Below are 144,179 nucleotides of genomic sequence, written 5' to 3' on the forward strand. Positions count from 1 at the left end.
TCATGGATTTAAATGCGATGTCAAACGACCCATGCGAATGCTGAAATGCGAGCGATTACTGGCGTGAGTGTCGCCAGGCGCGGCGGCGCGGCAATGCTTGAGTGCAGACGTGGCGACCGAGTACGTACTCAGTCGCCACGTCTGCACCAAGGAGTATAGAAGCGCACGCATCGTGCGCTCTATACTCTTTGGTCTGCACTCAAGCATTGCCGCGCCGCCGCGCCTGGCGACACTCACGCCAGTAATCGCTCGCATTTCAGCATTCGCATGGGTCGTTTGACATCGCATTTAAATCCATGATTTTAGATATGATGCCTCGAACCGATTTTGCTCAAATTTCGTGAGTAACTAGGAAACTTGTGAAGCTTTATGGACATAATCAAGCGAATTGCCGCAGTCCTTTCATTTTCGCGTTGCATTGCAAAAAAGCGTGGAGACTCCTTATAAGGGGTGCCCCGGGGGTTACTTATAAGGGGGACGGGGTTACTTATAAGGGGGACGGGGTTACTTATAAGGGGGACGGGTTACTTATAAGGAGGGGCCCCCCTTGTGAGTGGGTTTCCCGAACTGAAATTACCCGAGTTAGCTCAGCTTCACGACGATCGGGGAATTCCCAAATTTTGTTGCCAATCAGTACGGACTATTTTATTGATTTAAAAAAAAATCATCACTTTCAAATGATTAGATTTAACAATCAATAAAAATTAAACTAGTTACAAATATTTATTGTTGTATTTAAAATCAATAATTTGTCTATTAATGATATTCTTAAATATATTAATCAGACACTATTGGACATTTTAGGAAGTCTTGCAGCTAGCTGCTGCAGGTTATTGAGATTCTTCCTTGGTCTCTGAACTTTTCGTTTTGTGTGTCACTGGTCTCACCGCTGAATTAAACACAGCAAAATTTACACCTTTCTACTCCTGACTCTCTGTAAAAATTGTGGCGAGTGATATAAACATACATTGGCCCCGTCTTCGTTCTAGTATCACCAATATGTCATTTGCTGTGTATTGTTGGCGTTGCTAACCCGGATCATATCAGTGCATTATCGCAGTGACCATCGACAAGTGTGTGGTAAGGCGCTGGGCGTTGTTGCATTGCATTGCTCGTGATCGTGCATGAGTATACGAATGTCCTGCACCGGAATTTTTAAACGTTGGTTAAAGGGTGTGTATAGTTCTGGTCAAGGTGAGGATTTAGCTTTTAACGTTTTGCGAGATATTCAGAAACCACTCTATGAGATGTCAAAGAGCATGCAGTTCTAAGGGGTATCAAAAGTTTATTCGATGAAAATCGGTTTTGAAATGGCTGAGATATCCAAAAACAAGGTGAAACAAAGAGATCCTAATAAAGTTGTGGCATGTCGCCTTTTATTATTAGCACTTTTTTGGATATCTCAGCCATTTGAAAACCAATTTTCTTCAAATAAACATTGAATCCTTCTTAAAATTACATGCTCTTTCATATTTCATAAGAGGCTTTTCATTATCTCACTTAGGAATGTTCAAAACATGAATTCCCACTTCAGCCAGTACTGTACAGTCCCTTTAAGGTTGCTACACACAAATTTACTTTAATCGTACGAACTGTAATTTACTAGATGACCACTGTATATGTTTGCGTTATTGTGATGTAATGGTACTGTACTGTACATAAATAGACTCTATGACTCGTGCCTAGCTGCTGCTGCTGTAGCTGTAGACAATACTGTAGTGTAGTAGCCTGTCCCTGTAGTAATGTACAGCGTAGTGACTAGTGTTAATGTAGGCTTTAGTTTATGTGTAACATTAGCCTGACCAGACCGCTGTGCGAAGCACAGCAGTCTGACATATAAATTTACTAGTGTTTAAACGTTGGAAACGACCGTCGCTTTTGACGGCAAAATCACATAAAATGTCTTTTATTTTGTTTGATTTTAACAGTAGGATGATTTTTACCACTCACCTACATCGTATTTCAAGTTCAAGTTCAAGTTTATTCAAAGTTTCCACAATACAAAAATTACATAAGAACAATAATATGTAACAAGGAATTCATACATTGTTGAATATATGTGATTAAAACAATTTGCAGAATTGAATATAAATTGACAATGCATGTAGATGCATATAGGTCTAGATGTAAAGTGGAGGGGTCTTAGAAAAGCAAGCTTGTATAATAAGAACCCCTGCCCTGGAAAGGCAAGTTAAGACATGTAATATAACAACTCACTACTATATACAAACATTAAAGCCATAGAATAATTCTAGTGGAATTCCTCAATCCCTCACACACACACACACACACACACACTACCTATGGAATTTTAAAGCAAAAAATAATTGGCATTAGACTATGTTACTCAAATGGAAAGCGATGAGATGAAGTCATGTATGTAGAATTTAAAAGGAGCAGCATCAATGAGACTGAGAATATCGATGAAGCAAATACTTCCGAGCCAACACTTTAAATCTGGAAAAAGTGGTACTATCTTTAACATCTGAGGGCAACATGTTCCATTCTTTTATGCAAGACACATAAAAAGAATTTAGGGCAATACTGGTAGCTACACGAGGTAGATGCAGAAGGTTTTTCTGACGTGTATTATGGGAATGAACAACTGAGTATTTTGCTGATGGTTGAGTTGAATTTGGTGTTTTGTTGGTATCCAGACCTTATTGTTGAATTTTTCGGAGTAGATTGTCAATGTGCGATGATTCACAAAGTCAACGAACTACCACGAACACTCGATTGTAAGTACCGTGGTAGCATTTTACGTACGCCCGTGCGTTTTGTGTGTTACGTAAAGCTTGTCGTCTGCTACGTACATGTAATGTATTACCGCGTGTGCTGCTCTCATGATTTGACCTTTGCATGGGTCACTTCCGTTCCGACAAGGTCATGAACTTTTCCGACTCGCTAGTGATAGCCCGCTAGAGTGATTGCCATTCAAATAACACGCAGAAGATGAGGAGTGAAGCAATACGGACGCTTACAGACCTGATTTTAATCACGGGTTTTGGTGGGTTTTTGACGTGATTTTAAAAAAAAATCGCATACCGATTATTGAATGAATATCATAGACTATGGGGATTCCTTATATTTTAGTTTTCTACTGTGTACAGTTAATAAAGATATTCATGAAGGAAATGTACACCCACCGCTGAAAATGACAACGTCTACAAAGAGGGTAGACGTGCAGCCGCTGTCGCTTCGCGACAGTGCGGCTGCATGTAGGTAGTGTAACATTAGAAAGGCAGAGGCTACGTCGAACGACTTCTCGTACTAATTCCAGGAATTCTGCTTGGCGGGGGTTTGTGAATTTCACGAGTCGGGTGCTACTAACACTATCATAATCGTTGATTTAATAGTAGGCTTATTGGCGAATTTAACAACGTGAAAATATTAATCTATCTTAGTTAGTCTAGGGCCTATTAAAACTGTAAGTGACACTGACAGTGTATAATTATAAGTGTGTAGCGTACAATGTAGGTTAACCTGCACTGAGATGCTTTATAAATATATTCTTACAAAAGTACTTCTTTTCTCTTGGAACAGGTACAAACCTTTGTGAAGGATATTTTAAGAGGGGATATACTATCACGCGGAAGTAGTGGAGAGACCGCAACAATGGCTGATGACAAACTGATCAATCCACTCATGATACAGAGTGGTGGCCTCAACACCATGATGAACTCAGACGACCTGAAGACGGAGCTGAGGATAGCAATGACTGACAATGACCAGCTCAGAGGTAAAATAGAGCTCAACCAATCTCATGGTCTATTCACTAGGTCATTTATATGATGGTATGTGATGATTCCTCAGTGATAATAATGATCGTAAATGATGATACTATCACTATCAGTAGTAATGATAATGAAAATGTTGATTGATATTTGATAGATGCTGCTCACAGTAAGTATCACAATGTATTACAGAATAGCAGTAGGGCCTATACATTATTAGCAAATACGATACTGAAGTATACAGAACTACATTTAGAATTACAGATTTATTACAATTTATAGAATCTGTTGTCAGTTGCTTTTTAAGTGAGGCAATTGTGGAGGATTCTGTCATTGATTAGGGTATGGCATGATTGTATACTTTTGGAGGATGAAAACTGAAACATGTAACAGAAGAGGATAGATTGAATTTGTTAACTACAGAATATATTTGAGCAGGACTAGAACAGAGATTGTGAGCTGTTTTGTTGGAAAGTACCATCAATCTCATGCTTTTTTCTTAATAAAGTTCTCCTCTTCATGTAGAATAATGTTTGGCCTTCAATGAGAGTGTGTGCCATTTGTTGAGATTTCACCCTAAATATATAAACCTGTAGAGGACAGGCTGATTTTGCTACAACATGCATTTCCCATAGACACCTACCCGAGTATAATCAGGACTCGTCCTCATCGGGTGAAATGCTTATTATTGGTTAGAAAGTGAGAGATTTGCAGTCAATACAATGAATTATTACAAGTAGTTTTTCTCTTTAATTCTTCTACCTATAGCCCAGCTAGCAGCTTGTACAAGCTCAATGAAACAAAAGATGCAGGAAATGGAGATCATGAAGCAAACTAACAAACAGATTACAGAGCGCTATATCAGTCTGCATAAGCTGTCCAAAGCCAGTACTGTCGCTCAGCGTAACAAGATTGCTGACTTGCAGAACAAGAACCAAGAACTTGTACAGCAGGTAAGCCATTGGGTATTGTATGCAGTATTCTGTTGTTTTATTGTTTTATTGTTGCACTGGGGCTACCACAAATTTCCGGGTATTATGCAATTCAAGCCCTAGAAGTGTGATTCCACACCATGTACTAATGATTTTAATAAGAAGAGTAAAACCACAAGAATACACTGGTAGGTCTTTTCAAAGGGACATTCCATCTTTGAATGAAAACAGAAAATCAGAAAAGCAAATTAGGGAAAATCTGAGATACATCAGCAAGATATGGACTTTGGAAGTTCAGAAAGTAAGACAAATTGACAACTTGTTTTAAGATCTTGGTACTGAGCAGCTCTTTGTTTTGTTTTGTACAACAAAAAATCCACTAATTTTCATTTTCTTCATATGTTTGGGCATTTTTTGTTGTAGCCCACATGCGAAAATGTATTACTCTTATTACAGTGCATATATCAAGAACAGGTCTGAATAACATTTTTTCTTGGGAGAAAAATGAATATCAGTGAATTTTTGTGTACACGATGACCAATCACTGACCTCTTTTTATGTAGACCATTTAATGTAACTATTTATCTCTCTGTCAATTCGTCTTATCTCCCATGTACTTCAAGGAGACCTCGGGATGATTTCAGACTTTCACATTTGAACAACTATTGATTAGCTATACTGAGTACAGAGTTTTAGAATTTATAGTGATTGGGATGAGGAATGAGAATGTTTTCAAAATTTACAACATATTGCAATGAACAAGGGTGATGACATGGCAGCCTCACAACAAGAATGCACGAGTTGGGGCTCAAGGAAGCAGAACAGAAGAAGATGGCATGCATACATTCTGCACAGGTGAACTTGTTAAGCAAGTGGTGCCTATTACACTGCTATCTTTCTGAAATATGTGAGGCTCCTATGTCATCAACACTGTTCAGTGTAATTTGTTTAAGATTTTTCAGAGTATTGTTTCTCTGCTCAAGGACCACAAGAAATTCCACAAATCTATTCATGGAGCTGTCGATTTATGTACTGCATGATGTGTAATTATGAAAATCGTGGAATGCTCCTTTAAAATAATCTGCTCCTCCTCAGCTGGATGACCTAAGGAAGGGAAAGTCCTCAGTGCAGCCCGGCGAGAGTGAGAAGCAGAGGGCAGTCTTGGAGGCTGTGAAGGGAAAAATAACGGCCATGGAGGATGTTTACGAGCAACTCCGAGGTGGCGCTCATGAGGCTCGGATAAGCAACCTCTTGAAGCTACTCTCAGGACACATGAAGGCTGCAAAGGAGTTGCTGGGAACATGTGACCCAGTTCAGGTAAGAGGCATCATATTAATGGATAACTTATTTCATAGATTGAGAGATTACCATTTCAAATCAATGGGGAGATCCATACATTTTTCTGTCCTTACATTAAGTCTGTTTTCGACCTATGCACACAAATATGTTTGCAAAGATGCATATCCTGTTTTATTTTCTATTTGTGGTGATTATACAAGCTAATGGAAATAATTATTCTAAGATCATTGCAATGACAGCCACATTCCTCCCTTTGATCACATGTATGATAATGCAGCTGAATGCTAAGGTCAGTGTAGACATTTGATAGCACTTTGTGAGAAATACTAAAAGTTGAACAAAAAAGTGTCTAAACCTGACTTGAAAATTTGGTTCAGTCATGTAACTCGATACACCTGAAGTGAATCTGAATCTCTTGATTCACCAGTCTGAAGGTGCAGTGGCAGGTGCAACCGGTCAAGATATCGGACAAGCTGATGAAAAGGGAGATGATGGTCAGCCCAAAACTGACCAGCAAACCAAACCCAAAGTGATGTCACCCGTCTCTCCCACAGGTAAGGTGTATCAGTTAAACTTGTCTAACCAGTCTGGTGCATAGTTCTCAGTATTCCCAGTTTTAGTCAGTGTTGTGGCTCAGAAGTGAGTTTGGTGTAGTCACTTAATTCTCCATGAATTAATACCAGAAGCCCTCGTCTATACCAAGAGATTATACTTAACATGTATATGTATGTGTATCATGTGCATGCACACGTTGTTGCACAGTAGCATGTGTACAATCGTGAAGAAAGCTTTGCACTTGTCCATTATTATGTCTGAATGAGTGATGAATCCAGTAGTGGCGATTACTGAACGTTACCCATGAATGACTGGTACGGCTACAAAGCAGAAAACACGCTGAATTGTTGGCTCGGCTGCAGCAGCTGCTCAATGTGAGTCTGTTGTTGCTCCCGGTGGCCGCTATAGACAGGTTAAAATGTACCCCAGGAGACAAAATTTGTAACCGCTAGCTGCGTTAGATAGGTGGCCGCTCTACACAGGGCTTTGACAGGGCTTTTCTCTCCGGGGGGTGGGGGATTTTTCAGTTGCCGTATACGGCTGGTGGCCACTATAGACAGGTGGCCACTAAGGCAGATTTGACTGTATTGAAACATTAACCAATGATAGATGATATATAATGCACACAGAAACATATTCCATGCATTGTTGCAATGCCTAATTTTTATTTTCTTCTGGTTATATGCTCTGCAGGTCAGCAAGCATACAGTAGGTCACTTCAGGCTCTGCTCATGAGTCTGAAGCAACAGGTTGATGAGAAGGATCGGAGCCTGCACCGAGAAGAGGAGCGCAATGCCGAGCTCCAGGGCCAGATCACCGCCCTCCAGCGGGAGCTCGGCACCCTCCGGGGAACCCAGCAGAACGTTGCCGCGGCGATGGAGAAGCAGCGGCAGGAGGACAGCAAGAGGTACGAGCAGGAGAAGAGAGAGCTGATGGCCAAACTAGATGAGCTTACTCTCCTCGCGGCGGACAAGCACCAAAGACATGCATTTGATGTGAGTGAAAGGCGTGATTTTCTCAGGCAATTTTATCACACCAGGAAAGGGTGATGGTTGGATTTAACCCTTTGAGGACGAATCCTGAGTACACTCAGGCAGGTGTCTATGGGAAATGGGTGTTGTAGCATAATCAATATGTCCTGAATGGGTTGATAAAGCTGTCTTTGCTGTAGAATAAGATATCTTAATCAAGAACTTCACAAACCCAAGCCATCAGTGAAATTATTATGGCATAGCAATGTAGCATTGAATTAAGCTTGCTATTAGATAACAGCACTATCATGATGTTGTAGACTGTCATAGTAATGTACAACATTTTCTTCTGCTATTGCAATTATAAAGTGACTTTACCATCTACAGGCCAGGCTGGGTTTCTGGAGATTTGCCTTTTCTGTGCATTTGAAATGAGACAAGCATTCCAATGAATAACTGCAAAGCATACTCATATTGGGAATACAGTAAATACGCAAACAGATTGACATGTCGACAGTTTTTCATTATTCATGTTTTGTTGTTGTAATTAGTGATGACAGTTGTAAGCATTCCCTTAGCTTTGCATCTTTTTTCCATTGAATGCTATTTCTTTTTGTAGTTAGTCTTATAAAGATCAAAGGTTCTAAATAATGTAATAAACTTTTCATATCTACAACTTTAGATGGCATGTTGTTATGTGTCTACCCAAGTGCTGTTCAAGTACTCCCATTTCTCTCAGAGATTTCTCTAATGCTATGCCATTGAGAGACACTACATTGAACATGGTCACATCACATCTAATATGATTGCAGTAATTAGGATGTCATTGAGTGATTCAAATGTATGTAGGTTCAATGATTAGTTGATTATTCATTGTTTTTGTGTATCTTCAGCATAGAGTTGGTGTATTTACTCCTATGATGTCAAATGTTATGGCACATATTTCAAATACTAGTACTTGTTTGTAACAATTATGTAGAATATGTATGTCATTTATGTGATTACTTTTTTGTCTGTTAAAGGTTAGTATTTTCTTTCTCTGAGTTGAATTAAACTTGAGTCTTAAACAATGAATATTCTTGAAAGAAAAGCAAAAAGATCAAGACGCTTTCTGTTGGAAATTGACCCACTACTCTAAAAATTAATGAGGAGAAAATAAATCTGTGCCTTTTGTGACCAGGAGGAGCCACGCTATCACAGTGCCAGCAACGAGCTGAAGCAGCAAGTGACGAGTCTTGTGATGGAGCTGGAGCAAAAGGAGAGATACCTCGAGGAGGAGAAGAGACAGAACAAACTTCAGACGCAATTGTAAGCTGGCAGATGAACTATCACTATCCTGTACAACTACCTTGCTTCAGTTGACACTGGCGTGTGGGAAAAAAAATAAATTAAAATCTCATCCCCCAAAAAATGTATCCTTAACTTTTTACGTGTTCAGGCATAAATCTTGCCAAGCTTTTTCTTTAGCATTCAGTAATCCCTTCAAATTTGACCTAGTTGCAAAGTTAGCAAGCCTATTCAGGTGTAGCAATGTGCTTTAGTCTGAGAGGAAAGCCATGCTGTTAAAATGGGGATGAGTTGGGAGTAGGTAATCTCTATGCATTGATAGTTCATTTCAAGACATCTGAGCCAATCACCAAAGGAAGCACTCTACAGGGTGTGCCAATTATAGCAAACAAAGGACAATAAGGGTTCATGCATTTGTTTAGCTCTTGAGCTCCATATCATCAAAACTTCACCCCTCCAATAAAAATTAAATTGATATCACTCTCAATGATTAGATATACCACTAGATCCAGTGTGAAAATGTTCATTTTAGTGTAGTGTATCTGTGTGACTCATCTTAGTAGTATTGTGAAAAGCTCTTCAAGGTGACATCATTACAAGTAGCATTGGCTTGAATTTTGTGGTATATTAAATCAAGTAACACACCTGGGCCCTGTTTCATAAAAAAGTTGATAAGATAGCAACCCTTGCTGGAATGGCAATTGTCATGGTAATGACAAGAATCCAGCTTCCTGATTGGCTGTTGCTATTGGAAGTTGCCATTCCAGCAAGAGTTACTATCCGAACATCTTTTATGAGATGGGACCCTGGTTTTGAATCCACTGGTGTAGAAAGATTTTGCAAGGAGTGGTCTGATAACCCATATTTTCTAAATCTGTCAACAGAAATGAAAGTCTGCAAGTAAAGGTGGCTACATACCACGAGGAGCTGAAGAAAGCAAGAATTGAGGCCCAGAGCTACATCGAGACCGTCCACGGAGAGTTGAAGAGGAAAGAGACCATGTACCTGGCTGAGAAGCAGAAGGCAATGCATGAAAAGTGAGCTGATATACTTTCATGAGAAATCTCATTGTGGGGGTTTGGATGCTCTTTCAAACTGCTTAAATGTGACTCAAAGTGAAAGATAGTGTTTGCCTGCTTTTAATAGGCTTTGTGAACAATGATGTATTTTACCTACACAGTGTTACATGATCAAAACAGAAAACAAGTTAAAACACAATGATATAGTTCTAATAGCGTGATATGGGTTGGTCTCTTCTTTATCTTCTGCTTCTGAATATATGTTTCATATATTTTGTATTACATTGGATTTTGTTTGATTATTTCATTTGAAAGAATTTATGTGATATTGGATATAAAATTTGATATAAATTGAAAGGTGACACACACAAACACACACACACAAAAAAACAAACCCTAGCAAACATAGTAATGTGAATAATTGCCAAAGAATACTTGTTAATTGCCAGTAAATGAATTCCTCACCTTGGCAGTTTTCATTGATGTGTCTTGCTGGAACTGTATAATTTGCTGCATTTTGTACAACTTTTCGTCTCTTGGTTTTGATGAGCAGGGCTGGATAGCACAATCACTGGTATCTCCCATAACTTTGCATATCATTATTCTGATGAAAGTTTATAAATGACTAGACAATGTTGAAAATTTTGTCCTGTGCAAATAATGATCATTGTGAGTTTCTGTTAGTATCATTGTATGAAAAGTGGTATTTCAAACCATAAAAAAAAAGATGCACTGAGGTGAAGTGAATCATTTTGTGCTCCAATAAGATGAAAAGACCTTTAGATTACTCATCGTTAAAGGGATGGTACAGTATTGGTGGAGATGAGCATAGGGCTTTGAACTTTCTGCGAGATATCAAGAAAACACTTATGAAATAGTACAGAGCATACCATTTTAAGAGGAATTCAAAGTTTATTTAAATGAAAATCGGGTTTGGAATAATTGAAACATCCAAAAACTAACTAAAACAAAGCAATCGTTGTAAAGTGTGGGTCCCACACTTTATTAGAATCACTGTGTTTTGGATATCTCAGCCATTTCAAAACCAATTTTCATCAAATAAACGTTGGAATTCTTCATGGAATTACATGCTCTTTCATATTTGGTAAGAGGTTTCTCATTATCTCACCAAAAATGTTAGAAACCTGTAATTAGGTCTCAACCAAAACTATACGATCCCGTTAAGAGATATATGCACTTGAAATATCAGTGAAAAAGAATGTAATTGCTCATTTCTATCTCTTGTAGACTGCAGTATGACAAATGTAAAGATGACATGACCACTCTACAGTCCCGACTTAGAGAGATCCAAGCAGACTACAGCAAATTGAAGGATGTGGAACGATTGGTAAGACAAGTGACACTGCATCTCATTTCAATTACTGTAAATCAATTAATATGGCGAGTAGTGACGTTGGGTCATATGGGATATCTCTGTGAGTACCTTTTCTTCTATATGCAGGAGACAACATGGGACAGCCATCAAAACTACCTTCATAACATGGACGCTATACATTACATACTGATCAAAGTTCTCGGCATAATTTGTGACACGTTTTGCTGTTTCTTAAATCCAACATTTGAAGGAGGTGCTATTTAATCTTTTTGTATGTTCCTTCATCTTTTTCGTAGAGTGTAATTTTATTTTTATTTTTTAGCCCAAACCATCGTTCAAAATGTAGTGGCCTGTTCAGCTGTGTCACCCCTGAGTATGTATGCACCTTGCCATATGTTGCTAAGCCAGTCTATCAGTACTCAGGTTGCTCCCCAACAAACTTTGCCATGATAAACTTTGGATTAATACACTCGGGTATGACAGTGCAGTAGTCTTTGAATGAAAGCCACTATGATGTACTATAAGAAAGAATATTTTTGTGTGAGTAATTTTTCGTGCTCTGCCGATAGAGAGGTATTTGGCATGTTTTTGATTCTGCGGGAAATCAGGACATTAATTACTGGATGGAATGGCAGACTGAAATATTTGTATGCTTTTATTTTCATGCTCGCTTGCCATTACTTTTACAGTTATGGTACTTTAAGGGATGACAACAATTATCCCTGTTCATTTCAGTTAGTGGCTGGATATTTTTGCAGATTAGTAAAGAAATTATACCGGTGGAAGAATTGCTCAGCTAACACAACACACTTGGGATGAAACTGGGTGTTAACCATGTATGCAAATTGGCATTAGAGTGCACTTCCGCTATAACGAACATGGTTATAATGAAATTCTGGTTACAATGAAATAAAAATTCAGGCCTCAACATGACCGTTCCGTTGTTTTTTAATTGTTTATTTGTTCAGTTATAAAGAAATTTCGATATAACGAAAGAAAACTGCCAGTCCCGAGGACTTCTTTGTAATTTGTCATTGTAATGATGCTATGTTTAATTTTCTTTTGTTTTTCTTTCATCAATGTACCAGTACCAAGAGAAGGAAGACAGACATCTGGCAGAGATCTTATCAGCGGAGGAGGCCATCCATGCCAAGGATCAGGAGAAGAAGAATTTCGAGAAAGAGGTCACAAAGTTAAAGGGTGAAATTCACATCTGGAAAACACAGGTTAGAATTGCGTCAGTCCTTCTCATGTCAAACCGTGTCTGTGTGTTATGTGATGTGATAAAGTAGCTCAGATGAGCTCTACAGTTATGCTAATGGGTAGAGGAAAACAAAAGAAAGATAGAAACAGGCAAAACTCTTTTGAGTACCCCTGTCATTAAAATCAGGTGGGTTAGTTAGTGAAACAAGACTCTAGGCCTGGCCAGGTCAATGAATTCTGCCTTATTCTCTTATTCTCTATCAACCCTTTCTGTGCATTGGACGTTAGACAATGTTGCATATTCATAATGTGATCTCACTGTATGCAACACTAGTAAGCATTGTTGAAGAGCACTGTTGCATATCATATTCATGTTTTGATCTCACTGTATGCAACACCAATAAACACTGTTGAGGAGCACTGTTACATATTCATGCTGCATTCTCACTGTGTGCAACACTTATGAATATTTTTGAAGGTTACTGTTGCATATTCATGTTTTATTCAGACGGAGGTGTGTCAGAGAGACTTCCAGGAGGAGAGGAGAGCTAGGGAGGTGATGCATACAGAGAAACAACGGCTCCTGGGGAGGATCGAAGATCTTTCTAGGGAGAAGAAGAACATAGAGGAGGAGCTCCAATACTACCATCGTCAGCAACTACAGCAGACCAGGTACCAACAGGAGACCTCAATGTACGACAGACCAGGTGAGGGCAGCATTTGATTTGCTCACTCTTTCATTCTGTCATTTTCCTTTGTACATGTAGTGTAAAGCAAGATATGTTCATAGCATGAAATTTTCTCGAATGGGAGGCGACGGCCTTTTTTTGCGGCACGATATTGTCAGAAATCGTCACAGGCATTAAAGGCATGTAGTGTAGACAAGAACTTTTGCCTGCATTTTAGTTTCATGAATTTTGACTCAAGAAATTTCGCGAAATTAAAATGCATACGAACATTCCTCATTTTACCTTATTTGATTTCTCTCTCTTTTTGTTGTTGTTGTCTTTTTAACTTGTCATGCTTCTTGATGCACTGAATATGACCTACTTGGTTGTAGATAACTTGTAAACAAAGTAATGCATGAGTTATCAATTTCACCTATGGTGGACAGTCTTGTACGGCTCACTAAAGAAGCTATTTGCAATGTTAAAAGTGTAACAAAATGCAGCTTATGCCAAATTTAGCATGTTACGGACAAGATTCTGAAATCCCCATATGTTTTGCATACAACATGGCAAGCTTCTGTAAACAATGATCAAAAGTGCTTGATGATTATGAGGGCATATCTTTAGGGATGCATGTGTTTTGTTGCAATGATTAAGACTTGTCTCAAGAAAGCAGTTAGTGTTCGGTGGAGTTTTGTGTACTCTAAATGTGGTATTTTTCCTTTTTTTTGGGGGGGGGGCTGTTGCATAAAAAATATGAAAGTGCAGAATGTGTGTGTGTGTCTGTTTGTGTGTGTGTGTGTTTGTGAGAGTGTGTGTGTGTTGTTGTTTTGGGGGTGAGTTGTTTGTTTAGTTACATTTAGTGTGAACGAGAAAGAACTAACCCAAGAGGAAATTCAAACCTGAGAGTTATTGCCTTGAAAATCATTGTGAGCATGCTCTGCTATGCACCACTACCACCAGTACCACCTCTCCCATACCATGCAAAATCATCATATTTTGGTCCATTTTTTTTTCAAAATTCCCCAATCTTCTCAATCTTTCTCATGCTTTATTGTAATTGGAGGCAATTTCACACATGCTGAGCAAATTGATTGTGCACATCTAAAAGAAAAACAACATTTACATACATTGATATGAAGCAACATCTTTTGAGCGAAATTTTTTTGTCTTTGCTTCCTCCCGGGAAGTTCGGACGGAGTATTTGCCGCTGAGGAGGCCTCAGTTTGAGGCAGCTGGAGAGGATGAAGCGGGAGGGGAGGCGATACTAGCACCCTTCCAGAGGGAACCAATGTACCCCACTCCAGCTCCACGACAGGTGAGTACAGTGAAACAAACATTATTGCCCCTAGTTACAGTCATTGAGAAATGGTGTTGAAGACTATCTCATTGTTATGTGGTAGCGATTATGTAGTACAGAGCTGCCAAGTCTATCCAAGTCTACTGGAAGCTACTAAAAAAAAAAAAAATAAAAAAAAAAAAAAATAAATAAATATGAAATCCTCCGTGATGCTGAAATTGTTTGTGCTCATTGAGGTGCATTTAATATGTGAGTGTTTTCCTACTTGCTCTTTGGACCCATCCTGATTTCAATGTATGAATGGACCGTGGTTGCTTGGATAGCATGTCCTTCCTCTTATGTGGTTCAGTGCTGTATAGGTCAAATCTCTCAGGACTGAAGAAAAAAAAAACTTTTATTTGCAGATAAATTGACTGGTGCAGGATGAATAACAAAACAACAAAACAAGGGAATGGGTTTTGGAATAGATGTGTGACTTATAAAGCGATTCTGTATAAGCTGATATTTTCAACGAGGGTTTAATTTTTCGCGAAATTCAGCAATCACTATTGGATCACGAATTTAACAACACATGAAAATACAATATGGTAGCAATGCATTTATAATAGCTTCATTGTCGATGCGCGAAAATAATATTTGCGAAAATGTCTGTGACCTCCTAATTCGCGAAAATATCTGTACATGAAATTAACAGCTTATATGGTATTTGACTTTTGTGACTTTGAGTTGTGCAGAGCCTACTGTATTCAGTTGAACCTTTCTCATCAACCGATAGTCTGTAGATTATCTGGCAGTATGACTCAGATATCCATATCACCTTGCATTAAGACAGTATTAGAATTCATTCATGATCTAAATTATGAAAAGGCACATCTATGTCTGTTTCCTTTTCTATCCCACAGCCACAACAAGCTACTACAGACAACTGGTGCCCAAAGTGTGGTGAAACCTTCCCCGACTTTGACACCCTCACCATCCACATAGGAGACTGTATAGACTGAGGTTACCCACATTTCACTCTCTTTCTTCATATATGCAATTCAGATTTGTTTGCTTGTTTGTGTCTGCATGTGTTGTTGGTCTTTCTTTAAAGAAAAAGAAGAAGAAATTTCTTTCAATTACCTGTAAGTGAAAAAGATACGTTGGTTGGAATGACGAATGTAACAAAACCAGGGTTAGAAAGAAAATGTTCAGGAGTGGAGTGCATACCTCCATACCATCATATCAAATGAGAATTAAAATAGCTATCTAGGTCACATGATAGTATTTTTTTTTTCTTGAAAGCTGGACTTTCTGTTTGATTTATGATCAATTTCAAGACAGATTATGTGAAGTTCATAAGTTGATTGCCATGCAGTGTCATGTACATTGGATATGGGGATCATTTGTAGCAGTTTCCAGCTGCCAAAGTCAAAACAGAATTACAGATAGTTGTCAAAACTTAAAGACATTATTTACCATTTGCAGATGAAACAAAAAAATCAGCTTTAGTGCTTCAAAATACACATGTAGTTCTAAAATGTGAGTTAGGTAAAGAAACAACTAATGTAGAAATTTGAATCAGTATAGTCAATGTTAAGTATTGTTAAATACACAAGATGTGAACAATAGTTATGACAGAAATGTTTCTGCACTAAACCGTCTTACAGTTATGGTTTATTGAGAAAAATACTGATATCTCCTTTATATTCTAGGCTTTTTTTGCAACATTTTTATATGGTAGGATGTATTATGATACAATGGGCCTACACATATGCATCAAATGTAATATCTCGAACATTTTCAAAATCACTGCTCCCAGTGGTAAACAGTACCTTTAAATGGACAAAAATAGGTTACATGACTGTGATAAAATTCTTGCTCATGTAAAATCTGAATTAGTATTTTAATTCAGAATTTGCTTTGATTGAGGTGTTGAATCAAGAGGTTCTTATGTCTACTGGTATGTCCATTTCCATTCCTTAATTTGACCTTGGTCCTTGTGGGGTATGAATTAGGCTCCATATACACAGTAGGAATTTGTATTTGTGTTCACTGTTCAGAGAGAGAGAGAGAGAATGACACACAGATTGTGTCTACACAGATGCTTCAGTACTAATTTAATTGTGTTTATGTCATACTAACATATGCTACTCTGAGAAAATCATAAGCAAGTTTGCAATGTAAGCAGACAAAATCATTAATCCATGTACAGTATGTATTGTTAGTATCAAGTTTGTTGTAGCTGTTTCCGTATTGATGTCTGGTACACTATACATAGCTGGAAAGAGTGCAATAGTGGTGACAGAAGTCACATCTTGTGTGATTTTGTCAAAAATGAATGACAAGGTACGCTTCTAAGATGTGACAAGTTATGTTGTTGGTCTGTTAGTGTACACTCCTTCAAGTGTCTACCATGTCAACAATGGATGCATTTATCTAAAAAAATGTCACCAGAGTCACCATCGTAAATGTGTTTAAGGCATTTTCCAGGGTTAGTTTACAAACGCAACTATGTTTTCAAACAAGGTCAACTCTCAGCTGCTTCCGGTTGTGTTTTCAACCCATTATTTGTGTCTGAATGATGAGGCATGTTTGGTGGTATGCAGCTGACCTTTACTTCCTGGGTTGAATGGCGCAAAGCAACTGCGCAGTGACAACACCCGAATCGCGATTGTATGATGGTTAGATAAACGCGGCACCCTGAGAATCGCGTTTCAAACCACGTTCGCAAACACCGTTCCAAACGCGTTTTGAAACGTGATTCTCTCTCTCAAGTTGCAGTCGATAAACGCAGCCAATGAATGTGAAGGAGACACTTTGTTACTTGCCACACTTGCTTTAATAATCATGCACCGTACCTGGTTATGATTATGATGAAAACCGCATTACTAACATTGCTTGTCCACAAGTAGCCAATGATTACTGTTTTGTGAATTCACCTACCATGCAAATTTCATTCGAGGAAATGAAATAATGAACAGGAAAATAGATAGCGATAAAAGTATACCACTTTACTTATGAATTTCTGTTCACCTAACTGGTTTCCTATGAGACCCTGAATATTCAATTACTTTGTTTGCAGCCCACCTAGTTTGAGTAGATCAAATATGGCCTTGCTAGCATGGTGGCATTTCCTTTAGCAGGTAGGGCCACAGTGGGCATAGTACTTTCAAGAGCAGTTTAGTTGCTTTGGTTTGGTTAACATTATTCTGATGTCATAGCCACTGATGAAAGAACTTGTTGCTTTGGTAGCCAACTTTCATACAATTTTGATATTACAATCACGTGAAAACAACTAACCTCTTTGGTTGTCAAGGTGGTTTGATCATTTTGATGTATAGCACTGAAGGTTCAGTAAAGTGGGAAATTTTGAAAAAGAAAACCCTCCAAAAATCATTTTTAGTTTGTTGTGGCTAACGGAAGACTTTTTTTGTTTTTTTTTTGATATCATAGAACATTGCTGAAATCATCTGTTCAGGAATCTGTTACGCCTGAATTCAGAGCTCAATGTGAATATGTACATGTACCTCGTATGTTCTTTCCTAGTTTCTTGAAGCACATGGATGCATGTGACTATATCAAGCATGATTATTATCTAGCCACCTCTTAATGTGATATTTTGCTTTCAGTGGCACCAGAATATCTCAGTGAGTCCTTGGTAAGGTACGCTCCCTCTCGTAATCTCAGATTGGCTCAGAAAAATCTTTTCAAATATCCTTTCTCGGTATATAAGTTTTATAGCGAGTGATCTTTTGCTCATGCTGCTCCCACACTGTGGAACACTGTTCCATGTTATATAAAGGAAGCTTCCACAGTGTTAAAGTTCAAAACTGTTCTCAAGACATTGCTGTTTCAAAATTGTTATGAATGAGTTTGGTTTTGCGTCTATGGTACGTACATTGTACAGTACATTTCCTTTTTCCATTTTCAACCCTCTCCCTTAAAGCGCATAGAAACACTACGGTAGTGATATGCGCTACATTAGAAGCACTGTATTATTATCATTAGTACTGTATTTGCTTGTCAATGCCCATTATCAAACTATTCAAATAAGTTTATAGCATAGTGACCTGCCTGCTACAGAAGCTCTGTGACCATGTGACCTTCCCCGTGAGAGTATCTCATCATTTTTTATGAATCTATTGCTTGCCATTCACTGTAACTACCAACTGCTAGTTCACTTTTGTAGATGCCACACTGTGGATCAGTGCGTTGTAGCACATGTAGTTTTTGATGATAAAATATATCTTGTTAAATATTATTATTCTGTGTGGGAGCCGGTTTCAGTTGGACAGAGCAAGGAGATTGAAGAGAATGGAGTCACAACCGTCTGATTTCCTTTGCTAGATGTTCGATGCCGCCACTTGAAAATGTGTGAAGCATGTGCCAAACAGGATCTGCTGTGCAGATAGAAAGACAATTGACTTGTGTCTCATTGCATAATCACCAGCCACTTTCTAGGGACGATATGTCTTTGCAGTAGTCATTACTTTTCGCCATCCCTACTTATGAAAGATAGGTGACATTTAATGGTAAAGACATGGGAATGCACAAATAGAAATTCCCCCCCCCCTCAAAAGAAAAAAAATGATAATAATGAAATAAAAATAAAAATTTTTCGACTGGGCAAGCCTGGGTACAAATCTGATATACAGTGTATATAATTATACTTGAAGGTTATTCCATATCAGTTTCATTTATAAAACTGGTACAATTTTAAACACTTATCACAAAATACAGCTCTCGATTTACACTTTTGCGAAAATGTCTGGATGGGATTGACGTTTCTTGTATATGCTTTATCATTAAGTGAAATTTCATGTCATTTGATAAACAAACAAGCAAAATAAAGCTAACATTATGTTAACTTTTAAAATGAATCTTCATAATGCTCAGAAAGATGGCGGCATTGAACATTGGTAATCAAAGGCACAAATGCACTTGTGGAATTCTTTTGTATCTCGATTGAAAACTGAAAAGTTTGAATAATAGCAACCAGTTGGAACTACAACTCTTAAACCTCCTTGGACAGAGTAAGCTTTCTAGTCATACACATTTAACAAATATTCATTGGTAATTTGATTTTCTTTTTTAAATAGTATGTGGGTTTTCAAAATCTGCAGTCAGCAGATGGTACAGTGCAGGATAACAGAAATGTATTTTTAGGTTACAAGCTTTCCAGGCTCACCAAACTCATGCTTGGGTTGAAAGTAAATCCCACAAGACTGTGATGCTTTCAAAGGTAAATTAAGTATTATATATTATGTATTTTAGTCTGACCGCAAACACATGCTCTTTCAGGTTATCAACTAGTTTGAAAACATAAATAGTGTCTATATGTTAGTACATGTATCTATTCTGGGTAATTACAGCCCATTATCTTTATTATTGAATAACCAGGACTTTGTATTTGGGAGATAGGGCTTATCCACCATTATTGATGTATTACATTTCTTGTTCTGTATCATTTCGTTGTTCTGCTCTTATACTTTGTTGAAATTCACTTTACTTAGATAGTTAATGTGCATTGAAAATAAAGCACTACATTTCATGTTTGTATTGATTGTAATAAATTGTATTTTTTAATAAAGACATTGATCACAAAGGGGAATGTGATTTGTTTGAAAAGTACCTGGTATTCTGAATTTGTGTTTGTTTCTCATTGCTTTTACTCATGTGGTATAGCAGTATGATTTTGCTTGAATGATTAGCTGTTTGGAATGTGCTAAATAGTGTCTTCATTGTGAATAAACTTTTACTAATAATGTAGTCATGAAATGCTATGACATGATCAACCATGATGCTGCGATTTTGTTAAGTTGGAGACTTGATCTTGACCATTTTACAGCAAAGCCACTCAACTTCAAGAAAATTTTCAGACATACAGTGTATCTCCATCCCAACCCCCTCCCTAAACACACACTCACACACACACACACAATAATCTGAGAAAGTCTTTCTAAACAAAATTCCCAATCTCTCACTGCATACTGTATCACTGATGAGCTTCTCAGTTCATGATGGCCCGAAGAGGTCTTTATTAGAGCAAACTCTGCCTTGTTTCAGGTATGTCACTGTGATCAGGCTCACCATTCACAGTAAGACAAAAGGATGATTACAGAGTAAAACAAGAGGTGCATGAGTGAAGTAAGGTTGCACACTCATTCTATGAGTAGTATTTAAAATGAGTCCGAGTATTCAAATATGCTGATATATGCATGAAAAAAACTTTAAGGAAAATGCAACCCTAAGGGAGAAAACTCCACTACACAACTCAAATTATGAACAAAGATAACTTTCATGTGGAACCACAGATAACGATAACAACACTTGAATATTAGACTCTGGGTCTGTCTTGATTGAGTAATCCCTACAGCAGCTGCAACACAGCTAGACTGGGATGGGTTGGTCCAGTGGCAGTATGTGATGGTGCATTGGCTATATCAAAATACATGTACAGTGTATACAATTAAAATGTAAAGCATGTGCAAGTAAAAGATGCTCTTGAATTACAGCACCCTGTCACCAATGGGAGGCTTCATCCTTCTAATAGCTGAAAGGGCAGCCTCCTGGAAAGCAGCAAGGGTTTGTGCTGTTACTGCTTGAGGTAGTACACAGTTCCATACTGATGGCTCGGGGGTAATGCAAGTAAGTGTATGTTTCAAAAGCACTTTACCTTTCAAGAGGTCATCCCATGCAAGATTGATTCAATTTCTGACAGCTCATTAACCCTCACTTCATCTGAAGGCAAAAACTTGTCAATATTCAACTGAGGATCTAACTACGCACCAGGTATTTGCATTCTCTTTTTTTTTCAAGCGTAAAGTACTGTGCACATCAAAACATGCATAATGCATCTTCTACAAAATTGTTTCCATCTGATCCCCCATCTCTGGGTTGATGGAACAAACAATATGTATCTCCTCCCCCTCCCCCCCCCCCCCCCCCACTCAAGCAAGTCATTCATACTTAGCATTAACTGCTTCAAATTGACATATTACTTTGTGTATGAAGCTCATCAACCCACGGGTTATGAATACATGTATTATGCAATGTACCTGCAAAAGGCTCTGAAATGCTACTAACAGAAGCTCTTATAGCTGTGACACATCTTTCAAACCAGGGAGGTGGGAAGAGATTTCCTACTTCCCTGTTCAAACCCTGCTTCCCAACATAAGATGTTAAATGTACTCAGCAATGTTCACAATCCATAATCAGCAGTCATATTATTCCATACAAAGTACATGTACTTCTCCTTTACTTTGGAAAATGGAAGTTTGTGACAAATCAGTCACACAAAACATACAAACATCAAAGTTAAAGGTGCATGGTCCCGGTGTTTTAGTCAAATGCGTATGCAGGCGCACGGCGCAAGTTTCCTATAGAGACCTACGCTATCGACTTCTCTTTGGCGCCTCCGAAGAGGTCCGATTCAGTGTAGTCAGTGGTCCGATCACAGTTCGGCTCATGAATCGGCTGAGGGGGATGACAGCTTTAGCAAACTTCTTTTGTGATGTCACAAAAACAAGCACATATGCACGCACCCTGGCATTACTACAGACTGCGCGATGCGCAAAGAAGACAACAAAGGCAACGTTACTTAGCAACACCTACGCACTTTACTCTTGATGACAGCTCAACTTCGGTAATCTTCGTGTCAATGCTAACGATGATCGGCAGTATCATCAACAGCGCCATCTACACTACCAGGACTATGCCCCTTTAACATAACTAATACTGAAAGCTTTGACTCAGCGTGTTCCATCTGGATGCCAAATTATGAACACAAAATGCTAATCAAATCCACATGGTCAAGATATCACACAACTTCAACAAGTCAACATGTCATACACTGCACAGAAGTCAATGTACTCTACTAATCAAATCCACATGGTCAAGATATCACACACCTTCAACAAGTCAACATGTCATAACATTGCACAGAAGTCAATGTACTCTACTGATCATGTGACAGAAGGTCGTCATATGACCCATAATCCTAATTTCTTTTTTTCTAAAGGAAAAAAAAAATGCAGCATGGCTGTTTTTTTTTTATATAGATTACAAAAAAAAAAAAGACAAACAAATCCAAAGAAATAACTGCCTTATGACCTTTGAAAGGTGCATACAGGTGTGGAAGAACTATGTGATATGACTTGTTGGAAGACAAAGTAATGGTCAGTGAAAAATACTAACCTGTGGTATAAGCATCTTCTCTTATCACATGTTCTGCACTGTGACTCTGGGGAAAACTCACTCTGTACATAATCATCTTTACAATGCCTGCGGGTTCTTCCCTTATGAGTGCACTTTTTTAAAACTATTCTGAATTGGTTTCTTTTGTACTCACTCAAAATTTCCAAAACCATTCCTTGGATATCACTTGATTTATCTTAACAATGTTTCTTCTGTGAAACAGACACAACTGTAAACAGTACAATTAATATGTTGAAGTCAAACACTCTTAGTGTAACAATTTCACACATATTCTTTCTTTCTGTCATAAGTCCACCTCTCCCATCTAATATCAGTCCACTCATGGTTTAAAATAATGCAACAAATGAAACAAATATATATATCATGCAACAGAATTAACTATGCAGCAATATCTCTCATGAATACATCTTATCTCTAACACCATTGTATTAATCCTCTTTCGTAGTTTTGCTCCTAACTGGTGCTAAGGTTGAGCCACACAAATCGCACAATGAAAATATCTTCACCTGAAGAAGTATGACCCCATCATTTTGATGTACTTGGCTGGATCCTGCACTGCAGTTCAGCTACTAGTAACTTCATTAGTATTGGGGCAGAAGGAAGTGTGGCTAAAGCCCATAGTCCAGCATCACCTCCTTCACTGGGTACCCCCAATGAAGAGGGCAAGGATTCTTACAGACATCTTCCCTGTTATCATGATGGGGGTTTGCCCTCTGTAGACTGGGATGGACTGGGCGCTGCATCCTTCAAGTCGGAGGGTCTCCTGGGTATCCGGTTGAAAGGGGCGTGGTCCCTGAAACAAGTGTCCCAAACATCATCGATGGCCTTCTCTGCTTCATGGCAAGGTACATCTCTGACTGAGAGGATGGAGCTCAGTGCTCGACTTCGCACACAGGCCTGTGAGGAATGTATTCAGATTAAAATATAAACGCAAACAGAAGGAAACTGACCAGAAATGCAATTCAGAAGTTTTGGGTTTGAATCCCGATGGAATCCCAGTTTCTTGCTCATTTTTCCAGATCAAAGTATGTGGTCAATGAAAGAGCAAAAAAGTGTCAATGTTAAAAGCTGTTGAGACATATCTGACCATGGTCTAGACTAGTTTTTGGGTGCATGTGATCAGTAATACCCCTGTCTCTCACAGATTTTTTCTCATCGGTCACACATTGGAAGCAAAATTCTTGCTTCAGGCCACTAATCAAAGTGTATCTTATGGCAGTCTGACGAATCCCACTTGTGTTGGTCAAACATCGGGTCAGTGTCAGATATGCAAGGTGTAATCCGATGAGGCAAGATTGTCCGATGAGGATCATGCCCGACGTATCTGACACTGACATGATAGTTGACCAACACAAGTCTGATTCATGGCCGTGGAAAAAAAGTTAAATTCATTGCTTCCTCTGGTGAATGGAGGTTGACATTGCAAGAAACCTCTAGGTAATAATGGGTTAAGAAATTAACCATTACACTTCATTGAAAATACACTTTGGCTGTTGACTCGTTTACCTTCTTCAAAAAAGTTTTCATTAACACTTTAGTACTTGCAGGAAGAGAACATTTCACTTCTTTGTTCTAGAACTTCCTGTAACTCCACACTTGCAATCAATTAATAAATCAAAGGCAACCCATACACATTAGAGCGGATTTTCACTTCTCATTTGAAATCTGAGAGCACACAATGAACTTCTGACTTTAGAATTTAGTCCGCAGGAAGTAACATGTCTCTGGTCACAATAGTATTACAATTTTCCACCAACTTTGCACAACCCCTTGAATGTTCAGAACAACAGAGCTTAGAATTTAATCATGACGGCTAAAAAGTGACAACATGCGAGATGAAATGTACATGAATAATTCACCTGATGCTGTTTCCTGAAGCGAAACTTCCAGCTGTAGATGGCATCACTGAGGAACGAGCAATCACCACTGAGACTGGAGGCTCTGATCTGTAGGGGGTAAAAACATCAGCTTCTCTTAGATAACAATAGTCCAATTGTGACCGTGCACCTCAAAACGAACATAAAGTCGCACACACTGATTTTGCGCGAGGACTGAAAATAAGTGAAATGGGTCAACTTAGCCGAACTTGACTTTTTCATATTTTCTGAAAGAGCGGGTCTTCTTTTACATTATGCTAAAATTTGGTATCATAAAACGGGCAGGAAAGTGTGTTTTTTTAGCAGTTTATCTCGAACATTTTTGGTAGAATAGTGTGATTAGGTGTGTCTTTAGAATCCCTTTTTCATTTCTGAAAAACCTTGTCCACACTCTTCACTTTCAACTCTAATAACTTTTGAAAGGATAGTGCTACTGCTTTGAAAGTTGGCATTAATTATAGACAGAATGTGTTAATGAGGCATGCTTAATTTCCGTTTAACCTGATAATCCCCTCATTGTTGTTACTCTGGTGGTTTACTTCCTGTTTTTTGTCCCATTCATCACACAGCCAGCACGGTTTGGTAAAGATTACACAGTAAGCGCTTGAATAGACACTGTACTTAAGAGCCTCTTTTCTCAGTTCACACTTTTCCTGAGTTTGTGCTTTCTTTCCAATATTTAGATAGGTTAGGAGAGTCCATTTGATTTGAGTTATACATCATTTTAAAGCTTAAAATCTGCTCTTTCAGAATATGGTCTTAACTAAAAATTTATGTCTGGCGACTTTTTGTTTGTTTTGAGGTGCAGGGTCACAATTACAGAAAATAACAAGAAAACTAGCTGGAAAAAATGATTAGCACATACAAAGCACTTTATATAAAGTGATCTAAAGCACCTAGCACATAAACATCTGACGTAGTCGATAGACTAGTCAATAACCCAATTCTTTTGATCAAATGATCGTGCTATCGATATTTTTTTCAAAATACCTCTTGAATGATAGTGAAATGTAATATGTATGCGCGATCAGCTAACCGATCATCATGGAATCTCAATATTATTCATAAAAATGCATGCGTACAGCTGGAAGACGCACACATCAGTACTGGCGCTTATGGAGCTGAACTTAAACGTGCAGAGCACAAAAGTCAATTTGTTATAGAGATAATTTCATGATCTGATTTATCAAAATATGTACACTTTCAGGGGCTATCACAGGTGCGTTGTGGCTGTTTTTTGTGTATTCCAGCTTTATACACAAATTTGATTTCCAGGATATTGGTACACTTTAAAGGGACACTACAGAGGGACAAAAGCATTTCCGAACAATACAATCATGTTCACCTTATGTGTGTACAGTGGAATCTTGTTATAACAAAGTCCTCAGGACCGGCAGTTTTCTTTCGTTACATCGAAATTTCGTTATAACCGAACAAAAAAAATGAACAATAAAACTACATAGAGAGGATAACATTGCAGCCCAAGTTTATACGACATTATCACCGGAGTTTCATTATAACCGTGTTTGTTGTAACGAGAATACACTATATAAACTATTTGATACACTCTTGTTCCAATCTATTAAAGGAAAACAAGAGCAAAAATAAGTTCGCCATGAAAATTTCTCACCTCGGAGCAGGCCAAGTGTCTCAAGTCTGTCCAATCTACCTTGGCTCTGCAGTGATCATAGGCGTGTATCAGCTCATGGGTGAGAAGGGTACTCAGGATCCTCTGTGACGGACTCTTGTTTTCACACAGCACAATCTGTCCAGAAATACAATGATTCCATTGTTTTTTAATAGCTCAACATTCTTTGAATAACATGCTTCTTATTTCTGAAATATTATCCCCAAAGTATGACATCGGGCTTCATTACATGACAAACTGGAATTATCATACAGTGTATTATCAATACCAAAGCAATGTACATCAGCAGTTCCTCTGTGTAACAGAAATGAGAAAGAAAGCAATGCGTGCCTCTTCAAACTGATAAAGAAAATGTATGATTAAAAAAAAATTAAAGTATATCTAAAAAAAAAAAGATGACCCAATCACATACAGTGTAGATTGATACAGAATCTTTCAGTCATAAAGAGATTTGGCAGTACTGCAGATTGAAATTTGAGATGTAGAGAGAGTTAGAACACAGCAAATTAACGGCAAGCTTTCTCAACTGAAAAACAAACAAAACAAAACAAAAAACATTTCTGTGAGTTGTGTTCAAATAATTGTGATATTTTACCTGTCCATTGACCGGATCAAACCCACCATTCACAGGGCTGTCTTCAGCACAAGGCTCACAAATAATGTGGGTCTCTGGCACAACTGGGCTGTATGCATTGAAACAATCAAATAGGATTTCCAACAGCTGTGTGTGGTGAAACATTCTCAGGATAGTTGTTTCTATGCTAACATGTACAAATGGAATGACTTCACAGGCCACTAGATTGATGGTTCATTACAAGCATCATATGTGTTATTATTATCATAAATAGAGATATTTGTTGTTCACCTGATAAACTATGCAAAGTTTAGTTTCAAAGTTGTTTCAGGCACTGAACACAACAATCAGAGGAATAAATGGGGACGACAAATAACCCCATTAACATGGGTGCAAGAATAGTGAAGTGATTTATACTCCCTCAAAACATTTGAGAGCATTAATATGTGTGAAAATATCACATCTTTTTTTTAGTGGAAAAAAAATGTCAGTAGATAGTTTAGAGCAGCATATTGCAGCAGACAATTTGTACGTAAATTCAGTATTGATTTTAGGTGGTTTTGCCAATTCAAGCTAAATGTGTTAAACATGAGACAACATAAACTAGTTAAATTGTTACAGTAATATCACGCTGCAAATAAGTGTGCCAATACTAGCAGTGACATGTGTCTTTTTTTCTTCACCTCAATGAGAAGGTAAAATATCCTTCTCATTATCATTGATACTGACACACACGACACTAGAAGTTTGGTTTGATTGCTATATTTATACACTGCATTCATTCTACAGATCACTGGACATCACTAGGCTATGTAGGGACAAGAAATACAGCTTGGGACTTAAACATACATTGAGTTGCAATGAAATGTAAGATAGGGTACCTACTGGTAATTTATCTTACCAACCAATGTTCTCCATAGCAGCCAGCATGAACTTCACATATGGATCTATAGTGGAAAGGCAAAGAAAAGAGACAGGAGTAACTGAATATGCTCTCATGTACGTGCTATACCAGCAGTACTATACTCATAGGAGAGTGGATCATATCACGGACATTTATTTTTTTTTTTTGGCTCTGAATTCCGTACTCAGAGGATGAAATTTCGGCCAAAAATACAGTATATTAGTTATTCACAAAGTCCTGAAAATTACAAATTTTGCATAGTTACACAAATTATTCACACCGATTTTTGGAGAATGGACTTCAGGTTAACCCCTCCACAAAAAGGTATCTTTCAGCGCAGTGTAAAATCTCATTAAAATTCCGGACACGATTTTCATAAGGGAATAATCGACACCTTTCACATCTTGTCCATGCAACAGAATCACAATTCATACCTGCAATTCACCATACACATTTATACTGAGTGGAATAAATAAGTAGAGAATCAGGGACCTTGTGATAAGGCATAACAACTATCCATTACGATCATCATCATCTACTGCATGTACTGGTGATACCTCGCAGCACAGCGGATCGGAACAACCATTATGGAGATTGTGCTTTTAGTTTTAGCTATTATTTGATTTAGCACCAATGTGGAACAGGCTGCCTGGTAGTATTACAAACATTGATAACCTCAAGACTATTCAGTCAATTCTGTTTAAAAAGGAATAGCTTTTCCTACAGGACATCTTAATTTACAGTTAGACTAGTTACATTGTGGTTCTATTAGTTTTCTTTATTTACTTATTCATTTGCATTGAATTAATGGTTTAATCTACATGATGAGTAATTAGAACTATGTAACATTGCAGCACCTTGAACTTGTGTGACAAATTGTCAGAATGGAGTGTACATTAAAAATACTTATCAATATTAAAATTTATCATTATCATTATCATTAACACATCCGGGCTCTAGACCCAGATACCTGGTACAAAGTACCCTGGCACGCCGGCGATCCAGAATCTACAGATAAGCAAAGAGGATGTACTTGAGAAGTTATTAAACCTGAATTCATCCAAAATCACCTCGTCTGGATAAAACTCATCCAAGGGTACTTAAGCTTAAGGAAAGAGCAGAAGTACTTGCAGACCTGCTGAAAACAATCTTCAATAATCTCTGTAGACCAGTATGGTCCCAAATGGATGGAAAGAAGCACATGTATGTTATCACCATATTCAAGAAGGGCAAATCTTCCAACCCTGGAAATTACCGACCAGTAAGTTTGACATCTGTGGTTAGCAAAACTAGAAATATCACTGAAGGTGATTAATACCCCCGCCCCGTGACGACAGTCTTACCCAAGGAATGATCTTTCCTTGATCTTCTGCCATTTAAATGCCGTTACCATGGCAACGCAGCTTCCGACACGTCCGAAAAATATGTCTTGCACATCTTCCCACCAAGACTATAGTGTGTGCCACATTTCATAAGCTTTTGTCAAAAACTGAGGAAGTAGTTCAATCCACAAGATCTTTCCTTGATCTTCCGCCATTAATATGCCGTTACTATGGCAACGCAGCTTCCGACACGTCCAAAAAATATGTCTTGCACATCTTCCCACCAAGACCAATGTGTGTGCCACATTTCATGAGCTTCAGTCGAATACAGAGGAAGTAGTTCAATCCACAAGGTCTTTCCTTGATCTTCTGCCATTTATATGCCGTTACCATGGCAACGCAGCTTCCGACACGTCCGAAAAATATGTCTTCCACATCTTCCCACCAAGATCAAGGTGTGTGCCACATTTTATAAGCTTTGGTCAGAAAACTGAGGAAGTAGTTAAATCCGCAAGATCTTTCCTTGATCTTCTGCCATTAATATGCCGTTACCATGGCAACATACTTTCGGGTACTGTCAAAAAATGCGTCTTGCACATCTACAACCAAAGGCACACATCTGTACCAAGTTTCATGGAAATTGGGCAAAAACTGAGGAAGTAGTTTGCAACACAAAATTTTCCATCATTTTGGCTCATAATATGTGAGCTGTTACCACGGCAACATACTTTTTGTCACTGTCAAGAAATGTGTCATGCTGACCTATATCCTAAGACAAACATTCAATATGAATTCCATGAGAATTGGAAGAACACTGATGAAGCAGTTTTGCTATGAAGCATTTTGCCCTATATTTTACCAATAACATGCCGTTACCATGGCAACGCACTTTTTGCCACTGCGGAAATGTGTGTCTTGCACATTAACATATTCAGATGAACATCTGTACCTAATTTCATAAAACTTGATCAAAAAATGTGGGAGGAGTTCGCGACGCAAGATTTGTACCCATTTTTGCCCATAATATGCCGTTACCATGGCAACGTACTTTTGGGTACTGTCAAAAAATACGTCTTGCACATCTACAACCCAAGGCACACATTTGTGCCAAGTTTTATGGGAATCGGTTGAAAACTGAGGAAGTAGTTCGCGACGCAAGATTTGCAACGGACCGACCGCCCGACCGCCCGACCGTCCGCTGATTCCTATATACCCCCTTCAAACTTCGTTTGGCGGGGGTATAATAATGGAATCTATCATTAGGGACCATGTAATGAGATTAATGGTTTTCATCCAGGGAGATCATGTGTGACACAGCTTATTGAGGTACTAGATACATGGACGAGGATGCTTGATGAAGGCGGAGGAGTAGACGTGGCCTACCTAGACAGACTTTAGCAAGGCCTTCGACTCGGTCCCACATCAGCAGCTACTAAAGATAGTGGAAGCCATGGGTATCCGTGGGAACATATTGAGTTGGATCAGAAATTTCCTGACTGATTATACACAGCGTGTGGTGGTGAATGGGAAAGAGTCATCGTGGGCAAAGAGTCATGAGTGGAATCGCGCAAGGAAGCATAATTAGGGCCATGTCTGTTCATGATGTACATCATGTGACCTTCCTGACAATCTGAGGGGACATGCAGAGATGTTTGCAGACGACACTAAAATATTTGCCCACATCAAGGACACACAATATGACTTGAACAGCTCGAGTGACTGGGCAGAGAAATGGCAGTTGAAGTTCAATGCACTATGGGAAACAACACTCCCCTAACACATACGACATGAGAGATGGAGTAAAATGAACTAAAATCGAGACAAGAGAAGAAGAGAAGGATCTGGGAATAACATTTGACCCCACAATAAAGTTCAGCAGACATGTTGGAAGAGTGGCAAACAAAGCTAATAGGATTGTGTGCCTTTACAGGAGGACTTTCGACCACATTGATGATGATATGTTCTCCCTCCTCTTCAAAGCATTTAGTGAGACCACACCTTGGCTTGACAATGGCAACTGTGTCTGGAGTCCACAACTCAAGCATGATGTAACATAAGCACCATAGAAAAGATCCAAAGTAGAGCAACAAAAATAGTACCTCATCTACATAATCTGCCAAACGCCGAGAGACTAGACAAAGTGAACCTGCCTACTCTTGCCTACAGGAGACTCAGAGGTGGCATGATCCAAGTCTTCAAAATCATGAATGGCTTCAATCATTGTCAATGACACCAACTGTTCCAAGCTTTCCAAAGTAAAAGATGCGAAAGTTTATCTTTGTGGCCACAAACTTCAAGATTGAGATCCAGAAACAACATGGATGTCTGAACATCAGGAAAAATAACTTCACTCACAGGGTAGTATCTCACTGGAATATACTACCAAAGTCAGATGTGTGTCAGAAGTTGATGCATTCCTGTTAAAGAAGTACTGGTAGTAGAAACCCTAACGTTACAACAAATTCACATACCCGGTAGATCTACTCCGCAGAGCTGAGTAATTATCTGATTATCTTAAATAGTAGCAGTCATCACCATGTGATCACTGCAACAAAGAAGACAAAGTATTCAAGTTTGACACACAGTGGAAGTGGGAGGGCATTAGACTATCGAAATCTTTCCAGAGGCCCGATATTACGATAAGACAGGTGAATAGACCACCACACCAACCACAGTACAGGTAGATCTAGGCCGACCATTAGCCGTGAGACACTTGTGTAAAATTTACAACGACAGGACTACGTTATCATCACAGACTAGTCAGGGCGCTCCCATTGTGGAGACAGTGCAGTGGAGTGCCCCGGGGTGACCGGCCGGAGACCAAGTGTCCAAAGGAAACTGACACCGCAAGCCGCAGCAGCAGCCGCAGCCGTAGCCTCGGCGTATCACGCTAGCGTGCCTGCCCGGCCCGGGGCCCTACTCATGCATGCCGGTGCTTCCCTAGTACTAGCAGCAGCTAGCAGCAGTGGAGTGCCAGCCGGCCGGCCAGGGACGACTAACGTTAGATCTATAATACTCATTAAAATACCTCATATGGCTTTAGAAGACTTACTATGCTTGCATGCGAAATCTACTCTATCAACGCAGTTCCTGTGCCTTCGTCTGTCATTCCATCCAGATTTGCTGTTCTGCGGAGTCGACTTTGTTATGTCTTTACGTGGAAGTTCGGCATCTGCATGGTCTTCCATGGGCGCAGCCATTTTGTTATGCAATCGCCGGGCGGCCGGCCTTGGTCAAACAAGTCGCAAATGAGGGCGCGCTACGGGGCAAAAGGTAGAGTCCTTTTGGACTTGAGTAAAAGTCAGTGGTAAAGCACTGGTAAAAAAGACTCTAGCATGTTACAAAGTAACCAAAGAGCTTATAAAGAGTAGGTAGTGAATACTTCAAGCTGGCTCATATATATATTATAATATATATATATATATATATATATATATATATATATATATATATATATATATATATATATACATATACATATACATAAACAAACACACAAACAAACAAACAGACTGGATCTGGATCTACATGATATACACTGAAAAACTGAATAATTCAGAGTATGGTTCAGCACTGTGGTGTACGAATGTGCAGCTACAACGGAGGGGACCATGGAGTGCATCTTTAATCAAATTTATGAATCTCTTTGATATTGCTCGATCGGCAGAGCATTCCAATCCTTCCATGTTCTTAAAAAAAAAAGGAAAAGTAGAAATTACGCGTTGCGTAATATATGTCCCCGCCGGAAGTAGCATTTTGTAGCAAAATGTATAATATAGGTCAAAAATCAAGGTCAAAGGTCAAAGAAGTCAAAGGTCAAAATTCTGTGTAGAAGTTTTGAAGCGCTCACCTAGTGCCATCACATAAAGCAAACGGAATCGAAATCTGGTTAGAAATTGCGAAGTGGTAGCATTTTGTAGCAAAATGTACAACAAAATGTAGGTCAAAAATTAAGGTCAAAGGTCAAAGAAGTCAAACGTCAAAATTCTGTGTAGAAGTTTTGAAGCCCTCACCTAGTGCCATCACATAAATCAAACAGAATCGAAATCAGGTAAGAAATGGCGAAGGAGTAGCATTTTGTAGCAAAATGTACAATACAGGTCAAAAATCAAGGTCAAAGGTCAAAAAAATCAAAGGTCAAAATTCTGTGTAGAAGTTTTGAAGCCCTCACCTAGTGCCATCACATAAAAAAAAAACAGAATCGAAATCGGGTTAGAAATGGCGAAGGGGTAGCATTTTGTAGCCAATGTACAATATGGGTCAAAAATCAAGGTCAAGGGTCAAAGAAGTCAAAGGTCAAAATTCTGTGTAGGAGTTTTGAAGCCCTCACCTAGTGCCATCACATAAAGCAAACGGAATCGCAATCGGGTAAGAAATGGCGAAGGAGTAGCATTTTGTAGCAAAATGTACAATACAGGACAAAAATCAAGGTCAAAGGTCAAAGAAGTCAAAGGTCAAAATTCTGTGTAGAAGTTTTGAAGCCCTCACCTAGCGCCATCACATAAAGCAAACGGAATCGAAATCGGGTAAGAAATGGCGAAGGAGTAGCATTTTGTAGCAAAATGTACAATATAGGTCAAAGGTCAAGGTCAAAGGTCACGACTGAAATTCTGTGTAGAAGTTTCAAAGCTCTCATGTAGTGCTATCATATAAAGCAAACAGAATCAAAATTGGCTCATAAATGACAGAGAAGTAGCAAATTGAAGATTTTGGACGGCGGAAATTACTTCGCTGTAGCTCCGAAGAGCATACACCGCCGCCGCCACGCCGGCTTCACTCACGTCCGCATCCTGCCTACTCTAGCCCGCGCATCTCCTGCCTTCTCTCACTCCCGAGGACGGACAGTCAACTGTCCGAAACGTTGAGTCCTTTCCTACACTCTTCTATTTTCCTTGGTTCACAATCCTTTTCAGGACTACACTCACTCCAGAAAGAATACTCTTACTCAATTTCTCACCTCTCATCCGACCCTTTCTTTCTATCTTTCTCCTGTCATTCCAACAGTCCTTCTAGACTACACATGGTGAACCGCAAACCGAATGTATCTTATGTACTACACCATGCAAACACCCTCTTTCAAAAATCATCTACATGAACTGTATATAGCTACCAAGTTTTAACTCCTCAGGGGTCTTTCTCACATGTCTCACATACCTGACAAGCCTTTTTTCATGCCTCACAAAGACAAAACAAAACAAAACAGACAGAAAAAAAGGTCACATTTGGGGGTGATTCATATTTATCAGAATAAGACAAATGACTATATTTGGTATGCACCAGATCGCATAAAATACAGTGAAAATGCCTTACTATACTAGGTACATACCCTTAAATAAACACACACACACACACACACTCATCAGCATTTCCAAACTGGTATGTAAACACTATCTTTACATATGACACATATGCGTGACATCCAAGGGGGGAAAAAAAATTTACATACGTGTACTTGAATCATATGTAAATCATCATGTTGAAATGTACCGGGGAACTGCTTGGCTCAGAGTATACAGAAAACTAGATTTTAGCACAGGACGACCTGTTTCAATTTCATTACATCAATTGCAGGAATATAATTATGTACCGGTATATGACACCGGTAATTCATACTCTAGAAATGGCTACCGAGAGTAATATGAATCTCAAGAGTGATAGAATAGTATCAAACGTGGTGGAAATGAAGGGATTACAGACAGTCCATCCTGTAACCTTTGGTTCATTATGAATACATGTATATGTTCATTCAACATCTGTTCTGACATACTGTAGGCCTACTTAAATGAAACTCATTCGACTTGATCTTTGAAATATTTTTAAAGAAGAAATACAGATAAATTATTAATCACTGTTAGAATATTCCAAACATTATTATGCATCAACATGTTAAACATATCACTTTGATACGACAGCTCTTATTTGAAGATTTTGGATTAAATTTGAGAACTCATTCATTCTGAATCTATGAAGATGCAACATACAACTTGGTGACATACATCTCAAATCTGCATATATTTTGTTGCTTAGCATTACAGACTTTCTCTCTCTCTCCTTTCGTTCTTTAAAACAACAACAACAACATTACAGACTTCACATTATTGGACTCTCCTCCCCCCCCCCAAAAAAAAAAAAAAAAATCCATCTTGCATGTAGAACTGCTCAGTGCAACAGATGAGTGTAATTGTTACAAATTTAGACATATCAAGGGTTATGGTAATCTGAATGCTGTCACATCATTATACTAGAAAAGCACTCTGAGAGCGCAGACCTCCGCCAAGCAGTTACTTTCAACTGATGATCTTGCTCTTCCATAGAGATCAGTGATTTCCACCCACTGAAAAATTGCCCGATTTCCCAATATAGAAGCCTTTGTTACGTCAAGCACTCTGAGAGCGCAGACCTCCGCCAAGCAGTTACTTTCCACTGATGATCTTGCTCTTCCATAGAGATCAGTGATTTCCACCGACTGAAAAATTGCCCGATTTCCCAATATAGAAGCCTTTGTTACGTCATAAACCCTCAGATGCGCGGTGCGCCTCGCCCCAGCAGAAATCAGAGCACGCAGTTTAGTGCACGCATGAAAACTTCAAAAATGCGCAGCTTGAACTCCTAAGTTCATTGACCCTACGTGGCAAAATATTGAAAATCCTTCATAAAACCCATTAAAATTTCAGGATCACTACCAAAATTTAATCATCTGTTCCTTGTGTCATTCTCAACCTTTCCTGCAAGTTTCATCCAAATCTGTGCACAACTTATTTTGAGTTATTTTGCACACTGACAAACAAACTAACTAACAAACAAACCAACGGTAACAAAATCATAACCTCCTCCCTTGGCGGAGGTAATAAGCTGGAAAAACAGAAAACAATTTGACAGGAAATGCTGAAGAAATGTCTTTATCACATGACGGTTGTTCTCACAGAATTCCATCATATGGTTGGTTGATAAAATGTCACTGATTTAACATTTTCTACATACTCCTGGTCAAGATGAGACATGGACACAGGGTTTTACCAATCCTCCAAGCAATCATATCTTTTATTATGTTAACTCAGTGTCAATCAGTTTGTCAATCTTTGAAGTTATACTCCCTTATATTTCAAATAGTCACAGTAATGTTTGACTAATGTCATTTACTACACCGCATTATCAAATAAAGGATTTGAAAAAAAAAAGAATCTGCTACATTTTTCACCCACAGACATATTTGAAACTGCCATAATAATGCTATCAGCATGGCAATCCAATCAGCACCCATTCTCTGCTGGAGTCTTTCTCTCTCCAACAAAATAGTGGAAACAGTGGCCTTGTTAAATACAATAGTTCCTTTTTCATTTATTTAGTAGCAATAAAAAATATTCATGGGCCTGTTACAGTACCATGACAATTGGGAAGACGTATCAGACAGTTCTGATCAATGCATCTAATCTCCTCATTTCTCTTTGCTACTCTTCTTGAGCCGCACAATGACGACGCTGTTCTTAGCTTCCTTCAGACGCCACCACCTCCCTAGGCGGTGCTCCTGCCCCACCCCGGCAACCAGGAAATTTCCATCACTGGAAAACTGCATCGCATTGATAAAGCCAACCTGATGAGTGATGAAGAAAGAAAACACTCATATTAATGACATATCCTACAAAGCTGAAATTCAATAAGAGGCTACAGAAATATTTTACTAACTACAAACGGGATACAACTTTTCTCTTCACAATTCATATCTGCATTATTTTCTCTTTCCATAGCAGACTGTTGGTCCAACATATTCATATTGATGTATGGTATAAAAAGACATTTCAGTATGTTAGTTGTAATTTTAACTGATCTATTTGCTTTCCATTCAACAATATGATAATTTGATAACAGACAAATGGCATAATGGGTGCAAGTGAACCCTTGATTAAAATGCGATGTACACTATTCATCATATTCTAAAAGCCTCAGCAGAATAAATTCAAAATGTCTCATAAAACAGACATTCAATTTCTTCACATGAACATTTATGGCTAGAGGATTTTCCCCAACTCATTGTAATAAGTTTATGGCTGAGCCATTAAAAGTACAGAAATAATATAATCATGTTCTCTTTATAAGACCCTGGGAGATTAAAAGTCAATCCACCAATCAGAATTGATCATTACAGGTTTACTGATGATTTTTATTTTGACAAGTTTCACACTTGGAGCCAAAGACTGTGACATTAATGTCCTTACCTACTTCAGCATGAAATTAGGAGATACAGAAATATGATTATGCACGGATATACACATCATTTCAGTCCCTTACTTGAGTCTCCAAAAAAATGTGGCCAAATGTTTTTTTTTTCCTACAAATCATGTACATGTAATACTGAGTTTTGCTCAGTGTATGAGCGCTATGGACTCACCAGTGGGAGGGTGAAAACAGGGGTCACTGACCTGTAGCCATCGGAGCACTGCCAGAATCTGATGCAGCCATCCTTTGATCCTGCTAACAGAAACCATCATTCATTGTAATTTTACTTCTGTGAGCCATGTGATGTTTTCAAAATTAAAACATGAAAGAACAGCTTATTAGTGCAAACAACAAATCAGATTTTTAAAGCAATAACTGTAGAAGCATCAGGCAAAATAAAACAAATGAATAATGACAATTTGACTATATTTTATTTCAAATACAAACATGGTGTGCTCTGTTGGAAAGATAAAGAAATACAATGCCTTGAACCAGTTTCCCCAATTCCTCATACATCGGGACCTAGAAGCTCACTGCTGTCACTCAGCTAATACAGTTTTATATTCAGTCACTAGATGCAATTAAGTAATTGTTTTTCAACTGATATTTGTGGACAAAGTGTTGTTTCCACAGGTACAAAACAAGTGCTACATATGAAAAAATTGGCAGTTGGCGAAAATATGCCCAGGGACAAACAAATTACTTCCATGTGGAAAAGAAAAAAAAATGTATAAACATAAGTGACATTTATTCTGTCATGAAGAACAAATTAATGTAACCTAAGAGGGGCTGAATCATATAATAAAACTTCAGCATACTTTGGAACAGACTTGACACAGGTTACACATTCAACCATTTAGTTTAGTTCTCTATAAAATAGTCACCTGATGCCAGAAGGTCTGTTCCTTGAAGTGCTGCTACCGAGGATATCCAGTTTTCCTTGTGCATTGCGCCCTCTGCTGTTGCATCGGGACCAGGATGGGCATTTTGTATGGTCTGCAATGGTTTCTTCTTCATGACGCTCCAAATAGCCAAGGATCTGCACATTGTTGAGGTAAAATTTTTTACATTGTGTGTATGTGTGTGTGGTGGGGTACGTTTGTTTGTGGGTGTGTCTGAGCTGCTAGTAGTGCAGAGGAACGGAAAGACAATTTCTCAGAGAATATATCATACTACCCACTTCAGCTCTCAGATGCACATGGTGCACATATCTTGAAGTGGAAAAAATTGCCCTCTATCTATTTTACTTCCATGAAAAGAATAAACTCTGTAAGCTGAACAGCCTAGATTTTGAGTCATCAATGTAGGTATTATTTCAAGGGATTGTATAGTATTGGTGGAGATGAGAATTGGGCTTTTAACTTTCTGTGAGATTCCAAGAAACCACTTATGAAATAGTACAGAGCATACCATTTTAAGAGGAATTCAAAGTTTATTAGATGAAAATCGGTTTGGGAATTGCTGAGACATCCAAAAACAAAGTAAAACAAAGTGATCCTAATAAAAGGTGAGTCCCGCTTTTTATTATGAATGCTCTTTTTGAGATATCTCAGCCATTCCGAAACCGATTTTCATCAAATAAATGTTGAATCCCTCCTGGAATTACATGCTCTTTCATATTTCATCAGAGGTTTCTCATTATCTCACCAAAAACTATTAGAAATCTGAAGTAAGGTCTCAACCAAAACTAAATGCTCCCTTTAAAGTTAGACAAATTACTCAATCTTATCAACTGGACTTGCATGGAAAACCATGAAGAAAATGGTTTTACAACTCATCTACATCACTCTTTACAGACCCAGTAAAGTGGGGATACTGTGCAGTGGGAAGGCTGGCCCGACTCAGATATATTTGGGAATCCCCGAAACAAATTGTGGACAGCTTTATTGCTGATCTCTATGTACGAACACAAAGCCAAAGGATCTTGACTGGAGTCAAGCGTTACCTATGAGCATACGCTTCAATGCACATATTTGCCGATGGGCAATTCAGCGAATGAAAATTGATTCTATCTGCCCATCCTTCCCTCCCAATGCTACCAGGGGGATGTTTCATAAAGCTGTTCTTAAAGGTACGAACAACTTACGAGTGACTTGTGATCAGTTGTGATGTGCTATACTTAATAATTCAGCACAAGAACTGATCACCAGTTGCTCGTAAGTCGTTCGTAACTTTAAGAACAGCTTTATGAAACACCCCCCTGGTCTTTAACCTGTTAAGGACGAGTCCCAGTGTATACTCGGGTAGGTGTCTATGGGAAATGCATGTTGTAGCAAAATCAGCCTGTCCTCAACGGGTTAAGACTGACAGGCAGGCAATAACCGTTGCCAAGGGAAGACGTGATGCTAAATGTTGTGGTATCAAACAATATTCTGTGTCCTCTCAGCTCCCCGAGAGCCTCATTCAAGCCACATTGGTTATTTCATAAGGTTTCCCATGCTTATTCCTCTTGAACACATTGAACAAGTTATCTACACTTCAACTCATATGAACTGAATCTGGTTTTCTGCAACTTACCCATCATCTGAGCCAGAAATGAAATGCTCTTCATTGATCAGCCTCACACAGTCAATGGACCCCCTACATGATGAAATATACAGTATTCCTAGTAAATGATTGAGTTATTTCAAGAAATTGGGGGGGGGGGTTAATTCTTATCATTCTTCCTTTTTTTTTTCATCATACAATTTTAATATGCCAAAGTAACTCCTTAACAATATTACCCTCACTTATCAAGTAGTAAACAAAAATTTTAAAATCGAAAATGATATGTGTTACTTCATGTCATGATTATAGGAAATATTTTCATATGCTGTTAAATTGGCATACATATATAGCACTTGACATGCAAAATAAAAAAAAATTAAAACCTCGCAAAGTCCATGGCATATACAGTAGCCTCTCTAAATGTACACACTGTTCTCCTCAACAGCTCTGACAATTATTTCAATGATGCTTCCACAAATGGAAAACAGGAGACAGGCTGCCTTAAGAACTTTAAACCCGTGAAACTACTTTGCTTTGCTTTACCCAATTTGGCAGAATGGAACACAAGACATACATGTGCAAAGTACATAATACAATGAAATTGGAATGAACGATGAGTCTGGATGGCATTCTTTTCATGGAGGCATCAGTGTTGCTTTTTGTGAAAGTCCAATAAACAATTTTTGTTTCTTTCCTCATATTTGAAACAGCAGAAGATACTGTTAGAAAGGGAAATCTTACGAGTGGCCATGAAAGATGAGTTGTGACTCCTCCAGAACTTTCCAGATCCGGACAGAGTTGTCCCTCCCTCCTGACGTAATGGCACGGTCCCTCGTTAGACTGTCTACTGCTGTGATGGCATCCTGATGACCAAACCTGTATAAAAAAAAAAAAAAAATGTATCTTAGTGCATGGCAATAGCCAAATCTATATTCATCATAACCTTGATAAAAGCCATTACATGGGCAGGAAATTAAATAATGAATGGGTAGGAAAAAATATAATTAATCTACATTACATAAACACATTTCAACTTCACAAGACAAAATCAGATGCAGCATGCTTTTAAAGCATGATAAATATGACCAAAATTGTAGAATGAGAGGGCAACCATTATGTCTAAAGATATTGAAATGAAAAATTATCCTGATCAAGAACAGAATATTAGAATTCAACAACAAAATCAAATAAACCTCCATTAACAAGCTGACATTTACACAGATGATAAAATGAAATACAATTCACTCTATTCTATTCTCTACTGCTGTTAATGGCTGTCTTTCATCAATCCACTTGAAGATTTTGTCTCCCAAAAATCATCAAATATTTCATGTTGACATTCGAAAGCATGCAATAACTAAAAACACCAGCTGGGAGTAAATCCACATGAGAGCCCAATGAATCATCATTCTGCTGTACTTACAATGTCTCAACATATGCCATTTCATCCAGATTCCAGATCTTCACTGAGCGATCATGTGATGCACTGAAGAGCTGATGTGTACCTTTCCTGAATGCCAGACCCTTCAGAACAACATAGGAAAGCTTCAGTAATTGACATTATTTCCATGCATATTTATATACTTCATTGTTCTTGAGTAAAAGCACAAATCATTCTGATTAAGATACATTAGTCACATTTGGAATGATTATTACTAAAGACAGGTACACAAAAAAAAAAACTACCACGGGGGATTCTCATAATGGAAATTATCTCACTGACTGTCAAACACAAAGAGGAACTACCACAAATTAACAATGGTGCAAGCAAATTTCAAACCATTAATTTTTCGCTTACAGCCAGGGTAAGATGAAGTCAATAACTTCAGATTTTGATTTTGCGGACAGCCATGACGCTTCAGCAAGCACTTCACACAGCTCACCATTATCAACGTTGAGTGATGTTCCGGATGGAGCTCTTCAACCGTGATACCGTGAAACCATTGTCATGGCATAACATATTACAGTAAAAGGTAACTGGTCCACATTGCAAATTCAAATGCTTCTATTTCTGTGCTTGTGTCATGTTACGTGAAATACGCAAACACTTCTACACTGTGAAAATTTTTACTTCAATAGCAATGGACAGCAGAAGAGAAGAAGTAGTCAGGTAAAGTCCAACATTCCTTTCGCAAGATTAAATCACTGTTTATTTACTTATCACCATGCATCCCAGACTTCATGCCAATCAAGATTTATTTTCCAACTCATGACAAACTGTCAGCACAGTCTTCAGAAACTTTCCCCAGAACAACTTACTGAGACGGCATCCCTGTGGCCCTTGAATGTGTGCTTACGCTGACAAGTGTGAGGGTCCCAAACATGGATCACTTTATTTCTGCAGCCGGAAACCTTCAGACAAAAGGTGTGGAAAAAAAAAAAAAAATGAGCAACACTTCACTTTCATCCACTGATGGCAAAATAACGAAAAATTTAAATTTACTGTTTAAATGCTGATGGAACAACCTTTCAATCTCTTCCTTCTCTGACCAAGGGAATGAACTTATTCTGTGATGATATTTTGTGTCTTTCTTCCTTATTTTTTTTTAAAGCACATCAAGCAGAAATCAAGATAATAGATCTTTACATATATTACATATTTCCCTTCAAAAACAAACAGAACTAAACAAATAACAACACAAAACGAAGAAAAACAATACCTCCAGAAGCTTTTGTAGCAGAGGCATGAATAAAGAAAACTGATTTACACATAATGAATCACAAGCAGGAAAACTTTGACTTGTTGTCAGGAGGTCAGGAGAATGATGCATCAGCCAAAGAGTCTCTGCTCAGAAAATCGAGAGACTGGGTGGCTCTATTCCACGCCCAACCCACTTACCAGGAATGCATCATCGGATGATATCGCCAGGGCTAATATATGAGCAGTGTGTCCCACATGTGTGTCCTCAGTTCCCTTGCGGCCACCAGGAATCTTGTGCTCCTTCTTCCCTGTCTCTGCATTCCCTGGTATTTAAAAAAATCAATGCAAAAAAGCTACAAAAATTTGCTGATAGAGACCACACATTCATGAGTAATCTCCAGTTTTTACTTGAAACTTATAAGGCCGGAAATGAAGCTGCCGAGGTACAAGAATATCAAAGGCGCATAGTCCCGGTAGTGTAGAGGGCGCTGTTGATGATACTGCTGATCACTGTTAGCATTGATACGAAGATTACCGAAGTTGAGCTGTCATCAAGAGTAAAGTGCTTAGGTGTTGCTAAGTAACGTTGCCTTCGTTGTCTTCTCTGCGCATCGCGCAGTCTGTAGTAATGCCAGGGTGTGTGCATATGTGCTTCTTATTATGACATCACAAAAGAAGTTTGCTAAAGCTGTCATACCCCTCAGCCGAACCATGAGCTGAGCTGTGATCGGACCACTGACTACAGTGGATCGGACTTCTTCGGACTCGGGGAAATGGGTCAAAGCATAAGCGCTAAAGAGGAGTCGATAGCATAGGTCTCTATAGTAAACTTGCGCCATGCGCCCACGTATGCTTTCAACTAAACCACCGAGACCATGCGCTTTTTAAGACTTTTTCTTCATATTTCTCCACTGATGTTATGTCATTCTGTCATACATTTATGGTAGGGAGTTTTCCACTAACATAATATAGACGACTGGTGTGGGAGGGGACAGAAAGAATGATCCATTCGAAGAGTTTGGAATGCTATGAAGGGAGATTATCATTGAGGGACTTATAACCTCCCTGAAATAGTATGTCAAACTCTGAGGTAAGAGCATACTGCATGTTGCCAACAACAAAAAGTCATCACCTACTAGTCTACAAGGGTTCGTCAGAGTACTTTGAGAATACTGCACACCTTCCACAAGCATTAGGCCTAAACAAAATAAAAAAAAAAATCACCTTTTTGGTAGCATGATCACATGAAAAGACTTCATTTTAGATGTGAAATATTTCAAGCTGTGGAAATTTGTCACATAATTGAGGGCTCCACTGAACTTAGGCAAGACTAAGACTTGTTTGGGGAACTTTAAGTATAGCATAACAGTCTCTCACAAATTTGGCAAGAAACTAAAAAGTTCACAGAAATAGGCTCTGTGGAAAAAAATACAATGTAATAATCATAGGAAGTTTCCAACTTTGTAGTTGTACAGAAAATGTCTGAGTCCAAAGACACTCACACTTGATAATGGCACAGTCCTTGCCAGCACTAAATATATGTTTGTTGTCGGATGATATGACGAGGCATGTGATGGCAAGCTGGTGACCTCTTAGTATCTGCAGGTCATCACCTGATGGCGCTATGTAATCAGCTGCAACTTGCTTCTGCAGTTTTCCACTCTGTTCTAACTGAGATAAACAGTAAAAAAACAGAAAAGCTTGGTATTATCCAGACATACAAATTGACTGTAAGTACATCAACGAACAGTATACGACAGGAGTGTGTAGAAGAGGATTTCTGGTTCTCAGGATTGCATGCTATGTCTCCAAAACATTACTAAACTGTCTCTCAAACAGACGTGCATTTTGGCATTGTCTCCTTTCTATAAGAGATTATGCAAAAGTGTTTCTTCTCTAATGAAAAAGAAAAAAGAAACAACAAACCAACATTTCTTTGCAGAGACACATTTACTCTCAATGAACATTGAATGAGAAAAGGACAATATATATGCTCCTCATATAATTTACATATAAATGTTATCTCCATAAATAAAGGATATAAATAGCACATGCATAAAAGTGCCCATACTTGCAATGCAAAGTGCTTAATGGGAGGAATCTTTTGCAAACTGGTGAGGTAATCAACCATTTGGCAATTATAGCTGTGATACAAAGTTGGAATTCAAAATTAGAAATTAAAATCTAGGTTAGGTTGATTCTTCCAACACCAACACTGGTTAGCACTTACCAGTTCTGACTGTAACCTGTGGGCAATGGCATCTTTATCTGGCGTCAGGGAATCTGCAGTCTCATTTTCTAAAGAGAGTAAGTGTTTACAATAAAGACACAATCATTGAAACATTAATGAAGGGGGAACAGAAATTGCAATCAGGTCTCTTTAAATTTTTGTGCCACGGATAACAAAAATTCTTGTCAATGTCCTGAAACTTTTGCTTCATTCTCCTTTTATGATTGCACACATTTCTACCAGCAATCCCATCTGTTTTTACTGATTGTTAGTTCGACCAAAGAGCAAACAGTACAGAGATTTTAAATTTAGTGTAAAATTCTTCAACATGACCTTCCAACTGGGGCTTTTTTTTTAAATCAAAGATGGAGTGTTGATTACAATTTACAAATCATTTTCTTGAAAGAAACATGGAAAAGAGGTATTGTAATATCACATCAGCATTGTAATATATCACATCAGCATTGTAATATCACATCAGCAACTAGATTTCTTCGTTCATCAACTGCTCATACCCCCTCGAGTTCCCCGCACCCATCATTCATGGGGCAACAGCGCTTCTACCCAGTCTGGCTCTTCTCTCTGGAACTCACTGTCTTTGAAATCGAGAATGGAGACCTCATTCCCTCTGTTCAAGAAAGAACTCAAAACCTTTTTGTTCCAGTAACTGTGTGCTTTCTTTCATTGTGGTCTTTTCCTGAATGAAGCAATGTGAGAGGTCTTACCTTTCTGCGCCAGGAATGCCACTGTGTGACAGACATGGCACAATAAAAGACTCCATTATTATTATTATTATTATTATTATTATTATTATTATCATTATTATCATTATTATCATTATTATTATTATTATTATTATCATTATTATCATTATTATCATTATTATCATTATTATTATTATTATTATTATTATTATTATTATCGTTATTATTATTATTACTATTATCATTACTATTAGTTACCTTCTCTTTCCAACTGGGCAAGGTATTGCTTTGTGAGACGGAGACGCTTCTCTTGAGCAGTCTCCTGGTCCTCTTCCTCCTCCGAGGCACCTTTTGATGCCCAGCCTTCATCATCGGCATCATCACTTTAGAGAATAAAATTGGAAAGAGAGAATAAAATTGGAAAGAGAGAAAGAAACAGAGAAAAAAAATATCAAAGCATTTTATCTGCATAGGAAGCATGATGTCTACAACTGTAATTCATAACCAAAATATACTGCCAATTATAACCCTAATTTCCATCTTTATGCAGTCATTTCCTAAAATTACTGTATCAAATCGTAAACTGAAAATATCCAGGATCAAAAATGCTAAAAGGAAAATATTTATTAAGAATTTGTTCATAATATAACAGAAATTAATACATTTGAAATCGGAGGCTACAAACACAGTAACAATCCATTCATCCCGTAGTGACAGACAATAGTCATCTATAAAGTGCTCATAGTGACAGACACAATTTTTTGTGAACTTCTTTGAAGAAACTCGAAACTCAAGAAATGTTAGGGAATAAATGCTTTAAATAGTTGTATAAGAACCTATATTCAACTTGCAAGGGCATTAGACAAAAATATTTCTTCTTTTTAATATCTGAATAAGCATTTGGGCATGGGCACCATACTCTAAACAGGCAAGTACAGTTGTAGCCATTTCTTCTAGTTGCCTGAAAATGAGTATCACTTGCCCTGGGCACTGGTCAAATGGGCTAGTAGAGGATTCCATATTACAAAGATTGACTCACAGTGACCGATCGGATGTCCAAACTGCCCTATTTGTATTATGTATTGTGTGTGACCTCTTTCCATGACAGATTTATCTATTATCTTTGCGTCACAATAAAAATGAAAAAGGGGGTGGGGGCAAATACCAATTGAATAGACTCTAGGCCTATGTACAATTGTAACTCACCAGTGCTACACTGAGGGAAAAAAGAAACAACAAAAAGTCATTATTACCTTTCAATGTCAGAATCACTTGGAATTTCTTCCTGCTCCAACTTTGACAGTTTCTTCTTTTTCTTTGTCCCAGCACCCTCCTTGCCTGCAGGGATACCCTGAAAAAAAAAAATCCATGTAGCACAACACATGTTCCATACAAGAGACACTTGCCAGCTGCTCAGTGCGTGGTGCATGCCCAGTACTATACCAGTGCCAGTGGTGGTTCATCATGGGACGGGATGGGCATATTGGCCGGCCATGGGATATGGGGTACTGAGGCTGAGGGCCCTCTGCCTCTAGCTATAAAATGCATGACTGCCAAAAATATTAATGTAGACTATATTCTACATTCTTCAAGAATCTACATCAAATCAACATTTATCTTTTATGTTTAGATCCCTATTCATACTCCTACTAAATTTAATTAAATTTACGTAGGCCTAATTGCGCAGTAGGCCTAGTTGTAGCGATGTCACAATACGTACACCGAGCAAACTTCGTATCTGTCACTGTACTAATGATGCTCAGAAATCCGCTCTAATCGAAGAGATGCGAGCATGAAAATTATGTTTGAGAACATTTTTAGCATAAATACATCGTACCTTTTCTCAGGATTAGCATTATTTTTGGGTTGAACGAATGTTTATCGGTCAATTTGGTGATATTTTGATGTCATTCCGAGCAGACGACGATATTTAACGATCCGCCATTTTGAATTTGAGGATTATGGGGTAGCAACGAATCTTGCTGAAATCTCGTGAATTACGTGTTTTTGAGGGGATTGTGGGTACCGGAAGTCGAAAAGGAAGATTTTTTTGTGTTGGAAATCATCCACTTGCATATGCTTTTAGCTGACGATCCTTCTCGAAATCCAGCTAAATCTTCAACATCACCACAGAAATTCTGAAAAAAGTGAGTTTTTATGCAATTATATTTGATATATGGGACCGGGAAAGAAAAATACCGGTGATTTGTGTTTCTTCAAATGGTACTTTGTGAGAAAAAGTTGTCCCTTTTTCAATTAGTTATTGCGCATTTCTGCGCAAAGCAGTTTTGTAAGAGCATCACCCGAAGCTTTTTGTGGGAAACCGATCGTCATAAATATTATTTGCCCTGCATCCTAGGGTTGTTTTCTTGCTTTTTATTTTCAGCATCATTAAAATGTAGACTTATTTTAATGATTATTGATACATTTTAATTGAACGCGATGATATTTAGCATTTAATTTAGGAAATACTTTTGGCATTTTTTGCTGAAAAAAATACGTCCTGTTGAATTTAAATCATGTTACCTGTAATTATAAATGGTAGAGGCGAGTCCCGCATATGCAATGCGTATTGTGCGCATGCGCAATAACTTTTGGACTGTACCATCTTATTAATGGGGATGATTTCTGTGCTACAAGCAGAGGTAGTGCTAATCGTATGATTATATCAAATGAAACTGGCAATTATTCTATGTTGTCTTTAAAAGGATGGTAATTTGTTATTTTTTTCTAGTACATGCATAATGGAGAAAACTCTAATTATGACAATTGCAGAATTTAGTTGTATGATTGTGAAGAACTGAAACATTCGCCTGCAAAGAGTAAATTGTAGAATATTAAAACTCATGACATTTTCCTTTTTCTTTCAAAAACATTTAGTGTGATAACTATCCACAAATTAAGCTTTCTTTTAATCATTTTTTGCTTGACCCGAGGGGAGAGGGAAGGGTTAACTGCCACTGAAAGGTGGACACCATGCTCGTGAAAAAACAAACAAACAAACAAACATGAAGAAAGGGTTGTTTTTTCACGGGTGGGTGATGTTATATGTGCACTATGTACAGTGGAAAGGGTATCAAAATTGCCAAAATTTTGAAAAAAAAGGGTACATACTTTTCAACAGCTTCGATAGGCATTTAGTGTTTATATTTTACTGAAATCATGGAAAATGTGTTTTTCAATATCATTTTGGGTATCTAAATAATAACTCATCATGAAAATGTGCATTTAGGGTACATATATTTTGCATGTTTAGGGTGGGAGAAAATCGAAGGATAAATACTTGTTTAGGGTCCAATTTGAAAGTCCATATTTCCAAGCATTGTCTTTACCTTTCAATGGCAGTTGCCAACTGTCCTCCCCCCCCCCCCCCCCCAACCAAGGTGCTGGGCTAGCTCTCATTTTAACATCACCTAATGTCAATGCTCATCCATTTCTTTCTCACCCACTTTTCATCATTCTTTAACCTCATTCTCACCTACTGTACTTTACTCCTTGGCTATGCATTACCTCTTCCTGCACCACATCTTGCCTGGGCATGCTTCACAAGCATCCTTTTTTTTTTTTTTTTTTTTTTTTTTTTTCAATTCTTCCATTGGTATACTCACCTTTACTTTGCTATCAAATCTTTTCTCCGTCTTGCCTTGGCATGCTTAAAAATCTCTTGCTCGCACATCACAATTTCCTCAATTACATCCTGCAATTATCCCTCCTTATTACCAACCATAGTGTCAGCTCCTCAGGAATTAAACCAACCCCATGCCCCAGAGTTTCATTTGTCTAAAGGCCAAGTATTAGATTACAGAAGCCAAAATGGTCAAGATGAGTGTGCCCAGTGGTTGCAGTCTACTTACATTAAACAGTGGGGGCCTGAATCTTGTGCAACCTTTTCTGCGTACAAGAAAAGCGTTGCAGGCCTCTTTCAATCATTTCAAAAACAAAATAAAAATAAATCCCGCACAATAGATGGACGTGAGAGTTTCCTGTCATCCCCTTACGAGTTTCCTAGAAAAACGTCTGCTACAAGAAAACGTAAACATGCTGATCATGACATGGACGCTGAGGCTGGTCAAACAGTGGCATCAGTGCTGCATAAATCGATGGAAGAAAAGGATACAGAAATTAGTGAATTGCATACATCCCTTGAGGAGAAGACCGATGAACTTGAGGCTGCCAGGAATAAACTTGAACATCTCTCCTCCTTGCAAAGTGAGAAAAATGCTGCGTTAAAGCGAAGCAGATCTATGACGAGTTACCATCTGGGAAAAGTCGAGAAAATCAAGCAAAAAAATGAATCACAGAGTGAACAAATAAGCGCTCTAGAAGTGGAATTACAGGTGGCCCTCGAGACCCTAGAAGAGATGAAAAAGGAGAAAGTTGCATTGTCAGAGCAAGTGAAGAGCCTTGAAGATAGAAACAACAGTTTACAGAACACAACAGTGATAACCTACCGTGAAAACCAATACACAACGGATTTTACATGCCTGGTGCACAAACTTTTGGAGCATCATGTTGGGTACAACCATGTTGGTCAAGTCATCAGTGACTGTCTAGAATTTGTGGGTATGACGCCATCACAACTCCCATCGAAAACTACCATTGGTAACATGAATATTATGAGACTCGCCCTTGCGCAGAAGCAATTAGGAGAAGACTTTTCCAAGAAAGATAAGACCTGTCTTTATAGCGATGAAACAAGTAAATACTCGGAGAAATATATGGGGTATCACGCAACAGATGAAAATGGAAGGTACTGGGTGTTGGGGCTCAGGGATCTTGCCACGAAATCAGCGGATGACACGCTCAATACATTCAAGGAGGTGTTGAGGGATATTGATGAGAGGTCAAGTAGTACAGATTCTGAACCTGGGAAGCATATCTTGGGTCACATCAGGAGCATAATGTCTGACAGGGCATCGACCGAAAAAAAATGGCATGAGCTACTTGAGTCCTTCCGCAAAGAGGTATTACCTGAAGTTGTACAGAACTGGAGCGATCTTACAGCCGAGGATCGAGCGCCTGTAGAGTCTCTGACTAATTTTTTCTGTGGTCTCCACAGCTTTGTTCAACTTGCTGAAGTAGCTGGGTCCTCTCTTCTTGAATGTGAGAATTCTAGTTCCACTGAAGATCAGGTCACAAGTACACCACCCTTCGTGCTCAAGCAGTCTAACGAGTCCGGTACTGTTAGGTTAATTCGCACGGCATCAAAGGCATTCTCAAGGACCGGCGACCAGAAGTCGGGATGCTATGGGGATTTCAAACTGTTTGTAAAGCCATATCTGGACAAACATGGAATGAGAGCAGTCCCACTGTGTCCATTTAGAGGAAATAGGTTCAACATTATTTTCTTCAATGGTGCTCACATTTACTTTCTGTACTCTTCCATGAAAGAATACCTTGACCAACAGAGGAATTTGAATGCCCTCCTAAAAGCGGTGAAATACGATTTGAGCATTCCTATGCACATCGCAGGATGCAAAGCCCTTGGGCTGATCGACAAACTAGTGACACGTCCGCTTTGGAGAGTCATCGAAGATAAGGAAATCCACATCCTCCAGATGAATGAATACATCCAAGAGTTAATTGCATATCTTGAGAAGGCACAGGAGAACCTAAATGAATTCATGACAGGACAGATCCTTCCTTTCGGCGACAAGATGTTTGTCAAGGTTGATGCCGTGTATGAGTGCCTCATCAAACCATCAGAACATGATGCAGATGTTCAAGTCTTTCTATCCGTCATCTTACCGGCAATGTGTGTACTTCTCAGAAAACACTACGGGGAGCATCTCCCTGGTGGAGTGCACTGCAGCCCATCTGCAGAGATGTTTGATACCTACAGAAGTGTTGCGAAGCATAACAAGTTCGCTGAACGTGTCCTAGCCTACGTGGATCAGCTTCTGCGATCTCGACCTAATTCTACTCACCTGAGCCAAGAGGCTATGATCATGTTTTGCTTGAACAAGACTGGTGAATGGATTGGCACGAAGGAAGCAAGTGATCGTGAAAAACTGATCAAAGAAGCGAGAAAGGACGCTCGAACAATGAGGAAGACCTATCAGGAGCGCAGGCAAGCAATCATTGAAAAGAGAAATGATCTTCTGAAGGAGAAGCTCAGAAAGGAAGAAGCAAGGAAGGAGAAGCAAACAAAAGAGAAAGAACTTATGACAGAAGAGATAATATTCTATGGACTATGGCAAAGCAGTGATCAAGTGGAGGCATCCCTGCTATCAATCAAGACGAAATCGGAGAAGCTCGATGCATTGAAGGCACAATTGAGGTTCCGCCAACACATTTTATCCCAGGATGCAGATCCATCGCTGTACCGATTTTCGGAGTGCTCTCAAGAGAACCCAGGAAAAAGACGAAACCTCACAGCTGACGAACTCAAGGAAAATCTGCTTAACCTTATCAGCAAAGCGTCATCATCAATGGACAAAAACAGTACTAAACAATCCCTATTTTTGGTGGGGAAGAGGGTGAGGCACTTTTTTAAATGCGAGGGTGAGAATGAGGTGTCAGATTCCAGGTATCCTGTTGAAGGCAAAGTGATATCAACCGTACCTGGATACCCAGAATGGTATAACATTAAATATGCTGAAGATGAGGCCATATACACGTACAAGCTCATTGAAGACCTGGAGAGGGGAGATTTGGAAATAATAATTTAGAAACAATATAGAGGTGAGTTCAAAGAAATGTTACTGAAGAAAATATGTGTACAGGTGTTATTCTAGATGCCTATGCATAATTAATTAACACTTATTTGCATAATATTTTTAATTAATAGGATTGAGGAAATTATCTATCATTTCATAACTTTGCAAGACAATTGATATTGCACATTTAAACTAACACGAACCATGCGCTACCCTAACATTTGTAACCTTTTTTTGCATAAAATGAATACTAATTATGCATACTTCATTTACTAATTTGCATATATTGATAATCTACAAAATATGCAAATTGATATTTTTTTAATTGTTCACCCTTGCAAGTTATTTAAGGTTCACTATTTTACACTTAAGAGCCATCTGAGTAATTTTTTGGACTGTTTTCTCCATGAATATCAATTGACAGGTGAGTTTTTGTATATGCGCATATTTAATTAGCGCTAATTTACATAAAACTCATTATTGTCAAAAAACCGTAATCCTAAATTGTAGAGGAGGTCATTCCGATCGATATGAGGTGCAGCTTGATATGGTTTGCATAAATTTCTATTTTTTGTGTGACATCCCTACTAGTTGTGCCTTGAAGTTGAACGAACATAAACTCGTGCAGCCAACATCTGCCATGACACACTACCAGCAGAACCTGCAGCCAGCGCCAGCCACACAGTCAGTGGAACATCAACCGGAAAAAAGAGCTGAAAATCAGAGGCAAGTTTTCAAAATACACATGCTACCAGTCCACTTCTATTCTACCAACACTATCGAACCCCGATACGGCACAAGCCACCGTGCCCACGAACTCATCTCATCCCAAGCCGACGCACCCCGGTTCGCGGTTGTCACCCGCTCGAACGAAGTCAGTGATCTTTCGTGTCATGATGTCATAAATTAAAAATGGTGCGAATATTTACCTTTTTCCTTTTCGATGATTTCGTTGCTGTCTTGCCCTTGGATCCACGGATAAAAAACGACATACTGAGTATGGATGAGTATCGGTATTCTGTTGTCTGCAGAGGAGTTGGGTCCGGTAAAATATAGCTAGACGTCCACTTCGTCTCAGTGTGGCTAAGTTGTGAACACGTGGGTACAATTTTGTATGCTGATACTACTCGTACTGTGCACTGTGTATGTGTGTACAAATGATGTGTATGCCTAGGCGCTATGGCTAGCGCCTAGCTTGTACATGGACGTGACACACACCATCTCCTTTTCATCGTAGCCGTGTTTCAGCCTGAGAGTTAAAAAAAAAATCATTATTATTATTACGTGTATTATTATTATCATCATTATTATCATTATTATTATTATTACTATTGTTATTATTATTATTATTATTATCATTTTTATCATTATTGTTATTATTATTATTATTATTATTATTATTATTATTATTATTATTATTATTATTATTATCATTATTATTATTATTATTATTATTGTCATTATTATTATTGTTATTGTTATTATTGATATTATTATTATTATCATCATCATCGTTATTATTATTATCATTATTATTATTGTATTACTATTTTTTTACAGTCCTTTGCTTCTCTTTCGTTCCATCTCTCGGATGTCGTTTCCATATTTCTTCCTGTCCTTCTTTCTTTATTTCTTTCCTTGCACCTTTCTTCCTCGCATCTTTCTTTCCTTCCATCTTTCTCTCATTTTTTGTCTGGCTGTCTTTCTTTCTGGCTCATCTGTCTGGCTTTCCGTCTTTTTTGTATTTATATCGGTCTACCCTTCTTTGTTTCCATTCCTAATCATGGTTTGTTTTTTGGTGGGTTTTTTTTGTGTCTTTCTTCAAATATACTAAGGCGTTTGCATTTATGTATGATTTTTTTTTTCATAAAATTTTTGCTTTGTGTTTATTCAAGTGCTACTAGTGATCTCAGATCTGATCTCAATATGTAGATGCTCTCTCTATATATAAATCGTTCTTTTTATACCACTGCTCTATACACCATTGTTTCAAAAATCTATGTGATCACTTGGAGGTCTATGCCACGGACCGTGATGTGTTATAGGCCCTAGTGCCCTTGAGGTGGGAAATAGTAAAGTGGCGGATCCAGGTGGGCAAGCACAGAGCGCATGCCCCCTTTAATTTTTGTTGAAACAAAAGAAATAAAAAGAAAAAATGGGGCACGTACGTGGACCCCCCTGTAATTTTGTAAAGGATCACAGCCCCTTTTACGGAATTCCTGGATCCGCCCCGGGAAGGTTCCCACCTCCCTACCACCCTACCCTATAGTGACGAAGGACAATAAGCCCAGCTCCCTCATGAAATCGAACAAAAGTTGTTTTTGATAATGCTAACAACTTTTAAAAATGACAGGAGTGATGGTAACTGATGAAAACGAGAGCGAATGCCATGTGTTTCAAAATATTACACAAAGGTCTTGTTGTAAAGCATTTTTTTTTTTTTTTTTACAGATGGATGAATTTACTTCCCATCACAGAAAGATATGGTTGTCTTGTCGAGTTATTTTTTTTATCAAACCTTGACACTTTTTATACAAACAGTAAGAGAGAGAGAGAGGGGGGGGGGGAGACTAGCTTAAATTGCACACTCTGCAGACAGTTTGCATTAGGACCTACTTGTATATAGATCTATACCTCACTGAAATCATCCTTATTAATCTACAACAGAATCAGTTGTAATATATTTATGTTGCTATTGTAAATTATATATAGTATTTTCATGACTAGGGGTTGTGTATAGGCAACCTAACACATGCACTGATGCTTTCAAGGCTGCCTGAGCTGGCTCTCATTGTAAACGCAACTATTACAGTATGATGTTTTTGTGTTCAAGTATCATTTGCCGAATAAATGGCCTAAACTGGCCTCACTCAATCAATCAATCAAAAAATCAATCTTCATTATCTTTAAAGGCATAATTTACCATTTGCAGATGAAACAAAACCCTGCATTAGTGCTTCAAAATAGTTCTAAAATGTGAGTTAGGGATAAAAATATCCACTAATTTGTAAAAATTTGAATCAGTATTATCAATGTTAAGTATTGTTAAATATAAAAAATGTGAACAATAGTTATAATAAGAATGTTTCCAGACTAAACCGTCTACAGTTATGGTTAATTGAGAAAAACAGTACTACATTTAGTAATATGTCCTAGCCTGGATGTTTTTGTGATACAATTGACATGCACATATGCATCAATTGTGATATCTTGAACATTTTTAAAATCACTGCTCCCAAAGGTAAACAGGACTTTGAAGCTTTTTCGACACAGAAGAAATGTATGCGACTCTTTAAAAATTTGTCTCAGTTTCCGATATAGGCCTATCGTACGTGCGTGGAATAATTTGCCGCATGGGCAGCATGATCCTCCAAAATAATAATAGATATCAGCCTGGAAATTAGCCTAAATACCTTTCGCGGGAGAGAACGATTGCAGTTGTGCGGCGGTGTAATGACGTTCATCCTTTTACACGTAGGACGGTACACTGACCTACCTGTACTACATGCTACACCCTCAGTGGGTACACTCCGATTGAAAGACTCGTAGCTCGCTGCATGCAGCTTTACAAAACGCAAAGCCTACGTATTCGCAACGCATGCATAACGACATATAATTCACTGCACGGTGTACACAGGACTGCTAGAGTACTGATTCGGGACAAACAGCCTCAACAATCAGCGCCACAGCACAGACTTGACGTGTTAATTCTTCTGGAAGATGGGCGAGTACCGAGTAAAACCACGGAGACGGTAACTCGTTAGAACACTGCTGCAGTAAAAGAAAGGTGGGCATCATAAAAACCAAGCTAAAACAGTCTAAACTGTTACTTTTACGCTCTAAAGTAACGTTAGTAGTAGTCTAGTAACAATAGGCCTAACCCGTTTAGTAATAGTGGGGGGGGGGGGGGAGGGCGTAGTAACCGTTAGAGCTGCACTGTAGAATGTACATATGGTCATATAATTTAAACACAGGGTCCACAGGGTAAAAGTGCAGATGCCTGACGTAAAATTAATTGTAACTGTTAATTTGTAAACAACAGTAAATTTTAGTCATTACCAACGTACTGCAGGAGACTTGTTAATGTTTGTTAGTTGTAAAGTGGGAGTTAGTGTCCACTTCACAGCGTAAAATACTTAACCGTTGTTACTTGACTACGCCAGGCTGACGATGGACTGGATTCAGGTAGATTTATACAGGTGTATGCCTTGTAGTTGTTTCCTTCCTAATCCGTGAGTCCATTCAGCGTCCAGTCAAGGTCGTGGGGGTCAATTGTCACCTGATATAGAGCTGGATGTGTCAGTCAGGTGACCCCCTAGTCATGTTAAAGTCACAGTCCGGGTCTGGTTAAGGTCGTGAGGTACAGTAGATAAGAGGGGAAGTTAAAACCAACCATCCCCCCAAACCAAATCCCACTACAGTTGTAAGTAACGTTAGGCCTAACTGCGACCAGCCCCAACACGCAGTGTTGGGGCTGCGCATTGTAGCAGATATGATCATGACAGGCGAAGTATAGCGCCTAAATATCAATATATTATTGCAAAAATTCTGTAATATGAAGACTTACAGGTGAAGTTATAATGTTGAAGACTGACTGCGTGCAACTTTTGGTCCTGCCAATATTCCATTCGGTCTGCTCGAATTGATGAGTTAAATACGACTCGGTCGAAAGGAACTTGGGAGAACGACATCTTATACAGTCAATGGATTTGAAACTTGTGCGCATGCGCTGGCCGTCAATTCATCTGTACAGCTGTAGCTTTATGGCAAGGCCGTATCATACTGTTGTGGCAAACCCTCTCGCTGTGTATTGCGTTGCTTTCTGGGTGGGTACGCGCGCGCAGGCCTTGTCAGAAGGCTAAAAGCATTGCGACTCCGCCCAGCACATTTGAATTCAAAATTCAATTCAATTCAAAATTCAATTCCGCCCAGCACATGAATATTTACGTGCGCAGTGTACTGCATACTGATTTCGAAAATGGTGAATGGGATGGGGAGCTAGGAGATGGACCTGTAAAAAAAAAACGTTTTTTCAAGATCATTGGACCAGTGTGAACAAGAAAAAGGTGAACGTATGGTAGGAATTAGATAAGAATCTTATGTAGAACAGCTATACTATAAAAGCAAGTTTTTTTCTAGTGAAATTCGAAACTTACGGAGGCGCGAAAATCTGTGACAGACTGTGTATGTTTTTCAAGCTTACCGATATAGCACTCTATTGACTCAGGACGCTCCCACAGTGTGTAACTGTGTACACGGAGCGTCCCAGGGTTACGTTAGGCCTAACGTTAGGCCTAACAGTTACTGGAAGTTCTCTAACAGTTAGACCCTTAACTGCGACAGCAGCCGCCACGCGGTCTCCGGGGCTGTTAGACCCTATGCCAGGCTATAGATTCTAACATTAAATTTAGGCTTAACAGTTATATAGCAAAATCAATCTGTCCTCAAACCAGATCTCTAATCTAACATTAAACGTTAGATTAGACTAGAGGTCTAGTTTGAGGACAGATTGATTTTGCTAGAAATATAGGCCCTAACTTTAATTGTTTTTATAGCCTGGCACACAGTTGATAGGCCTAGGTGCCTAACACATATTTCCCAGAGCTCAGAGCCATGCAGAGACAGAGTCTTTACTCTTAGGAATGTTCTTGGGACTCGTCTTCAATGAGTTAAATTGGACATTTTGTTTTTCAATTATTTGGCACATCATTTTGCATTATTCCAAAATTGCCCCCAAATGGATTTGTGTGTGTGTGTGTGTATGTGTGTGCTACACTAATCTTGATCCTGATGTGCATGAGTAGGGGCCTATATACTATATCACAGTGAGTTACACTGATCATGAGCGTGTCCAGGAATTCCGTAAGGGGGGGGGGGGGGGATGCAAACAATATTTCTGGTGCTACTTCCCGGTTTGATCTCATTTTTTTTCTTTTTATTTCTTTTGTTTTAACAACAAATAAAGAGGGGGGTGGCGCTCGTTGTACCCCCCCTGCATCCGCCACTGCTGAGTGATGCAGTTCGTGTACTTTTTAGTAGACCCTCTGCTCTAGACCCCATGTATGTATAAGCCTAGGGCACTCCTTCACACAAGCAATTTATACTTAAAAAAGCCATAAAGGGAAAGTCTTAATTACCTTTGAAAGAATGAAAATCACAGAAGGTATATAAAGACAAAGTATGCAATGTGTACTGGTACGGTGGTACAACCGTATATGTTATGAAGTGCTCACTGAAAATCAAGTGTGTGATGAAATCCTCTGAACACAAATGTGTACAAACACAGCACTTTCTTTTCTTTAATATTACAATGACAAACTTGAGATTAGACATTTTGGGTCTGTCAGGAATTTAGCATATGAATTGCAGGTCAAACACAATTTAAAAAAAATATTCTGTCAAGACCGTCTAGTGACATATTGCTAGTTTAAAATGTAAAAATATTATTTTGTTTTACTCAAACAGAACAAAAGTGATTGCAACTGATTGGCAAATTGCCCTATATTTACTCAAACATTTACGTCGATGTACATATAGGGCAATTTGGCAATCAGTTGCAGTGAAAACATCTCAACAGAAGAATTTCATGAATTTGAACAAAAGTGATATTGTGTCTTTACTTTTTTATTGGCATCACTTTGTAGAAAACCAAGTTGCATCATGTCTACGCCAATCAAAATAAAACAAGAGACTACAGAGGTAACCGATGCTCGGGTGAAGCTGGAGGGTGTTCTGCAAAATCTGGTTGACAGAGCAGAAAGGCAAGTTTGTTTCTTCAATACTTTTAGTTGTCACACGTAAAGTTTCCTTGTGTGCCTTCATGTATCCATTGATAATAAATATGACAATAAAAATATGTTCGTCAAAAGGGATGTTTTCTGTAGATTTTTAGCGCTATGCTCAGAACTGTCATATGTAGCCTGTAAAACCAACACGTGGAAGTGCATTTCCATCATTAAATGTGTGGCTAATAACTTTTGAAATTGCCATGAACTACACTTACAAATATGTGCAATGATGAATTTGTAAAAAATAATTAAGTACAGGAGTCTTTGATATGAAGTTCCTATACACTATGGTGATGCACTGTGATTTGTCAGTGAACTGTAACAGTTGTGGCTTGCATTTTAAATCTGGTCATGTTTTGATAATGTGCATGTGGTTGATGCATACATTTGTAATGTACATTATGTGTATTAGCAGCTTTAATAGTATCTTTTAACATGGCTTTTAATTGTTACAGTCATTGAAGAGGTTTGGGTATTGAAAGGATACATTTCCGCTGGATTCAGAACTGACTCCTGAAGTGTGTTTGTTTATTGTTCTTGTGAAGGTGATCCCACTTTTGTATAAATGCTTCATATGTTTGCAGGAAAACTGCTGGATCATAAATGAATAATATATTTCACCATCTTGCTGACCTACAAACTGTGGATGTGTTTTGTGTAGTTCTCATGGCTTGATCAACACTCTCTTCATTTTATACCTTCTCAACAGTTTCTCCCATGATAGTGATGTTGTAGTGAAAGAGGAGCAAGATTTGGACAAGTAAGTACTTACCTCTTCCTGTAGTTCAGTCAGTGGTTTAGTCCTTATTTCCACTCTTAACTGTCTTTTTATCATCAGCTTTATTTGACCCACCTTTTTAATTCTTACAAGTGACGTCTATAGCTTTTTTTTTCTACATTCTTAAGTCTTTCATCATACTTTTTTAATCATACTTTGTTTTTTCTAATTTGTTATACCTGGTAATCATTTTGTTCATGTTTATTTTTACCTGTTGAATAGCATGTATTTACAGTGTCTATTTTGGCATGTATGTTGTTATACACTTGTAAACACACGGAATGATATTTGATGTCTTTTTGCAGGGCCTTTGATGATGATATCAGGGAACTTGAATCAACGCCAACAAAGAAATCACCATCTAAATCGAGAAAGAGAAGAAAAAGAGATTATGGCAATTCAGATATTGAACAACTTGATGATGGGCTTCGAGCACAGAGTAAGATTCTTCCTCATGCTACCATCATATATACATGTATATATATATATATATATATATTTTTTTTTTTTTTTTTTTTTTTGATGTCTTTTCTTCTTTCAGTAAAGTGCAGGTCACCATATGGTGTATCAGTATACTGCCTGTCTCTGTACCTGTTGTGATGTGTGTTATGTATGTGAGGTAAATGTTCTATGAACTTAATGAAACTCCACTGTGAGGGATAAAGATGAAGAGCTAGTGATATTTTACAAATGTTTTTTGTAAGACAATTCTTTTTTGTTCTTGGCCAGTTTTAGGCTTGAGTGGATTCAGTATACTCATAGGAGTCTAATATACATGTATACTCAAATTTTGAGCCAGACTCACAGAGGAAACTGCTGGTCAATGGCACAAGAAAAAAAAGTGACATAATTTGAATAAGTGACAAATTTTAAGCAATGTTTTCATTGAAATCATGTTAATGCTACACAGGAATGAGGGATAATGTGAAATGGATTAGTTTTATGCAGAATATGTTTGACTGCAATTCGTCTGTTGAGATTGAGAAGGGCGTTAAGTTGTCTCGAACACCATGGGTTTACTGGCAACATAACGCCCTTGTCATTCTCAACCGACGAATTAGAAACCTTCACTGGCTTGAAAATGTATACTATGTAGAATCGAATTTATTATGCAGACTCTCAATTTGTGCCCGATACAAGTGAATTGCTTGAGCTGTCAAGTCATGCGACCATGTGTGCACTCTGCTTCTCTCTGCCCTACACAGATTCTTATGTGATGAAGCTGTTTGATCGCAGTGTTGATTTGGCTCAGTTTAAAACCAACGCCCCTCTCTACCCAGTGTGCCGAGCTTGGATGGCCAACTCGACTTCAGCCAAAGTCCCACGCAAAGAACGGTCCCCTTCACCGGAGCCACTTCCAGACCAGGATATGGTGAGTCATGAGCCAGATAACTCTCCCATGCATACTTTTGTTTTGTTTTGTTTTGTTTTCTATTTCAAATCACTGATGATATTTCATATGTTTAGTAGCTTTAAGCGGAGTATATTAGTTAATAACATTATACATGATTTTTCTTTACATATTGACTGCTGACATGCACTGGTAAAGCTTAGATATTATGTTCAAAGTTTGAAACAAAATGGCATGTTCTGTGTGCTGTTTTGTGGACTGTTGGGGTCTATCATTGCTTGTAGGTTCTTTGAAAGCCCATGACATTTCAGTGTTGTGAAATTTGTTTGGTCATTATCAAGTTTGCATTTTAATGCCATGAAGAACAAGTTTCTGTTGAATTAAATTGCAAATGAGGGCTGTCATTTTTTTTTTTTTTTTTAGAATTTAGAATGGTTCAGGTGATAGTACAATGGGTGTGTTTGGGCCTGAAGAATACAAAAACTATGCATTGTCAGTTTTGTTTTGTAATTTCTTCTTGTATCTCTTTCAGTCTGAGAATGGTCTGGTGTACCGTCTCCCCTCACCCAGCCAGACGATTGATGAGATGAGAGAGGAGCTATCGAGGGACCCCAGAATACCCCCTGTCACACCCCACCCTGATGAACCTCTGGACATTAATGCTGTAAAAACTTTATTTCCTTCTTCACACTATTGTCTGCATTTAACTAAACTTGTTCTATGTACTTCAAACTACCAGTTGGAATCAATACCGAGTGGAATTTTGAACAGGTGGCCTTCCTGCATAGGTCAGAAAAATACTAAAGTTCCTGGAAGGGAATCGAACATATTTTTTTTTTTTACTACACAGATGGTAGCTTGAATAGATAATATGCTTTGACTGCCTGGAGAAAGGCTTTGTATTCAAACGAGTTTGCATGACTACAGCTTTAAGGAATGAATTGCCATGGACTAATTATGGTCGGATGTTAGAATGAGTCAGTAGTGCCCTTAGCTACATTGTATCTTGGCAATGACTTCTGAGATCTAAACCATTGCTTTTTTATGTGTAATGCAATGGGTAGGCACAGACACTATTGACAGCCTCTTACAAGATTAGCTTTATTTGATTGTGCTTGTGATTGTGCTCGTGCTTGACTGCCTCTTTATAATACCAAAGTTTAAAACAACAATGACATGCAGCTGCACAGACATGACAAATTCAATTGTACATTCCAACTCACAAATGTCCCTACCGATAAAGTATTACATTAAAAGTGTAAAACGAAAAATGATGCGTGTTATAATATATTGATTTTATGACAAAATATAAACACTGATTAATATTCCAAGCTCTGTTCTCAAATTATCAAAAGAGTGGGGTTTTTTTTGTCCATTTGATGCTGTTTAGTCTTTTTGTTTTGATATATTTGTCTGATTCTGATAATTATTTCCCCCTTAATGTAGGATTCCAGTCAGGCTCCATCCAAAGAAACACTTCTAAATGGCCATATTCAGAGATGGAAAGACATCAGGAATGAGTAAGTACCAAGAAGAAGTGAGGATGTTTATTTCTTATGGAATAATTTATTTTTTATGCTATAGAGTCCCCACAGTCCCCACAGTCCCCACAGTCCCCACTTTACCAAATCTTTGAAATTGTGGCCCAATTACAAAATTTCATCTTTTTCTAATGGCCCTGTCACACCATGATGATTTAGCCAGTGCATGCTGATGTTTGAAAATTTCTTTAAAACATTGGGCTGGCGCTGGATTACAATGTATTTTTCAGTTTTGGGCGTATACATAGCTTTTTGCTAATGATTTGGACATAGGACCTATATGTAGCATGTTAGTAACTTTAGACAGAATATTTCAATAACTTATAGATAAGTTATACCAATGAATGCCTAGCTTGTTGCCGGCGTTCATAACTTAAAGGTCCTGTTTGCCTTTGGGAGCACTGATTTAAGAAATGTTCAACATATCACTTTTGATGCATATGTGTAGGTCAGTTGTATCACAAAACATCCCACCATATAAGATTTTTGCAATAAAGCCTAAAATATTAGGAGATATAACTATTTTTCTCATTAAACCATAACTGTAGACAGTTTAGTCTGGAAATAATTTTATTATAACTATTATTCACATTTTGTATATTTAAGAATACTCCACATCGATCATACTGGTTCAAATTTTTACATTAGTTGTTTTTATCCGTAACTCACATTTTAGAACTATTTTGAAGCACTAATGATAGGTTTTTGTTTCATCTGCAAATGGTAAATTAATGCCTTTAAAGCCAAAACATAGTTCTTGTGTGCTCGCAAAACTGTCTATGTCTGCTCTTATCTGTACACGTATACACTGTGTGAAAGAATACAATGGGGTAATGGCGGAAATGCAAACTGTGTACCAAAAAGGTTCACCAGAATTGCTGCAATGTCAGAGCCTACCTGAACATGGTTGCTAGAGAATGTTTTGTATTTGAAAACATCGATTACAATATATTTGTCTACAGCGGTATCCGTTGCTCGCGAGAGTGAATTGAATGCAGTTCTGCGTGCTATTCATTACTACTGCTAGGACATGATTCGATCATCATGTACAGTACAATCAGTGCGCTTGCACTCACTATTTAACGTAGGAGAGTGCTTCCGAAATAAGTCTGTGTACAGACTTATATTATTTCACACTTTGATCTCAAAATTCTACAGTAAAACAACTTGATATCCTGTTAAATCGCGCCAGTCAGACAAGTTTCTTGGTAGATCTTACCGATATGTCGCAAGCAAATTCCAAATGGTGGAAGATAAATGTTAGGTCCTGCCAAGTACTATGTTTTAGCTTCAAGCATAGCATGTGGCAGTGCATCGCTGATGATTTGTGTAGTAGCCTATGAAAGGCTGCTGCTCGATTCAAATCATAACGGCACTTTTACATCGCAGTATCGACCTCACTGACATCCCAAGAGAGTCTTCTGGGCATGGACATGGACGCAGGGAAGATCAATCATCACTCACAGCCTCACCCTTACCCTCACCCTCTGATGGAGATGATGGATGGTCAGTGGCATCGGTAACTGTGTCTGTGGCCTCGACCTCTCCTGGGCCAACCCTTCCCAAGAAGAAGAGGGTCAGGAAGATACAGTTTGTACTCGATGTCCAAGAGGAGCAGCTCATGTGCGATTTCATTCGCAAGAACAACATTCTGTGGGACATCAAGAAGACTGGCTACCGGAGGTTGGACAAGAAGGCAAAGCTCTGGCGGGATCAAGCCAAGATCATGGGGAAGACTGCCCAGCATCTTCAAGGCTGGTTTAAGTCTGTGCGAGACACTCACACCCGTCTCGACAGGATGAAGGGCGGTGACAGTACCCGTGAACTGACAGAGAGAGAACAGTGGGTGAAGGCAAACTTCAGCTTCCTCAAAACTGTGGTCCGCCATCGTGCCAAGTCTATGAACGCTGTAAGTATACCTCATACACAATTATTACCATTTGTTTTTTAATGTATTTGATATTAAATTTTGCTTTGATTAAAAATCTTTAAATTTGCCTTGCATTTTTTTGCCTTGTATTTTACTAGTCAATTATCATAATTGCAGATGAAGGCAACCACAGCAACACACAGCAGGGACTTCGAGACTGCCAGAGCTACCGTGACTGCCAAGGCTAATGAGGCTGCCATCGTGATTGATGATGACAGCACGCCCCCCTCTGTCCCTTCCTCATCCTCACAACCCAGGGACAGGCATGGCCAGGAGGATGACCCGTTGCTGCAGTCACTCCAGAAGAAGGTGACTGAGTTTGAGGAGCTCTTCAAAAGTCTCTCTCAGCCTCAGCCCATCTCAGCTGCTGCTACCTTCGCCAATTACGTGCGTGACAGCCTGCTCGGCATGTCCAAGCGCAAGTTCCGGAAGGCGCGGTCACGCATCAACATCATCCTCGGTGAGCTGATGGATGAGAGTGATGAGGATTAACCTTCCAGACTTCCCACCTTTCCAGCTCCTGATTCCCAGTGACCCATTCTAGCACTAGCTACCCACACCCCATGGCGATGGAGATGTATTAGCCATCTCCCCACATGTGAAGACACAAGGCACTGACTGCATCCAGTCAAGGATTCACAGACAGCTGACTGTGTGAACCAGTTTACTTGCATGCAGCCACTGCAGCTACAGCACCTACAGTAGCAGCCAAGCTCTGCCACTGTAGCTGCTGCTCTAGGGTCATCTATCAGGTACTGAACCAGAGCTCAGCGCCATGGACAGTCACAGTCAGAGTCTGTGTTCTTACATCTGTGGACGCTCGGGACTGCTCAACCCGTCCAGTGGTTCTGATGCGGCAGATTGCCTCTCTGGGGAGCTAAGGAGGCCTCCACCACAACAAAAGAACTAGTGACAGTAGCAGTTGCTTCTCAGGACTAAGAGAGACAGTCCTGTGTTTTATCCATTTTTGTAACTTTGTATATTATCATGTGTCACCATTGTCATTAATTTTGTTGTTTCATTGTGTGTAGCAATACATTACTACTGAGTGTTTTAATGACTGGTAATACATGTCTTTCATGTCTACAAAATGTAATCATTAGTCTTAACCCTAAATTGGCCAGGGTATTTTGAGAGTTCTTAAAGCTTGCAGGCCTCCCAGGCCCCCCAATATCTCGGCAAAGGTCAACTCAATGTGCACAAAAATGGCCATATTTATAAAATAAAATGTGTAGAATAAAGTGCGATGTACACTGTATTCTCTTGTTTGCTTTTTTAATTGTTTAGTACACTGTATATGATATGAAAATTTTTATGGCTTTAGTGAAAAAATCATGATTTTGCTATTGTAATAATGAAAATTGCTTGAATATTTATTGTAATGTTAATCAGATAAATAAGAGTCATATGTTGATATGATTAAACTTTGTTTTTTTCAGTGTATATACATTGCATGTTAATGAATAATGAATGCAGATTCTAACATGCAAATAACAAGCTGATATTTATTCTTTGCATTTTTGTTTTTATTCTCTGCACTCCTTTATCTGTAAGTTTCATGATTTTCTGTGTTTTACCAACCAGAAATTGCATTCATTACATAAATGATATTATGATAGTAGTAAGAAATGGCATTGATTTTTGGAGTAAGTTTCTCTTAGCCATAGGCTAGTACACAGGTGAATTAAGAATTTGATCATTTTGCTGAACTTGTGATCGGTAATTGTAATCTGATGGTCATGTAATCATGGTCAACCCTGCACAAATGAGGAATCAAAATTTGAGTGTATAAAATGGAACTGCTGCAAGGCTCCCCAGACCCCTGGCCTAGTTAGGGTAAGTCCTACTAAAGTAACATGGCATTCAAGTTCAGACCAACAAGCATGGTTTATAACATTACATAATATAAACTTTAAAGTTTTGTTTCCTCATTATGGGTAATTATAAAATAGTTACTTCCTCATACAAACATGTTTTAATTGGTTGCTGAAAAGAGTGGGGTTGATGAATATGTTTTTTGATTGCTAACTACGAGTAATGTATATGATTTGATTCAATTTCATTTTTGAATTTCAGTTTTTCCACTCAAAAAATATACAATAACAAAAAAGAAATTAATACATAAGGATTTGAAGCATACAGGAGACACATCATAGATATAAGATGCAATGGTCGAATAAAATATTTTGTATGAAATATGTGTTGATTACATAAAAGAACTCTTATCTTGTTGTCAATAAATGGAGTTGCATGCTAACAGAAATGCGGATAAGGGTTGTCATAAATGAAGCGCTTGGCCTGCACATCAACAGCCTCAAAAAAAATTCATGGACAACTTGTTATAAATCAGCTCAAATAAGAGAAATGGAGAAAATAATGCAATGATTGAAAATGACAGAAGAGGGAAGGATGAGGTGCATGTGTGAGTCAGTGTGTGTGCAATAGCAAGCATGCATGTATGTTTGTGTGACGTGTGTGTAGATAAAAATTTATATTTGAGCATACGCATATAAGCGTGTGTAGTGTAATGCTTGCAGTTGAGTTAACGAGTGTATGTGTGGGTTAGTATAAGTGAATGTGTATGCCTACACGTGTATACTTGTGTTGGTGTGAATGTGTGTGTGTGTGTGTGTTTATGGATAAGGTCCATTAGAGAGGCCTTAAAAATAAAGTACAGTAGCTGAAACAGGGATGCTGTAGCAAGAAAAATATCAAGATGACTTAACCCTATTCTAACTGGGCTATTTGAGACCAAGTTTTTACTGGGGGGGGGGGGGGTCAATTTGACCCCCCCTTCAGATCTCGGCCGCCGATCGCGCGATCGCCGCAAAATTTTGCCTGAACATAGAGCCGGATGTCAACTACAAGATTACATAGTCATACAATAGAAAAATTTTGATTTCATATTTTTTAATAAATTAATTATGCAAATTAACACATGGAATCATATTTTCACCTATAACTCCATCAAAAAGACTGAAGGATTATTAAATTTTTGTGTCAGAGTTCCTCAAGACACATCAAACAATTTTCTAGTAAAAAAATAGGGCAATCAAAATCATTTTCTTTTGTTTTTTATTGTTTTGTTAATTTCTTATGTATTTTATTTTTTTTTCGATCTTTTGTTTTCTATTGTTTTTTTGCCAAAATTTGTTGGAGGCACTCTTTCAAGCTTATCCACATTAGAGTTGATTTATTTCAATGGTTAAAAGTTGAAATAATCTAATTTATATCAATTAAACAAAAAAACACAGTTTGCATTGGATTTGCACACGAAATCATGAATTTGAGCGTTTTTCGGGTTGACATGCATATGCAAAACATTGCATAACTTCAGAACGGTGTACCCGGACGTCGCAAATTTGGTCTCAAAATATGCGGGAGACTCAAATGAAAAAAGTCATGAAACGACGTGGCAAAATCTTTCCGCGTTGCGGAATCATGGCGCGAAACGTCGAGGGGGGGGGGTCAATTTGACCCCCCCCCAGTTAGAATAGGGTCAATTTGACCCCCCCCCCCAGTTAGAATAGGGTTAAGTTTTATCTTTCATGAAGTGATAATTGATTCCTTTTCATGACTGCTTATGAAAATAATGTGGAATACATGTACATCTACAATTAAACAGTGAACAGTAAATTGTTCCTGTAATCATGTCCACGATGTGGAATTGATTTAAGATGCGTCTGCAACCTTGGAAACGATCCATTTGCTTTGGGAATTTCACAGTTCATTGAATCAATGTACATACTGTATAATTATACATGTCATCATATTTGCTAATTTACAGAAATAATGTCTGCACTTGACTTGAGAACATGTAGACCCATCCAAAAACAAAACATGATTTTCTCCTACCCTTTGTCAAAGATGGCCCAAATCTTTCACGGTGGATGAGTGGCTCAGCTGTGCGGAGGGAGACTTGAGCTATGTATTTGATATCTTTTTTGAAAGCGATTTCCACTTTAAAATGAAGTCGGCTAAGACGAGTGCAAATCTTCCAACCCGCAATGCAAGTTACTGGGAAATACGGCCAAATATGATAAAAAAAAATCCTTGGACCTACTGTGGCTAGGAGCTCATCGTGCATCGCTGGAAGCATATATGTACAAGGAAGTTGGTCAGGGATGTGTGGTCCTCGTGCATTTTAATTTCACTAATCTTGACTCTCGCGAAATTCATGAAATTGAAATGTACACTAAACATTCCTTGTTTTATACATAGTAACCATAGTGTCTTGAGAAATGCAGATGGATTCCTCCTGTGAACCCCATTTGTATAAACCAGTTCACCTAAACATTACCCATATGTCATCATATAGTACAGGTGTATGTGTAATATAGAAACACACTTAGTAAGTTCTGTAGTTGTCCAGAAAATGTTGAATATGTCTACATGCATCAAAATGTGTGGGAGGTAAGTTTGATTAGGTACCAAGCATGCTACTTGATAGGATAAATGTTTGTTATGAGTGCGCTAGGCATTATCTTGATGCATTTTGACTACGTACAACTTGTGGTACATGTGTGCAGGGCATATCGTCGCTGGGGCGATAAGACCTAGTATCTACAAAATGTCAAATGTTCAGGAGAGCCAAAAAACATGGCGGCCAAAGCACTGTGGCGAATGGGATAGCCTTTCCTTTGACATGCCGTGGCGGCTTCATTTTTGGAGTAAGACAGTTGGGATTTGGACAGGACATCACTTAACCCATTATTTGACCATTAATCCAAAAAACTCATTTTCACCAAAATTGCAGATACAAGGTCTTATCACCCCAGCGACGATATGTATACTTCCAAAAGTTTGTGCATGCTTAACCCGTTGAGGATGGACTGATTTTGCTACAACACGCATTTCCCATAGACACCTGCCCGAGTATACTCGGGACTCGTCCTCAACGGGTTAACAAAGATTTCAACGATCTTGCCATACTAAGCTGTATACCAGTGCGCTGAACTCATATCCATCCATACGTGGCTTACCTGTAACATATTTGATGTACGCCAGCTTATTCACCAATTTTTTCATACATTGGCTAAAGCGTAAAGGTGTGACAGGGCCATTACTCTTGCAGACCTGCAAATAGACTGAATATTCATCTTAAGTAGTCCTGTGGTTCCAAGAACTATTTGACATGAATATTTGCTAAAAAGGGGACTGTCCTACAAGTTGGACTCAATGTGTTAGGGCCTTCTTTGTAGTGTCACTTACATTTGTATATTTGTATATCAATCTAAGGACAATGTTACAAAAGAGAAAGTACAGTCAACCTTGTTTACCTCGACGTTGGATTAGCCAAATGTCACTTACCTCGGGGGCAAAATGAAAGTCCCGATTGTTCCTTATGGAGTTTCTGTGTATTGAAGCCCCGGTCACACAGCACTCCTCGTCTAAATCACAAAAAGTTATGAAAATCTGGTGGATGTAGTCGTAAGTGGTAATTTTTGGTCAATTTTGGTTTGGCCGTGCTTTGTACGGGGTATGGCCGTCGGCAGCTGTTCCTCTGCTAATGCACGGCTAACCACGTCCAGCCACGTGTAAGGCTAAAAAAAGGTTCGCACGTGTTAGAACGCGGGAAAAAAGCGGCAAGTTACCATGGCTAACCGCGGCCTCATCGCGTCTGTAGCACTGCCAATCACGTGTTGAGCACGGACGTAAAACGGGCACTCGACTGCCATAGCACTGCCCAATTACGGGTAACCGCGGCTCGGCGTCGTTGGAAGTGCGGCATTAAAGCAGCCGCGCACGGCTGGTCTTCACAGTTGCCGATCCAGGTCTTGTACAGTCCACACTTCCACGCAAGTTCGTTCGCTGTTTTCAGTTTCATCATGCCCAGGGAGACGGGTTCCCCTGCCATGAAGAGGTCGACAAATACCAAAGCCCCAGCTGAGGATGAGGCTCCCCAAGACTCCCAGGCCCCGGTGATAGTCCAAGTCCATGCTCCTGCTGGTGCTGCCAGTCCAGACCCTGACCCTCAGGCTGATGCTGGTCCTGTTGCTCCTGGAGAAGCTGAGGTTGCTGCTGGTGGTCAGTACATTTTATTTTATTCATTTCAATGTCTTTTCATTTGCAAATTTTGTTACTTTCAAATTTTAATTTTGAATTTCAATTTAGAAATGAAAATTAGAAGCATGTCACTAAATAAATTTATTTTTCATGTACAGGTGCTACCCCTGCTGCCACGTCTGCTACCACTACCTCTGCTGCCACCCCTGCTGCCGCCCATGAGGCCACCATGGAGCTTGGAGAAGTCAGCCCCCCAGCCCTTGAGGAGGGAGAAACACTCTTTGTGGAAGCTGCTCAGGACGAGGAGGATGAGCCAGTGCTCGTAGGCAAGGGCCGTGGACGTGGACAGGGCAAGGGCAAGGAGAAGGCTGCCCCCAAAGCCCCTAATAAGGACTGGAGTCTTGACGCTGTTGTAGAGGAGGACATTCTCAAGTGGCTGAAGGGCAGCTCCTACCTGTGGATGCGCAGCAAGAAGACCTACAAGCAGAAGAGGGCTGCCTGGGAGATGAAGGCCCAAGAGCTGGGGATCAATGTGAAGCACCTAGAGCAGTGGTGGAAAGGAATAAAGGACTGGTATGTGAAGCTCTCCAAGAAGACCAGTGGCCAGGCGACCAAGATGCTCACAGAGAGGGAGACCTGGGTCCTGCAGCACTGTGGCTTCTACAAAGGTCAGTACATTTAATTACATTGATTTCAAATGTGTTTTGAATTTCATTGCATTTGTCAATTTCATTTCACATTTCAATGTATGACATGCGTTTACATGCAAAATGTCAATGCCATATAACTAAATGAATGTTTTAAACCTTTCAGGTTCCATCCCCAGTGACACCGGAGATCCCCTCGTCACTCTGGCCCGGGTCCCCTCTGCCTCTGCCACCGCCACGTCCTCGGTCTCGCGTCCCCCCTCCCCCTCAGTGGACTCTGACAGTGACAGGCAGGCTCATGTCCTCGAGGACATGGAGTCCGCAGCTATTGACCAGGCCTCTACATCTCAGCCCACGTCCACGTCTAGCCGCAGCCGCAAGCGTGACAAGTGGAGGAGGGAGGAAGAGTGTCAGGAGGAGGGAGACACCTGGAGGCGAGACCTCCTCACCACCATGCAGGCCAACCAAGCCCTCCTGGAGAAGCTTGTGGAGGAGAGGCCCCAGTCTGACCGTGAGCCCTTCGTACGGTTTGTTGCTGACACCCTGCGTACAGCTCCCCAGGAGCAGTACGACGAGATGAAGGAGCTGATCTTTGACATAGTGCGCGGCCAGCCCTTAAACCAGTAGTTCAGCCAGTCTTACAGCCAGCCCTACAGCTGCCAGCAGTGCTTCCGGCAGCACAACCCACAGTACCAGCAGAACTGGCAGTATGGCAGCAGCTTGATGCAGCAGACCTCGTTCCCCCCCATGAATGAATGATACTACAGCCTCTCCTACACCTACGCAGTTCTCTGACCAGCAGCCCTCCTACCACCAGCAGCCCACCTACCCCCAGCAGCAGCAGCACACGATGCAGGGTGATGATTGGAACGCTAACCTCAGCTTGGATAGTACCATGCTCCCACCTGCAGGCAGATCCAGCCTTGCCTCTCAGACATTCATGAATACTCCCAATGTGTCAGCCACCTCTCCTGGACTACAGATCAGGCCTCAGGAACAGCAGACTCGGGACTCCACTTCATCTGAGGATTAGCTAGTTAGTTGATTGTTAGTTTAGGCTGCCAAGGACCAGTATTAGCTATGTGTGCATGTGTATGCTATTGTTTGTTAGGTTGAGAAGATTGGATGTGTATGCCTTGCTGTGAACTTGTTACTTATTTTATTTGCTGAAATATGCCAATAAAACTGGTATAAATTGTGAAATGTGTTAGTGTTTTCCCTGGTTAATAATTAGAAACAAAGAATTTTGAATAAATGAACATCCATTGAAAAAAATAATCAAAGTAAATGAAATTTGAACTTAGAAGAAAATTGAATAATGAAAATAAGAATAAAGCAATAGCAAACAAAAAAGGAAATGACAAAATACATACGAAATTAAAATAAAAATTGGATTAAGACAGTTATCTTCTAACATTTAATAGAAGGTAATTGTCTTAATCCAATTTATATTTTCCTTTCATTTCATATGTACTTTATACTTTGTATTTATATGCCGCAAATCAGAAGTGATACAGGAGTGAATAGGCAGTGATCAATCATATTTAGAAGTTGTTGGAGACGTCGTTTAATGGGCTTAGGTAGTGCTATGTACACAGAAAAATCCATTTGTCAGTGATATGCCGCTAAACACACGCTATTTCCCGTGATACCAACGCGTAACACGCGTCCGATGACCATGCTCTGGCCGTGACATACCGCTAAACTTTCACGTCTTACCGCATCTCCCCAAGTTTTAATCACTGCCAGAACACGGATTATCACGTGTGTTTCACTTGTGTTGCACGTCTTTACCACGTGTGCCGCCTGTGGTTGTCCGCGAGCTAAAATTTTGAGCAGTTCAAAACTTTTTGCTGTATCCGACGCCTGTCTGATTTTTCTCCGCTTCCTGCCACGTCTTTAAATCGTCTTAAACTCAACATCAACGCGAACAACATCGTCTGCTTCACGGGAGACCACTTTTTGACGGGTTTTGGCCGTGATTAAGCCGTAAGGCGCTGTGTGACTGGGCTTTAAGGTCCGTGGGACCGGTAGTTTTTTTTTTTTTTTCACTGTATCAAAATTTTGTTATAGCCAAACAAATACAGTGTATCAAAATACTGTATATAGATGATAATTTGGGGATGTTGATTTTACTATTGTGTACGTTGCATATAAAAGTTTGTTATAACCGTGTTCATTATAACAGGAGTGCACTGTATCATAAGGAAGCATTATACACCCGTACAAGGTATGTCTTGTTTTTTTATTTTTCTCTCCAGCTGGAAGACGGCATCTCAAGTGAACCAGTCCCGATACAGTGAGAGCTATGCCATCCTGAAAGCCATGTTTGAAAGGCAATGATGCCTGGACCTCTGGTTCTAGGATAGTGGTAGTCAACACTGGAAGTATGACTCTGGACAACCTCAGAATCTGTCTCATCCAATCATTTCCTGGCTCTGCAGTTACACCCACTTCGACCAACCAATCCAAGGATGAGGCTGGAAGTGTTCCTTCCTGCCCAGTTTCCCTGCTTTGCACCATATGAAATGAATGACATGTGGTCTTGGGGGTCCAGTCATTGCTGTGCTTTGACAGTGCAGTGATTTCAAAGACCATGACTGATATACGAGTATTATTCACTATCATCAGGAAGAGTGGACATTGTGTGTAGATGTAAAATACGTATCATTGAGAATGACTCTGTAGGCAAAGTGGTTACACCACAGGAATTCAATGTTTTCATGCTGCCAACCCGCAAGGATTAGGACCCTCTCAGGAGACCATGTAGAGGATGTGAATTTGACTAGCGACTTTTGTCTAAGTCAAATGTTCTTTGAAATGTATCAGGGCATTCCTTGATCTTTAATCTCTGAAGATCAAGTGGCATTTTTTTTAGGAAAAGAGCATTCCTGCCAACTGTTCCCGTTTAATAGGAACATTCCCCTTTGGTTCCTTTCTCTGACATGATATAGATCAGCAGTTTCAGTCTTATACATTTGAAGAGCTTCTTTGCAAAAGGGGCTAGGATCCATTTTTGATGAAAATTGAGTTATTAGCACCACTGCACAGAATTCCGTTTGAATTAGTTACAGTGGAAATTTCAACTCCAGACCACCATTTCAATAGAAATTATAGCAAAATCAGATTTTGATTTTCCATACAGTTGTGTACAAATTAATAAACCATTTTTTTTCTAAAATACTTATAGTGGATCTAGCCCCTTTTGCAAATAAACTCTTCATTTGTACAGAGAGAGACAACTGATTAAAGTCTTCACCCCTCTGCTTTAATAGTCTCTTGGTAACATTCCTGTTTTTGTGGAAAGAAGTAACTTCTTAAACTTCATTTTCCTATGTTGTCAACACCTGTTGATAATGATGTATGGGAAATCATATGAGTGAAAATTGCTTGTTTGGCATTATTTTCTGCTAGATGTTATTATTTACTGAATGTTGGGGTTGGCAGATATGACAGAAGAATGTATTTAGAGTCAGAAAGAATGTGGGTATTCCTTGCTCACTACAGTAAACTGTGGTTTCATGAACGATGTGCCTGTATTGGATCCTATGCTTATAGCCTTCTTGCAGTTTGGGTTTATGTTGAATGATTGCCGCATACCAAAGTATCAGTGTAACATGGTTTTTACTTCTTCCAGTTATGCAGGTTAAATTAAACCAACTACGCTGTCATCACATACATATACTGGTATATTCTTTGAGAAAGTAAAAGTCACCTGGGTTTAAAATGGAATTCCACTCGGAAAATTAGTTTATGTAAATAGAAGCAGTAAAACAAAAACAAGACAATGAAAGTTTGAGCATATTCTGATCAGAATTAAGTAAGTTGTGATTTTTTTTTTGGAAGTGTGATCACTGAAGAACAAATTGCCAACTCTGTGTGATGTAGTATGTGAGCTCACCTTTTATATGCCCTGCGGCTGTGCACAAATTTTCTCTTTTTCTCTTTCTTTTCAAATAATAGATTGTTTTTATTTTCATGCAGGGGTTGTGCAGAAAAATATATATGATGATTGTATGGAGAGTGCATGTACGATGGAAAATTTACTTGATGGGAACAATTGAAATTCCTTATAGCTTAGTGCAGGGGATGAACTCACATGTGACATCAAAAAATTGTCCAGTTTGTATTGTATTAATCTCAACTTCGAAAGACTTTCAATTTTTATCAAAAGTTGCTCAAACTTTCACTGTCCTGTTATAATTTTTTGTTTCTATTGACACAAACTAATTTTCAGAGCAGGCAGATATCCCCTTTGAGAGTTCCAAGAAGTATGATCATTTTGATTGGTGCCTTTCAACTCTCAGGGCCACAATTTTTTTAGGTCCTTGACATCTTGTAAGGTGTAGTTGATAAAGTATACACCGTACATAAAGGTTAAATGAGATGCACTGTTTTGATCAGTTTAAAAACAGTAATTGGAGTCAAAAAGCATGTAAATTAAATCTATTCGACTGGACTTACTTGTGAAAAAAAAAAAAAAAAACAGAGAGAACAGTTTTGTGACCCGTACTTCTTCAGCTCTGTCTGCGTGGCGATCGATACAGTAATCAGGAGTCCTTTAGAATTTACATAATGCAATGTATTTGCTGTCAGGACAAAGTGAATGCAAGAGGTTTGGAAAATAGGTTAACCTGTTGTCACGACGACAAATTATTTCCCCTTAGGGTTGGTTCATGAAACTTTCCAGCTCCTGTTACCATAGTAATCCACTTCCACACTAACTGGTGTACCAGAGTCCACAATCCATAAAGGAATGAAGTACATGTACGTGCTCCATCAGTAAATTACAGTACAATTGCATCTGCTGTGGTTGATATCCCAAATCAGAAATTCTAATATTTTTTTATAGTGAATGGGCTGTTGGCTATGGTAGCTTTGATTGTTGCATGCCATGGCAACGAACACGTAATATGGGAAGAATTGTCTGCAATGCCCTCGTGATCAGTAATGGTGGACTAGGGCTATTTTAAATGGCCACACAGACAGAAACTGGCTCACCTTGTGATTACGAGTTTATGTTGCTGCATTTTGGTAAAACTCTGTATATATTATAATGTACATGTATTGAAGGTACAGTGCACTCCCCTTATAACGAACACGGTTATACCAAAATTCTGGTTATAACGAAGTAGAAATTTAGGCTTCAATAACATCGGCTCTTTGTTTTTTATTGCTTATTTTCGGTTTTAAAGAAATTTCGATATAACGAAAGAAAACTGCTGGTCCCGAGCACTTTGTTATAATGGGAGTCCACTGTACATTTGTATTATGATTCAATGCTTCTGCAGTGTTATGATGTTGGAGGTAGCATCACAGTTTGTTGTCATGAAAACACCATTTCCAAATACATGTGCCCTGTGTACATTGGTAGATGTGAGATTGATACTTTGTCTTTTGAGTTGTTTTTTTTTTTTCTACTGTGAATGTGCTTGGAGTGCGTACTATTTATGGGTCTGCTGAAGAGTGCTGTTGTTGCAGACACACGACAAAGGCAAATCCTGTCAAGCGCTGTGTCCATTCCAGAGACTGGTCATAATGAACATTGCTATAACAAACTTTTGATTTGCAATGAAATAATAAAATGATGATAATAATAATGATAATAATAATAATAATAATAATAATAATAATAATAATAATAATAATAATAATAATAATAATAATAATAATGATAGTTATTATTATTATTATTATTATTATTATTATTGTTATTATTATTATTATTATTATTATTATTATTATTATTATTATTATTATTATTATTATTATTTCTGATGTTGGTGATGATAATTATTTGTATTGACATGATCATCACCATGATTACTACTACTGCTTCTACTACTTCTACTACTTTTATAATTTTCATTATCATCAGCACTATCATATACATTGTATTCCACACAGTTGAAAATAATCTTTGTCTACACCTCTGCCTAAACCAGATTATTACAAGGGATCATTCATATTCAGAGCTGGAATGGTATATTGTATCTATTTTTTTTCCATTTATTATTATTATTATTATTTTTTTTTTTTTTAACATCCTCTTCTCTCACTGCCCTTATGTGAAAGGGATGGTATAGTATTGACGGATATGAGGATCGGGCGCTTAACTTTTTGCGAGATACCAAGAACCACTTATGAAATGATATAGAGCATACCATTATAAGAGGAATTTAAAATTTATCAGATGAAAATCGGTTTTGGAATGGCTGAGACATCCAAAGACAAAGCAAAACAAAGCGATACTAATAGGTGGGTTCCACCTTCTATTAGGATTGCTTCGTTTTTGGATATCTAAACCATTTCAAAACCAATTCTCTTCAAATAGACGTGGAATCCCTCTTGGAATAACATGCTCTTTCATATTTCATAACAGGTTTCTCATCTCATCAAAAAATTGTTTGAAACGTGAAATTAGGTCCTAACTAAAACTATATGATCCCTTTAATCTTGAAGAGAAATTAACTCCTTAAAGAGTTTTCCTGCCATGCAGGCTTGTTAAAGTGATGACGAATATTATTATGTAATCTATATCCTGCTATGCTGTGCCGATCAACATTTTACTTCACATATACTTCACTCCCACTGTCTTTATTAATGTTAATCTATTTGTTTCATAGGCTTTTAACGTGATTATGTTTTGCTAGCTATTTTCATGGAAAATAAGAAGTAACATTTATTGTCACTTCTTTTATTTCCGTATCTTAAATGAAACAAACATATAGCAATCATTTCGTTTTAAACACGTACACTTTATGACAAACTAGTTTTCATAATACAGTATATTACATGTAATAAGGAAAAATATGTTAAAACCATTAACGCAGTATAAAGAGTTATCTTTTACTGAGAAGGAGAATCCATGAATGCGAAGGGACACTATCCTGTTGTACTACAGTGGACACGAATGTGACGGCAGCAAAGAAATCATTTGCGATCCGTATAGGATGCACAAATCATATTACACACACATATCGATGATGTGTTATATACACGTATGTATACATGTATATATATATATATATATATATATATATATATATATATATATATATATATATATATATATATATATATTATATATATAATATATATATATATATACACGTATGTATACATGTATAATGTTATATATATATATATATATATATTATACATATATATATATACATGTATATATATATATATATATTTTTTTTTTTTGATATGCATTATTACTGAACTACTGTATATCGTTGGCTTTTGTCATCTTTGTAAGAGTATCAAAGGTGTGATAAGTGATAAAGGATGTCGCATCAGGAGGCCAGATTATTAAAAGCTTTTGACATTATGTTTGCTTTATGTCTTCCGAAGCCTTCTTTGTACAGATGGTCTACTAAAGAGGTATAAACGGAGGTGCATGGGATACAAATAGGAACATAAAATTAAATAATAAGCAATGCAATATATAGAATGAACTGTATATTCGGAATGGACGTAATTTCAATACATTGTATACCATTCTTTTTTTAACACTTGGTAATATATGACGTAAAAAGGACGGATAACTTCTTCCATTGTGCTACATGTATTTGTGTTCGGTGTATCAATATTCCAGCAATACGTGTCTACTTGAGCTGTGGTGTTCTATAAATATGTCCTTTTATGTTATGTTATCGTAAATATATGAAAAATGTCCAGTTATGTTAATTGTATGTATTCCATACAGCTTATTTCATTTCATGTGCCATCTATCCCTTACACCTCCATTTATGTATCTCTTTAGTACTTAGTAGGCATAAATCCATCTGTTTGTGCAGACAAATAAAACTGAGGTAGACACAAAGGAAAATAATGTCGAGAGCTTCAAAAATCTGGGCTCCAGCGACATGCTTTGTCATTATTTATCACACCTTTACAATCTTCTGTAATGTAGGTGAACGATTTGTGGGGGATATCCTAATGTAATCTGTTTCGTTATCTGTGTTCTTGTCCTTCATCAGACAATAAAAGGTTTGAATTGGAATAATGCGCGGGCGCCCGCTTCCTCTCCCGTGACTAAAGCGAGGAAAGAGAGGCAGAAATAGCTCCCCGCCTACTGCCTAACGTTTATTTTGTTTGATATATTGAATTCCTAAAGAACATATGCCGGTGAGTGCTTGGCTTTTTAGACAGATTTCATCTCGAAATCGCCAGTTGAGCAGATACATCAACAAAGAAGCAGTATACTGCCGAGGTGGAGCTCTCTTCTCATGCGAAATCAATTGGTGTGAAACGGTTAGGGCGTGGAAGCGCGCTCGCGGAGTAATTACCGGTAGCTAATCAGGTGTGCGCAGAAAGCGGGATTTCGGGAGAGCCCCACGAGACCAAGATTCAAAGGGTGGCCTCTAGGACGCAGACAGTAAATACAATCACTACATTACTGTGTGTTTGTGTCGTATCTTTTCACCCCTTCAATTCGAGTGCTATTGACCTACTCTGTGGTCTTTTTCTATCTCAATTATCTCTTAACCGCTTCGTTTTCCCCTCTCACTATTTTGAAAAACAAAGTGTATAAACAGACATGCGCTTAATCAGACGAATAGAAGATAATGAATGTTTGACAACTGATTTTACCGAGATATCGCCATGGGAAATAATACTTTTTTTCTTCTATTCATCATGTTTCAGCAATATCATAAGTTATTTTTAAGAAATACATTGATTTCCTAGCTTGGATAATCACTTTGGTTGCGAATATATTATACATTTAACTAACGAAGCACTAGTCGAAGCAGTTGTACTCAGTACTTTTTCTCTTATGGATATTGAGGAAGGACAGCATGTATGAATACAAACGATTAATGTAAAAACGTTTTCTCCATCTGCTTGGATGGCTAATTCAACTAAATATTGTGATGAACTTTAAATGTACTCACAATGCAGTCATAGGTCTATTTTTGTTGCACGAGTTGTCTGGAGTAGGAACTAGAAAAAGTTTGTGTTTACGATATCACGAATTTTGTGCTTTGCCAGGATAATTACTACAGGCGCTCACAGCACAACATAATCGATATTCAGAAACAACAAAAGGTAAGTTATATACCTACGACAACATCAATACTTGTACCGGCACATCATTTTGAGGCCTTCGTTAAACGTATTGCAATACCTTTATTGTTACAATGAACCTAATTTGCTAGACACATTATTCTCGCTACGGAGACGTTTAACACAGAACTAAAATGTTGTCCATCAGAAGTAGATCTGCTACGAAGGCGTTGATTGGCTGACCGAGATGTGGAGTTATTGTCAGAGAGCGAATGACTGGGCACAACCAATAGTGTACACACACCTTCGTCAACGCGCATGTTGCCGTGCGATGTGCCATGGCGAGGCGCTGATTGGATTCTTGTGGGATAGACAGATTAATGCTCTCGATATCATGCTCCTGCCCTGTCAATCGAAAAGAGAGGTCGACGCTTTGATGAGTGACGGTTTGGATCTCGTGAAAGACAGAAGTGCTACATTCTTGGGATTGACCAAGGTTGGAGAAAGTGAAATATATTTGTTTATCAGTCTGTTAACGAATGCTGCGACGCGCCAGTGGCAAATATCTGCATGCACTCTCGTATTGACGTAGATGAGTCAAGGCAAAAAGGTAAAATCAATGTCGTGACCTGGTTATACCAGGAACTTTTCACAACTTAGTGTTTCTATAGTCCTGACATTTGAAGCTACAAAAGCAGATGTTCAATTGCATCTGAAATGTTGTCTTAGTGTATTGATTGACTTGACGGGGGTGTTTCAGACTGCCTACATAAATAGGACTGTAAAGAAAGAGAAGGGGGGGGGGGGAGGGAAGGAGATTACGACATATCTTGCGGCTCAGGCACTCATATTCACTGATTTAAAATTTGGTTCTCGGCAATCTAGCACTCAATCGTAGCTCTTGTTCGCACTGATAGAGACCAGTCTTCGTTTAAAAAGTCTCTGGGAAACCAATGCATATTTTCTTTTATGCTCCAATAGCATCGTCAGATGGAGGGCAAGCAGAGCTTCATTTTTCCTGTTCATCGAGCTCAGTGGTTGACCAGAGCGTTGTCACTTGCTCACAACCATCATGCAGGCGGCGACATCAGCAACGAGATCGTAGTGTTATCGACCGGCATCGACCAGTACATCCAAGAAGTTTTCCATCACCTCAGCAAGAGTGACCTCACATGTTGTCATGGTGATGAGGAGAAGAAAGTCTCCTCCGCCGACTTTGCTATTCTTTGTCACTATCTTGGGTTGACTCGGGAGGAGCAGCTACCGGTTAATCGCGAAAGGGAACCAACGGGAATTACTTTTCGGGAATTCCACTCCAGGCTAATAGAATGCTTCTCGTCATCTGATATCAAAGATGACGATCTCGAGGAAGAGAAAAGAAACAGATGGAATAATAACTCCGGAGGTGTCATTGAGGCGAACATTAACGTACGGCACAGTGGCGGGATCTCTGTGCGTCACATGTGTTCAAACTGCTTCAAGAAACGATCTCCAGTGGATGTATTCCACTCTTTGCTTTTCAAGTGTGGGAATCAGTCAGGTTAGTTCATGTGTTAAGCTGAGCAAGAGTTTCATCAGATAGTACTGCATTCATCGTTGTTATACTTTTTCTATGTATAAGGTACAGTCTAAGAAAAATAGGTTAAACGTTGCACCTTTAAAATGTCACACTTGGAGTAACTTTGCACCTTTCAGACTAGTGTCACAATGGGAGCTCCTTTAGAGGTGCAACCTTGCACCTTTCTGGTCTGAAAGATGCAAAGTTAACCGGAGTCAATGTGGCATTGGTCTGCACCTTTAAAGGTAAGTTGAACTTATTTTTTCTTAGTGTGTTATACTAGAATAAATTTGATTACCACCGCCACTGTCACCGACATTATTACTGCTGATCTTATTATTTCGTATGCTGAAAGTGAAGTTTATACTTATATAGATTAGAAAAAAAAATCCTAAACATCTTCCCACTACACGAAGAACAGAAGTATCATAGGTAATATTCTTTATGTGGTGCAAAAATATTTCACAGCATTATCATAATTATGGCAAAGCTTTGTAACATACGCCCATAGTGTATGTGAGACATTCTTGTTTTATCATTTTACAATTGAATATTATGGAATCTGAACATTCCACAGAAATACAGCTAATCTATGTGCTCAATACTTGTCAAACCGTTCTATCTTTTCACCTTGATACCACGTCTTTATAAAGGTGATTGGAATGAGGGCAGAAATGGTGGAAATATTTCGGCGGAAAAACAAGATATGGACTCCCTGGAAGAAGAGAACAATAACCTCCGCGAGCTGGTGGAAGACATGCGAGTAGCGCTGCAGTCATCCGACGCAAGATGCCTGGCGCTACTCGTCGAGGTGCGGAAGCTATCCCAGGGAGATTACAGCCCTCAATTTCACCATCACTATCAAGGGAATAATTCGACTGGAGCTCCTTCGAGGAGAGGGGTCAACCCCGGGGGTGATTTGGAGTCTGTGAGAGTGTTGCAGTTAGTAAAGGAGCTGGCAAGGCTCCGTGATGAGAGGGACAGGCAACTTGAAGAGGCCATCTTGTTCGCCCAGCAGTTGGAAGTTGAGCTTTGGAGTGAGAGACGGAAGGGAGAATTTGACGACAGAGAGAATGGCTCCTCGCACACAAGGTGAAATTTCATGACATTTTTCCATCTTTTTTTCCCACATGATAATGATGATGCTTCACGACATTATGTGTGGCGCCATTTGTTAAAAAAACCCAAACCAAACATACAAAGGCGCACATGTATATGAGTGTTTGTGAGTGAATATGTATTTTACTTGTTTGTTTGGTCATTTTCATCTGAGAAGATAGCTGGATAGCCACTATGTAGTTACTATATTTAGAATGTATTCATCCAAACCAACAATGTATATATATATATATATATATATATATATATATGGTATAAAATGGTATATGGTATAAAATATTGTTATTATATCCTGTACACACATCTTTATATAATCATATATAATCACCCTGCCGTTTCATTCGTATTACAAAAAAAGTTCATAGAAGTGATCTTTTTTGTCACAGAAGAAGTTTCATTCATTGGGAGTAAAAGATTGAGCGAAATGATAATGATAATGAATAACATTTATATAGCGCTTAATACTGATGTTTCTAAGCGCATCGATCAGGAAAAAAAAAGTATGACATTAAAATAAAATACAGCATTATGTAAATATACGTATTATGATATAACATACAGCAGCAAAACAACATAATTAAAGTTGAGTAAGTTGAGTACATGTATAAGTAAATAAGTAAAGTTGAGCGAAAGAGTAATATTTCACAATCAAAACTGCAGTGTCGGGCCTCGATCTGATCAGTCAGATTATCGATGATGTATAATAATCAATTGAGAAAATGCTTCAAAATGATTTACGTCCCTGTCACCCACAGAGACGAGACTTATTCTGTTCTCCTTAATCAGCTATCTTCAGCGAGGAGTAACGTGCAGACTGGTCTCGATAAAGTACGTCTACTTGAGATTAAGCAGAGTAAGGGATTGCTTGCCTCGAAAGCAGCAGACACAAATGGGTAGGTGAGATACGATATTGATAAAACCATGCCGTGGTTGATGGGGTTATGGTGAGGGCATGAATAGTTTTATTGTAACTGTATACAAATTTTATGTGTGTCACTCATTACCGATTGGTATTTTCATTCTCTCTCTAACATCCTTCGTAAACATTATGAGAGGACCATAACGTATTATACATAAATATTGGTGTGTGTGTGTGTGTGTGTGATGATCTTTTTTTTTATACTAGGAGAACTATCACTGGGGAATGATACGCTTTCCTATCACGATCAGATGAATGCAAGCAAATAGAAATGGTTGGCGCCACTCCAGAAAACTCATTTTGATGGTCCTCCACGAATATCGTCTCATATACGAGTACTCCCAATATATGTGGTGCCTTATCAAGCGGTTTCAGCGATATTACTTCCAAAGTGGATTAAAAAGGGATTATCGTCATATTTATCTTCGAACCGACCTACTTTTCTTCGAAGTTGTTTACGACTGCATATAGCTGGTGGTTCATTGATAGCTGTACGTGTACACCTCCTATACGGGATTAGGGCGGTCCGTGGACTATAGTCATTCAGTTAATTTTGCCCAATGCCTAAATATTTTTGTTTTATTGCAATCATTTATTATTTTCATCTCTGTATTTTACTTCATACTGCTTGTCTTTTGCCAAATGAAATAATAATGATAATGGTAATACATGTACATTAGAAATACACTGCACATTGTAGATCGCTACATGGATGCAATGTGCTTCTTGATATGCATAGCTGAAATGACGTATAGCTTTTGCCAGGTTTTTTTTTTTTTTTTTTTTTTTTGGGGGGGGGGGGGTGTCCTGCACTATTATAGATTATGCTGACTAATACGGTCTGCAAGTGTTTGCATAAATTATATAACTGTCATTATGACTATACCATAGTCCTGTTCTTATACATTAAAAAGGTACATTGAATGTTACAGAACATAGAAAATATCCAATTGACTTATAACGAAGAAATTTGACATAGGTTCCTGTAAAGGCGAGATTATGGTGTTTTTCTTTAAACATTCTCAATTTTTCATCAGTGGTTACTATCCATCATTCAAGCAGCAGATTGTTATAACACAGATTCGAAAATTATGCCCCAAATAGGAAGTACGTGTATATTTTATACGTCATGACGATTTTACGTCTAAAGATTAAAAGAAAAATTGAGACGTACTTGCTTTGTAAGAATCTTTGGCTGATGCAAAAAGTTTGTTGGCCTTTTCCTGTGTGACATATTATTCTATCTCACTCTCTCTTTCTCTCTGCGATACATCTACACTGTGTGTTTATCTTCGTTATATTCCATGATAGGAACGTTTCATGACTTCTGTACGCTCTAGCCCCTGTCTAGACTAAAAGGATAAGGTTTTGACTGTGATTGCTGACGGATTATAAGATCACGTCGTTGTCGTCGTTGTTGTTGGTGGTAATGGTGGTTTGAATGGCGTACGCTCCTTCTTTGGGGTCCGCATTATTCTTGAGAGGTTACAACTCTGGAAGAAGAACGTTTCCGGCAGTCGAGATCGCCTTAAGATTGCATAATTCCGATTTGCGCGCTCGAAAGAGTGCCACGATTTAATAAATTGATTAAACACGCTTGGTTTCCATGCAGTGTGACATAGAGTTCACTGGTACTGTGAGGAGTAACAGTTATACCCTCACTCTTTATTTTATAAGAGTTTTATGAGTACATATATAATTGGTTTTGTATTATATTTGTATTATATATATATAAAGATCCACGTCAAGCTCTGCTTATGATGACGGTCCCCTGTATTGATTTCTCCTTTGTTCATACATACAGTATGCCTTAATATGTTATTTTGATTCATATGTCACTACAGACTGATGTTGTTACGCAAATTATATTTTTTGTATTGATTTGTATGTTAACTCTCTTTTTTTGCATACTCTGTATCACTTTGTTTTCATTTGCAATTGTATTTGGAGAAAGAAAATGCAGAAACAAACCAAACCAAACCAAACCAAAACTCTTTATTTTCAATATTATAATGACTGATGAAATCTGTTCCAGCGTTTCTTTTTTTTTTTTGTTTTTTTTTGGTTTTTTTTTTTGGTTTTTTTTTTTTTTTTTTTTACAAATTTTCCTATATCCAGATATCGATCCATTCGTTACACAGGATTATATTCATTAACGTCTAGTGGATGACCGCGACTTTACGGATAGGGATATTCTAATTAGGTTCAGATAAATATGTATCTACAAATAAAAAAGGTGTCTTCCAGAACACATGAACTTTATCAAGTCTAAATCGATAACTTCTGTCTTATGAATGTTAAAAAAATAAGTGAATACTATCATTATATCAGTGCTTCCCCAGTTCAAGGAGAACTTTTGTGTATCACTCATTGAGAATAATCACTGATAACTCCAAGTAGTGCAGGGAGGCATAAAAACATTTTAAGCCTCGTCGACGTTTGGCGCTGGATTCATTATTGTTGTGATGGGCTACCGAACATATGCCGAAAGACGTGCTTCTTAAACTTGAGTAGCTGCAATATTGAATAGCTATATTAAGATACCTGATCGTCATGGTGATGTATAGCCATTACATGAAAGTAAAGTGGCCTTTTTAATGCTTACATACTTAGATAGCAACGATGACTATTTCATTTCATCAAGTGCTGCTGCTGCAAAAAAAAAAAAAAAAAAATCTAATCGTCGCTAATCTTTATCCATCAGGCTTTCCCCTACATCTGATGAAGTCAAAATAGAATGCCAAGACGTGAACGCGGAAGAGGGAATTACCCCTGAGCTGTATTACGACTATATCGACAAAGATGACGAGGACGAAGAAGATAACGAGGAGGAGAATGAAGGCATGAATGGACGTCCAGACGACATTAACCATTCTCCTGACGTGAGCAAGTTGAGTGAGACCAGTGTCGAATCGGCATCCGATGATGACAGCGTCATAACAAGTGAGCGAGAAGGGTGCTATATCTTATTTAGGCATACAGTGTCACAAAAGGAGCACATTAAAGAACATAAATGCTCGTTGTAACTTCACAGGCGTATTATTCAGTGGTAATAGAAGACAATAAGATAATGTCTTCTTTGAGAATGGCCATATCATGTCTCGACATGTATGCAGAAGACAGATGGCTAAATTTTGAAAAGACGATGGGAGATTTAACGCGTCAAGTAAGCAGATAAAAGTTAAACATTAAAACTATGCACGACGTCACGAATAAAAAGAGTTTAGCCCAACTAATTTGCAATGAATGCAGAATATTTCCATGAAAAAAACAAAGGAGATGAAAAAATTGTAATTAGAAAGAATCATTCCAATGCATTGATGATGAAGCATAACTGTACAAGTTTCTGTCCATGGTCTGTTACCTCTCGGCTAATATAGGTAGTGCATTATTGTAAACACATTACTAGTACCTTCCTGTACTTTCGATTATTTGGTCTGTGGATTGGTAATGGTTTATATGAAATTACAGTATTTTCAATACAGAATAGTTTTTGATGTTACATTTGATTTAATTCGTCTGGATTTAAGATTAAAATGTAACGGACGTGCATGGAAATCTCGAAATGGAAAAAGAGGACAGCGCATTAACAATAAGAAATCAAGCTTTACTGTGAAGGGCAACGAAATCGGTATGTTCTGCACTAAAACATGTTTATTCTGAGCGCGCTGCTCGTCATTTTAAAGGTGCTGTTTACCTTTGGGAACAGTGATTTAAAGATGTTTGAGTTATCACATTGATGCATATGTGTATAGGTCAGTTGTATCACACAACATTCTACCATATAAAAATTTTGCAATAAAGCCTAAGATATAAGGAGATATCACTATTTTCTCACTAAACCATAACTGTAGACGGTTTAGTTTAGAAACAATCTATTGTTCACATTTTGTATATTTTACAATACTTAACATTGATAATAATGATTAACTTTTTTTACACTGGTTGTTTCCATCCCTAACTCACATTTCAGAACTATTTTGAAGCACTAAAGCTTGGATTTTGTTTCATCTGCAAATGGTAAATAATGTCTTTAACTGATTCACCGGAACTACAGGTGTACATTGTGGTGATTGGTATCACTCTGCTGCTTGTCCCACTGAGTCCTCCTACATCACCCATGGCAACATGGCACAGGTGGAGGCAGAGAAGCTGATACAAAGTCTCCAGCAACTGGAGGAGGAGAACGAGATGATGTCACACAGAATGGAACAGGTGAACATTTATTTTATCTGCATGTGTATGACAGCTCCTATATACCTGTATACTGCCTCATCGGTATTCATTCATTCATTCATTCATTCATTCATTCATTCATTCTTTTTTTTTTTTCATTTCCAGCTAAAACAAAATATATTGTACAGAAATTAAATACATAAATTACATCACAATGCACAATAATGGTATTATAGTACTCTTCTACTGGTAAATGCCAAAAGGGAGAAATGGTGCTCAGTTTGTAGAGCCCAAAGCTCGCAATAGAACGAGATGGGCAAATCGTCTATAATTATTATCGGTTGTTGTTGTTTGTTTTTTACTTTTATTACCGTCTGACCATCAGCTGTTATACTAACAAACAACCATCAAAATGCTTCAACAAATGAGTTTGGCCGTTATCTATAATGTCAAGAACTCTAATACCCCTGATATGATGCACATAAAGCCTCTAACATAGTATTATTCAGCAAGGTATATGTATAACATACTTTATTTTCTTTGCAAATTAAAGCATGTGATGAATATTCCTAGGATACTACCTGCCCACAGGCAGGTAAGTACAAGGAAAGAAACACAGTGGACCCGGTCCATCACACCACAATTGACAGTTACACAAATGTATACATGTATACAAGTACATTTACACACAAACATGATACATGAACAGCTGTTTCAGGACGAAAAGAAAAAAAGAACTAAAATGAACTTATAACAGCATACATTTAACCTAAGGTACACACACACACACACACACACACACACACACACACACAAAATAACTCTAATCATTCGTTCAATTATACGAATCTACCAAGATTCACTACCAATAAATTACATTAAATCCACCCAACATAATCATAATTATTTCACATCCAATATTATAGAAAAAACAGGAAAATGTACATAATGATAAATACATATGCAAAAAATATAAATCCTATAAATATACGTAATTAACAATACAAAGGGGGAAAATCAAAATGGACATAACCGGCCCGTAAATAATTACTGTATATAAACATGATATACATATAATATTCCTCTCACCTCTATGGTATAATTCATAGTGATGACGATGATGATAGCGATGATAATGATGATGGTGATTGTGATGATGATGACGATATTGATGAAGATGTTGATGATGATGACGATGTTGATGATGATGATGGTGACGATGTTGATGATGATTATGATAGTGGCGATAAGGAAGAGGATGAGTCTAAGATGCCAGCACACCACCTATTCTTAACCTTTGCAATCTTTAGATTCATCTCATTTCAACCCTCTTAAACTTTTGCCTCTGTTTTGTTGTTTCTATTTGGCATATTTAAAAGGAGAATATCATTATAAATAGATATGTTCAATTTTACAGGAAAAATGCGCCTTCCTTCTACTTGTTACTAAGATATATACAAAAACATATAATTTTTTGAGCCTTCTGAAGGAGCTGGGTCGTGTACTGTAAAGATGCCTGACGGAAAAACATGTACTGCAAATTCTTAATACAAAATACCAAAAATCAAAGAAAAATCCAGGTAAGAAAACTTCCCCAAATACAATTCATAAAACAGAGCGACACTTAACTAATTATCTCTGACAATTTATGCCAAAAAAATTCATCAGAATTTAAGATACGTAATCTTTTCACAGTACCATTACAATACAAAATCCATTCATTTGTATAAGGAAAATAGTATTATTTAGTGCTTATTTATTTTCTAAATTCAATTCAGCCTTTATACCAACTACAAATTTTACCAAGATAGATTTTGTTATCACTTTTATAAGTACCTACTCGTCGGTGAATATTCAATAATCGAGTAAACAAGAAAATTAGAAACTTCAGAGTACGCCTGACAAGGCTAATGTACTCCTTGACTCGGCAGGGTTTTTGCGATGTTACGATCTGATTCATGTTATGTTTGCATGCAAAGTAACAACACTCGCTGGGGTGTACGTAATGAGACTATACATGTACCTCAAGGAGAGAGGCGTGGTGATAATGTCAAAACTGATTTCTCTTGATATTTCAATTGACATAGCTCCCATCAGTCGATTTTTCTCAATCCATTGCATGCATCATCTGTTGCTCATCATTCAAAACTTTTAAACCAAACTTTCGTTATAACAAAATCCGTCTGCTTTCTATTGATCGATATCGGCAGTATACGTATATATTTTGTCACTGTAAACTACCTGAATTCTGCCGTCGGCTGCCATGATAGTTGTTTTTAAACTATGAATGAAATAATAAAGTAAAAAAAAAAAGAATATGGCCGACGTTTTTCATTGTCTCTCCTGAATCACTGCCTCCATAAATAATACCCGACTCTGCCCATCATCACAGTCAAATGATTTAGAAGCGACAGAGATTGAGACTTGCGTTGCCTGCGAGCAAAACGTGAGTCACGAAATGCATTCTTTGTACCGACTAAATTAGCCGTGAGTTAATGACAATAACCGCTTGTTTACCCTGTGCGTTAATGCTATATTGACTCCAGGCAGTGATTTTAGAGCGCTGAACCTCCCAGCCTGTCCACTGTGTCGAAATATGAAAGTATGATTTACGCCAATTGAGGCCGTTTTTTTTTTTTTTTTTTTTGGGGGGGGGGATTGGGGAGATGGCTGTTGAAGGATCACTCATCTTTTGTATTTTTCAATCACTTTATTCTAAAATAAAAATATCGAAAATATCTATAAAATGTTCCCTTTGATTGTTATGGTTATTGGCATTTTCTGGTCATCGCCATTATCTTAATAGGCCTATAATCACTATTTTCTACTAATACCAACTGTTACTCCTTATCATTTCAATTACATTTTTTAATGTAATTTATCGTCATCTATTTGAATGCCGCTGATATTTGGAGGTAACATTGGAGAATTTGATCAGGGAGGTGAGACACCTCCCTCATATGAAGGATGAAACTTTCATTTACAGATGTCGCTATTTATCAGATAAACAAATCAACAAAGAGGCCAGGCGAACTATTTTTCACAGTTGACATTTTCTGTTCTTAATGCACAATTTTTGTCATTTTGAACGACTTTCCAGCTTCAATCGGAACTAGCAGCCGAGATTCGTGGAAGAGATGAGGACAGGGGTCGATTTGTCGAAGAAATGAAGGCGATAGAGTCGGAACGATTTCGACTGTCGTCTCTAGAGGACGAGTTGGGTGATGTCATACTACTGCTTGGTCGGGTTCGAGAAATGGTGAGATTGCCATTATGATGTAGAAAGTTGAGGAGAGAAATCAGATTAAGAGGATAAGGAATTCCTATTAGATTATGGAGAGAGCAAGTGCCAATGACAACGTACTCTCACGGCCACTTCGCCAAGAAGGATAATTGGATGATTTATGGGAGGAGTTGCAGTTTCATCTATCAAATTCTTCTTTTTCATTTCCTATCATGCAACAATTGTTATTTGCTGCTGGATCCAATTATTGCTTACTTGTTTTTAAACAAATAATACAAAAAAATATCCGTTTTAATGTTGTATACCTATAAATCAATGTGTATATACATCATATATATATATATATATATATATATATATATATATATATATATATGTATATGTAAAATGTGTACATAATTTATATATGCATGTGTGTATATAATATGTGTGTATATGTTGGCATGTTCGTGTGTGTACCCGCTTGAGAATAATATGGGGACTCACGGAAATTGATCTTTATAATGCTACTTATGTTATGAGTTTATCTGCGACAAATCACCGTTACCATGTTTTTTTTTGGCGTATGATTTTAATTAGTCTGCAGTATAGTAATTGACTGCAAACATTTGATAAGATTTAAGGGAATACCAATGGTTCCGTTCTCTTCTCTTGAAATTAGAATTGTGCCGTCATTGTCAGGAAATTCAGTCGTAAGTGTGATTGCAACCACGTTTTGGCAGCCGTGTGAAAGCAGCCCTTAATTGCTCTGAATTACTAGTATATGTCATTCCTTCATCACACAGAACCTATCAAAGCGCTCGCTTGGAAGAATCGTGTTCGACATCGTGGGCCGAAGTCCTGACCATAGCAGTACTGGTGAGAATGCAGGAAGTTGTTATCTGAGTGTACATTCTTTTGTTGTCCCATTGCAAATAGTATACAATGTAATTTGTCATCGTAGTTGCAGCTTTACGAAATCATTCCTTTGGTAGCTATTAGTACCACGGTAAAAGAGCATGCGAACGTCGTATATTAACCGCTCTTCATTTACCCGAGGGTGACCGCTTTTGTTTTCGTGTGTTACGTTGGAGGGTAGCAACACTTTGCGCTATTATGACCAAATCTGTAGGAAATGCATTATAGTCTACATTGATCACTGTTGATGATTTCAACAGGCATCTGCTCATTGATCGATCAGTCAACTTGTACATCATTAAATGAGAAAATGATGTTCTCTGAATAGTTAGTGTCAACACCATAGCTAATTCTTTCACTATTCTGTGGTTTAGTATTGAGAAAAATGTTCTGTGAATTTTAGATATGATTCTGTTCCATGTTTTTCTTTTTATCAATCATAACATGCTCCAACTCGGTATAAAAATGTGGGTAGATCACAAAAGAAAAGATGAGACATTTATTTCATCTGACACTTATTAGAATTATTCTTGGCTTTGTTGTCCTTTTTGCCTGAAACTTCCTAATGACGTTTGTTACCGAGACAACCCCTGCAGATTTACGTTGTGTTTTTTTTTCTCTCGCGAAGTGACTGAATAACATCATGCCTTTAGATATTAACACGATTAAGGTGGACTTTCACTTCTCCTCGTCTGACCTTAGGGCACTTTTGGTTGTGATCTACACATGCCAACATTAAGTCATTATGCCAGCTTTCGGATAACATTTTGAGGAGACTTGGGTGGTTGGCAGGAGACAAGTATGACACGTTAAAGAAAAATCGACAAGACATTAGGAGATTTAAGAAACTCGCCTTGTCGAGAAAGATATCGGTAAAAAGTAACGGAAATGGTGAGACACTGCACATAGGTATAATGTGCTAAGACAAAAATTGCAGACCATTAATTCCTGAAAAGCATGTGACATGTATTTTTAGATATAGGCAAGTACAATCACATGTGTCTTTTGCCTTTTTGGACGCTGGTCAGCAACACCCATTTTATATTTATCACGGATATCAGAAAAAATATAAAAAATATTTGTTTCTTTGTTTGTTTTGTTTATGTATTCTCCATTTAACATGAAAGATACACAGACCAAAACATAAATCATACATGGAAAAAAAAAGAAAGATTCCAAAATGGTTGGATTGCCCATTTCAGATTCATTGTTATAATGATTCTGTTCTTTAATATGGGGTCCGGTAATATAAATGCTGGAAATTATAGTATCAATAATTTGTATGTTCAAACATACACATAAATAATGTCCCCCCCCCCCTCGTAACTAAAAACTTATTCATTCTTGAATATAGAATTGGGAAAATCGCTTTTTAGCCAATTAGTCATTAAGCCATGTGCTCCAGGAAAAGTTGGTGACCAAAACAACAATACACACGAACACAGTCATGTTGCTTAATCATATTTGCTATTACAGCACACGTGTCTCTCTTAATTGCTTGGAAGTGAGTTCATGAACTCATAATGTCTCATCTACCATGTGCTTGGTCATTATCAACTTTGATCGTGTCTCATAAAATTCTCCTCTACTCGCACGTGCATGGGGGCTACGATTAATACTGACTCCGATCTTTTCTGTTCGCAGGGTACGAGGCCGTGCAAGCATTCATCCACAGCCTGCACAAGGAACTTCTGCATTCCCACTTGCTTCTGATGAATGGTAACGTGGCTCAATCACGACTGAGATTCACCTCGGGACAGCAGGAGACTGTGGTCATCGATAACCGGAAGGGCCAAGGACCAGCCTTCCACTGCATCGAGAGATTCGCGGCATGTGCTGATGATGACGGCGGCGATCAACCGCAGGAAGCTCCTGCTGATGAAGACGCTGGGCAGAACAGACCAAACTGCTTTCCAGTGGATTTAATCAAGACTGGCTTTGAGATGAAGTGCTGATTGTACTCAAGAACCAAGACTACGAAGTTTTCTGATACATAAAATGAATATCAAAGACACCACAGGGACTGAGAAACAAAGAGGTAGTTATGGATAGAGACAAACACGACTGAAGAGTTTATTGTGAAAAAAGCAAATCAATAGAACTCTTCTGTGGAAACGTTGTATATATGTGACGTTAACATCATTTTGTCGAAGGTAGCATCCCTCTATTTCTCCGTCATACATAGTATTATCGGTTGTTTAACAGTAATGACTGAAACATGGTAAACTGAAATAGCTCTTTTTTATGTAATGAAATTAATGGATTGTTTTGTGTAAAGTGTTTGTGTGTGCATCGTTGCAGGATGGTTTTGTTGTTTTCTTTGTGTATTTTTTTATTATGTTGGGCTATGAGATAGTATAGTAGGAAAGGATGGTGTTGTACTTGGATGAAGGAGTGGTCCAACTTGACCATGTGATTATTGTTGTAAGACCTCTGATACTTTTCTTTTGGGTTAGTGTGTTCTAGATGTTCTCCGCATCTCCTGGGGCATTCTAAATGATTAAGTAGACTTATAGAACAGAAAATTTTTGAGGAATTCGGTGTAAAAGTGGTGTGTATAGGAGATAACATGAATGTTCTTGCAGAAACTGCTTCTATCAAAATGAGATGAGCTTGTGTGCGGATGAATTGAGGCCGAAGTCGTTATTTGAATGAGAATTTGATTTAGTGAAGCTGACGAGTGTAGATGTGAAGCTTTGAGAACTGTGTATTAAGATGGCCAAGATCTTTCTTATCAACTTGCAAGATGGACTTGGTGTACTGTTGAAAAACAACAACAACAACAACAACACACAAAAAAAAGACGCAAAGACGCAGTAAGAATTCATATTCATTTTCGAAGAAAAAAAAATGTCAAATTCAGGCAATTGCGATGAGGATTAAATCTGTAATGATGACTTAAAGTTTGTTCAGCTTCAATCTGCTTGTGTCTGTATAATTCAAGTACCGAGTATATGGTATGTATGAATGTATGTCGATGTATGCCTTAATCTACTTTTCGTACGGACATGCTTATGCGTAATATCAAGGAGAGAACCAGTAATCATAATACATAATCATGATTATCATGGCCCCGTCTCTTAAAATTGCAATTCTATCAAAAAACAAACAAAACTCACAGGTGAATAATTGCTTCCGAGTAAATCTGATAACCGCAATGATTGTGAATTGTGATTTAAATTTTTGTAAATTTTTGTTTTTGATTTTTTAATGAAGTGCCCTATGGCACATATCTCTCACGTGTCGACTCTCATTAGACAATCAATATCCCTTTGCGTGCCACATTATATTACCTGATCACGGGCTTTGGTGTGATATTTTTGCACACTAGTACAGAACGGGTTAAGTTATGTCATCTACTTAATTAGAACAATTACCGCTCTCTGACACGAAACAATAACTGGGGTCTTTAAACTACTCACTGCAAGAAGAAGAACAGACTGTTTGATTGCGTGCGAAAAGCATAGTTTATTCGTATAATTCAAAATACACTATACATAAATAATGCAAACATTATAAATAACACAGTGAGTTCGTATTCTTAAGAAGGATATTGCGATGTTACTGCGTACAAGTATAAATTATGACAACTTTGTGCTTTCTTCATAACATTTTTGTCTGACATTCCATTAAGAACCCGAATTGTAAACATTTGAAACGAAGAAGCAAAACATTCTAATGAAAACTTAGCATTTTACAGGTATACAATATGTAAAACAGTCGACCTCACCTAAGTCGAAATTGTACAAGTCGAAAAAAAACTGGCTGAGTCGAAAAAAAAAATCCTGAATGGATATTAACATGTGTTAATTCAATTGTGTAAATCGACTTAAGTCGATGAATTTTCTCTGGTCTCTTTGACTGTACTTCTTTGCTTGAAGCGCAAGAATGATATCAAAAGAAGGATTAAAAAGGGAGATGGGTAGTGGATAATGTGGAGGGCTGGTTGATTATTACCTAAACAGCTCCCCATCCCTGATACTAAAATAGTTTGTGCATAAATGGAATATTTCGTTTACCACTGTAATTCCAATAAATTCAATTCTTTTGTCTTTTCTTTGGTAAACGTTTGGCGCTCTGCGGATGTACATTGAATTTCGAGCCAGGTTAGCTTACTGAGGTATTTCTGAGGTTTCCCTGACCAAATGATAGAAGTCATTGCACTTAATGGCGTAGTGATAAAAAAGAACAACAACAAACAGATGAAGCGAATATCCCAAATCTTTGCATTTCAGTTTGAAAACCACTGAATGTAAATTTATGAAGGTATAGCGTATAGGCCTACTCAGTTTGTATAGTGTTATTTCATATTTAAAAAAAAATCCTAGTAAAACGGAAATAGTTACTAATATTACCATCTTCCGTTCTTGCTCATTTTGTTTAAAATACTGCACACAAAATAACTTTTAATGATTGTTTATTTCTCTTCGTTTTATTTCATGTAATACGAATATCTATATCCTGTTCAATATCATCGTATTCATTTCGTTAGGTTAAGACAATGGAAGAACCACAATGCAAAACTAAAAATGATTATCAAAATGATATATCTAAGAATAAAACAAGATCTTACGACTATTGCTCCATATTGGAGCGGTCATTCCGCAGAAGTATGCGCAATATCGATCTCCTAACCTATAATACTTCATTTATCGAAATGAAATAGGTAACTTATCATCGCAGTCTTATTTTTATCTGGTACCTTGCTGCTCTGCAAGAAGAGACAGATACAAATGTAAAGTCTTGAAGACGCGATGCAAAATTTTGGGAAATATGCTATTGCGCTATCTATACGTACTACATGCATCCGTTCATTTCATCGAGGCAGAAATTGTAGTAAACTGATAACTTTTGATATGAATTCGATAACTAGTAATCGTCGCATTGCGAATTCACAAAGTAAGAATGATTATCGAATATTTCCTTATGATACGAACAAGACTTTTCAATGTGAAATACATACGCATTCCATAACGGAAATACAAAATATTAACATATACCACGTGGGAGGTTCTTGAATACCGCTTCATAGTAGCATATCATGCGATTAGAATATAATAAATATGAATACTATACGGCACATGTTACCAAACAGGATAGTTTAGATACGTTGACAAACGCACCCGACCGACACTTTGACGTTGACGGACACGTATGGGCTGTCTCTCTCTCCCGGGTGCTGGCGGTACAAGACAGTGCGCGTGTCGTAGACCTCTCGACAACCCGAAGTGGCGTCCGACACCGGGGCGGTATCGTTGGAGTTGGCGTTGAGCATATGCATGGGGCAGTCTGTGCATTTGCAGACCGCATACCTGATGCTGTAAGGAAATCTGTTGGCGTCGTGATGCACGTCGTAGGACCACGGGCAGAGGCTGACTCTATTCTGCAGTTCCTCATACGCAGGGGGTGCAGACCAGGGGCAATTCATGGTAGCTTTTGTTTCCGCAATCAGCTCCGCAAGGGTGCTCCGCCACGTGTTGGCGTGGTTGGCGTTGAGGTCCTCTAGCGAAGACAGCACGTCCGGGCTCTGATGCAGTCGTTCGAAAAGGTGCGAGCGTGCGTGCTGTAGTCCGACCGGTATAACATTCGCGTTGCCAAGGGCAATGCAGGCAATGACGATGCAGAGGTGTCGAATAGAATCCTGCGTGACAAAGAAAGAAAGAAAGAAATAAAGAAAGAGAGTCATACTATTCAGCCTATATAACTGAATGTTATGAGAATGAAAACAGTCCTGTAATCCTTTTAAAACTGACAAAAATTCAAAGAATGTAGGCCTACCCATTTTGTTGCAGTTTTTCCTTTTATTATCATTAAAAAGCTGAATAAAGGCCCTACAACAGTTACAGGTCAGCAGGTGGGCAGTCGGTTTCAAGAAACCAGGCTCTAAAAGTCGTTAAAGACTTGCGTGCTATCACGGATGCAATAAGAGAGGTGTTGCCATTTTTTAAAACAAGACAAAGTCGACATTGTCGTTCTTTAAATCTCTGACAGCAGATGCCGCAGACTTAAACAAATTTGCGTTATTACCTGCTATTACCTATCATGTATAACATTATGTGACATGGTAAATATCTACATATACTTTTTCCTTTTACGATCTTTTTGTCATGATCTGTGATTGCCAAGCCAACTGTAAACGCTGCGACTGGTTTAGCTACTGTCGATACGTTTCACGTGCTGATGAACACGAAAAGTCTTTTCATTTGGTAGTTTTGCGTGTTTTATGCTTGCCCAAGAATTGCTTTTCATATCCAGGCTTAGGTGTGAGGAAAGATCGATGGAATGAAAAAAAAAAAAAAACCAAGTAAAACAAAGCTACTGCAAACTTAAGTGAGACTGGTATAAACGGAGTTGTACGGCTTCGTCACCCAATCATTAAAAAAATCATATTCCACTAATTCTTACAATCAGCCAAATTAACGCAAAGTTTATTACTAGATTTTACTTGACGTATAGCTTTTCTTTCATCAGAATCAGGAGCATGACTGCATCATAAGTTTGGTCTTAAGTCTTAGACATAATTTAAAAAGACTCACCATAACTTCAAAAAAGTTCTACACCACTTGATGCAAAAGTTCGAATTGGCAAAGTTCACTTGATGACCACAGTACCGCAAAATTCTCAAACCAGACCTGCAAAGCTTTCTCAGTTAAAGATGTGTGTTTTCCAAGACTGCTTTTTTTATCCTTGGCGACTGATAAAGTACCGAGATGTGCAGTCCTTTTTATAAGCAGGGCGATAGGATCTTAAAAACTCCATCCCGTATGTTAAGTTTGGTAGCGCCATATCTAAAAATATTTAGGCTTTTCGAAACCGACATGGAGGCCCGGGGATATGTTAAACCTGCTTCATGCCATATTAAAGCAACATGTAAAAATACTTAATTGATGTCACGATGAAGGAATTGCTTTCTAGTCTACATCAGTTTGGGGATTTTGACTTACGTAGCTTTGCTTCACTAGTTATGCACAGGAAGTGACGCCACTCAGGGGACGTATTTTTTCCCTTGAATGACCAAAATTCGTGGAGTGTTTCTCAATCACTCTGGCAAAGAATAAATGGGCAAGAGGAACTCAAGGATATAAATATTCCATTAATGAGGATTGTGGAAGCAATCATGCACAATGGTGTGTAGTAAACATCAATTTTATGACATCCTTGTAATAAACAGCAACGCAGTGTAAAGAGAAGGTAAATAAAGATACCGGCGAGTTGAAAAAAAAAAGTATAACAAGGATATCCTATCACTATTCTAGGGAACCATGTAGTTACTTCCTGTCAACTTATACTTCAGGTTTAGCGCATGAATTCAAAGATAGGAGAGCAGTTATTATTATTTTTACTAAGTATGTGTATCGGTACCTCTTCTGGTAACACTCAAAGGAGAATGAAGCAATGTAAGGTAAATAGTATTTGGATGCAATATTGGAGATGAAATTAATGAAGAAATTGAAATTGAGATGCATCACAAAAAGAAAAAAGAAAAATGAAATGAACATTGTGAAGAGGAAGGGCTCTGAGGGCAGAGGGGAAAAGACGGTATAGATATTAAGTACACAGGGCTTACATTCTCAAGGCGATGATATGACATCAAATTAGTAAAAAAAAAAATTAAAAAGAAAGAATATTACACTTCTGATGTAAACTATAAATATAGAGGGTATTCTCATTTAAAACTAACACTATAAGCGGAATACAATAGTTTGTTATATTTACCCAGCCCCCTCTTTGTAATTACAAACACTGGAGGGGAAAAGCTGGGGAAAATACGACAAGCTAAGGAATCGTGTATGCTCCCCACCACGTGGAGCTCAACTGCACTCGAAGCAGACCCACACTTCTATTTACACACAACATAAACTTCTGGCATGTCTGGGGTATAGATGTTTGAAGAGTACATACGTTTTATTTCCCTGCAAATACACTTTTTGGTTAAGCTAATAGAGCGGAGAAAAGAGACTTCATTCAAGCTAACTTATGGCCTGCCAGTTTCGGCAAATATTGTAAAAACGTCGTATCCTATTCTCGCTTTGATATCCGCTATCATTTCTAGATTTCTAAACTTACTAAAGCATTCTTTTCGTGATGTTAAACTACAGTCTCAAAGGGGAATAATTTTCATGAAGTTTAGAATACTCGTAACCTATGTCAGTAAAGGCATGCAGTCGATACCAATTGAGAGACAGAGAAAAAGATGGAAATCAAAGCAAAGTTTTATTTAGACCTTTTGGCTGCTAGAATTTACATTATTAAGACATTTATCAGTGTATCGCAATAGGGTTATCTTTATGTAAAAAGAGACTTCAGATGTGTATTCTTCCAGTTTGGTATATTACATTGAACTATCTTCGAACACGAAACGAATATAATTCATGTTTCACCCACACGAGGTCCATAAAGAGGAACGGTATACCGGTATGCGTTTTGTACCATATTATCTGGACGATCATCGTCCTGGTATAGCAATTATGTTATATAAGTTCTTTCTCACATTTTATGTGCATAAATATTGTAACCGTGCTTATACCGAACATCTTCATTATGCAAAAGAAAAACTAAAAAAAAAACCCCCGCGTTACTCTTATTTGATTTATCATTCAACGTAATGTGTTCTGACATAAGATTTTTTTAATACCCATCCGCATTCAAAGATTAGTATTTCACATTAACATTTCCGTAATATGTTGATTTAACTGCACTTGTATACACCAGATATTACTTGAATTAACAATCAGACGACCACTTTCGAAATTCCATAATGTATTATCAGCATGTGCATGTACCTCTATATAGCTCTCACCCCCCTCTCTCTCTCTCTCTCTGTGCGTATATCTTTCTCTATATGTTATAATAACCTCCCCCTCAAAAAACAAAAACAAAAAACAAAACAAACAAACAAAAAAAACGGGGGAAGGGGGAGTGGCCTAAAAATGTGTCAAACATGATGGACCACACGTTTTGAACACTGTTGCTGGACGAGCCAAAAAATTAATGCCAAAGCGAGCTAAAACGTACTGTATATCATTTAGGAAAACATAAAACTAACTTTTGTTTTATATATCTATAGGCAGTCTCATATTCATTCACATCTTCCAGCCTTTCTTAGTTCACAAAATACAAATGCATGGTCAACAAGCATGCGCTCATGATAAATTAAAGAAAAACCCATACACGTTATAGACATTGGCTGCGAAAGGGTAACATTTTTATCGAGAGTTTCAGATTTAACAATCAGACAGTGCTAGACCGTCGTTCCTGGTTTAGTGTCCTTGGCTTGGAGAGGTGGACACACATACATATACATTATGCATATAGGGCCTACATTATTATGATACGTATCATATATGTGTGTGTGTATGTGTGTGTGTGTGCGTGTGTATGTGTGTGTGTGTGTGTGTGTGTGTGATTACAAACAAGCTATGGACACTTTTGACGATCGGCTGTTGTAAGAAATAAGTAAGCCCCCATTTTGAGAAATTATACTTCGATTTTTTGTTGTACAATACAAGACGTCTATTCTAGACCTATTTTCTTCACGAATGGACGTGACATGGAAAGGCTCGCTTAAAGATTGTTTGAAGCGCTTCTTTTTTTCGTTGAAATATCCACATGATGTATGGTTGGTGTATGTTTTATGGCGGTAGAGTCAAGAAATTGTGAAAGGACAGGTGAAAGTGAAACTCAAGTGGGTGATTAGCGTGATAACCGGTAATCTAACCTTCCAAATATACGACAAAGCGTACAATGATCGATTGAGCTTCCAATTAGAGCTTAATCAGGAATTCTTGCGAAAACGAACGATCCATCCTGGTGTAAGGAACATAAAGGTAGAACATTTTTCGACCAATGATAATCTATACTACTCAGTAATTCGATTCTGGAAAGTACTGTGGTTATTACAAAGACATGATTTGATGAAATACAAGCCTTTATAATGACAATGTATCGTGATGTACAGAATACTCAGTAAAATAATTTGAGCAATGTTGAATAGTCGACTCCTCTCACGCCGCCTCGGAGACAGGACACTCATCCATATACCGTATGTCCCCCCCCCCCAAAAAAAAAATACACAAGGAAACTTTGTGATGATAAATCAAAAATATTGAATCAATCCAAATTCAATTTCAGGGTAAGAAACTATAACTTATTACCCTCATCTTGCAGAAAACCCCATCCGATTTGCTGCAGTGGTCAAAGAGAAATGAGGAATTTTGTATAGAGCATGTCAGGAATCCCTTGAATTTCCTCCAAACTCTGTCCATTGTGTTCACACATTATGTAGTTCCAAGAGCATCCAAGTGCTAAACTTGGAAGATAGACCCATGACATGCTTTACAACAACCCTCATTTCTCTACAAAATATAGCTAAGATGTTGTAGGGCCTATTTCAAAACCCTGAAGTAGCGTTTAGACAGTTTAATCATACTGATAGTTTTCATTGCGAAAATGCGATTGTAATTTTTTTCGGGACATTATGAAGATTATGTATTATGAAGACAAAACACAACTGCACTAAAGTGAACCACTTTCCCCATCACAAAGGTTGTACGTACGTTTTTGTGTATGTGTACTCTATGTTTAAATATTCTCACATGTACTCATGCAGGTATATAGACTTAACGCAATTCACATTAATGGGGGTAGAGACTAAAAAAGAGAAGATATTTACATACAAAGTTTCTAAAACGTGCGAGGGAGTTTTACGACGAGAGTCTGTTCTGCGCCTATAGTTATATACAAGCATATGAAAACCCAAGACGCTAGACATAATATAAGAATGGGAAATATTTCTCAAGAAGTTTAACGTTTTCTGCTGAGAAAGTGCACATTGCATCTAAATCTATCATTTCAAAAGTATCATACAGACCACACCATTACTAATCATAATCATTAGAAAACACAAGAGGTGCTTGGTCCGCATGGTGTCTTGTGTTTTGTGTCAGTATATAGGGCTATAGTGCGGGTAATATGTCATAAAGGCCTACTTCGTTGGCAGCTTGATAGTGCGTGACTGGTGAGTCGATATAGGCCTAATCATACCAATGAATAGGAAGCAAACATTGTGTTGAAAATAACAGGCAGGACTATATATTACATAATCATGATACAGTTATAGATTTCCCTCTCCACTCTTGTTCAGTGAAATTATCTCTTCATTTAACAATATTTTTATTTCTTAAGAAAGACTCATTCGAGCTGCGCAATTCATAGAGTGACCTTGCCGGAGAAGAGGGGGAAAAGTGTTGGTGGCTTACATCGAATAGCCGCTGTTGATCAAAATAAATGTATCATCTGAAACGATCAAATATGCAGGGTTAATCTACAAGGAGCATGATTTACTGATCGCGTACCTGCTGTTGACACAAAGTAAATCAACTCGCCTTAACTATAAAGATATCCTTCCAGAAATTATTATTCAACACGAGCACTCCGAGAACCGGCCTCCGCCAAACAGCCATGACTATTTAAAGATATCGCCATTTTTTTAGGAAATATAGCACCTTCAATACAAACATAGAGGTATATGGACATCTACATACACAATACATTTGGTGAAAATCTGATTACCCATTGTTCAGTTATTGCGAGATGAAGGTTACTTTATGTCTTATGATCCCATGATCTTTGACCTTTGACCCCATGCCCAGAATGTAATTGTTTCTTTCTTACTTTATTATGAACATATCCTGCAAGGTATCCTGAAAATCATCCGTTATTGAGTTATTGGGAGATTAATCTTGTTTTATGCCCTTTATAACCCTCTGACCTTTGACCTCATGATCCCCAAAATTTAATCGTTCCTTTCTTACCGTACTACGAACAAACCCTGAAAGTTTGGTGAAATTTTGTTTATCCGTTCTCAAGTTATCTTGTACACAAACAGAGACAGACTAACAGAGAGACAGACAAAACTTGACGGAACCGAAAATATAACCTCCGCCGACTGCAGGTTTCACCTCCTCGCGGAGGTGATCAATAAAAGTTTTAGACTCAAATTAGGGATCTGGAAGAGTGGGATTGTGACATGAGACAGAATAACTGGTTATAAATTGCCACCTTTATATAGGACGTTTATAATTTGATTACAGTCCTCATCAGTTTGAATTTTATGCAAGAGTTTGACTTCCGATTCATCTAAAATCATTCATCTAAAAAATAACGTACGAGCAGATCACGTGCCGAATTCGATAACTATAATATAGGCCTATACGTGTCCGGCTTGTTTCCCACCAGAAATTTCTCATCCCCGACCAATAGATGGCGCGATTACTCGGCACCTCGCAGGACATCATAACAAACTAGAGTACCGGTACTCATTAAGACAACATTCAGGAGGAAGGGGAAGGGGAACGTTATTTGTGTGTGTGGGTGGGGGGGGGGGGGGGGAGAGGGTTCAAGGTTTGATGGCACCTTTTGTGATGTCATCATCTAATACTTCTATAAACCGTAACTGTGACAGAAAAATCAGAATTCATGCTCGATAACCTATTTAAAACTAACAGTCCTCCTTGTTCAACATTCTTTATTATATCAGTAAACAATGTGACATGAAAGGCGTAGGTTGCCTCCTGGATTAAACAGGAGACACAAGGCAAAGACAAAGGACAATACAGAATAACATGTAAATATCTTCCGTAATAAAAGACACACTCAACAATACATTCACATATCACGAACAATTGACCCCCCCCCCCCAAAAAAAAAAAAAATATATATATATATTCATACACAAACGAATTAGAATATGCAATACTTTATTCTAGAATATACATTTCCATCTTAATAATACAGTTTTGTCTCATTCTTCTGTTTTTTCTTCTCTTTCCCTCTTACTAAGTCATTCTCTTTTCCCGCCCCCCCCCCCCATTTCTCTCCCTCTCTCTGTCTTCTCTCCTTACTTTCCCCTCCTTATTCTTAAGCACATCTCCTTTTCTTACACCCTTATCCTTACTCCATTATCCTTTAATTCATTTAATACCTTATAAGTTTCTTTTCCAAATGTTCACTTTAACTTTCTCATAGAAATAACAACAATACATTAACAATATCAAATCGTATAACATCAAATCGTATAGATTATATAACATCATAATTATATTCACAATAAACTAAATCCCAAATTCTTTTTATTTTCTTCATAATGATATCTAAATCCCTCTCCACTGCTCAAGTTCATTTCCGACAATAATTTTGACATGCATTGTTTTTCTGTTTGTTTGTTCATTTTCCATCTGAGAAGACAGCTGGATAGCCCATCGGCTCATTTCAGCTATGCTACGCTGGTCTTCCATGGGGTCCACTTGGATGTGAGGCGGGACCACTTCACCGGGTTAAACACCCTGCTCTTTGCTATGAATGAATGAAGCGGGATCTTTTACATGCCATTTTGTCCCCAAGGTTTAAGAAACCAGTTTTGAGAGAGAGCCTCAGTCCATGGTGTCAATGGAGGTGACATGGGAAGAGACTGGAAAACAAAAAGAAAAACAAACAATAGCACTCCGAGAGGGCATATGCAATGATTGAAATATCGACATTTTGTAGGCACTATATACCTTCAACTTCTATAGGGACATGTAAACAGCAAACTTTGTTGAAAATCTGATCTGAATAATCTATTGTTGGGTTACTGGGAAATGAAGCTTTATGTCCTCTACGTATGACCCCTATGAGCTTTGACCTCATGACCCCAAATTTATTCTGTCGTTTTCTAACTTCAATAATGAACACAACTTCCAAGTTTGGTGAAAAATCCGATCATCCGTTCTTGAGTTGTTGGAAGATTCAGCTTATTTTATGTAATATAATATGACCCCTGTGACCTTTGACCTTATGATCTTCAGTAAGTTTCTTACTTCGTTAATTCTCTGTGCGACACGTTTATTTCCTATCCATAGGTAGGTCTGTATAGCTGCTTCAAATGTGAAATTCGGGCATATTTGATTGGCACAGAAAGGGTCAAGAAAACAGTTTGATGTAAAGGTCCGTTTGGTGTTCACTGGGAGATTAGGCTTATCTTATGCCCTTCATGATCCACATCACCTTTGACCTTTGATCTCATGACCGAAAATGGTATTATTATTATTATTATTATATTATTATTATTATTATTATATTATTATTATTATTATTATTATTATCATCATTTTACTTCATTATAAGACACTCGGCAAGATTGGTTAAAATCTGATGATCCGTTTTTGAGTTATTAGGAGATTAATCCTAATTGATTATCCTTTACGGCCTTATCGAATGACCTTCGACTTCTGTCCCCCAAATTAATTCTTACCTCATGAACATGGGAACGTGTGGGAGGGGGATACCCGCCTTCCACGGTAAGGGACTTCTTGTAAAACAAAACAAAACAAAAAAAAAACCAAAAAAGAGTCACGTTTTTAGAGCATTTTAAAACGGATTTCTATAGGGAATTAAACACAGTAATAGATCTCTGCGAAGCACTATGATCATAATGAAAACTATTCATTTTATATTAAGTACGGGCAGAGCGAGCGAGCGCTTCGGAATGTATATAGTCTTTCACGTCTGATCAACTGCAGTTTGTATATTACGCTGTTAATGACTCCAAAAACAAAACAAAACAAACAAAACAAAACAAACAAAAAAACAGAAGTCACATTTTGTCATGCAATATCCTTTCAGAATATGCGCAAACGACGCGAGCGACCAGAGCTCAGAATCATCGTACATTTTGTTTCTTATTAACGAACGTACACTGATAGCTGCTCCTAACGATAATCAATTATTAATGAGCCGAAACTGTTGGAAATGTTCATGGTAATTAAAGTCACTAAAGAGTTACTCGTTCACCATCACCATTACCATTATTTTCCTAATGCAGATGGCCGCTGGGTGCCTTGCTTGTATAGGCTAGGTCAGCGCCAGCATGCATTGGTGAGCCACATTCACTTTGTCATTCGGTTTTAGTCTGAAATATATTCATTAAAAGCTTAAGATAAGTAATCGCAATGTTCGAGCAATGAAAAATATTCTTATATATTGCTGGAAAGCTTAGAAGAAAGCAAGTGCCCCCTCTGCCCCCCCCCCCCCTCAAACGTTTCCGGCGCCCTTGACCGTATAGGTTACAAGTCCCCTGCCGGTGGAGGTAATAAATAATGATAATCATGATAATGAAATAACGAATACCGCGGCCCGATATTCTGTTTATCGAAAGGGAAGGGGGCTTGGCCGAGTAGTGTCAGTATACCGGACCCAAGTTAATACTGGCCCTATACTGTATCTCCCCCTCATACACATAACATGGTTCAGTAACAACAATGATGCTCCATGAAATACCCTGCAAGTTGCCGGCGCCACGTTTTCAAAAGTGTGTGTGGGGGGGGGGGGGGGCACTTCATAAGTCAATGTCTCAGTATGCCTAATGGCATGCCATAAATCATCTGGCGTATTTTCAGGAGAACAAAAGATCATGCATAGATTCACAGACTAGTCAAAGAGAAGCGATACTAACTTCATCCTTCTTTGCAGTGAGGAGTATAGTGCAACTCTCCTAACTATTCTCGAAGTTGTTGCATTGCTGCAACCGTGAATTGTTGAAGCACTGTCCAACGCACTGCCGGTTGCAAAAAAACAAAACAAAACCAAAAACAAAAACAAAACAACAACAACAAAAAAAAAGGTAGTGCTACAAACACTTGCAGATAGGCTGGTACTGCATGACTCCTCTTGGTTTCCGGCTTTAACTGCTTCTCCAGCAAATTGATGATGAACTGGACCCCTGCTCTATTAAATTGGTATTTTTTAAACATGTCGACATCATCATATGCATGCATCCAGCGGATTGGTCCTGTCCCGAAAAATACGCTCCCTACGACGGAGAGCAGCACCCTCTAGCACATTCATCAGTGCGGCCATTTTGGTTGTCAAGGACACTAACCTAGTGACTTGTCGGTGAAAAATCAAATTAGTCGGTGGGTTTTACCCACCAACTAATTTATTGAGTGGTGATTTTCACCGACAGATTTTCATGAAATGGAAACTTGTCGGTGAAAACAAAATTGTCGGTGAAAGGTTGTTTCGTCGGTGAAAATCACCGACTACACGTTGATGAAACGCTCCCCAGACCCTGGTGCCACTTCCGGGTTTCATCAGCTAACAAGCCGGCCGGCCATGCCCATGGCCCTATGTCAAACCCTAAGACCGGAATATCTTCTCACGTAAAATACAACGTACAGCGCTAGGGTACAACGTATTAACTCCGTCACACACACACCCGGGTTCCATGCACGTACTGTACAATAAAAAAAAAAAAAAGAAATAAAAAAATAAAATAAATAAATAAAAAGAAATAGATAAATAAATAAATAAAAATGCAAACCAAAGTTATTAACGATGGTAGGTCTATTCCACGTTACAATAACTCATCGATGGTCCATCGACCATGTGGTGGACTGAGTGTAATATTACACGCCCCAATACTGCAGTATTCGAACAAGCCCAAGAGAAATGAGGAGGAAATAGTAGGTAGGGAATCGACAGGAATCTATCTTCATTTAGGCCTACAGTGTCATTTTGGTAACGAGACCGCCTGTATGTAAATACTAGACTAGTAGGCAATCATTGACCGTTGTTGATTCTTCCGAGCCACTTCTTAGGAGGTCTAACTTTTAGTTTTAGGACTATAATTTTATAGGGATCTAGTAGGCCCTATCACGTTAGAAGTAGGCCTAAAAAGGCCTCGTTATCCAGATCATCATCAAAATCGGTTTTAGTTTCCTAAAATAATTTCTAAACCGTACCTGATATGTTTATTTCCGCTGCAATTTACGAAATTACCCCGTTACTTGAAGCAGTCATTTTGTCAATTGAGCTGAATCGCATTGATCACACACACGCCATCGTGATCGTCTTGGTTGATTCTGAATCTCTCTTATTCAGTGTGTGCGTCGATGCATAATAGGGAAGGGATGTAGAGCTCGAGCTCCGGATCGAAGTATGGTATCTACTACTAGTAGTATATCAAACTGTTAGAGTTCTAGCCTGGCCCAGCATGAAAGTGGTAAATCTGCTACTCTTATAGTCCCTGTAAATAACAAGATTTATAACAAAATTGCCCTCGTATAATGTAAACCAGTTTTGTTTTGGATAGTCGTAGAAATAGACTACGCCCTTGTAGATTTTCTTTCCTTCTTGTAATAGGCCTATCGTTCGTCTCCATATAGATCCAAGTTGTCTTAGGGTGCTCTACTTTTCTTCTACCTTCTGTATCCCATATCCTTGTGAAGGCTGTCATGCCGTGACTGAATTGTCATAGAGTCCATAGCTTATTAAGTTATAGTAATATCCATTTCCATCTCCTGCCTTTGGCTTTGAATTTATGTAAATCACTCGGGCATGTTCTCTAGTCGGGATGAGTTTACAAAAAGATAACTCATCCTGTTGCGCATTTTTATTGTACTTGTCTCGACATTAATGTGATATAAATAATGAGACTGGTGTTTGTATAAGTGACGCAGGCCTACATGGAACATTGTGACCATTGTTCTTTTCATTCATTTTGTTACTACATATCGATAGGCATAAGTTATAAGTTATAAGTGCAATTGAAGAGTTTGTTTGCAAAAACCGATAAGTCTATATTTGCCAAATGGAGATATTTGCGATTAAAGGTCAAGAAAAATAAAGAGAATAATAAGACAATTTTTGCTTCTTTTGACCATAACTTAAAAAATGTACCTTTATATGTAGTGGCCAATATACCATTTAATAGTTATAATTTTGTACTTTATGATAGAGACCTCAATTCAAAATCTTCAAAAATGGACATATCGGTTTTTGCAAACAAACTCTTCAATTGTATTCAATTCTTTGCCCATACATCTTACTTTCCTTTGTAGGCCTATGCATGACAGTCATTGATTCTGTGGTAATTACATTGCGCTCTCGATAATAAGTAATTGTATTAGACTTTTTGTTTATAGGTTCCTACAGAGCAAGGTTAGACACTTCGTCATAGTTCGTCTGTTGCTCTTCGTGTCATAGAGACATTAAATTTGTATTTCTTGCTAGCCCGACCAGACGTACAGCGGCGACTGGGCTGTGTATAGTTAATTTCTTGCAAGCATGAATCGGCCTAGCGTATAAATCTATGAACAAGTTAAGCGTTTTGTTTAATGTATTTATTGAATTGTACCGACTACAGCAATGACAGCACTTGTTCATTTGCGTGTTTTTACAGCGTCTTCGTTTATGTTTTGTATTTTTGTACGTAGGCTATTTCTCTTGTATTTTCCTTACTTCGAAAAGAGGAATAAAAGTGACCGACCTAAAGGGTACCGCCCCGCCGATCATTTATTTCCCTGTGTCACTCAAGAAAGTCAGACCAATATTGATTCGTAGTGACATTGCTTTGATATTTTACGTGAAAGTACAATGTAGATTAAAAAAAACAAATGTTCATGAATAGATATTATTAGAGGAATGAAAGAAATTCAGAGATATTCTAATTGACTTGCAAAGCGATGAATGCATACAAATGTTTATGACAACGTAGATCTGTAACTTTTTTCGATATTTTCGCCAACTTTCTTCCAACCTATTGGTCAGAGTCTGACATTTAAAAAATATCTGAAACAAGTGATTTCTAATAGTGTTACATGAATTCTGTTTCGTTCATTATATTCAACTGACATTTCAGTCTGGTCTGCACATATAGAATCAGGGCAGGTTATCTACCGAACAATACAAGGACGGGGGGGGGGGGGGAAGAAGAACAACAGAAGAGATGCTTTACGCGAATGTTTTTTTTCCCCTTTTTGTTTTGTTTCTGCTGAAGGCGCGAGATTTTGGAGCCTGCAGGAGCCTGCAGCCTTGGTTCGTGTGCGAATCGCGATGTTTTCCATGTTCTTGGTATAGTGAAATGTTTCATATTTGGGAGAATGTTTTCGTTGAATGTGGTTTCATTGTCCCACTCTCTAGCCCCGGACTCTGGCCCACCCGTGTGGGTTATCGATTAATTCCAGTGTTCTTCTTAGCTTTTCATAACACTAACCATGAATGTTTGTTGTTCCGTTGAGTAAATGTTTCACTTTTCTACAATATTTTTCCTCTTCCTCTACGAATTATCGGTTACAATTCGTTATTCCGAATTTTCGGTTACAAGAAAACGGGGGGGGGGGGGGAAGAAAAAAAAGTGTTCGTTATTCCGAAAATGAATAAGGTTCGTCATTCCGAAGGTTCGCCAAGCTGAAAACGAATGAATGTTCTAAAGTCCGAAGCATTTTTTATTACGCATTAATTTTTCTTTCTCTCTCTGTCTCTTTTTTTTTTCTATTTCATATCAACGAACTTTAATTCTTGAACTATTGAACTTTCGGGATAAGGGACCTTTACTTCATTTTCGGATTGATAAGAATAACGAACCTTAGGAATAGAGTTTTATTATATTTTATTCAAGTTATTTACGTTCACAAAAATCTTTTCACTTAAATGTCATGTAAACGTGCAATGCCAATATGCAATGGACGGATCAAAAGGAAAAGCTGTCTATTATACTGAGGAAATATAAACCTATGAGACATCATTCTGTTAATATCGCTCTTCAAAGTTTGAATCAAACTTTCACTTTGAATTGTTAAAAGTGGAGTACCAGTCTATTTTAATTTCCCAATCTTCTTTTTTTTTTTCAGAGTTGCAAAAATCTGGGCGCAAAATACCCCTCCCCCCCCCCCAAAAAAAAGAAACACACAAAGTAACGAGAAACCAGGTTTGAGGGGACTTCTTATCAAGGCGAATGTTAATAATGTAGCATCACTGATTAAACAGTAGATCTTGACAAGATCTCTAACTTTGGTTATTAAATCAAGGTATTCCTGCGTTTGATGAGGAATAATATTTTCTTGCAACTTTATGGTTCTCTTCTTGTATAGTAATGCAGATATACTTTGCCTTGAGAGTTTCTGGTTAAAACTATGGGCAGAGGTGGCGCCAAAATAGTCTTTTCACTGTGGGTGCGCAGCCCCGAAGCGACTGCAGTCAGTAAGCCTATCTATTTTACAAAATAATTGTATGAAGCAGCGTGTTATGCAGAATTGCTTTGTGATGTAAGGAATGCTTTGTAATATCATTTAACGAATAGTCTAACTATTTGGACAATGTCGTCACAAAAAGTGACGTAATTTTGCAAGTAGTACGCAATGGAGTGTCAAGCGTGCCAACATTCTGACGTAGCTGAAAAACCTGTTATCTCGTGAATCTCTTATATTTAATCAATAGAGGAAAATTTTTGATCCAATATATAACAAGATATAAAACATTCTATCAAGACTACACGATCGGATAATTAACACACAATCACATACATTCATGTATACGTACATGAATACACTCTCACCTTTTTCTTTGAATGAATAGTGCATATTCCCTCTACTCACATAATATTATGTGGAGGGTAGTATTATTCCCCCGCTTTCTGAAATGGGTAAATCAAGTGAAAGAGTGAAAAGTACACATGCGATGAATTTCCTTCAATTTACTAATATCGGTCTTCATAATTATGGGACGCCACAAACGGAAGTAGTCTTCTCATTCAGGGATGGCTGCACCTAAACTTTCATCATTCAATTTGCACGGATTGTCCGATTTTCCTCAAACTTTCACTGCATTCACGCGATGCACACTTGTATTCGGGTTCATTCCCAATTCAACTACAAGTGAATTACTGTCAACATAATGATATTAAACGACATATACCCCCGGAATATTGAGTGCTATCTTATCATCTCAAATGTGCACACTTCTTGTTATAATCTTTGTAACTCGATTTCAGACATTTAGATATTTGTGCCAAACCCAACAACAGCACATCATTGTTAAACTCAGCCAAAGAAACCCTGCAAAACATGAGCTTAGTTGTCATTTTGCTTATACTTATAGTACAATACACCACGCGTTTCCATTGCAATGATGTCATTAGTCTGGTTTCCAGACCCTTTGCCAACTGGACTCCGCGGCGACGAAGTCGCCGCCTGCGAAGAAGTCGCCGACTTTACCGAAGGCACACACAAGACCACCTTAAACTATACTAGTTTTCGACGTTGAGGGCGTCAATATCCTGAATAGCGAAATAGTACGGGCTGAGGGTCTGGAAGCCAGACCATGATTTCATTATCTTCTTAAACAGTTCGTGCTGAGAACTCCCAAAGATTTAGAATGTACGTGCTCTGCTCGATTCCGTTACCACTGTGAGGTTAAATATTAAATAGAGGCGAGAGTTTGTGTGTTTTTTGTTTGTTTTCGGAGTTTTTTTAACTTGCAATTACTGAAATCAAAGCTTTAAATCGTCAGTCAATCGAACAAAGATTACTACACTGTGATTGGTAATTTTGTCCACTGAGCCAAAACAGCTGCTCCACAACAGTTCCTGGACTGACGTCACATCATGCGATCTTCACCCAAGTCGTGGAAAAGGTGCGTCTTCCGAAATAATGATATAATCTTTGACATCAGAGTAGCAAGAAAACTTAAGTTACAAGCGCAGTGTCATATGATGTCTGGAGGTCCTCTCTCCACAATGATTTCTCGACATTCGTTTCAATGGTTGCAACTTGCACAAACCGTTCCGTTATTATTCCACCATGTTTCTCACACGCTAACATATTCCCGTGACAAATTTATTTTGCACAACAGTCTTATTTCACAATAACACTAAAAAGTTGATTTACAAAGTATAACTTAAGTCTGAAACTCTGTTACGTCTTCGACACACCGTAATCATGTTCCGGAACTCTTTCAAACGCCACCAATAGATTGAAAGATTCAGCAGTGGACTGAAAAAGTAACTGAAATTACTCGAGTAAATCACGGCAAGATAATTATAAAAGGTGTATCTGCCAAACGCGGAGTAAATTGGCATGATATGGCAAATCATTGTAGTAAAAAGGACCAGAGAAAATGTGCACATTAGACGCTTGTTCTCTTGTATTCTGTCTCTCATGACCACATTGGAGGCAGACATTCTTGAGATCCCCACGTAAATTAGTACATAACAGATGGCAGCAAGAAGAATACAAGGCGTGGTGAAGCCAAAGGAGTAGTACACGCCAGGATTTTGGCGAGTTGCAATCCACGCTACGAGATAGGCAACGGACGCACAGATCCAGGCAAAGATACACGCAGCAATGCATCGGCGTGTGGTGACGATACCGCGGCAACCGAACGGGTCGATCTGTACCGTAATGTATCGATAGATGGCAACGTACAAGATGCTGATGATCGATACCACAACGCCCATCGAAGCAAATGCAATCAACATGTTGATCACGTGTAAGTGAGCCTGTATGAATTAAAACGATGTGACGACTGCGTAAGAAATTGTTAATGGAATAACATTGTTCAATCACGTAGTGTGCTGCCAATATTCATCATACTACAGCTAACGTAATATTGTTGAGTTACTGAACTTGAAAAATGGAATTTAACTTACTGAAACTTCACGAGGAACACTGTTCGTTAAATTGCATTGAACTTAATGTATTGGTTTATAATACACTGTACTGGAAATAAATAATACGTAATCAACACTTTGAACATGGACGGATACGAAGAACGCTTTGACATATTATACATTAACACATCCCGGGAATTTACAATTTTCCATCCCACCTCATTATCACATACTGTATGTAACAAGTATCAACAAGCGGGTTGGAGTTCAGTCGAATGTACTTTTACAGCAGATGTTTCATTTCGATATCAGTTTTTATCATCTAATGCAAGTTGGTGGTAAATGAAAGTGCTGTCCTCAAGAAACATCTGTAACATGAAGGTCAGGAAAATTCGATCTTTGGCAAAGACATTTTGGCTGAAAAAAAAAGAAAAAAAAAACACACGATACATTGTCATGTCAGGAATGTAGTGGTTCGTCTCGTACACGTGTGTATGTCAACATCAAATCTTGATAATGTGTGTCAGAAAAATGCCCAATTCATATCTAGTTTAAAAGAATTTAATAAGTCTTCAAATTCATGCTTCGCTATAGATTTATTTAGTCAAATGAATCTGGCTGGCATAAATTTTCACATTTTATCAACAATTTTTCTTTATAGCAAAGTTGCGGATACTTCAGTGATTCTAAATTGTGCGATTTGGAGATAGTATTTGGTTCTCATTTCAACATGATCTGCATAAACTGTTCATTGATTTTCTCGCTTTTTAGTATTGATAGATAGTGATAAGGGGATTGCTTAGTTGACAAAGGAGGAATCCAGGATGCAATGATCATAGTTACCTTCCATATCGTCACACGGATCAGGAGAAGACTGAGCCAACACAGAGACGACACGAAGTCGGCGAGGACGATGTTGAAGGCGAAGATGTTGTGCTGTTTGCGGAGGTTTTTATGGCAGAGTATTACCAGCAGCGTTGCGGCCGTCCCGAGGAAAGCAACGAGAACAACAGTAATCTGGAGAGATGTGAAGAGGCGTTTTTGGTTACATCCGTACGAGACGCAGGAGGAATTCTCCAAAGCACTATTGTTGTCATATTCCAATTCAGACCAACTCTCTGCAAAAGATATTGCCGGAGGAAACGCCATGGCTTTATATGTTCTCAGCAATCAGAAAAGAATAACAGAGCAAAACGCTTTAGCTCCTCTCTGTGAAATTTTGCTCGCCCTAAAAAACAGTGATGTAAACCACGGTTGTATGAACGTGTTGACGCGTCTGACACCCACTTGCTATTACTTTAATATTTGGATGCAGTATACCGTGGTTGTAATGAGATAATAGCAGGTCAAATAAAAAGCAAATAATTGATACCAGCGTGAGCCGCGACCATACATTGCACCGTAAATTTGCTTCTGCTATCATAGCAACCTGGTCAATTTCCACTTACTCGTCCCGTCACTTTGCATTTGTGACGTCACTTTCGCTCGTGAGAATTCATTGGAGCTCCATTTTCATTAACTCACCCAAAGTGTATGTTTAAAGTCAACAGAGATTTTAAACGTCTACCGACAATCAATTCAACTCCCATTAATCATGGAATAAGGTGTATCATTTGTAACATTAGGGAGTGATACTTACTTTCTATAATAGCCTAATTATCAACAAGCGTCTCGGCAAGATACGATCTAAAACTAAGTTTGTTTGTTTGTTTGTTTGTTTGTTTTTGGTAGTGTTAGGCTACGTGTGGATAAGATTTGACAAGAACGATTGTATGATATGGAACAGCCTTGAGGGAGATATACAACATTAAGGCATTGTCTGAACTCGAATTCGATTTCGAGTCGAAGATGAGGGCAATACAATCAATTACATGTATTTTTCAATATTTGACTTGAAATTTGGCACGTGTGACCGCTATAGTACCTGAATGTGCAAACTTCATCTCTTTTCACTTTTTTCTTTATTGAAGAATTTATTGTGATGGTAACATAATTTTTTAATGAAAACAATAGAAAAGTACTAGATTTTTATGCCTTCAGTTTCTTTTTGTTTTCAATAGAACTTGAAATAAGTGAAATTTACCCCATGAGATCGCTGTAGCACGTAGATGTGCAAACTTCAGATTTTGTCATCATGGTCATTCATGTCAGGCAATTGCGTTGCCATGGTAACAGCAAGTTTCGATGAAAACCATGCAAATTGCTAGTGGATTAAGCGTACTTCTTCAGTTTTTGAGCATTCTACTGGGATGTTTGGCACATCTGACCAAAATGAATTTTCACATGTGCAAATCATATCTTTCCGCAATGCTAAACAAAGTGTTGCGATATTAACTTTTTTCAGTATAAAGCATACAAAAATATTTTTAACTTATCTAATTTTCTCATTTTTTAGCATTTGGCTTGAAATTTTGCACATGTATGCAAATGTGCAAACTCTATCTCTCGTCACTGTTGAACAATTTGTTGCCATGATAAAACTATATTTTATATGAAAATTATAAACATATTGGATTTAGCTAACCCACTAGTTTTTGAACATTTGACTGGAAATTCGGCATAATGTGACCAGTATGATATGAAGTTGTGAAAACTTCATCTTTTATCATCGTCAAACAGTGTGTTGCCATGGTAGCTTTTGAGATAAAGATTACACCAGAATATTGTGGATTGCCCTAAACACCCTCAGGTTTTTTTTTTTTTTTTTCAGCATTTGATATGAGATTTGGCACATATGACCACTGGTGATCGTTAACGGGCCGTTAACGACAGGCATGCTAACCTGGGAACATTAAACTGCACATTACTTGAATATGAGACCATTCTGAAGCAAATAATTTTCACACAATAGATGTACTCTTAAATAAATCCCACAATGATTGGAACAATCATCCCCCAGCATTCCCATTGATTCCCACTGATCGTTTACTAGCCATCCCCTTTAACACTTCGATGTTTTATCTGTGTTCTTCTCTGACAAGTTACCAGTGCTTTGTCCTTTGTTTAAAACTGCATAACTTCATTGTTTTTTGGCAGTATGCAATTGACTTCAATGTAGACCTACTGAATCATTTCCACATGCTTGATATAATCTTTGATAACTCAAGTAGTCATTGTTTGCAGATATTTATTGATGTAGAGCCACTTGTGCTTTTAAAGACATTAAATGGTTGTCAGCCACAAGAGTGCAAACTTACGTACTTCTTGGTGATTGACATTTGTGACCATATACGTTTGCTAATATCTAAACTTACCTTTGCATAGACATCTATTTTATTCACAGCTGTCACTGCAGCCCTCTGAAGACGAAGTTCATCGAGATAGGACTGTATAGAGACGGTCTTTTGTTGATGTCGCTGGAGCAGGACTTATCTTCTACTCCGGTCTTCTTCATCGAGTAAGATATTGATTTCTTGCCTGGCGAAGCCGATCAGTATGCCAAGCTAGAACAGATAGCTGGAATGTGAGGTCGGCTGATTTTCCAAAGCACACTCTGGTGCGTAGTGGCTGTACTTCACACCTTGCTCACGCAAATGCTTACCCCTTTTTGCTTTGTTCCAGTTGAAAGTACAGGATTTGGAGCACAACACCAGACAAGTGAAGACCCAAATGGGAGCCTACAGCCTTGATCAATTCTTCTGCACTCTTCTTCTTTCTGCATGTCCTAGGTGAAGATAATTAGGAGAACATTCGGTTTGAATGTGTTATAGAAAGATTCATTGTACTAAACTCTGCCTCTCCTGTATGTTTACGCTGTGTTATGAAGAAAGGATCATGGTAATTCAGGAAGTGCTCGAAACAGTCGGTCATGAATCAGCAAAAATACGTCACTGTCCATCCAACCACTCACTGTTCTTCCCAGTTAGGCATTGGCCGGAGATCCTTGAAGTCATCATTCTTCTTGTAGTGACAGAGTTCAGGCTCTTGAGGACGAAACACGGTGCAGGAGCTTCCCTGAACTTTGTTGGTTTGTAGAATATTTGTGTGTTTCCCTCAACTTTGCTGGTTTGTAGAATATTAATTGTGTGTCGGATATTGTCTTGATGTTTTCTTTACAAGGTTAGACAAATTTGTTGTGTCCAACATTGCTCTGCACCAAGAAATCCAGTTTTCTGTTTGACTTCTTGAAGTCTGCCTCCTGACACACACCAACTAACCAATACAACATCGTTGTACTCCGGAAAATATGCAGCATAGGCCTACCTTTTTATAAGTGCGATAAACAATCTTGCATGCGGGATGTGATTTCTATCTTGTAGAAGATAGGATTAACTTATTACTAACCAATATTATGTAAATTGCGTCCAGTCGCACATTCCATTGGGAATGAACACTTATGAATTCCTTCCTGTCACACATAAAAGCGCGACAAGACGGAATTCATGTTAAAACGTATAATTTTCTTAATAATCAGAGAATAATAAGGATAGAGCCAACACTAATTTATTCATACATTAAAGAATGTGAGTGACCAAACTCAAGTTTATCATAGAGAGAAAAAAAAATAATGTTATTGTAATGATTAATTGGCATTTTAACTCCGTAAGACCGCCGAAAGACGGCGCTATTTCCGTTTCACTGTATCTTATAGTTAAGTTGAATGACAAATATACAGGACACTCACTGATGCCAATTCAAAGATTGAAAGACAACGTAGTACAACGGAATATACCCCACCACATACCAGCCTCAAAATGAGTGTCCTAAATGATGTGTATTCCTAGCAAAAACAAATATTCACCATGCAGCTGTATGCCACACTCGCTACACATAATCAATTAGAGTGACAAAGCTCGGAGATCTTTTTCAGATCTTTCAGGTTGTCACATGGCTGCCAAGTTTCACTTCTGGTTAAAGTTGTAAGTTTAGCTCTTTAAAGTACAGGAGTGTGCAATCATGTTGTTCTATGTAAGCAGTTCTTTAAACGCGTTTGCTAACTCAAAAACTGGTACTTGTACCACAATCATGAGGTACATGAACAATGAATCTATACTTTACACATCCATCATTGTTCATTTATCGTCGAAGTATTTGTGTCTGTACCGTTGATGGCGGCATCGGTCCATCAACTGTTTCTTGGTGACTCATTTGACGAACTTCATTGACTTGCAGACCAGCGGCATCAGTATGAAAAAACAAAATCATGTCATAACAGTTGAGTATATAGTTGTACTCATACACTCTGAAAACACAAATGTTGAATTAGCATTTAAAAGGGCCGAGGAGTGACAACATTTTTAAAGTGTTGGTTTTTCCTGCTAGATTCAACATTTAAAATATTATCTTAAAAGTTGGATGCAACACTTTAAAAATGCTGTCACTCCTCGGCCCTTTTAAATGTTGATTCAACATTTGCGTTTTTAGAGTGTAAAGTTATGGTAAATAAAAAAAATAACAAACATCTAATACTACAATTAGAATTCAACTTGTAAATCATTTGGGAAATTTAAATACTCCAAAGCCTAACCTACATTCTTGCCTAGTTTCCTAGACAAATGAATTGTGAAAATCTATGAGACATTCATGCAAAATCATATACAGCTACTGAATTTGTGCTTATTGCGTCAATACGTTAATTTCATCTTTTTTGTTTTTTTATTGAATAACGGATCAGCTAGGAAAGAAAATAATTTTGATATGAAATTACGATGTAAACTTGAAGATTCAGGTTTCTTGAGTTGCATCGTTAAGAAAACAAGATCACCCACAGACATATCATAATAAACGAACATCATCAAAATATGTCTTTAACCGTTTTTAATAATGGAAATGATGATGATAATAATAATAATAATAATAATAATAATAATAATAATAATAATAATGATAATAAATCCTACTGTTATTGTGGCAGACATTGATCAGCCGGCCAAAAACCTTGCCTTCATAATTCTCTGCGAAGGGCTACATTTCATGAGAGATGAAATGTAGAAGGATGGGCCATCATTAAATTTGGAATTAAATATTATTTTCCAAGCACTTTGTATTACATGTTTGCAAGTAGTAGTTAAAACAAAATGCACATTAAAGGGTTTCAGTAATTTCTAGACATTCCGTGTGATGATAATGACTGTTGTTTGTTGTAAGTTAAACTCTTTAGCGTACAAAAATACGCATGTCACGTTCAGTTCAGCAGAAGTGTATGTTTACACAAGTACCACAATCATGAAGTATGATGATGTACATGACTGTGCAATGTATCATGTACATCAATTATTAAAGTATTTCGTTCTAAATCTCTGGTGTTGGGATTTATCCATAAACTGTTTCTTCGTGATCCCAGTTAGTGATACGACTTCTGAATTATTCCATCGACTCATATACACACCACCAACATCTTCAGGAAAAACAAATAAATGCCATGGGGAACGTTATGCTTAAAATGGGCATCATGCCCATTTTAAATACATGTATAACGTTCTACCAATACGATTAGAAAAAATATCGGTAAACTTTTTATATTAATGCTATGATTAGAATTCTTAAAGTGTTAATCTTAGGTAAATTAAAACTTAACCCAAGTTCTTGCCTAACTTCCTACGGAAATGAATTATAAAAGCCAACGAAAAATATATGTAAGATTATAGGAGCTGCTGGATTGGGGCTTATTGCATTACTCTTGGTAAATTTCTAAAAGTAGTTCAGATTGGCAATAGGCAATATAATCACATGACATATAGCATATCATTAAATGATACTGGACCCGATGATTTCATGTCCTTGCTGCTTGCTTATTATACATACACCCCCATATTATATATGATATGATTTATAATACATATGATGTTTAAAAGAAAACTGTACTGACATTTTCTAATTGTCTGATAATTCTAATCTACATTTTTTGATGCCTACAACTGGAAAGAGAGGATTCTAAAACCCAGGATAAGCCTGTAATGATTTTTTTGAAAAAAAATGAAAACGAGCAAGCCAAGGAACGATCCACACAATTTGGCATACGTCACAGGTGCCACCCTCCGACTTTCAACAAAACGAACTACACAAATCACCATGTAAATTTACTGATGAAATCTCACATGAAGTACTGCAAAAACTGTTATTTAATAAAATTGCATTATGGAGCTGAAATAAACATGTTAAACAATATTAATTAATTTTTAAAAGGAATGTCTTCAAAAGCTTTTTATTTAGATAAAATTTGTGGGGAATATTCCAGATATGCAAAATGAAATTGGCATCATTGTCCGAACGTGCTGGCCATAGAAAACTGTGCGTAAGTAACGTTGCACTAACTATACAGCTCTATGCACTAACTATACTATGCATTGTGATGATGAGCGATAATGGTTCGACAGTTCAAACTTATGTAACGAAGATGAGGACCGAGTGATAGTCAACGGCAATCACGGTTTACGCCTAGTTAGAAAAAAACGGCACCCAGTCCCAGTACCACGGGTACACATAGACTCTAGACTAGAACTAGGATTAGGACTAGATCTAGTGAGCAGTCAAGGACCGAGTAGATTCTAACGTTACGTGGCAGTTCAAGTCTTGATGAGTAGGCCCCTATACTCACTCGCCGCCCCGTCGACGGCTGTACGTGCACAGCGCTAATAGGCACAGCGTAAACGTTTCTAGTATACATACCCCTGCTGCCAGAACTTGAAGAAAGTCCAGACGAAAGTCCAGACTCCAAGGTCTAGCGCATAGCGTTGCCGTTAGATCTGGGCCCTTGTGCTGCAGGCCCTGTTGTTTCTGTGAGGAATTTTGCAGGTAAGGTATCTGCTTTATGGATTTTCAATGTTTTTGTAGTCGAGATAAATCTCATGGTGGTCGTATTAACACCAAGGACTAGATCTAGATCTAGTTTAGTTTTAGTAGGACCCATACCTCGGAAGAGTGCCTGACCACGTAGATACTAACATTGCCGCCGCTTCGCGATCCAAGCGCTGGTGTAGGTATAGTGCTAGCGTACTTCAATATCCATGTAGATATCTAAAAATTCACTTAACCAAATTGCGCCAAAATCACAGGAAATACTCTATGACTCATGTCCACTTGCTCGCGCTAATTGGAACCAAATCGCAAGTCGGGAAGCGTAAGTGAAGTTGTCGACTTTCCTGTCGTCGCTAAAAATAATCTGCTCTGTACGACTAAACAAAAGTGATCGCGGCATCATAGGCCCTACCTGCCTGCGCACGCACAGACTGAAGTTAGCCATGTAATATGATGAGACAAATCTTTCAAGTAATCGGGAGCAAAAAATCAATTTATGAATTATTTCAGCTAAGTCGAATGAAAAATATAGTTCGTAAATCACACAAATCGCCAAAATCATGACATTTTTTAGTTTAGTTCCCGCGTAAATTCCCCGTTCGCAAAGTACTAGTCGACTAACTTCAGTTCTAGATTGTGCATGTCGCGTTTACCATGATCTCTCGCGAAGAGTGAGTTTTTTTTGAGTGACGTCTTGAAAGTTGGCGTCAATATTGATACTTCTCGATTACCGATTTCGTTCAAATATAAGACAGTATTTTGAAATATGCTTAGAAGTATATCCTGTAATTTTGGTGCGATTTGGTTCGGTGAAATTTGAGACAGCTGCATGAATAGGACAGTACACAAGTGCCGCCTGCTAGCTAAATTGGGCCTAAGCGTCGTCTGCTACTCGGTACGATTTAACGCACGCGTATGCGAGAGCTTGTAATCAGTGATATAGTTGGCACCTGTGACGTCACGACATCCGGGCTCGTCAGCTCATCAGCATAATTCTCACCCAAAAAGTTCAATTTTTAACATGAAATTACGGGCTAAATCGTTATGAAATTTTAATTCTCTTTGCACCGCTGGGTCTTTTAGAATTAAAAGAACAACATATAAAAAATAAAAAACCGGTACAATGCCCTTTTAAAGGGGAGGAGCCTATAAATTTGTGTATTAAGAAATAAACTGTTTGTATTGACAGCATGAGCTTGAGTTCTGTTTCTTTTTTTACTGTTGTACCAACACGTGCAGTACTTATCCTCAATATATCAATATACATCTATTCATACGTGAATGTACAACTATGTGGTATGTTGTTTAGCCTGTGTCTGTGTCACATAATATGATTGACGCATTTCTATCTACACTCTATCCATTGGGCCTATGCATATTAGTTGTCAGTTGACATTGATGTAAGTGTATGATATGTCTAAATACAGGTTCTATCTATACTGCCGTTGATTAAAGTCTCTAAATAACCTTTATAAGTAAACATTTCCTGTCAATATGTGAACATGCATAATTATGGAGTTATGTGCTCTTATACTGCCAGTACAGATGTATAACAGTGTGTACAATGTATTGATTAGTGGGCGTGTGTATATCTTTCACATGAATTTTGGAAACGTAATATTGTATTTGAGTAGACCTTGGTAAACTGCCTAAACATAACATCATGTTAACACCTTACAACAATAGCGATCTATCCTCTTTTGTTCTCTTATTGCGATGCCACACGCACATGCAGGGATTGGGGAATTCCATGAGTCGCTATGTAGGCTAGCATGAACTTCGGAAATAGACAGTTTTCTAAGATAATGTCGATGGTAAATCGTCTGAGATAAAGGTTTTGTAGACAGTGACAGGAACTTGGACATTTACCCCTTCGGTATGTAGAAAAATTTACATTACTGGCTAAATATTCATGGCATTCATGTGGAAATCAACTTTCTGTTATCCAAACTCTTTAAAAGGAAATAATGATGTCTTACAAACCATGTAAAAATGTGCATCAAAGTATCAGTGTGTGAAATCGCATATTGCAATAAAGAGAAAAATCAAATATAAAGAAATAAACGAAGATAGGAGAAGAACAGTTGAAGGACAGTTTACTCCTTTGACCTCCCCGTCAACGTACAGAGCATTAAAGAAGCTGTACGTATTATGTATCATGTGTGTGAGCATAGCAATAATGGTGGCCTTGCAATCAATGATATACTAGTACATGTTTACCAAGCAATTCTTACCGTTAAGTTAAATTTAAAAATGCGGATGTGTAAAGTCTTTTTTATGCAAAACAACGGCTCAAAGAGCACATTAAAACGTTCATTCGAGGACACAAGAGGTGGTTCAACAATTACAAAGTGAGAAACAGTGTTTATTTGACTCTCAATGACTTTCTCAGGGATCTCTCTGTGTTTAAGACTGTTCTGTTATAGATTGTGTTTTCGGTGCATTGCAAAATAAGTGTGTAAGAATACTAACTGTTCAATGAGCGAGTCAGTGTGTGTGTGTATGTGTGTGTGTATTACGTGTATGTATTTGCATGTTTGTTTTTGTTGAAAAGTTGGAAATTAAGTATGGGACATTAGAGTGAAATGTCCATAGTGGCTCTTCATCTAAGTGGTGTTTTAATTGACACACGATCACTTCAAACAAAATTTGAAGACCTATATGTACTGTCACCAGCTATGTTTCATCTCCTATATTTATTATAATGGTGACCAGTGATGACATTTCGTAAAAATATCAACTATTATTACGAAAGACAATGAACTACTGCAGGCTTGCACAAAATTGAGGTGAATAATTGTGTATTGTTGTCGATGTAATATTTACTCTGAACTATTCTTTAGCATTGCCTTTCAAGAGAAATTCACCCTGGTATTATGTTTCTTTGTATAAAAATAGAAAAATCAGAGAAATAGACCATAGCATATTTTTTGGAAAACAAATCCAACACATATAAAAAAAGTTGTAGATTGCAGTCTTGAGAGTTTCGAAGACAGTTTTGCAACACAGTAACGTTGGCTTTGAGCAGCTCTTCGTTTGTTTTGTTCACCTAAAAAGTTCAGGTAATTTTCATTTTTCTTACATTTTTGGGCATATTAATTCAAATGTATCATTGGTTAAAATATCCAAAAATGATATGACCGTTACTGGTTCTAGTGTAGATATCTTTTACTTATCAAGCCAAAGGCACGACACTGGCATCGACTGCATGGTGTTAAAATCGACCCGAGTTAAAGATAAAAAACAAAACAAAACAAAACAAAACAAAACTTAAGTGTTCGAGATTCTTCGTTTCTTCTATAAATACCTGAATTCAAATTCTTAATATCACGATGAGATGACCATTGCAATTCAATCGCTGTAAGTCATAAAAAAAACCAAAAAACAAAAAACAAAACAAAACAAAACAAAACAACATGACTCACCAGGGTTTTTGAGGGTACAGATCTTACCTTTTTACAAGTTAATTCAAAATATCAACCAGCAAATAGGCTCTACAATTCTAAAAGAAATTCAAAGTTTATTTGATGAAAATCGATTTTGAAATGGCTGAGATATGAAAAAAAATTACTAAAGTACAAGTAAAACAAAGTGCTCCAAACAAAAGGTGGGATACGATTATTAGGACCTCTTTTTTTGTTTGTTTTTTATATCTCGGCCATTTCGAAACTAATTTTCATCAAATAAACTTGATTTCCCTTTAGAATTGTATACTCTTTCTTTTTTCACAAAAAGTTTTCATTGAATGACACGCAAAAAAAAAAAAAAAAAAAAGGTTGGAAACCTGAAGCCCCATCTCAACCAATACTAGACCATCCTTTTGAACACTTCGTTGCTGCTCCTTCAAAGAGAGTTCATGAAAGATCTTGCGGCTTGCTTGATGATATATTGATTTGAAGTCGAGAAATGTGCATGATGTGCATTTTTTCATCGATTCCCTCCCGTGCGGCAAACAATATTGTGTGCAGTGTGTGTGTGTGTGTGTGGTGTCCTCACCAGCCTCTGAAAAGTTGGGGCAAGACCTGAAATAGCTGTTTGGGGGGGGGGGGCGTGGGGGTGTCGAATAACATGTTGCCAAACCAGTGAAACCTCAATTCATTTATGATAATGATAATAACAATAATGATAATAACCACACTTGTACTGTTTTTTTTTTTTTTTTTTTTTTTTTTTTTACATTGGACCCTCCTTTTCATGCCTGAGTATATCTTATTATCATTTTTTTCTTTTCTGTAGATCGATCGTAATCACCGGTGACCGTCCAACATCCAAGAAAAAAAAAAGTGAAACAAAATGTGAAGCATTTTACAAATCATGATTATTTATGTCTATCGATTTGTACAAAATTCATAATGCACTGTAGATCGTGAGTTATATGATGCAATACAATCACATGTAACATTAAGTAGAATAATCCAACATACTTTGTAAGGTTGACAGAAAGGAAATATGAAAAGGCATAGTCCAGGTAACCTGTCAAAATAAAAGACATATTCATCCAGTTCATTCGTTTCATTTAATTTTATCTCCAACAATACAAGATATTAAGGCCTACATACACATAATAACACAATATCGATGCAAACACATGACACAACATAAAACAATGTACACTGTAGGCCTATAGCATCGACAACAAAAATATGAAATTAACAACACCATCCGTCATTTTCTCAGATTAAAGGACGAGAGAGAGAAAAAGAAAAAACTGACAGAAAAAAAGGCATTAGCGTAGGAGAAACAAAAAAGAAACATGAGAACAGGAATGAAAAGGAAAAGGCGTGAAGAGGAGTGAAAGGTTACTGCCAACACACGGAGGCACAAGATGCGATGGATCACCGAGTTTAAATATATATATATATATATATATATATATATATATATATACATATATATAATGATTAGTATGACAAAAAGAACTCAAAGTTAAAACTTACTAAATGTAACTCATTCCACCATATAAGAATTTATAAACAAAAAAAGGTCTTCAATTTGAATGTGAATGTCTTTAAACTAAAAGGCTCTTTTGTAGTACATGTACTCAATATACAACAAGAATAAAATTGCAGACAGTCGAGTCGCACGTTGCACTCTTGTCTTTATTCAATTCTCTTCCTTGCTGTGCATGCGCGAGCCCAAGTGCGTGTGCGCATCTATGTCAATGAACGGTAAAACTGCAAGTGAAACAACGAATGAAACACTGTATGAATATATCAAACATATACACATTTCTTGGATCACAATAGGTTGAATGTATATGTATGTAATTCTCGATTAACACACAAAAAGGTTTGCTTCTTCTGAACAAACAATAGTACACTGTCTCGTACTGCATCATTATACATTTACACATTTTGTATCCATGCATGTATTCACTACATAGGCCTATCATGAAAAGGCACATGATCTATGTGATGTCTCTATCCATCCATTGTTACACTATATCAATGTTAATACACTTTTGCAATATCAACAACTGAGAAGCCATAATATAAATAGACCCCATACCAGACTTACAGACTTGTACTCTTCCAAGTCTAGAATCTTTACCCTTGTGATCGACGCATTCGGATTGTGATCCTGTCCCAAGGTGTGAAATGATGCAAGCAATATATTGCACAGGTTTGTATGGAAAATCCAAATTAACGTACACTACACATTACATGCCTACATGTAGCACTACGCTTGCCTTTAGTTTTCTACAATATAAATAATACTTTCCTTAAGCCAAAGTTGCTTAAAATGCTCACTTCCTTTCACATAAAAATGTAGAAATGTTTCAGCCTGTACGTTACCGTTATAGGATGACATAGAAGTGGCTACTCATGAATGTAACAATAACATGTGATGTAAAACACGCATCTCAAAACACACACACACAAAAAAACCCACAAAAGACAGGCTTTATTCACACTGACATCATAAGGCGTGGTCAGACTGGCAAACGATCGCGAAGTTTAAGATCGCGGTCTTTAAGATCTCGAAGTTTTGCCAGCAAACTTCCCGCGAAACTTCCCGCGAAACTTATCGATCTGTTTGCGGGCGGTGTCTCCGAAGCGCGAGGCCATGGGCTCGGGCCGCGAATATTTTTTCCGTACATGGAAACGCTACAGGACATGAATTATTCATAAGTTGAGCTGAAAGAATGAAATGCGCATGCGCACGGACAATGAACGCCACATGCACATGATGCTGCAGCGAGCTAGCTAGCTACTACTACATGTGTATGAGTGTGTGTGTGTGTGTTGCGCACAATGGTTGCGCATGTATACGTTCGTGCGTAAACATGTCACTGCACTCACGAGGTACTTGTCACAGAACTCTCACACACAGTTCTGTGGGTACTTGTGCGTACGATCGACCATGATCTGCTGCAGCTAGCTAGCTGCAGAGGAAACTGCACTGTCGCTTGCGATCCAACACATACGTGTCATTTTAATTGCACACACGTAGCACTCTGTACATTGGATACAATCACGCTGACATATAACTTCTAATTGACTAATATTGGTTTGAAAACGTAGAACTAGACTCTACTGAAGTTCGATCTACTATTATTAGTTTACATATGGATTGGTCATGATCTTATCGTTGCACATGAATTTCGAAAGTGCACTCGCATGGCATCACTGAGAAGTCGATTGTGAATGCACATTCGCTTCATAGGCAAGTACGAAGTAGGCCTACTGTTCTGTGGTAGCGGTTTATTTATCGACAAAAAAGGCGTGCGAAAGATTTCGGAAGAACTCTTATTTGGCCATTTATGCATGTACGAATAGTGGTAATGTGGCATCAATTCCAAGCCTATGGCTGTAGTTTAGGTTGTAGCTTGTAAAGCTGTTCATTTCACGCGAGCTGCGTACAGTGTATGTACCTGCTTCCAACAATCGACTGCACTTTCTTCGAACCCTGCATGCTCGCTCATGCTCGCCACGCCGCCGGCTGCCCTGGCTGCGCTGACTGTCACGATGCTGTCTGCTCCCCGCATATTTACCAGCGGGGTTACGTAGGGCGCTCATAAGATTTTCGTTTCTTCTTTTTTATTGTTTTCATAGCAAATGACACTTAATCCCACGCGTACATTTCGTTCTTTACGCAAACAGTCATGATACGCAGGGTGCCGATGTCAAGGTACCCTGCCGATAGGTGGTACCCTTACCATACTCAGTACACTGTATGTATGTACAGTATGCGAGTCCGTTCATTCGTGTACAAATTGTCCACGCGCTTGCGCACTTCAAAATTTCAGCTCAACTTATGAATAATTCATGTCCTGTAGCGTTTCCATGTACGGAAAAAATATTCGCGCTCGGGCCCCCACACTTTTTTCAACCCGGAAGTACGTAAGTGGCACTAAAATAGAAATAGATAGAGATCTTGAAGTATGGCGGCGGTAAGGTTATGTTTTTTCTGAAGACCTTTTTTTTAATAACACCCGGAAATGGGAGAATGAGGCCCTTTCTTTTTTTTTTTTTTTTTTTTTTGCTTGTCAGCTGAAGAACCCGGAAGTGGACGGGGAGAGATGAGCTGAGGACCTTGTTTTTTTTTTTTTTGCTTGTTAGCTCATGAAACCCGGAAGTGGGCCCCCACACTTTTGAAAACACTGCGCCGGCCCTGGTTACGTCACAATCACTAGCCATCGGACGGCGCACTCTTCCTTGCGCGCTTTCCAATGGCCCAAACTTCGCGATCTTAATAACTTCTCCATTAGTAGGGCAGATAATTATGTAGCAAAATTGGTCGAGATGCTCACATCCGGCAGAAAGTATGAAATTTTGCATATAGGGGTATTTTGGGGCGCTGATTTCAAATATTGCCGGATCCAAGAGATCTGACCACGGGGTCGGCCGCCATTTTGAATTCCAATATGGCCGCCATCACAAAACAAATGTAAAGATCCCTATCTTCAGTTCTGAATGACCTGTGGCACCAAAATTTTGTACACATAAGCGTTTTGACATATTGAATCTGATGACAGATTGATTTGAAGTGTCTGACAAACATCGAGTGGCCGCCATTTTGAATTCCAATATGGCCGCCTCGACGAAATATTCAAAATTCCTACCTCGATTTCTAAGTGGTGAGTGACGCTGAAATTAGGTGTAAACAAGTATTTTAACATACTGAGTTAAATATTAACTAATGTGATGTGTCTGACAAACGCAATGCCTGCTATTTTGAATTCCAATGTGGCTACGAAGACAAACACCACGACTAACATTCACTGGCATGTCAAAAGGTGCAGCAAAAAGGAAGCGTAATGCCCCTTTCACTGACGTCACAATGTAAATACAGCAGCGCGCACTCAATCGGTTACAAACGCGCGCTAAATCGGGGTAGCCCAAAGAGATTTTTCTCCTCCCCACCACTAGAGGGCGGACTCTACGATGGAGTCAGTGATTTCATGGGGGCCGCCATAGCTCACTTAACAATGGCGGACTTTGCGTACTATGTATACATTTCTACAGCGCGTATTACGCGAACTTCTGAACTTTTACGCGAGTACGCACTTGATTTTGGCTGCTCCTCGGTTGCTCGTTTGCTAGCGTGTTAGCACGAGGGGTGAGCCTACCGTTGTACCGCCTCGTTGTCATCCAATGCTCCCCTTGCGCTCACAAAACAATAGTACAGGGCGTATGAAGACTCCGCACTCTAGCAGTCACTGGGGAAAATCTCTTTGGGGTAGCCTAATTTACAAACAAACGCGCGCTCAGTCAGGTAGTCTAATTTACAAACCCGAGATTTTCAACACTCCAACATGGCAACTATGTATAAAAATTCAAATTGGCTGCCGTACAGCTTGTCAGACATATCAAATAAATATGTTATTGAAGTCATCACATCACCATGCTTTTATGTATCAAATTCCAATGGCTTATGTCATTCAGAACTGAAGATAGGGATCTTTGACGGCGGCCATATTGGAATTCAAAATGGCGGCCGATCCCGTGGCCAGATCTCTTGGATCCGGCAGTTTTTGAAATCAGCGCCCCAAATACCCCTATATGCAAAATTTCATACTTTCCGCCGGATGTTAGCATCTTTTTCACATATCTGCCCCACTACCGGTACATCTTTTGCCAGTCTGACCGCGCCTTAAATGTATTATTTAGATTGTAACTGTTCACACAGCAAAATTATCACTAATCTTTATCATTACTAGTATCAAATCCAACCTAATTTCTACGTTTAATTCTTCACCTGGAAGTCTTACCCAACGAACTGTATTGCTCAACTATGTAAATCAAACTCTATCTTAGAGAAGTTGTGAATTAATTCTGGACGTACACCACCATGTAAACTAAGTTCTGAATACTGGTTTGCACGTCATATCAACCCACGGCTAATTGATAGCACAAAGAGACAATGCAAGGAGTCTACGACGTTATAACTATTCTACACGCAACGCACAGTACACAATGCGTAGCATGTACCGTACACAACCTACACTACAAAAGGCAACTAAATTCTCTTTTATCGAGAACTGTGAACAAAACGATAGCTGTAAAACTTATGCAGAATCATTCGATGAAGGACTTCCACCCGGAATTCTGTGATTATCGTGCGATAATCTTACATATTTGCTGCATAATTGCTAGAAGCACAAACGAGCAAACCGTCGGCTTGTGCGCCATATTGGGTAAGCACTGTTTGGGTACCCGTCCCGCTTCATCGGTGTTCATCGTGAAAATAGTGCCCAGAACGCTGGATACGTGCCATAGAATGTAAAAACGTATCGCCGGAAAATGTAAAAATCTCGAAAAAAAAGTTCACTTTTGCTGGAAAATGTAAAAACGCTCCCGGGAAATGTAAAAATCATGTACTTTCACGGTATTACGGTTACATGTAGATGATGAATATTCATGATGAAGCGGGACGGGTGCCCAAACAGTGCTTACTGAGTACCTCTTTCTAGCCCATTATGGAAGGCCGAAAAATCACACTACTAGGCCTATATTGCGCGCGCGTATACATTTAACACACAATAATTGATCGCTACGTTTGATGCGCTAATACTAGCCTAGGTATACTATGGGAAGCCAAAATTGCGAAAACAATTCAGCGCAAACAACACAGTCAGAACTATGTTCCGGAAAGCTTTAAAGTGGAGAAGTTTCTATTTGGTGTAGCTAGAGTGCATGCATGTGAAAGGAAATACCTCACCCAGTCTAGAAAGTTCTAGAAAGTCTAGGAAGTGCCTACATATTCGGCTGAGTGATGCAATACATGCGCTGTCCTTGTAGCCAAATGTGATCGGTAGTTATTTTTAGGTATAGACAGGAAATCAGGAATCTGGAAGGCTCTGAAAGGCTCTTGAAGTATGGAGCCCCATACAGCTAGGTTGGAGAGAATTACAGAACATTCAAAGAGGAGTGGATGGACCTATATAAGCTACAGAAATTCTGAGGTAGGCAGAATACCCAACACCTCTGCTCTGGAGTGTTATGTCACTTCGGGCTCTGAATTGACTTGTTTATAGTTAATCCGGTGTTACCGGCTGACCTGCTATAGGCCTACGTGGAGATAAGGCCTAGGAGACATGCTAGTAGTGCCTGCACTGCAGGGAATCAATTCACCTACATTGGTAACAGGCTCCATCGTCATGTCTATGGACATTGTTTCGTTGAAACGGTGACGGGTTGAATTCCCCTAGCTGAACATCAATATTTGCTGGATAATCATCCACGCATCGATTTGGGGCAGACGTCTGGATTCTACACGAGTCGATGTGGATCTATACCTTGGATTAAGCAACCTGTGTCTATTGATTAACATCGGAGGGATCATTTCATCGGTGCATCTAGGATCATTCATCTGTGCATCGACATCATCTGTTGGCATTTCTAGCTAGGGATTACAATGAACTTGTGAAGATTCCATTCTATATATGTAACCTGTGTTAGTGATTGCATTTTTATTTTGATATGTATGTAATTGTGTATTAGTACACGAAATATCATTGTCAATAAATCGCCTGAACATTAGTTTATTGGTTCCTTTGTCAGTTTTTTTTTCAATCATTCTCTGTGTTATCGACTTTGGTCGTAACATAATATCTTTTAATTCGACTTGCACTTTTAACTATATATATTCAACCCATCAAAAAAAGTTTCGTTACTTTAAAATTTGCAAATATAAATAATACCGATATATAGTACAGAAAAAAAAATTATTTGCAACACAAGTCTCAAATACAGCGGAGTAAACTGTGTGCGAATGGTGTATCCTGATACAACAAATAAGATCGTTCCTAATTGGCTTCAGTGCTTCACAGTAAAATGAATGGACTAATTTTCTACCTCTTTGTCACAGAATGAATATCTAGGAGAATTTCGCCTCGTAATCTTGTAAAAGAAACTGTTCAATGCAATGGCATTGTAAAAAGAACCAAATGAAATTAAATGATGAAACTCATAACAGCACAAGATTTATAGGTAAGAGGTATGAACTTTAATCCAATTTATTTTCATTGGAATAGTTACATTTATCAGGAATACTTTTTTTTTCTCCAAAATGATCTTGTAAATGGGAATATTGTTTCCGTCGTTATTATCATGTGCATATTTATGCGTTTGTTTGTCTTAGTTCTAAGATAGCTTTATCATGTAAAGCCCATTCATCATTATTTGATTACTGCATTCCCGACGTTTCGGCAAGCATGTTCTCGCCGTTCTCAAGGGAATGGCGAGAACATGCTTGCCGAAACGTCGGGATTGGGTAGGCCCTTTTCAGGGCCACTCACATACTCCAGAAAGAATACGTGGTGCACCGTGAAGCCTTCTACCACCCAACGTTCTACCACCACGGAAGCCTTCAAAGTTTTCATCGTGAAGACATTTTCAAGATATGGAAAAAAAGATAACATTTTCCCCTGACCTTTGGCCTGTGACCTCATGACCAAAAACTTTCCCTAGATAATCTTTATCTTAGAATGAATGTTTACACTAGTTTTCAATAAAGAACCTTGAGGCATTGTATAGATCGGCCCCTTTGGTTGAAATAACGAAATGTTAAGAATGTGACCTTGACCTTTGAAGTTTGACCTCGAACATGTGCGACCAAATTTTGACAGGCACAACTTCGTCTACTCATACATACATACATACATACATACATACATAATTATGCTAAATTTCATTTGGGATGCCTCAAACGGGGCAAAGACGTAACCGACCTAGGAGGGCTTAATGACGAACGCCCAAAAACTGGCCGCCTACGTCTCCGACCTGTAGGGGGTTGCATGGGACGAAATGCCGCCCTCGGCTCCACTTTGTGGCGAAGGTGTGATAAATCTTCATCGTTACTCTCTTCGGCAACAGATGAGATGTTTGAGTTCTCCACCCCACTTGGGTCGTCTTCGTTTGCCATTACATGTCGTCTGATCCTCCCAAGGACGTCGTTATCCAACGGGTTTCCCTCTTCGAAGTACAGACCCCTGATGCTTTCCACTTCTTTCTCTGCTGGCTTCACCGACGGTGTTCTGATTGCCAAACCCATGGCAATCTCCTCCTTTATTTTTTTGTAGAATGTGAAGACGTTGTTGGAGTGACCACTTTCCGTTAGGTCTTTGGCTTGCTGCACAGCTCGTGCCATGCGAGATGTAGCAGCCTCGTCCTGTTCAAGAACCTCGCCTACTACAGCTGCGAATGATTTTCGCTTCCCCTTTATGTAGTTGGTCGTCCTCTTCTTGGCTTGATTTAGTTCAGTGAGACGAGATTTGTAGGCTCTATTGACTGCCGTTTCCACTTCATCCAGCAGCCCTTTACCTTGAGCTTCTAAGACGTTATGTAGCTCTGAAATTTGGCGTGTTTCTCCATCCACGGATTTGCTGCATTAATCATACGACACAAATCTTTCTGTCGGGCTCCTGCTGCTTCTTGAAGACTCTTTGGACCGTTGCCATGCCTGAGGTGATCCGTGAGGCCACATTCACTGCAGATGATCTGATGACAAGTTTCACACACGTATTTCTGCTCGTACTGGGGATGTTTTGGGCAAGCATTTTGTGGAGGATTGCGCTTTATATTTGCTACTGCTTCCATAATGCCATTCGCCATAAAGTTAGTCACTAGATTATCAGCCGTCATGTTTCTCATGTTGATTTTCTTTCGGCACAGTGGACATTCCATGGTCACAGAGCCCTTCCAAACATGGTGATTGATAAGGCATGACAGACATTCTTTGCAGAAAGTATGCCCACATGCCGATAAAAGTTTGGGTTCTTTAAGTTTGTCGTAACATATTGGACACGTGAGAAGCTGTTCGAACGCCTTGTCAACACCACACGCCATGTTGCTTGTGAACTTGTGTGCAAGAGTGACAAAAAAATCGTTTGCGAGCAAACACTGCTTGACAGTACCATTGCTAAATAGCAGACAGATCGAAATTGAGTGAAAGAGAGAGTAAAAGAGACATAGGCCTGATAGGGGAGGGGGTAGCGAGAGAAAACAATAGATAGTAGACAGACTTTTGTGATGTATCGTTACACTGCTCTCATCATGTCTATTGTTTATTCGCGCTTCCGTCTCTAAAGGACGCCAGAGGTGCAAATGTATTATGTTTGTATCTACAAATTAATTAATTGTTGGTAGGTCTGTTCATCCGACCCAAATGTCCAATGACAGATGAATGAGGAAATATCATACTGAGTATGTAGCCCTACACATTGCTTTAGTTTACTGAACTTCGGGCAAATATGTCAATCTCTTGTCACGACTTCAGATAGGTGGTAGGAAACCCCTAACCATATTATATAAGTATAATATATGTATAAAAGATAAAGAAAAGAGAAAAGCAACTAATGGACTTCGGGTCTTCTTTGACATCCCCGTCATCGTACCAGAGCATTTAAACGTTGTACTATTATCATCGTGTGTGTGAATATTGTAATACGATGATGGCCTCGAAACAAGTATAACATACATAATACACCAAACAAACCTCGTACGCTTACATTTTAAGAAAGTACTAACACGAGAATGTGAATGTATTATATCTATTATGATGGAAAACAATAACAGCTCGATTAAGGAGGGCAATGAGACGTGTTCACTCGAGGACACAGCAGGTGGTTCAACCAGGGGGTGAAATGACAAGGAATGAAAGAGTAGTCACTTGACTGTCATGGTTTTTACCACGGGTTTGTTCCGGACCGCTCCGTCGGTACGTGAGAAGTAAAACAGGGAATATTCTGTAAAAACATATCGAGCATATGAAAAAAGTTATGAATTACAAAAGCTTTAAAAGTACTGGCCCAGGAGGACATACAGAAGGGTATAACTCGTGCTATGTAAGCAAAAACAGGGTCGAAGATTTATTACTCTTGAGAAAAAAAAAAAGATTTCGGGATTTTTTTGTGTACAAATCGAATTAATAGGCACAAAACCTACATTACAATAAAGTTACATTTATTTTTACTTTTTAAATTTCTTTCTTTGTTTCATTTCCTCCAAAATGTTGACTTGCCATCTATGATTTCTCAAGATTAATGCTTGATAAAAAACGGTTTTGACATGTCTGAGATATCCAAAATCAAAGTAAAATAAAGTGGTCCTTTAAAGGTGGGTCCCACTTTTTATCAGAACCTCAGCCATTTGAAAACAAATTTTCATCAAATAAACTCTTTTCTTTTTTTTCAGAATTGTATGCTCTTTGATATTCCATATTTAAGTGCTTTCTAGTTATTTCGCAAAAAGTTAAGACATTCTCCAAAATTTCGAGGCCTGTTTGGGGTTTCATGAAGATTTTGCGAACATCGTGCACGTCTTGCGAAGGTCTTACGCATATGACGAGGCTTAAAGGGCTGATTTCACGGAGCACGATAACAATTTGCGAAGGACGCGAATGGTAAAATCCAACGTTCGGAATTTTTTTTCTTCTCCGAATTTGTTCCGACAATGAAGCCGAAAACCATTCTTACGCAGTTTGTGCGAAGTTCTCACGACCTATGTACGAATGTCGTGTGTGACATCGTTGCTAAAGTATAGCCAGAAGAACGAAGTACACGAAGAACAGGCGACGGAAATGTGAACAACGCTAATTCTTCACTAATCATGGGGAAAATGTTTCCAAGGACTGTTGATAGCTGTCTTGAGTTGATTTTTTTCTTTCCTGTATTCCTCCTTTCTTTCCCTTTCATTTCTCTGTTGCGTGTGTACCTACAGTATTTCCGAGGACCTACCCCCATTTATAAGCTTTTGATTTTTTTTTCAGGTTTCCCCACACATTACCTTAAGTTCTGAATATACTTTAGAAGTACTTTAGAGGCATTTAAAGTGTATTCTGTGATTTATCTAAGATTAAACATTTTGTTCTCTTTGATGGTTTTTAAAATTTCAGTTACTATGTTGTTTGATGTGTGGATGTATGATACGATTTTGATTTGTAGAAAACATAGAGCTGACATCAAGGTTGCGGATTTGCCCCAAAACATGCCCCAAACGTTCCTGAGAATGTCTCAAAAGGTACGCGAACAGTAAGTGGTTATGTCGTAAAATGAATAGAAGAACATCGCGGATTTCGCGAACATTGCTCACGTCTTGCCAGTCAGACCGCAGCACCCGATAATTCGCTCGTATTTATTCAACTCGTATGCATGCCCGCTCTAGGCTTGCATACGTAATGAGCTGCGGAAGGGGGTTTTGTCCTTTGGCTTTCGGCAACAAAAATGCACCTTATATTCACAAATTTGGTAGCGAATTCAAGGAAAATATGCAAACTATCGTCACATGTTACTCAAATTATTGTAAATGAAAAGTATTATAGCGTAATTTGAGCTTGAGAAGTGATGAAAAAAGTAATTCGTGCAGTACACGTTCAAGACGTCAAAAGAATACCGAATTCACTTTGCATCTCAATGAAAATGCATTATTTGGTAGTCTATCTCTTAATCTTTCTATACATGTAAACATCTTGACAATTTGTTGCTTAAACCGGTCAGGAACCAGTAAAATATATATCGATGCCAGTGCTGATCAGCTTGAAACCGTGCAATCTCAAGAGTAAGCTCTCTCATTGGACAGCGCTTGCATTCAGCGCTTGCATTACGTCATTACGCTGCTACATAACGGTTTGATGCCACTTGCGGTTTCCTGGCAGGCGTGTAGTTCAAGCCAAGTTCAAGTGCTGAATGCAAACACTGTCCAATGAGAGAGCTCTATCGTGCCATTGTACACTTTGTGTGGAGCATACTTCCGGCTTAGGAGTGAATTTTACAGACATTTCAAAACAGAAAAACTAGTATAATATCATGCTTGCATCTCCTTGACTCCAATATATATGATGAGTATCTGAGTTTCCTCTCTACGAAAAAGCCAAAATCAGAAACAACAGTTTCTTAAACCTTTCAGGAACCAAAAACGAACTTTAGACGACAAAATCTTCCGTGAAAAGCAGGTAAAATTTACGCAAATTCAACTGATTATACGTCATGATAAGATCCGATGTTATACGCAAATTTAGTATCAAAATAAAGATCAGAGTCTGCAGAACAATATACCGTGAATTGTAGCCATGATGAATGTATGTACAAGTCGCTACACTGTGAAAACCATAGCCCTGTCAAACGCTCGCAAAATCTCGCACGACGAGACACCTTTCGAACGCAAAGATCGTCAACGAGAGTGCTGATGCCCCAGTCACACAGTGCGTTGCGATGGGTTACGTCTGCCGCGGATAAATACCGATGAGTGAACGCAAGGGGACGCAGCGCGGACGTATCTGTCCGTAACTCATCCGTAAAGAAACGCACAATGACGGCGCCAAGCCTGCGAAATTTTGAAATGTTCAAAATTTCGCAGAGGGATTCTACGGATGCAGACTTACGCAAGTAACCGTACCCAAACGTAATTATCCGTAACTGAACGTAACTATCCGTAGGCTGCACGCAGACCATCCGCAAGAAATTTTACCTCCCGTCCGTTTGCGTTCGTTTACGTCCACCGTAAGTATCCGAAAGTAACCGCAAGTTAACGTATCTCAAATGATAATTTCGTTAACGAAACAGTCATTTTGTCGACGAAATGACCAATTTCGTAACGAAATATTCCGTTTGACACTTGGCGCTCCATGGTTTTTGTCCATGGTTTAGACCATGGTTTTGTTTGTACCACCTTCGTGAATTCGGGCCTTAGTGTTTTCATCGTAACAATAGCCATACGTCATTTTTCTATATAAGTACGTTTACAGCTTATTTGTCCTATTAAAGGTATTAGCCCACATTTGTAAACCTGCAGCAATTGGTCTCTATAGTTAGCATGGAGTTTGGGTATGATTGTAGTAACACCTGTGCAAAATTTCGTTCCAATTAGTCCATTACTTTCATAAAAATAAATGAAAATGCACCGTAATCCGTATGCATGCGTATAACGCTCGCTAGCTCCGGTCCACGTACGTGTTACATGTACAATGTACGTAGCTATAGCCCGCGCTCGTAATTCGATTTTGGGTCGGGTTGACCCGGTTTGAAAATTGATTTTAAAACGATGATTTTCTCTCTTTTATCGAATGGTATAGACAAAGAGCGACAGGTGAGGCATGTTACTGTTATAACTTGTACTTGAAGTCATATTGGACCTATTTTATGCAGTTTTGATTTTCGTGGGTTTGCAAATGTGGGCTAGTACCTTTAACATACTATTAACCTTATCGTGGGTAACCTGAAACCTAAAAGTTTCCTAAAATTCTATTCATTGGCATTTTTCTGAAATACACAGTTACAATCATTTGACATAAATGGGCTGCTGATTAGAATGTTAATGTAACAATATGTGCATATCAGAATGTAACATACAGTAAATACTCAATTTACCCCATAAAATGATTTCATCAATGCAATAGAAGCGTTTTACGTGCATTCGCAACTTTAAAATTGTTTAGATAAACATTTCTTTGAGTTGGTTATTGTTATTATCTGTATGGTTTAAAGACACAAAGTTCACCTATATAGCTACTTAAAGAACATACGAAGAAACAAAACTCAACAAACAGATAGCATAAAATGCTTGGTAAGGCTAGAAATAAAGGCCAGTCGTGCTATTGGTCTCGACGTAATGAAATCATATCATGTTGATAAAGCTCACAATTCTTTGTGTGAATTAAACGAGGATTACTCTCACACTAGTAGTATCTTATGCAATCGAATGGACCACGCTGTGTGGAACGGGGATATTTTGAAAATGACAAGTTCTTGTTGTTAGTCAATGTTAGTGGTCTTCACTTTACCAAGTTTCCACAACGAATGCTTTGAGGACAACTTGAAAGTATGCTCCAAAAAGCTTCGAAGGAAAACCAAAATATTAAAAAGAAATGTATTTACGATTTAGGATTCCTATTCTACTGGAAACACAGTCCATGCAAAGTAAGAGATGACAGCGGAGGTTGAACGGCGTCTATACAGATTGAAATTGTTAGTCGAGGAATTACTTTATAACAATCCGCATCTATCAAAACATAATCTTTTTTTTTCCCATGTTGATACCAGAAACTTGTATACAGTGCATTCCGTTATAACAAAATCCTCGTGACCGACGAAATTTCGAACAAATACAATATATGACAAAACACGCAATCGATATGAGTAGGGGCTTATATTGTATATTGTTTATTGAATACTCATCATAAAATGGGAAGCTATCAAATAGAATGCTTTCTTATTGATACCCATTAAACTGTTACATTTAAGAGATAGAGCAAAAAGATGTTGGTACTTTCATGGCTAGCTTGAAAACTCCTGTATGATAATTTTTTTGTTTTATAGGCAATCAGCTACAGTTTGTTATTCCAAAGGTTCGTTACTTGAAAAGTTCGTTATTCCGAAGCTGCTCTTTGTTCCGAAGGTTTCTTATCCCTGGAAAATGAGATGAGATTCGTTACACTGAAGCTTCGTGTTTTTTTTTTAAAGATTCGTTATTCCGAGATTTTGTTATTCCGGAAGTGAGATGAAGTTCGCTGTTCCGAAGGTTCTTTTTAAATCGAAAGTTAAATATCAAGGTTCGTCATTCCGAGGGTTCGTTTATCCGAAGACGATATAAAGATTCTAAATAAATAGTGTACTCTACTTTTTTTTTTACTTTTTGATTAACGAACCTTATTTAACTTTCCGCTTAACGAACATTTTGGAATAACGAAGCTTCGTATCATTTTCAGATTAACGAATCTTTGTAATATTAAAGAACTTTATTTCACTGTCGGATTAACGAACCTTGCATAACCAATTATTTTTGAAAAAAAAAATCCAACACATAAAATAGTTGTATATTGCAGTTTTGAGGGTAAAACAGTTTTGAAGCACAGTAATGTCGGCTTTGCGCGATTCTTCAATTGTTTTGCTCATAAATTTCCACTAATTTTCACTTTATCTCATATTTTGGACACATTAGTTCAAATGTTTCATTGGTTAAAGTATACAAAAATGGCAAGTCTATTACAGTTACTGGTTCAAGTGTAGTATATGTCTATAGTACTAATCAAGCCAAAGGCACGACACTGGCATTGACTCATGTTAAAATCGACCGAAGTTAAAGATAGAAAGATAAAAACCCAAAACCCAAGTGTTCGAGAAATTGTTCTTCGTTACGTCTATATACCCAAAATTCAAATTCTAAATATAACGATAAAAATAAAAATGACCACTGTAATTTAATCGCTGTAAGTCATACTTTTTTTTCAAGTAAGACTGATAAACATGACTCACCAGGGACTGTTCCGCATTAGTCCCAGGATTTGTTACAACTTAACTTTGCAAACTTAATGAAATTCCCTGGGACAACTTGAATTAAAGAGATTTATAGTTGTAGTTGAGTTCTGATTTCATTTGATTTCATTTGATTTCATTTGATTTATTTCTGCTTAATTCCGTTACATCATATATGATTGTGTATAAGTCATTTATGACAAACAGTATATCGGCACATAGTATTTAGTACACAACAAAGCAAGTGCAAACAGCTTTAGGAACTTAAACAGAAGGGTCTCCAAGTATGGAGACCCTTATACTTAGCTACTCTTGATAGAATAAGGGATAGAGAGAAAGGGAAGGGTAGGGGGTAGGGTACAGATGAGGATACAGATTTTACTTTTTTGCAAAATAATTCGAAATCACTTCTGAAATCTCACTCTCAACAAAGCGAACAGAAGAGAAGGTTAATACATAGTTAATGAAAGACTAGGTTAATGGCAACCTCGGCTGAGAACCGAGGTTGTTCGCAGAAAATTAAATACAGGACAAAGTATACTCACGCGTATACATTTAGTGTTTTACTATATTAGATTAGATTTAGATTGAAACAAAATACAAAACATACATTTTACAAATCATTTGTCTATCGATTTGTACGAAACACATAATGCATTGTAGATCATAAGTTGCACGTTATACTCAATATGTAATCTTGAGTAGAATAATGCAGAACGGCAATGCATATACTTTCTAAGGTTGACAGAAAAGTAAGTGTGAACAGGAGTGGCCCAATTAACTTGTCAAAATAACATACACCACTCATTCATTCCGTTTATTAATTTCTATTTTATTTCATTTCCAACAGTACATGACATTTAGGCCTACATACACATAATAACACAATATCGATACAAACACATAACACAATATCAATATAATATAGTAACGAACAAGAAAATCATGTGACATTAATAATACATGTACTACGCATCCTTTTCTGATGATATCGAATCAAAATTAAAGTTGCAGGAAATGGAGGAGACTTAATGAAATGCCAAGCTTGTACAGTTTGCAGTGTCCTCGTGGGCAATATACATATAGGCCCCTACTTACTGAACAAAACTAACAACACTTAGGAAGCATGTTGCGTAGATAAAAAAAGAAACACGTACACACACATGCATACCTATACAATCAAACAAACAGATAAATACGAGGAAGCTCTCCTGATTAAAGATGAGAGAGAGAAAAAACAGTGAAAGAAAATCAGGAATTAGATCAGGAGAAAAAAAAGAGAACAGGAATGGTAGGGAAGAGGCGTGAAGGAAAAGGAGTAAAAGGTCATTTCCAACACACGCGAGACACAAATGCAGTGGATAAACTATACATAATAATGAGCATGACGAATGGGGAAAAACTCAAAGTGAGAATTTATTCATATAACTCTTTCCACAACTTTCCAGTATATGTAAGAATTTATGGGGAAAAAAATCTTCAATTTCAATGTGAATGAGCTTAAACTTAAAGTTTCTTTCATACTGTAATCAAGAGATTACCAAATCTGGGGCTATACTCTCTAGACATGCTAGAGGGAAACTTAATTGTCTCCTTACATGAATAAAACGATACTGAAGTGGGGCTTTTTTTCATTTATCTGCAATGGCATGAAATGAACCAGGCATGCTCATCAAAGTAATATACAAACATAGTGCTAATCACTGTTGGGTCACTGTTGTGTGCAGCCCCGAAATGAATAGTACTTTTGGAGGCATCGAGGCCTCTATAGTTTTAACCAGAAATTCGAAATTAGGCAAAGGGTATTAATTTTGCCAATATAAACCTCACTATACTTAAGACACAAAGATCATTTGCAAAACAAGTCTAAAATACAGAGGAGTTAAACGTGTGCGAATGATGTATCCTGATCCAACAAATAAGATCGTTGCAAATTATACTTTACAATCACAAAATGCATGGATTACTTTTTCTACCTCTTTGTCACAGAATGTTTATCTAAGAGAATTCCGCCTCTTACAATGTCTTAATCTTGTACAAGAACTGTTCAATACAATGACATTGTGAAAAAATAATTGAAATTACATAAGTTAAATGCGTAGTAGTACAAGGGCTATAGTTAACAGATATGAACTTCAATACAATTCACTTTCGGGTGCTGTTCGTTATTCCGAAGGTTCGTTATTCTGAAATACACAAATTCCCTATTCTAGAGGTTCGTTAATGCGAAAATGACAAAGGGTTTTCTATTCCGAAGTCTCGTTTACCCAAAAATGAAATAGGGTTCCCTATTCCGAAGGTTCGTTGATACGAAAATTAAATAGGGTCCGTCACGAACCTTCGAAATAACGAACCTCATTTCATTCTTCGGATTAATGAACTTTTGTAATAACAAATCTCATTTCATTTTCGGAGTAACGAACTTTCGGAATAAAGAATCTTCGGAATAACGAACTGTAACCTTCACTTTCATCGGAATAATTATTACCAGGGCCCTGTTTTATGAAGAGTCAAAATCGATTATAAAGTTGATTTCAACTGTAAGTCTATGGCAGACTGTGTAGTAAGGAAATTTAAAATCGATTTTATCTTTC

The 144,179-nt window shown here is 38.2% G+C and overlaps 6 protein-coding genes across 6 annotated transcripts; 4 read left to right on the plus strand and 2 right to left on the minus strand.

The window, feature by feature from the left end:
• Positions 1 to 3,695: 3,695 nt before the first annotated feature.
• Positions 3,696 to 14,709, plus strand: LOC140238799 (uncharacterized). Its single transcript, XM_072318699.1, has 11 exons — positions 3,696 to 3,739; positions 4,503 to 4,687; positions 5,762 to 5,983; positions 6,393 to 6,519; positions 7,214 to 7,515; positions 8,672 to 8,799; positions 9,663 to 9,815; positions 11,046 to 11,145; positions 12,222 to 12,359; positions 12,845 to 13,043; positions 14,195 to 14,709. The coding sequence occupies exons 1-11, from the start codon at positions 3,715 to 3,717 to the stop codon at positions 14,380 to 14,382; spliced, it is 1,767 nt and encodes a 588-aa protein (XP_072174800.1). The 5' UTR covers positions 3,696 to 3,714; the 3' UTR covers positions 14,383 to 14,709.
• Positions 14,710 to 22,330: 7,621 nt separating this feature from the next.
• On the minus strand, positions 22,331 to 32,028 carry LOC140246355 (mitochondrial inner membrane protease ATP23 homolog). The gene is made up of 6 exons (XM_072325826.1): positions 31,881 to 32,028; positions 27,504 to 27,549; positions 26,624 to 26,711; positions 26,011 to 26,145; positions 24,363 to 24,449; positions 22,331 to 23,400 (listed from the first exon to the last, which is right to left on the minus strand). The coding sequence occupies exons 1-6, from the start codon at positions 32,026 to 32,028 to the stop codon at positions 23,197 to 23,199; spliced, it is 708 nt and encodes a 235-aa protein (XP_072181927.1). The 3' UTR covers positions 22,331 to 23,196.
• Positions 32,029 to 34,060: 2,032 nt separating this feature from the next.
• LOC140238829 (U3 small nucleolar RNA-interacting protein 2-like) lies at positions 34,061 to 52,823 on the minus strand. Its single transcript, XM_072318731.1, has 13 exons — positions 52,693 to 52,823; positions 46,358 to 46,455; positions 45,363 to 45,487; positions 44,401 to 44,468; positions 43,673 to 43,841; positions 42,369 to 42,493; positions 41,789 to 41,881; positions 40,953 to 41,053; positions 40,271 to 40,405; positions 39,560 to 39,622; positions 37,927 to 38,081; positions 37,215 to 37,294; positions 34,061 to 36,419 (listed from the first exon to the last, which is right to left on the minus strand). Exons 1-13 carry the CDS (start codon positions 52,753 to 52,755, stop codon positions 36,264 to 36,266), a joined length of 1,431 nt encoding a protein of 476 aa, XP_072174832.1. The 5' UTR covers positions 52,756 to 52,823; the 3' UTR covers positions 34,061 to 36,263.
• Positions 52,824 to 58,423: 5,600 nt separating this feature from the next.
• Positions 58,424 to 66,306, plus strand: LOC140246356 (uncharacterized). The gene is made up of 8 exons (XM_072325827.1): positions 58,424 to 58,524; positions 59,261 to 59,311; positions 59,635 to 59,768; positions 60,535 to 60,701; positions 61,213 to 61,344; positions 62,127 to 62,200; positions 63,611 to 64,130; positions 64,269 to 66,306. The coding sequence occupies exons 1-8, from the start codon at positions 58,424 to 58,426 to the stop codon at positions 64,641 to 64,643; spliced, it is 1,554 nt and encodes a 517-aa protein (XP_072181928.1). The 3' UTR covers positions 64,644 to 66,306.
• A 3,673-nt stretch (positions 66,307 to 69,979) lies between these two features.
• Positions 69,980 to 71,619, plus strand: LOC140246357 (uncharacterized). Its single transcript, XM_072325828.1, has 3 exons — positions 69,980 to 70,178; positions 70,316 to 70,825; positions 70,971 to 71,619. The coding sequence occupies exons 1-3, from the start codon at positions 69,980 to 69,982 to the stop codon at positions 71,429 to 71,431; spliced, it is 1,170 nt and encodes a 389-aa protein (XP_072181929.1). The 3' UTR covers positions 71,432 to 71,619.
• A 9,190-nt stretch (positions 71,620 to 80,809) lies between these two features.
• On the plus strand, positions 80,810 to 93,687 carry LOC140246358 (EF-hand and coiled-coil domain-containing protein 1-like). Its single transcript, XM_072325829.1, has 8 exons — positions 80,810 to 81,359; positions 82,031 to 82,469; positions 83,252 to 83,389; positions 86,120 to 86,358; positions 87,473 to 87,630; positions 90,692 to 90,850; positions 91,621 to 91,693; positions 93,377 to 93,687. The coding sequence occupies exons 1-8, from the start codon at positions 80,810 to 80,812 to the stop codon at positions 93,685 to 93,687; spliced, it is 2,067 nt and encodes a 688-aa protein (XP_072181930.1).
• The last annotated feature ends 50,492 nt before the right edge of the window (positions 93,688 to 144,179 follow it).

This window comes from Diadema setosum, chromosome 2 (genome assembly GCF_964275005.1).
Source record: "Diadema setosum chromosome 2, eeDiaSeto1, whole genome shotgun sequence".
Lineage (NCBI taxonomy): Eukaryota > Metazoa > Echinodermata > Echinoidea > Diadematoida > Diadematidae > Diadema > Diadema setosum.

Excerpts from the sequence above, each read along its gene's own strand:
- LOC140246356 (XM_072325827.1), top strand. The coding sequence starts at position 58,424 with ATGTCTACGCCAATCAAAATAAAACAAGAGACTACAGAGGTAACCGAT. Across the intron at positions 59,312-59,634 it reads GAGGAGCAAGATTTGGACAA|GGCCTTTGATGATGATATCA; the intron begins GTAAGTACTTAC and ends GTCTTTTTGCAG. Across the intron at positions 61,345-62,126 it reads AACCTCTGGACATTAATGCT|GATTCCAGTCAGGCTCCATC; the intron begins GTAAAAACTTTA and ends CCCTTAATGTAG.
- LOC140246357 (XM_072325828.1), top strand. The coding sequence starts at position 69,980 with ATGCCCAGGGAGACGGGTTCCCCTGCCATGAAGAGGTCGACAAATACC. Across the intron at positions 70,179-70,315 it reads AGCTGAGGTTGCTGCTGGTG|GTGCTACCCCTGCTGCCACG; the intron begins GTCAGTACATTT and ends TTTCATGTACAG. Across the intron at positions 70,826-70,970 it reads GCACTGTGGCTTCTACAAAG|GTTCCATCCCCAGTGACACC; the intron begins GTCAGTACATTT and ends TAAACCTTTCAG.
- LOC140246355 (XM_072325826.1), bottom strand. The coding sequence starts at position 32,028 with ATGGCTGCGCCCATGGAAGACCATGCAGATGCCGAACTTCCACGTAAA. Across the intron at positions 27,550-31,880 it reads AGATTTCGCATGCAAGCATA|ATCCATATGTGAAGTTCATG; the intron begins GTAAGTCTTCTA and ends TTTCCACTATAG. Across the intron at positions 26,712-27,503 it reads GCTATGGAGAACATTGGTTG|CCCAGTTGTGCCAGAGACCC; the intron begins GTAAGATAAATT and ends CAATGCATACAG.
- LOC140246358 (XM_072325829.1), top strand. The coding sequence starts at position 80,810 with ATGGAGGGCAAGCAGAGCTTCATTTTTCCTGTTCATCGAGCTCAGTGG. Across the intron at positions 86,359-87,472 it reads TGATGACAGCGTCATAACAA|GTGTACATTGTGGTGATTGG; the intron begins GTGAGCGAGAAG and ends CCGGAACTACAG. Across the intron at positions 87,631-90,691 it reads TGTCACACAGAATGGAACAG|CTTCAATCGGAACTAGCAGC; the intron begins GTGAACATTTAT and ends ACGACTTTCCAG.
- LOC140238799 (XM_072318699.1), top strand. The coding sequence starts at position 3,715 with ATGACTGACAATGACCAGCTCAGAG. Across the intron at positions 11,146-12,221 it reads TGAAGGATGTGGAACGATTG|TACCAAGAGAAGGAAGACAG; the intron begins GTAAGACAAGTG and ends TCAATGTACCAG. Across the intron at positions 12,360-12,844 it reads TTCACATCTGGAAAACACAG|ACGGAGGTGTGTCAGAGAGA; the intron begins GTTAGAATTGCG and ends TGTTTTATTCAG.
- LOC140238829 (XM_072318731.1), bottom strand. The coding sequence starts at position 52,755 with ATGTCGTTTTTTATCCGTGGATCCAAGGGCAAGACAGCAACGAAATCA. Across the intron at positions 41,054-41,788 it reads GCCACAGGGATGCCGTCTCA|GGTCTGGCATTCAGGAAAGG; the intron begins GTAAGTTGTTCT and ends GTTGTTCTGAAG. Across the intron at positions 37,295-37,926 it reads AACAGACCTTCTGGCATCAG|GATCAAAGGATGGCTGCATC; the intron begins GTGACTATTTTA and ends TTCTGTTAGCAG.